Source organism: Manacus vitellinus, unplaced genomic scaffold (genome assembly GCF_001715985.3).
Source record: "Manacus vitellinus isolate BGI_N305 unplaced genomic scaffold, ASM171598v3 scaffold_50_pilon, whole genome shotgun sequence".
Classification (NCBI taxonomy): Eukaryota; Metazoa; Chordata; class Aves; order Passeriformes; family Pipridae; genus Manacus; species Manacus vitellinus.
Window position 1 is genome coordinate 1,811,246 of NW_021940612.1, and position 144,179 is coordinate 1,955,424.

General features: G+C 39.8%; 3 protein-coding genes across 8 annotated transcripts in view; 1 reads left to right on the forward strand and 2 right to left on the reverse strand.

Annotated features, from left to right (window-relative positions):
* Positions 1 to 7,701, reverse strand: part of MLLT3 (MLLT3 super elongation complex subunit) — a 116,445-nt gene extending 108,744 nt beyond the window's left edge. For all 3 annotated transcript variants that reach the window (XM_029962935.1, XM_029962934.1, XM_029962933.1), the window contains exons 1-2: positions 7,675 to 7,701; positions 7,001 to 7,181 (exon numbers count right to left, since the gene is read on the reverse strand). In XM_029962935.1, the coding sequence (XP_029818795.1) occupies positions 7,001 to 7,097 (97 nt within the window). In that variant the 5' untranslated portion in view covers positions 7,098 to 7,181; positions 7,675 to 7,701. The remainder of the gene's footprint in view (positions 1 to 7,000; positions 7,182 to 7,674) is intronic.
* Positions 7,702 to 21,416: 13,715 nt separating this feature from the next.
* On the forward strand, positions 21,417 to 119,015 carry FOCAD (focadhesin). 3 transcript variants are annotated; one of them, XM_018080970.2, is made up of 44 exons: positions 21,417 to 21,440; positions 24,784 to 24,872; positions 27,844 to 27,918; positions 29,546 to 29,700; positions 36,724 to 36,828; positions 40,815 to 40,916; positions 43,678 to 43,882; positions 46,103 to 46,309; positions 46,743 to 46,830; positions 47,507 to 47,709; positions 52,481 to 52,738; positions 59,111 to 59,215; positions 59,624 to 59,725; positions 60,859 to 60,989; positions 62,524 to 62,650; positions 70,547 to 70,681; positions 71,037 to 71,087; positions 71,713 to 71,796; positions 73,186 to 73,318; positions 77,567 to 77,755; positions 78,008 to 78,129; positions 84,866 to 84,958; positions 86,854 to 86,942; positions 89,042 to 89,083; positions 90,374 to 90,482; positions 90,992 to 91,108; positions 94,850 to 95,088; positions 96,511 to 96,600; positions 99,653 to 99,800; positions 101,685 to 101,804; positions 102,711 to 102,833; positions 103,671 to 103,748; positions 104,106 to 104,177; positions 104,344 to 104,446; positions 105,536 to 105,616; positions 106,672 to 106,800; positions 108,996 to 109,111; positions 110,850 to 111,110; positions 111,697 to 111,786; positions 113,150 to 113,327; positions 114,731 to 114,828; positions 115,703 to 115,954; positions 117,078 to 117,153; positions 118,593 to 119,015. In XM_018080970.2, the coding sequence occupies exons 2-44, from the start codon at positions 24,816 to 24,818 to the stop codon at positions 118,664 to 118,666; spliced, it is 5,412 nt and encodes a 1,803-aa protein (XP_017936459.2). In that variant the 5' UTR covers positions 21,417 to 21,440; positions 24,784 to 24,815; the 3' UTR covers positions 118,667 to 119,015. The 3 variants fall into 3 exon arrangements, with proteins under 3 accessions (XP_017936459.2, XP_017936460.2, XP_029818764.1); XM_018080971.2 differs by lacking the exon at positions 21,417 to 21,440 and adding an exon at positions 24,332 to 24,350; XM_029962904.1 differs by lacking the exon at positions 21,417 to 21,440 and having other exon boundaries at positions 24,457 to 24,872.
* A 4,294-nt stretch (positions 119,016 to 123,309) lies between these two features.
* Positions 123,310 to 142,327, reverse strand: HACD4 (3-hydroxyacyl-CoA dehydratase 4). Of its 2 annotated transcripts, none has more exons than XM_018081013.2 (7): positions 142,313 to 142,327; positions 136,803 to 136,906; positions 135,778 to 135,875; positions 131,683 to 131,795; positions 129,326 to 129,432; positions 128,460 to 128,591; positions 123,310 to 127,731 (listed from the first exon to the last, which is right to left on the reverse strand). In XM_018081013.2, exons 2-7 carry the CDS (start codon positions 136,897 to 136,899, stop codon positions 127,649 to 127,651), a joined length of 630 nt encoding a protein of 209 aa, XP_017936502.1. In that variant the 5' UTR covers positions 136,900 to 136,906; positions 142,313 to 142,327; the 3' UTR covers positions 123,310 to 127,648. The 2 variants fall into 2 exon arrangements, with proteins under 2 accessions (XP_017936502.1, XP_008932464.1); XM_008934216.3 differs by having other exon boundaries at positions 135,778 to 135,905.
* Between the last annotated feature and the right edge of the window lie 1,852 nt (positions 142,328 to 144,179).

Below are 144,179 nucleotides of genomic sequence, written 5' to 3' on the forward strand. Positions count from 1 at the left end.
AAAAAAAAAAAAAAAAACAAAAACCCAAAAATATCCAAGATTTTACAGCTTACTGAATCTTAACAGACATAATTATACCCGCAGTTCATATTGCCTTGCGGTGTATTACTATAACACATAAATAAATTACAAGGACTCAACTAGCTTTTTGGGGGTTCACAGCCAAATCCACTTTATTCAAATCAAACAACACCCTATATACAAGGTTCAAAGTAACACGTGTCTCCCTTGACCAATCACCATGGGGTATCTCACTGCCCATGTGTATGGGAGTACTTGGGAACTACATCTCCCCGGGTGCTGTTCAGCACACTTTCTGAAACCTGACTTCTACATTGCCTAACCTGTAATATTAAATACATGGTTTAAACATTCTTACATCTATTTTTCTAAGGATAAAAACTGCACATAAGTAAATAGAGTCACAACAATATACACTAAACAACCTAGTTGTTTTCTTTTTCTCAAGTAAATGCTAAAATATTTAACTGTCTACCAATTTCACCATTGAGGTATCTCCCCCCTCATCTTACTACAAAAAGTGAGAGTTGATCTTACACACAATAGTCTGGGTTTCTGTACTTAAAGCGAGTATTAGTCTACAGCTATCCAAAAATCTTGGGCCCAACGGCCCTGAAATTACATTCTCTACTGCCCAAAATTCTGGAAGAGTTACAATCATTGAGTTAGGAAGAGTTACAATCATTGAGTTAGGAAGAGTTACAATCATTGAGTTAGGAAGAGTTACAATCATTGAGTTAGGAAGAGTTACAATCATTGAGTTAGGAAGAGTTACAATCATTGAGTTAGGAAGAGTTACAATCATTGAGTTAGGAAGAGTTACAATCATTGAGTTAGGAAGAGTTACAATCATTGAGTTAGGAAGAGTTACAATCATTGAGTTAGGAAGAGTTACAATCATTGAGTTATTAACATTGTAGCTTTAGTAAAATGTAACCAGAAGTTCTTAAAACTAAAAATACTGTTTCAGCAACTAAATGCTATTCAAAATAAATCTAATGTGAAATAAATAATCAAGGTTCATCTTTTAAGACTTAAGATACTCAGAACTGATTGGCAGTTCTGATAGAAATCAGCGTGTGCCCTTGCAGAAACGTGCTTGAAGAGGGAAGAAATCTATTTGAAACTAGACATCCATCCTATGCAGGAAAGTGGAAAAAAGCACATATTGAACACATAAATTGCACAATTAAACCACACAAAAAACCCTACAAGTAAACTTAAAAAATTAAGTTTTTGACACTGGAGGACATAGCAGCCTTGTTATTCCCCTGTCTTGTTACAGTGAAGTACTACAGAAAGTACAGTCACTGTGTATCTTGAGCAGGTGTAATAGCCCATTGTCACACTTCAGTCTGCATTTACCTTCATTTCAGTCCAATGCAATTCAAGTCTTAGCAGGCAGCAAATCAATTCTCATGAAAAGGGATCATCAGATTTGTATATTCATAAAACACATGTACACTGCCCAATCTAGGAACCAAGTCCTTATTATACTGTATACTTCTAAATAAAGCCTAAACATTGAAATTGAATGTGATCATTTTTAGAGACATATTAATGAAGGGTATTTATTTATTAGAAGTAGGGTTTCCTATACAAGTGCCATCTTAACATCAAGGCCACCAATTATTTATTGATGTCATTCACGTAAATATGAAACTTGATGGCTTCCCTATATTCAAACTCTTCTCACTTCCTCTGAAAAAAAGAAAACTGTGAAATGCCCTTGTGATTTGCATGGGGCTGAATTAGAAAGTGCACTTGAAAACGTGCGTCTTCTCAAAGCTATTTAGTCTCTTATCAGAGAGCAGTAACAAAATTAGGTCTCAAGAGTTTCCTATTAAACAAATTAAGTTCTTCACTAGATACCAGACGTTTCATGTGGCCACAGCTGAAATCCACTGATGAGTAAATCCATGCCCAATAACACAACCATTTTGCAATTAAAATAGTAAGAATTGCCCCAAAAGATGCAGTATCGAGCCTGTATCTGTTAGACTGATGGGAAATGAAATTTCACATGCCTATCACACTACAGGCTTAAGCTCAGGCAAATTTAAGAGGAGAAAAAAACAAACAAAACAGGCCTAAGTTCTTACTAATGTAGCTAAATATCTTACTAAAATACACAGCAGAAAACTGACTGCCTATTTAGTGACCTTGATGGTCTGCCTGCACTAGCTGGTATAGAGAAAACTTAAAATCATCTGGGAAGAATCTGCTTATAGATGCCTGTTCTCATACCACTCAGTTTACTAAAATTAATAGAATTAAGACTCTCATTGACTTTAAATGCAGCACAAAAAGATTTTCCTTTTTTGCAGTTAGTATTTAAAAGCCAAGTTTATTTCAAAATGTTATGGTCCACTAAGTCTTATTCTGCGCTAATAGACAATATTAATGAAAACAACCAATACTGGAGCTGTGAAGTTTCTAGAAGAATATTAGAGTTTGGTCCATCCTATAGTAGAATATCAAACAGCTTCACTTTCACCACGTTGCCCTACCATTGTAAAACTTCCTGAACTAGGAGATGCACTAAGCATTGCCATTCTTCACTGTGCAGAGGAAAGTAACATCTTCCACTTTTTAAGTTACAACATTCCAGTGCCCAAACCAACATTTTCATATTGACTTAATTATTAGCACAGTAATATTGCCCACCCATTTTTTTCTTTAATATGAAAAACTTAGTTTCCCAAAATATGCCACTGTTTAACAGAAACTGAATCACTCATAGAACTCACGAGAACATACTAGTTCCAGTGTAGATTTTGGTGTGTACTTAAAAGTCATCAACACACAAAGTATGTGTTTCCTTAACCAAATGAAATACTGTAAGAGAAATAGTAGTCAGGCTACTGTTGCAGAGCACCAGCATTCATTAGGAAAGAAGAAAATACTTTTGCATTGCTTAGCATCCATAAAAGTAATGAGACACATTATCACACACAAACAACAGTTCCTTTTTTGGAGACAGTATAGCCACAAATCAAAACTAACTGGTCAGACTATGTGACCAATACATCTGTTCTAGAACAGGCAGCAATTACTAGTATTGAGGCCATGTTGCTGAGAACACAGCTGTGCTGGGCAGGACACATCTCAAGGACGAAGGACCACCACCTCCCTAAGATCTTACTTTATGATGAACTTACCACCGGCTACCGCAAGGGAGGAGCCCTGAAGAGGAGATACAAGGACTCCCTGAAACAACATCTCAGCCTTGGCCATATTGACCATCATAACTGGTCTACTCTGGCCTCCAATCGGGAGGCCTGGAGACACACCACCTATAACGCTGCTGCTTCTTTTGAGAACGCACGCAGGATCACTCTAGAGGAGAAAAGACAATGCAGAAAGAATCGCGTCTTGCCGAATCCATCCAAGGAGTCTTTCTGCTGTGCCTTTTGCAACCGATCTTGTCTATCTCACATTGGCCTCTTTAGCCACCAGCGCGGTTGTAGCAAATGTGAGAACAGTCCTTTCCAAATCTTCATTCGTGAAGCCTAGACATGATGATAGCCACAAATCAAAAGTAACTATAATCTGGTGACACATCTTGTTGCATGCTTTAGAATATTGCACTTCTACACATAGCACTATTTCCTTCACATGAATAATGAAAGATAAGCAGCATGTGTTTTGAACTAAAGCTAGAATTTTGGAAATTCTCCGTATCTTCTCTTAATCGATTTATATCCATATCACAAATAGATGAGGTTTGAAAACAGCAGTAGTTATGATTGCATGATGATTCTAGAGAGCTTTTGTCTTGCAAATACTACTCCAAACTGAGTCTAGATGTGAGTCTACTCTCTTTAACAAGACAAGCAGTCTTACAGCCATTACCCCCATGAAACTACTCATGGAAATCAGACAGCAGGGGCAGACCATTAAATGGCTTGAAGTAAGGGGAATCAGTCATTGCCAATGCCTGTATGTTCCACCATGCAGGGATAAACTGAAGCACTTGGTCACCATAAGGCAAACAGAAAGCAATGAAACTGCTGCCAAGCTCAGCATTTTAAGGGGAGACAGGCTAAAAGATGAATACTATTTTATCAGGTTACTCTAGCTTATGTATACTTTGTTCCTCGTTAGTTACCATCACTCTTCCATCCTACCTACACACACAAACCAACCTGCTCTGCACTCCGAAGACTGACCACCATTTCTAGCTATGTTGCTACACTAAAACTAATGCACCTTTGGGGTACAGAACCCTGATTGCTCTACAGCAACTATTAGCACGACAAACACTTGGACACACCTTTGCAAACTCACCACCAGCCTCTAGTATTTCCAAAATTTCTAGCAAAAACAGAACAGATAAGCAAAGTCACAGTTGTAGCTGGCAAACTGACAGTTTATCCAGCTATTCTCATAAACATGCAATCAAATGACCTGGCAATAATTTTTCTCTCTTCCCTCCCTTGGTGTTTGAAATTACTATGCCCCTAATAAAAGGTGATATAGCAGCAGGAATATGTTATGAGTTAATAACACCTCTGAGAGCCTGTTGATTTATTATTTTCAAATTGATCCATGAGCTTTACAGATAGACTTAATGAAATAAGACTTTTCCTAGTAAGCATACATATTAAAGCAGCCATTCTTATTATGAATCCAGAGATAAAAAGAACCCTTACCATAAAACTAGGTCTTATGATGGCTAGTCAGTATATTAGCACTTTCTTTTGATTAATATTGTACACCTAACTTCAGCATGCTCAGAAGTAGTTTGTCAACTGAGTAGCTCCAAGTGGTTAAGTTATCCTGTACTAAAATAATAAAGTATATAACTTCAGAGGAAATGATGGAAAACAAGTAGTTTGACTAACACCACAAACATGCATATCATTCCTATTAAATATGCAACACTTACGTTACCAAACCAAACTACTAGCACTGATTTACAGAGACAAAAAAACCCCCTTAGAATACTTCTATCAGAAATTTTAACTGTATTTCTACATTAGAAAGACAAACAAAATGCTCCCATTTAAGATACACACATCAAACACCACAGTTCCAAACAGTTCTGAATAGCAGAAAACGTTCTAGGTAATTTATACATGGATCAGTTTCTCACTGATTTCAGGGCCTGAAATTTCTTAAGCATTTATTTTTTCACTCATTGCTGTAGTTTCAGGAGGCTAAGCAAAGCCTAGAAGTGAACAGCGTGCCTGCCATCCAAGGATAGAAGTGGCTTCTAGTTCTCCTACAGCACAAGCCATGTGCAAGCACAGTACAAGTCTCCTCCCGGGCTATATAAGCTGGCATCTTTCCCAGCAGTTGCTACCTCATAAAAACGATGCATACAAATAAAACCTCAAAATAAACACTTCAAAACAATGGCTTAAATGACTGCATAACTGAACTCAGCAGCTGGAAACACAAAGCACTTCAAGTGGCAAATCATGCATCTTTCACTTGCAAAAGTCCTAAACTACACTCTCATTAGCAGGCTCCACATCACATCTAGCAACCAAGTTTGGGCAGCAGACTCATGTTCCGGGAGGCCAGACAGCAAGTAAATAAATATAGCATGGATAATAAAAGCATAGCAGATCACCAACACCCCCTATGCAGACAGAGCTTCAAGTACTAAATGTACTTTCTACCACTGACTTCAATACATCATCCAATTCACTGAATATTGATAATGCTATCTCACCTATTTAGACTACTTAGACCTATTCTCAGGAGTTTTTCTGCCAAACTATTTAGATTGGCCTAAAGTCATGTTTTTCTGTACAACAAATAGAAGAAAGCAGAAGGAAAACTCCACCAGACAATCTATGCAATTTAATTCATCAGTAATACTGCAGTATTGCATACAATTCACTGAAAACTGTGCGCTACTGCACTGGTTTACAATAGATCAAAAAAATTAACTGACTCTATGAAACTAAAAGGGAATTAAAAGCCTGTATATCAGAGGACAAACTCTGCCTCTGAAGTACTGTAATTCTTACACTCTAATGTTTAAGGGAAGAAAGTATTCTAGAGGAAACACAATAATTGATGTAAAAAAAAGTCACAGCTTGGTATCTTCCAAGTGAAAAACATTAAATCAAAATACATGTTTTTACCCTGCCAAAAAACAAAGCATTTTTATCTTAAGACTGAGAATCTTCCTGTCTTTTGCTCTCTGAACATTCAATTTATTCCCATCTAGCTCTAAGCAGACAGGACTTATGATGATGTTGTTTTAAGGAACTGGAGGAGTACTAGACCCCAATACAGACTACAGATCAAATGAAGGATAACTCCTAAGCATTTTGTCTGCATAGATAAATAAACCTGTTAACTTCTTTTATTTATACTGTTACCTCAACTAATCCAACTACAATAATCAGGACAGCAAGGGCTCCAGAATCAGACATGAACAAAAGGCTTCTTATACCTCTCCCAGCCCAGTTTCTGTGGGTACATATGCACCACGCATACACATCTTTTGAGACCTTTTCATGTACTCACGAAAGGATGAAGCCCTGAACAAGCAGCTTGCTGAGGGACTCCAAACACAAGTACCAGGCATCCCTGTTCCAGTCATACAGTACACCGGGAGAAAGCAACACCAGCCAGAAGAAAGTAACACGTGGGCAAAAATATCCAGTGAGGACCTACACCGGGACAGAAGCCAACTCTGTGCCACCCACAGCTCAGAGACCAGGAGGAGTCGGGACCCAGACGTACGGCTGGGCCGAGCTTTGCGGCCCCGGGCAATCGCGAGTGGATATCCCCGCGGCAGCAAACGCGCGAAGCGGCAGAGAGGAGTCCCTCCCGACCCCGGACAGCCCTAGTAAGGGCGGGAGAAGGGCCCCGGCACCGACGGCCGCTTTTGTTTTCCAAGGAGATCGGCACAGATCCATCGGCTGCGCCCGCTCTGGGCCGGCTCCGAGCACTCGTCCCGGAGGAGAGCTCGCTACCGGCGGTGGGGGCAGGAAGCCGGTCCGGTCCTCCCTACCTCTTTTCGGCCTGGGGAAGCTCTCGTGCAGGTGAAAGATGACTTTCTCCACAAAGTGCTGAATGTTGCTGTGCTCGGGACCTCTGACAAACACCATCCAGTCGTGCGTGAAGCCCTCTACGGTGGGTTTCTTCCTCACCTGGGCTCGGTGTCCCAGCTCCAGCTTCACCTGGACGGCGCACTGCGGGGAAGAGGCGGGGAATGCCCGGTGAGCGCCCGGGGAAGCGGAGATGGTGGCGGGGCACCAGGGGGAACGGCCCCCACCGCGGCGATGCGGGACACAGGGACTCAGCGTGCCAATAAACACACGGGCAAAGGGGGAAGGGGGGGGGCAAGAACAGAAAGGCACCGCTTAAACAAACAAAACGGCCCCACACAGGCGAGGGTGGCAAAACAAGCTGCTCGGTGCTACCGGAGGCGAGCCGGGGGCGCACTGTCAGGGACGCCCCGTCCTCCTTCGGCGCATCCCGCGCTCGGCTTCCCCCCGGTGCGCGGGCAAGGACGCGGCTCCCTCGCAAGTGCGTGCGCGCGCTCGCGCCGCCGCCAGGAAGTAGCGGGAGGCAGGGAAAGCTCCTGGCACGAAGAGGAGAAATTCCCGGTCACGTCAACCCTTCCCGGGCGGGCGCCTGGCAGCGCCGGGAGGAGGGGCGGGAAGACCCGTGGTGCTCACTCACCGAGCCAGCCAATGCTGGGGCGCCGGTTCGCTGGCTCTCGGCTGCCGTCCCCCCCCACCGCCAGCCCTAATTCATGAGGACGTGGAGAGATGCGGGGGCGCAGAGGAGCGGCGGGCGGAGGCGGGCATCCTCTGCTTCGTGCTACCCGCAGCTGGCGGTAGTGGGCTGCTGGCTCCGGCTCGCGCTCTCCCGCATACCTTCCCGCGCTTGCGCTCGCGCTCTACGCTCCCCGCGCCGCGCCCGCTGCAAGCAGCCCCGGCGCTCGCTCCGCAGCCCCCGCCAGCCAACGCAAGCGCCCGCCACGCATGCGTTCCGGCCTGACACCGCGCGGGGGACATGGCCGGGGGGCGTACCAGGGCGGCGCGATAGCCAAGTAGCGTGCGAGCTTCCTCCGCCTGGCCCGCCCCCGCCCCCGCCCGCCGCTTAAAGTAACAGGTTGTTGGGGCCGGGCGGGAGTGGGACAGCTCCGCCGGCGGGAATTCCGGCTGCGGCCGGGGCTTGGGGCCCGGCGGATGGGGTAGCCTCTAGTGGAAGGACTCCCTGCACCAAGGGTACACTGAAAGCAGGACTTTCCGACTCCCCAAACCTCTGCCTCTACTTCGTGTATGTCCCAAACAAACGTTTTTGAAAAGCCGCCGATGAAACCTCCTGGAAAAACAGAGAAAGCGGGACAGGAAGGGAATGCCCGACTTACACAGGGATGGCAGGTGATGATGGGCAGGCAGCAGGCAGGAAATGACAAACGGGATTATTTAACACTTATTTGCAGCACCAGCTGCTGCTTCTGTTAGTAACGTCCTGAGAGTCCCTGGAAACACGGTTACCACCCCAACCACTTCCATATCCCTTCCATAATATGCGAGATAACGTGCAGATTCATGCCACGGGAATATGCCATTCAGGAGCTGGAATTGATTTAGTGAATGTCTAAATCATGGTGCTGACGTCCGTGAGATGAGTATTTTCCAACAGCCACGAAATTGTCAAAAATCGCCTGCGTTAACTTTTGGCACGCTGAAAACGCGTTTATTCTGGTCCGTAATTATCTTTGTGACACTGTTTGTGATGACAATGATAGCGCGGTGACGGGACGCTCAGCACAGCGATCCCTTCGGGGAGCAGCACGAGCATACACCAAAGGTATCTCCCGAGGCCTTCCAGGTGTCACCAAGAGATGGCGCGCGGAGCCCTCGCGATAATGTCCTCATTTGACCTCTCCAGAAGGCCACGATTCCTACCTTCTCTCTTTTCACTTTGGGCATAAGAAACGCACATTGTCGAAATTCTAGCATGATTTAGTAATTCTTTCGAAACTACTGAGCTGCACCTATTCTTACAAAAGTTGTAACCCCTAATCAATTAAATCAGTACTAATAACTTGAAAGAATTAATACAATTTGTAATAATTCCACAAGTTACAACATGACTTGAAATGTATTAACATTAACCTCTCATGTATATGAATATCCAGGTTTTAAAATTGTGATGTGCAGATCTAAAACTTCATGTATCTTCTAATAATCTTTCATTGGTAAAGGCAGCAAGTATAGGAACTCCTGCTGAGTCCGTAAACCCATCAAAGCTGATTCTGGTAACTTTAAAACTTTGTCCTTGCGTAAGGACATGTTTGTATGCATTTAAGCAAGGACAGTGAGGCTGGACCGCTACTGTGCTTAATGCACTGGGCTTCCAGCTGTCAGAACCCATCTGAAGAGAGCATCATCTCACTAACTTGGGCTTCTACTGGAAGGAACAGAGCTGGATAATCCTCTGGTATTCTTCTATACTGACTTTCATTTTTTATGTATTTAGACAAAATTAATTTTCCTCTTGGCTTAGAACAGGACTGAATCAATACAAGATGTTTTCCTATATCGCATATCGGTGTCACGGTGGAAATGTTTCTATTACTTAACTTCATTTACGCTGCCTTTTTAGCTACTTAATGGAGACCACTCAGTTGAGTAATCATTACTTAGAAATATCTGCTGAGTCAAGCTCAAATTTGGAAAAGAAAATTAAGTTGTTTAATATTTGTCAGTTGCGAAGCAATGTTGATAAAATTTCACAAATTCCAAATATAATCTTTGGCTGACAGGAGTGAAATCAAAGAATGATCTCGAGCTGTTAAGTGACAAACTGGTGCAATTATTTTCTTCATTTTGTATTAGCAGTTAAAATAAACATTCTTTGATCTCATTATAGCAGATGGATGCAATTACGTGCATCTGGAAGTGCAAAGACCCTGGCCCAAAGAAATACAGAGTTATAAAGGGGAAGGAATTTTCTACAAGTAGAGAATTTTTTTTCTACTTTAAGCAGCACTTTCCAGTGCTGCTTAAACAAGGTTTACCATGGAATAATTACTCAGCTGCTGGAAAATTAAAGCCATTTGGGTTATGTTCTTAGAAGTATTTAACTACCTGAAGGTTCATGTAATCGACTCCTGCAATGCTAAAAATGCTTGTGCATTTTATGTGTGCTGAAATAACTGGTACAGCTGTAGGCTTCCCAGGAGGCAACCTGCGTTCAAACACCTTCAGACATACCTGCATCTGCCATGTGATGCACAGATCTCTGATTTAGATGGAACATGAGTCAAAATTTCTACTCAGTATACAACTAACTGTATATTGAGTTAGATGTAGATGTGTAACTGTAGATGTGTTAGTGCAGCATTGCATCTGACCTAACAGGAGCTGTATTTCATAGCTACATATGTACACACAAACACACACACACACATATATATATGGTCATTCCACACACAGCTGAAAGGAATTGCTGCCTTTCTGTACTATTTCTTTACACAAGGCAGATATGCCTTGTGCCACAAAAAAAAGGAGACTGTTTCCCAGCTTACTTGGACACACTGAATTGTCTTCAGTGTTTCAAACACAGCTGTTTTAAATTTCTATTTGAAGTTCAAATTTTGTGACCCAAATATATTGACTGACTTTTACATTGGCCCTGTTTTCAAATGTTTCAAAAACACAACTAACTGAAAAAGCTAATATTACTGGCTACAAAGGAAACCACAGTGCCTTTTAAAAATATCATCAGTCTGAATTTCTCTGGGTTTGAGATCTTATAATTCCCTTATGCAATCAGTATAAAAAAATCATAACCAATTCCTGATCCAAGCCAGATACTTTGATTACAATGGTCTGAATCACAGCCAAAACTTCAAATGAGCCTACAGCTGATCTTACACATACAACAAGAAGTATGTCTAAGTTGCTTTGTAATGCCATCTACCAGGAACCAGTGGCAGAATATTCTCTCTGGATTGGCTTTCTTTGGTTAGCAACGTAGGTTGAACAAATGGCAAGTAGCCTTGGCCAAGCATATGCCTATTTTGAAGTTTTACTGGCTTGTCCATTTCTAATCACAAAACAAATAGAAAATAAGCACTTTAGCTGGTAACATATTAAATCCCTTACCAACAAAAAGGATCTTCAAGAGGAAGGGCTGCATGATTTAGAAAACAATATAAAATAGTTTATAACTCACCACCAGTCACCTCAGTGGGACATAATAAAGACAAAAGATAAATGCAAAAGGGGAGTCTTGGATATGCACAATATTATAGTATAAAAGGTTAGAAAAAAATCTGTTTTAAAGGCCTCTAGGGATGTATAAGGAAATTTGTTCAGAGTGGAAAAGTCTTGTTGAAAGACTTACAAGAAGTATTTAGGTTTTTATTTCCTAACAATGGCAGAGCCCCTAGAGGAAATACTCCTGTTAGTCAAAGAAATAAAGTCAAATTCTGTATTCTGTTTAGACCTGTGTAATGACTAAGTTCAGAGAACTTGTTTGGGATTTGCACAACCATAGCCAGGACAGTGTGATCACATGTGCAAGGGAGCTGTTAGGAAGTAACTCCACTGAAATCAGTATTCTCAGATCTTAGCCTGATGGGAAATCTCCCCACTGGAAATCAGCCAGAGTGTGTAAAAGAATTATGTGATCATCCTCACTCTGCATCAGATTCTTGTGCTGGCCACTGTATTAGTTATGTAAGTCAACCATTATTCAAGATAAGAGTTTATGCATATGATCACTATGTCTTGGTCATAAAATACCTGTGTTATTCTATAGCTTGTTATCAGAAAGGTATAAGAGTACACTACCCTCACACTTTCAATTGTAAGAAAAATCTTCCTTATTCCCAATATCATTAGAAAATAAGTGAGAAGCTGGAATGGCTTAACATTACCTTGGTGAGAAACTCATGTGGAAAAGCAGAATTTTTTATCAGTGATAAGTTGTGCAAGTTTCGAGCAGGCTTCCTGCCAATTCCCCGAAACTCGACAACAAGGACCTGCTTCCCAGAGAGGGAAGAGAAAAAAAAAACGACTTAAGCAGCCAAAGCTATAGCAAAAATATATATATATTTTACATATGAGACAGATATATACAATGAGAATACTATACACCACAACTCCAGAAATCCCAAACAGCTCCCCAAAAGGGAAGAGGGGGAGGGAGAAGGGAAAAGGACAGAAAGGGACAAAGACCAAACAAGTCAACCAGCCAACTGAAGGTAAATTACCAAAATCTCACCACTTCCCTTTGAACAAGCAGGATGGCTAGACATGGCCCAGCACTCTCCCCTCAAGCATGGCAGATAACAGCAGTCACTGCAGGCCTCAGCTCCAGATAAGCCAGACCGAGACAGGGACCCACCGTTCTCAAACCTCGCTGGAAAGGAAGAGCGCAAAGTCCCTCCTGCTGGCTTTATTTATACCTCAAGTTACGTAAAGGAATAGCATGGAATACTTCCGTGATCACCTTCCTAGTTCCTTCCTCATTACAAGCTGGTGTCCAGGAAGGCCTAGAGTGAAACCATCACATAAGTACTCATATAACCGCTGGGTCTTAGCTGTCCTCATCTTCAATGAACTCATGATTACACCCTCACTGTGATTCAGAAAGTTGTTTCATCCCAACTTTATGGATGGTGAATTAAACAAGAAGAGACCAAATGCCTTAACAAAGAACAACCAAATAAGGCAAAAAGTGGTGAAAGCAGTTAAACACTGTGAGGAAAAAGTATGACCCTGAAAAAAATGGAAAAAAAATAAAAAATAGAAAAAAGCATGTAAACAAATGTAGCATTGGAGAACAGAGAAACTGAAATTCACAGCTAGCTCAACAATAAAAAAGAATGCTTTAACAGATGTGGAATTTGAAAGAACATTGCAAAATTTAAGGAATATATTACGTACATATTTGCAGAAGTCTGGCCTCAGGATCCTGGTAGCTTCATTTAAGAAATCTAAACAGAAATCATATGAACGAGAACTAGCAACTTTCACATATGAGAAAGTTGTAAAGCAAGGTTGCTCAACATATGGGAGTCAGCCAGTAATCATAACATTGGGAGGAAGATGGAGGTAATTTTTATGAAGGCATAGAGGAGAACAAAACAGAATTAAGATGGTCAAAATGTTTTTCCAGCTGCAGGAGAGTGATCAAGGAATCTGCCGTCTGTATATTCTGACTTGCCATCCAGGTTTCAGAAGCCCGTCCACGTAAGCTCTGTGTGGTCCACTGAATTCAACAGATTTTAGTAGTACAGCAACTGCACTCCATTTACACTCCTCCTAATAGTAGGCACCCTTCAATGAACAAATAATTTCTTATCAGAATACTTTGTATTACCATATGACATCAATTCCAGACACTTTTCCATATATTTACAATCTCAAATAAAAACTACTTGGCTCTCCAAAACATACAAATGCAGAAAGCATGTTTTCCTGACTTACTGCCATTTCTGCCTTCCAATGCTCTGCTGCCTCTTTTTTCACCCATTCTCCATTTATCTGTTCCTCATGCAGCATCTATCAATTTTATCTGCTTCAGATTTCAAATACATACAAATATGTGTGGGAAGGGGAGAGGGAAGGGAGGAGAAATATATATATATATATATATACACACACACACAAATGGAGAGAGAGAGCAATAGTTTCCTAGAGCATTATTCACCAGTGTTCTGCACATGCATCCCCATCTCAAGGAAATCCTTGAGGCACTAGGGTAAAAAGGAGCATTATTTCTTATGAAAATGGATTTCAGGAGACTTGCAAGGCTTTTGGGGGAGTTCTAGAGGATGCAAAGGTCTCCTCTGAGCCTCATTTTCTCCAGGCTAAACAACTCCAGCTTCCTCAGTCGCTCATCATAAGATTTGTGCCCCAGACCCTTCAGCAGCTCTGTTGCCCTTCTGTGGACACACTCCAACACCTCAATGTTTTTCCTGTAGTGAGGAGCCCAGAACTGAACACAAGATTTGAGGTGCAGCACCCCAAGGACAGGGGGCAATCCTTTTCTTAGTCCTGCTGGCTACTCTATGTCTGGTGCAGGATGTCACTGACCTTCCTGGACACCTGGGCACATTGCTTGCTCATGTTGAGCTGCTGTTGACCAGCAGCCCCAGATCCTTTTCCAGCAGGCACTCTTAACCCCAAGCCTGTAGCACTGCCTGTGGTTATTATGACCCAAGGGCAGGACTCAGCACTTGACCTGTTGAACCTTACACAATTGGCCTCTGATCTTTGATCCAGCCTGTCCATATCCCTCTGCAGAGCCTTCCTGCCCTCCAGTACTCCTGCCCAACTTTATTTCAGCTGGAAACTGACTGAGAGGGCACTTGATCCCCTTGTCCAGATCATTTATAAATATATCAAGCAGAACTGGTCCCAGTACTGAGCCCTGTTGCACCCCACCTGTGATTGGCCACCAACTGGATTTGATTCCATTCACCATCACTTTTTGGGCCTGGTCATCCAGCCAGTTTTTTACCCAGTGAACAGTGCAACTCTTAATCATAGAATCATTTTTTATCACTAGCATTGCCTATGTGAAAAGAAGTGTAAGTACTTTTTGAGCTTGCCAAAATAGGCTCACACCAGGTCTTAGCTTTAGTTTTAGCATTGATGGTTCAGGCGAAATCTAATGGACTTCAATGAGAACATTAAAACTAAAGTCATGTCTTGCAAACACACACTGAGTACATCTAAACAAATGAATAGTCTTGTTAACCTCAATGACAAAAATTGGACTGCTTGTCTATTTTTAATTTCTCCTGAGCAGTTTTCTTGTAGGTTTATGATATTAGCTGGTGTTCATTTAAATAAATGTATAGTCTAATAGTCATTTGATTTTGTAAAAAAAAATTTTAAAAAATTAAAGAAAGTGGAGCTGAGGAACAAATCTAAATCACATCCTCAACTGCATTCCTTGAATCTTCCTTAGGTTTTGCAATGCTGCATCATCTAAGCAAAAGTAGAATGCAACTCGTTATTTTGAAGTTAAGTGAGGTTCAGGTTCTATTCCTTGCCCTTGGCTGTCCGGTGTATCCTCTTCATCATTGTCCATGTGGATAGTAACCACATACAAGCTGTGCTGGTTTAAAGGTAAACCAGCAGGGGAAATGAACTCAAAAGAGAGATTATAAATCAGAATAACAATTTAATAAAATAATACAATAAGTACAATTTTACAGACAAACAAGTGGTTTTAACCCACAAAACCCAAATATATAACCCAGCACCTTGGGGCATGAACAGAGTGGTGTTCTTTGGGCCCCCTGAGTCCAAAGTAAAAGGAGAGGGGAAAACCTGTTGGTGAGAGTGCTGTTGCAGTCTGGTCAAGAGTGGTGGTTGCAATCTGGTCAAAAGTGGTGGTTGCAGTCCAGTTGAGGGTGGTGGTCTCTGTCTGGTTGAGAGCAGTGAGCTGCAGTCTTCCTCTGGATCCTATGAGTGGTAAAAAGGTTCCAAAACTCCAAGTTTATATATTCTCCAGTTCAGGCAGGAATGCTCAGTCCTTCCCTCAGAGCGGGGAATTCCATAAAAGGGTATGAGGAAGGGAACATCTTCCTATCTCACAGGCCTCTACTGCTAACAATTTCTGGGAAATGGCATGGAAGGCTATAGAATACACAGTTTTGGGTTACACCCATACCATGATGAACTGGTCTCAGCTGTCCTAACTAGGACACAAGCGAAGTTAGATCTGGATTCTGCAAAGGAACATCAGTTACATCTGCTTGGAGTTTACTTGAAGTGTTCATCACCTGCTCACACTAGTGATGTTTGGACCCATCATCAGACAGAGGCATTAGGAATGCTGGATTCAAGATACTGCATCTTTTCAAGTTACATTATCTGCCATTAGCAGGATCCATTCATACCTGTGTGCACTTTGTGGCACTATGCTTGAGTTGTATACTGTTTCAAAAGTATTCCCATCTCACAGGACATAAACTGTTACAGGGTATCTTGGAATAAGGGAGTGATTTCTTTCTAATATTGTCGCAGCTGCTGCCACTGATTTAGCACAGACTGATGCTCCTGCTGCAATCAGATCTAGTTGTATGGAGTAGTATGCAACCAGACCCTGGTAAGGTCCTAATTTCAATGTTATCGTTCCACTGGCTATTGGTTTTTGTTCATACACACATAAATGGAAGGGCTTTGTATGATCCATGAGCCCAAGACAGAGAGCTGATGCCAAAGCTCTTTCTATCCCTTTAAAAACTCTCTGCTACTTGCTACGATCAATGGGAAACTAAAATGCTTCAACAGTCTTTGCCAGGAATATGTCTCAAACTTTCTACATTATCCTTCAGCAAAGCAAGTGCTGTACAGTTACAGGCAGTCAAGCAATGCTATGAGCTTTGCTTGCACTAATACAAAGGGAGTTTTTATCTATGAACAGCTACAGGATAAAGTTAAGTATGGCATTTCAAGACTAATCCTTGAGTTGCAGAGTACTCCCTGGTGAGGGCTAAGCAATTTTCACTTCTATCTTAACAGCCTTTGAGGATACTAATCAAGGACTTTTCTCTCATTTCTTCTCTCAAACTGAATTTGTATTGAAATCCATGGAAGCCCTGCGTGTGATGACCCTTCATAACTGACTACTGTTTGCAGTGAAACCAGCTGCATCTGCAGATTGAATGCATTTAAAATAAGCCTTCATCTTAGTAATAAAGGGTAAAAACATAGTTGACTAGACCCATTTGCTAAAACTGCATTTTATTATCAGACTTAAGAGGTTTATAATAAACATATTTAAATAGTGGCTGGCTTTGGTGCTATTGATTTCTGCAGTGTATTCTAAACTGTAACTTTCCTTATTCCTTTCCTTCATTATTAAAGTTAGAATTGCTTTCTGGCTTGGATAAAATCCCATGTAAGAAATGAGATATGCAGATTAGACCATTATCAGTGCTATTACTGTATGATTTTCATTTGGATAGTAACCTTCACTGGGAGACTTCACAGCACATTACAAATGCTGCCAAAAGTACCTTCTGGCGTTTCCTGGAGAGCATTACCAGTGCATCACCCCTCATGGGATGACTGTCTAAAACAACTTAGAATAGCCTAGAAGAAGTGTAACTGGAGCCAAGGACTCCTGTTTTTCTCTGGGAAGAAAATTCACAACCAAAGAATAAGGCAGTCTTCATGGATTTGCTAACCCTTTCAAAAACTTATGTTACATGAACTGGAGAGTGGTAAGCCTATTTGACAGCCCAATCCAAGCAAGCTGAATCCTACTTTTATTGTTTTCTGTATAACAGATAGGCCACATTAAGACCAGCAGGAAGCTGTATTGGAGACACCTCCCAGAGGTGTCAAATCAAATTTCTTTCACATTTGAATAGGGAAAGCAGATTTTTCAGCATACTCTGCAGCTGATATGAACTTCTTTTAATCCAACCTAATTATGGTTTTGGCACTGATGCTGCCATTGTAACCCCCAGGTATTTCTTTTACTATAACAACCTTGAAAGCTGGGGGCAACACTTCTGGCAACTACAGAAAACATATCGCAGTTTGTCAGCCAGGCTCTTTAAGACCTGTAAGATGAAAGGCAATCAAAAGCAACATCTAAGCCAGCAATGCCCTTGTAGCCAGGAGGGCCAACCGTGTCCTGGGGGCATCAGGCAAAGCATCGCCAGCTGGTTGAGGGAGGGGATTGTCCCGCTCTGCTCTGCACTGGTGAAGCCTCACCTTGAATATTGTGTGCAGTTTTGGGCACAACAATGTAAGAAAGATATTAAGCTCTCAGAGAGCATTCAATGGAGGGCCATGAGGATGGTGAAGGGCCTTGAGGGGAAACCGTATGAGGAGAGGCTGAGGTCACTTGGTCTGTTCAGCTGGAGGAGACTGAGGGGAGCCCTCATTGCAGTCACAACTTCCTCATGAGGGGAAGCAGAGGGATAGACACTGATCTCTTCTCTGTGGTGACCAATGACCAGAGGGAATGGCCTGAAGTTGTGTCAGGGGAGGTTTAGGTTGGATATTAGAAAAATGTTCTACATGCAGAGGGTGGCTGGATGCTGGAACAGGGAAGTGGTCATAGGACCAAGCCTAGGAGAGTTCAAGAAGTGTTTGGATGATACTCTCAAGCACATGACTCTTGGGGATGGTACAGTGCAGGGCTAGGAATTGAACTTGATGATCCTTGTGCGTCTCTTCCAACTCAACATATTCTGTCATTCTGTGATCTGTGAATTTAAGTATGTCCTTTAAGAGATATCTTCTGCTTTTTTCCTGCTTCTGAGATATCAGGATAGAAAAACATTATTTAAACAGATTGAGACCATAAGACAGTACCTGGTTTCCCAAAGAAGAGATGTGTTCCTTTAGTCCCAAGCCATGACTGAATCTCTGGAGCTACCAAAAGCCCTTTGTGAGAGTGTTTGTGTTATGTACAGTCAATGTTCTCATATCTCAACGTCCTTACATGAGCCACATGAAACTCAGGGTTTAGGAACAGTGCTGGCAATTAAGCACCACAGTCAATCCAGAGAATGAATGTGATATCCCTGATATCCTGACACCTCTGGTGAAGTGCTCCTCAAAGCAAGATGCCTCATAGCGTCAACATGCTCAGAACTGTCAGCACCAAAATATTTCAAATGACTATATGCTCCTTTACCCTCAAGAGATCTCACTGCAATTTTTATCAAATTGAAAGCCATTGTGGCTACTGTTCATTTGGTCAACAGCAGATTTGGCACTGTACTCAGGACTAGGGTTCCCTCTCCAGGGCATAACATGGAGCTTACACACAACTAGAGAGTTTCCTCAGATAGGATGCTACTGAGACACATTTCAACTGTCTGGGCAAGCTCTGCGACATGGCAGTTATAAAAGGAAAAGCTGCTTGGCTAAAAGGCTATGTGGCAGTGAACAAAAATAGTCTCTATCAAAGTGGGGGGAAAAAGTGTAACAGAATAGCAAAGAAGCACACCAAATGCATCCACACTCCAAGTATTTACCCAGTGCAAGAGTGGATGTGGTGGCAATGAGGACTGATTCATTCTCTGCCCCAGCAGCAAGCGAGGGATGGACCTGACAAACTGTACTGTGAGTCACGCAGAAGATGTTGTTACCCAGGAATCAGTGATCTTGAACAGGCCATGTTTGCTCTATCAGGCCTTACACTTTATGCCAGAGAAGCCCATTTGTTATTAACGTAATCTGTAATTTTTTTACATAATCTCTGTGAAAGGCAATGTGTATGTGGATCAAGGAGTGGAATGTATGGATCCTGTCCAGGAGACTATTGTATACGGAGGAGTCAGAGACCCACATTTCAGCTGACCTGAGCAGGTGCAGGGCTGTGCTGCACTGTGCTGTGTTGCACGTCCAGCGTGGCCTTCAAGCCTGTGTTATGATGCACAAGTCCCTTGGACAAACTCATCCAGCATGTTTTAACTGAGGAGCCTGCAGACAGCTCCCACTCACCACTGGCAATTACATCATCTCCCTGGCCTTGCCTGTATCGGAAGTCCTGCACCAATTCTCATACAAACATCCCTTATGAACAGAGTTTTCTTATAAAAAAATTCAGTAGTAGCTACAACAACCAAAAAAGGAGGAACCTCTTTCCACATATGGGATCAGTGCAGCATGCCATGGGGAAATACATCTGGGGTCCTGAATGCAGAATTCCCACTATCTGAAGGGACACAAGTCTTATTTGCTATCTACATTCCTCTTGCTGTTGTATCAGCTATTTTATTAAGACATCTGCTGCTGAGACATTCTTACCGAGACTCAGAAGGCCCCCACACTGCCTCTTTCTGCCACCTTGCCCCCCCACTCCCTGGTACAGAATGCAGTCAGACACCCCATTCTCACCCTCCACTATTGGAAAAATACTTGGCTGTGTAACTTTTTCACTGAGTCAAACTTAATGTGAGGGGGGTAACCACAGTAAAATTCTCACAACAAATGCCCTGTATTCCCTGCATGTGAAGATCTCAAAACCATAAAGACATTCATGTCCATCAGAAGTCTTTTTGTTTATGTTTCCAAGTAAAACTAGAATGGCAAAAAATGACCTGGTTTATAGTACAGGCTCTCTCCTCTCCATTCAGCTTTTATTTCTCTAGCCTGACTGAATAATGATGATCTCCTAACTATTCAAATATATAGCCATCAATATTTTTTTATAAAACACCATCAGAAATTTCTAAACAGATTTAAGATTTAGTGAATTCACAGACTAACTCAACGGGTTCTGGGTCTACCTATCACTTAGGTTACCAAGCAGCATAGCACAGGCCCAAGCCACTTCAGACAGCAGTGTATGTCCTACTATGCCTCAAGAACTAAACAGAGAATATGAGGCCCAAAGTATCTCAAAATATGTCAATAACAAACCAGCCTGTCAATAGAGAGATGTTCTTAGATGAAACAGAGATCATGAAATAGGAAGGAGACTGGACACTGCCTTTGGATTCATGTCATTGCCTGTGGTCACCTAGAGATGGACTGAAATACACCCCCGTGAAAGGTCCTATGGGTTCTTTTAACTGATCTTCAGATACTGCAGCTTCAGCAGCAATGAGCTGTGAGAGCCCATCTTGGGCAGAGGGTACTGAGTCAAAAGCCACCTCGCAAATACTTGTATGTGCTGTTTGCAAAGAGTTGCCAATGAGAGACCATGGATAAAGAAAGCAGTCTGCATGACCCATGGGGTGTGATTGATTTTCACTTTTTGTGTACGCATGTAGGCAGCTGAAGAGAATATAGTTTTGATCTCTGAGTCACTTCTGGACTTTTTGTGGCTCTTGAAGTTTCAGGGCATGGTTTTCCACCAATTCAATGAAGGCAGGGGTAGGACTCTTTAGATGCCATAAACTGCCTATGGTTTTAGTTGGTGAAGCTGAAAACAATATATCCCTTATCTTTTTAAATGAATAAAAGTATTAGATGGACTTGCCTACATTTACTTTTGTTTCCTATTTGTCAGCATTCCACTACTTTCAGCTCAAACCAACTCAGGGTAGAAAACCTTGAGGTAGAGAATTATCTAACCCTTTTCAAACAAATTCCTTTCAAAATAATTGTGATTTTCTCTGAAGATATTCTTACTGATAGCCATTCTTATGTTAAATGTGCCTTGTAGAAGTTGCCTATTATTTTGATGTTCAAGAAGTGATGTTTTGCATTAAAATAACTATTAATTGAGAATACAGCCTCTTTTGTCACTGCCACACGGTTACCTCTTGGTAACATAGCAGTTACCAAAATACATCTGAACTAAGCTTAAACTCTTCTTCTCTCTTTGAGAAAGTGTAGACTTGGGGATCTTTTCCAACCTAATTGATTCTCTGATAACATGCATTTATTTTTGGTGTCCAGGGTCTTCCTGATGTCCCTGCAGCTTGATCGATGACTGCCAGTCAAAGCACTTAGGAAGCTGAAGGTACTCACTCTGCGGTAATTTTGAAGGTGATAAAAATTTGTTTTCTTTCCTATTTAGGGGAATGAATTCCCTTATCTTTTTCGACGCAAGTTAAACGCTCCTCCACCCCCCGCCGCTTCCCTCGCTCCGCCGCGCCTGCGCTGCCCGCCACGCAGGCGGCCTGGGCGCGGGGGGCGGCCGCTTCCTGCCGGGCTGGCGGCGGGCTGAGCGGTTGCCTGCAGCGGTGCCTGGGAGCGGTGCCTGGGAGCGCGTGCCTGGGAGGTCCTGGAGCGGTGCCTGGGAGCGGTGCGGGGCGTGCAGCGACGCGGGCCGGGCTGGAGCGAGTTCAAGCGAGCAGAGGTGAGGGGCCGGAGCGCGGGGCGGCGGAGGCGGCTGTTGCTGCCGGTCCGGGCCCCATAGAGGGCGGAGGGGGAGGGCGCGGAGCAAGGGCCGGAGCTCCGCCGCCCCTGCATGGGCGCGGGGACCGAGCAGCTGCGTCAGGCCAGCAGCGGAGTAAAGGCAGCTACCGCTGCTGCCCTGTGTGAGCCGGTGTTATTTGTTTTAATTTGGCTTGGTTTTAATTTAAAGCTGGTGGTTTTGAGGCTCCATGAAGTGCCGTGTACGTCGCACGGGAGTGGGGAGGGGAGGGGCGGGTGTTGGCAGGTGTGCTCACTGCGCTGGTTTGGTAGGAACACCATTTCAAATCGAAAGTCCTTAAAAATGAGCCAAAGGCAATATATGTCTGGGAAATGTGGTCTCAGTGCTCCCTGCGATCGTATTCTGTTGTGTAGCTTAGCTTACCTTGACGTAATTACTTTGGGTGAACTGGTATGGAGCAGATCTGAAGGTGTAATACCATAACAGCCCTTCTCTGGTTCAGTTGCATTAGCAGTGCTTGTCCTTCTTATCATCAGGATGGTTTATTAGATTTGCATGGCAAGGTTTTGATAGAGAGGAGGCTGTAGGAGTGGTTTTTGTGAGAAGCTGCCAGAAGCTTCCCCTGTATCCAACAGAGCCACTGCCAGTCAGCTCCAGGACGGACCTACCTCTGAGCCTGCCAGTGATGGTGACAGCACCTCTGGGATAATGTGTTTAAGAAGGAGAAAAACTGCTGCATAACAGCAGGCCGAGGAGAGAAGTGAGAATATGCACCAAGGTACAGAAGGAGGGGAAGAGGTGCTCCAGGTGCTGGAGCAGAGATTCCGTATGCAGCCCATGGTGAAGACCATGGTAAAGTAGGTTGTGTGTCTTGCAGCCCATAGAGGTCTGTGATGAAGCAGGTATCCACCTGCAGTCAATAGAGTAGCCCATGCTGGAGCAGTTGGATACCCAAAGGAGGCTGAGACCTCATGGTGAGGAGCCTGCACTGGAGCAAGCTCATGGCAGGTTTTGTGATTCCATGGAGACAAAAACCCACATTGGAGTAGGTTTTCTGGCAAGACTAGGGACCCCTTGGGGGACCCATGCTGGGGCAGTTTGTTCCTGAAGGACAGTACCCTGTGGAAGGTACTGCTTCAGCAGCTTATGAAGAACTGCAGACTTGTGGGAGGGATCCCATGCTGGATCTGGGGAAGAGTGCGACTATCACCTCATTTCCTGACACCCTACTCCATTCAGGGCAAAGAAGTAGAGAAGTTATTAGTGAGTGAAGTTGACCCAGGAGGAAGGGAGGGGTAGGGGTAATGTGTTTCTAGATTTGTTCTTATTTCTTATCATTCTACTCAGACTTCATTTGTTAAAATTAATTTCCTTGACTTGAGTCTGTTTTGCCTATGATGGTAATTTCTGAGGGATATTCCTGTCCTTTTCACCACACACAAGCCTTTCATCATAGTTTTTCCCCTTTTCCAGTTGAGAAGGGAGGGTGATAAAGCAGCTTGGTAGGCACCTTGCAGTAAACCAAGCTCAACTCTCGACAGATGCTTATCATTCACATTGATTATGTTGGGAAAACAAGCCAGGCTTCCTTTCCCTTTCCAATACCTTGTATTTTCTTTCTTTATCCTGTGTGCATGTGTTCAGTGATTTCTGTGGGGTGAATGTTTTTTGCCTGTGTGATTGATCGTGTATCATATCCTTGAGTCAGATGGGACCCGCAATCATTAAGGTTGGAAAAGACCTCAAAGACGATCAAGTCCAACTTTTGACCAAACACCACTATGTCAACTAAACAGTAGCCCAAAGTGCCACACCCAGTCATTTCTTCAGGGATGGTGACTCCACCACTTCCATCCTTGTTGGTTTTCAAGACTTCTCTGGATTTGGCATAGAGCAAGATGATCTAATTAGATCAGTTTTGATGAGAGGATTAGACTAGAAGATCTCCGGAGATCTTTGTTCCTAAACTGTCTGATTCAGTGATTCTTATTAGGAATAATAAGCACGGTAATAGATTTACCAAGGAAAAATTATTCCTGACCAACCTGATTGCCTTTAATAAATGATAATTGGATTTGCAGGCAAAGGTAGGTGTCATTTACCTCCATTTGAACAAGGCTTTCAGCACTGTCTTTCACCCTGTTCGTGTGTCAAAGACAGGATATATGTCTGCCCTAGGCATGGACAAGAGGAACAGAGTGATGGAACCCTCAGGAATTTCAACAATGACAGATGCTGTGTCTTGGCCCAGCCCTTACAGTATGGATTGGGGATGGGCTGTGTGAGGAGCAATTCTGCAGAGATGGCCATGGGCCCTGGCAGGCATTGCCCTGGCCTGTGTGCCCCAGGCTGTTGCCCCAGAGCTCTGTTAGGGTGGGGTGGAGGTATGTTTACAGTAAACTGAAATATCTGAATATTTTCTGTGGCCATCAGTTTCACTGGTGTGCAACAGAGTCCTGATTTCTCTTCAGTTTAAAGTCTTGTGTGCTTATGGGTACCTGCATATTCTAACTCACAGAGAAAGTTTTCATGTCAACTGTTACAGCCCCTAACTACAATTACCATTTGCAGTCTCCCAGGTGAGTGTTTTGTTTGTTTCGCTTCTGGTTTTGCATGAAATGATGGAAAAATTGTGGATAATTTTGCATTTTAAATCATATTTTAGAGACAGTGGACACTCCACTTGAGCTGTCCCATTTTCAAGTCAATGAGATGTTTTTAAAATGCTTTCAGAGTACATACATGCTGTGCCATATGGAATATGGCAGTATATTTGCTGCATCTTTAAGAAATGTCCATCACCCATTCTTTGTGCAAGATCAGTGAGTATTCAGCCTTTATTGGGTTTAAGCCCAAAAGGCAAAGTGATACGGTAGACTTTGGAGGGGGAAGAAAATGGTTTAGTGCTTGCATCTGTTTTTAAGTACAACATAAATCTTGTAATTTTTTTTTCTGGGAAATAGCATGCTGTCTTTCCTAGTCCTAAGTATATTTTTTTGATCTCTCTTGCAGGGTGAAATTTAGTGTCATATGACAGAGCCAAAATGCTGGATGACATCAAGAAGCGATTTGAATTTCCTAATGCAGTTGTTCAGTCACAGGTAATTTTTTAAAAGCATTAAACAAATGAAGTTGTCTATGGAAGCATTTGTTCCAATGCCTGTTGCCTAACTGTGAAATGTAATAAGGGAGACTTCTGGGGCGTGTCTTCTTTTTCTTTTTTTTGTTTGCTCTGGAGTCAGAAACCCAGGGTATTCTTAAGCTGCAAACAAATACTAATTGCCTTCTCTGTGTAATCCAAACATTGGACATAATTTCTCATCACTATAAAGTCTCTTCAGGAAAATCAGAAACTTTCCGTGTCTGGATGTTTGAGTAGGACCAAATGGTTTTTGGTGACCCTGTGATCTCAAGAGAAGCCAGAAATTACAGGATACCACGTGTGGGGCTGAAGTACTTGGCAACACTTTATAGAACTGTCTTTAGGACTGATTTGTTTTCTTCCTGTGTGATGAGAACTGATGAACTACTCCAGTCTTGTCACTCATCAAAGAATAACTGTATACAGCTCAAAAGACCAGCCCCTTTATCATCAGATCCATCTGTTGGCTCCTGAGCATGTTCACCTGAAATTCTCATGTGTAAAAAGTGTTTATCATAATATTTTTAATGGACAGGAAGGAATAATAGAATTAATAGACTTTGGTCAAAAAATACACCTTTCTTGCTTTGGCCATCTCTCATTTCAGTGTTAAAAACCTATCTCTTCATCTGTAAGTTCATTGCTAACTTCCCTGTTTTCTTCTTCCTGTTCGAATTCAGGATTAAATATGTAGTCATTCAACTGGTGGATTAAGTTGATATGGATGCAACCTGGTGCCTCTGTTGCCTTTTCATTTCAGCTCAGTTTGCATTGGTTTAGCAACAGTAAAGTTTGAAGGGAGATCAGAAGTCCCTTTGTCATCAACTTGGCATTTAGGAGAGAAAATCATGTCCCTGAAAGCTGGAGTTCATCTAAGGTCTACCAAAGTGTCTCATACTGCAGATGAGTTTACGTCATTACTAGCCTTGATGGGTAGGGCTCAGCATCTTGGAAGCAGTTAATTTTTCTTCAGTGCTGAAGAATGTCCCTGTGGTACACTTCTATTGCTGAAATGTCTTGGCTCATCACTACAGCTGTACATGATTAAGGTCTGCTGATGCTGTCCAACTGCTTTGGTTGATTTTGTCCTCTGCTTTGGTTGTTTTGATAGTTTCCACTTGTATTCTGTGACCCCTGAAAACCATGGTGTAATCTTCAAACTATCATCAGGTCAGGATTTAACTTCACGACAGATGTGTTTCTGGGACCAACCAGGACATCTGTTCTGCAGAGCATGTAATCTACACATGATCAGAAAAGTGAGAAACTTGAGCATAGATAGGCTAATCTGCATTTTTACTTTCCTGTATGGCTAGGTCACTGCAAAAGCCAGTTTCTATTGATAAGCCCATTTTCATGTGTAATGAAAGTGTTTTAAGGATGTGGGTGTGAATTAGTTTCTGAAGTTCCTTATAAACATGAAAAAGAAAAAAAATAATATAAGATTCACTTGGTAAGTGCCCTAAAAGAGATCTAATCTGCCTGGAGAACACGTTGTTGCTCTTGCAGTGGGATAGCTGCAGAGAAACAGAGGTAAGTGTCTGACTTGGTCCCATTTTCTCATTTTGATTTCTCAAGGGTAAGATTTTCAAATAATAACCTGTCTTTTTAAATAAAGTATGCTAGAGTACATATCCACGCCTATGAAAAGCACAATCTTTGTAGCCTACAAATGTTCAAAGTGCCGTCTTTCCCAGAAATATGAGCCCTTATCTCAGAGTGCTGTTGTTTGTCATGACAGGCTAGCAACTAGTACTTAAATGAGGTGGAAGTAAATAATGAAAGGAGAAGGAACCTGAAAATATTTAAAATAATTTGTTCCTGTCTTTTTATACACTAACAAAAAAGAAATGTTAGGTTTTTTTTTTTCTTGCTGACCTAGTTTTTTACCAAAAATAATGATCTGTCCTTACCAGAGAAGAGTAGATGCAGCAGCTGTTCTGGGCAGATTGATAGACTGAAACATTTTTGTGCTCTTACTATGAAAACATGTCTTTTTCTGTCTCTCGCAGAAAGGTTTTTTTGTGTAGCAGTGTCAATAATTTCTGAAATAAGGCAGACTAAAGCACTAGAGATAAGTCAGAAGACAAAAGACTGGGTTCAAACAACCTGATGCCTTTGAGGGTATTTCAGTTCACATTTAGATTTTTAAATGCAGTTTGAGGAAATCAGACATTCCTTGTATTAAAATAGAATGAGGAACTTAATCTTCAATCTCAAATGAAGAAATTTATGCTGTTATTTAGAAATGAAGCATTTTTTTCTGGATGACGTTGAAAACTTAAAACTTGTTCATGATCTCTGCCACTGAATAGGTTAATGAGGAATAATGTTAACTCAAATGCCTTGTTTAAAGGAAATTAACCTTTTCTGGCAGGAGCTGTGCTATTGGATATGCAGAATGCTTAAGGTATGATAGTATGTTTATGATCAGTGTTTAGCAAAACTTGTGATACAAAACTTTGGACAAGTTGCTTAGATTTGCTGTGTTCTGCTTCCTCTCTTGATTCTGTTTCCCTATGTAGTAAAGGATGTAGTAATTACCAGTGCTGTTAAGTACATGGGGATCTGTACAGCAGGGGGGCTATAAATGTTTATTAAAGTTGATGCATTAAAATACATGCAATTCCTAAGTACCTATGTACCTGTTCAAAGAGACCTTTGGATCTGTGTGGAGCCCTATGGAGGTTTGTTTCTTTTCTGCCTCAAGACAACAGTATTATGGAGATTTTTAACCCTAAAATATATTTCAGCTTCCATACCAGTAAGATTTCAAATCATAATAAAATGATCACAGGCAAGAGCATTGTAAATTCTTCTTAATGGAGAATTTAAAAATCGTGCACGTGGTTTTTATTTATTTTTATTTCATTTTATTTTATTTCTTTTCACGCATCTGCATGTGGTTTTTATTTCTTTTTCTCTCTTAGGCAGTAGGACATTTGATTGCTGCAATACTGAAAGAAAAAGTTTCTTCGGAGAAGATCAGACAGGCTTCTGCCCAGGTCTGTGTCATTCTTTCACTTGCGTCTCCTCTCTCATCCATATATTCCTATTCTACGTGCTTTGTCTACATTTTCATGTTCTCCATTGTGTAATTTTAACACACTTCCAGAAGTTAAATAAGGTAGTCATCAATGTGTATCTGGGTGTATGGGTAGAAACAATAAATCTCTGGGATCAGAAGAGCAGTTTTACTTCCATTAGAAGTCTTAATGGCAGAAGTCTTAATTCTGCAGAATATTAAGATCTAACTATGTTCAGTTTAAGAGAGCTTAATTTAGTTATGTTTCTGCAAGTGAAGTACCATATGGTGAGACATTGTCAGTTGAGGTGGAAATTCATTTACATCACTATAAAAATTTCAAAAATATGGCATTTCACATATCTGCGTTGGTGTTACATTTCATGTTAGCTAAGCAGAGCTTGTATTTCTTTGAGAACATTATGTAGAGGTGTACTTTGCATTTTAAATGAGTCAAGCTCACTTAAGTGAATGCCTTGTTAACTGAGAGGCATGTGGAATTCTGGCATTTCTGCTTCTCTGTTTTTCCTCCCCAAAAGCTTACTTATCCAGAAATTAATAGAAAATTATTTGTAGATTTTTCATCCCAATCTGATTCCTTAGCCCCCACGAAGTAGCAAACCCAGACCTGAAAAGTGTTGAATTTTGGTGTGAGGGAATGTTGGAGGTGTGTAGTTTATCTAACAGAAGCTCTTCCACTGTCCTGATTGTTATCACGTTCCCCAGTTACTTTCTGTTTTGAGCTACAAGCTGATTCTTCCCCTTCCGCTGCCCCATGAAAGTACTGAACTGAAATACAGCAACACCTTCTAAAGTGCTAAGAAGTAGGAGATTGCAGTGGTTAGACGTTGCAGGCTCCCTTTTTTACTCAAGGGCATTTTGCTGTTTTCAATTGTTTTAAAACCTTCCCTGCTCTCCATTTGGAAGTCACAAAGTTAGCAAACTAGTCTGTGAATACAAATTTACTGTGGAAACAAGCAGTAGTTTTGATGGATACTGCCAAATCTTTGTGCTTACTAGCAAATGGAGAGAACTTCACACGTTGAGTAAAGTCGACTTATCTTTGGATAGCCCTTTGTACGCCTTCCTTTAGCTGTCTGCACTACACCTTGCTGTAGACATAACTTGTCATACCAGTTCCTGAGTTGCTTCCAATTGCATCCTGATTTTTTAAATCAGGAAACTGATGATAGCCTGCCTGTGGATGCCCCATCCCTGGAAGTGTTCAAGGTCAGGTTGGATGGGGCCCTGAGCAACCTGATAGTGAGTGGCATCTCTACCCATCACAGAAGGGTTGGAACTAGATGATCTTTAAGGTCCTTTTCAACCCAAACCATTCTATGATTCTACCTACATAGGCACAGCTGAATAATTCATCTACCTTGCCTTTTTCTCAGAGACAGTGAGTCCTACACTCTACTGTGGGAGTAGAAAAGTGGAAACTGTCCTGGGAAAGACCTTTCTTAGGAATAGAATCTGTATCCCAGCTTCCTCTCTTGTGCTCTCTAAGGCTTCAGGAGCAGCTGTTGAGCTGTTTTTTATTTAAAAGTGCATTTGAGATGAATTAAAGCCTTCTTATTGCCTTTGTCCCATGCTTTTGCCCTCAGACCCCTGCTCTGAACCTGCTTTGGGAGAAGTGTTGCAGTGAGAATGTTGCCTTGCGAACAGCCTGCTCTGAGGGGTTGGTGGCGCTTGTTGCAGAGAAACATGCTGAGCTCAACTACGTTCTTCATGGAGCTCTCAACCTAATTCCCTCAGCAAGGTAGTATTTGATTGTCTGATTTTGTGTCCTTTTGGCAGCTGGTTATCAGTCATCACTTTTCCCTTGTAAATACAGGGGAAGAGGAAAGATTCTGTAAGTGTCAGTATCTTCAAATAAACTGTGGCATTAAGGACTGGTATTGCCCTATCACTCTACTGAAGCACGTTGCTTTCATCTTGGTTATGTGACAGTGTGGCTCTGACATAAGAACTCAGAGTATCCTATGGGTATAAGCTGAAATTGTTAGCAGATCATACTAGTGCTCTAAACTTTGAACTGGGAGCCTCAGAAGTCAATGCATTGCCTAGTTTTGTTGCCTTTGTCACTGGGAAGGGGAAAAAAATGGCAGGAACTTCCATTATGTGGGAGGGTGTTTTGGTTTAAACCCAGCTGGCAATCAAGCCCCTTTCAGCAGATCGCTCACCCCCCCACCAGTGGGATCGGGGAGAGGATTGGAATGGTAAAATCCAGAGAAACTCGGTGGGTTGAGATACAGATGGTTTAATAGGGAAAGCAAAAGCTGTGAATTAATTCACTGCTTCCCATGGCCAGGCAAGTGTTCAGCCATCTCCAGGAGAGCAAGGCCCCATCATGTGCAGTAGTTTCTTGGGAAGACAAACACCCTCACTCCAAACTTACCCCTCTTCCTCCTCCTTCCCCCGATTTTATATACTGAACATGATGCCATATAGTCTCATTTATGGTCAGTTGGGTCTGTCCTGGCTATGTCTCCTCCCAGCTTCCCAACTTCCTTGCCAGTGTGGCAGTACAAAAAGCAGAAAAGGCCTTGGCTCTGTGTAAGCCCTGCTCAGCAGTAACAGAAACATTATCCTTATTATCAGTCTATATTATCTATATTGTGTTCATCACAAATCCAAAACATAGCCCCATAACAGCTCCTACCCCAGCCAAAACCAGAACGGGGAGAAATAACTTCCTAACCAGTCTGTCAAATTAAAATTGGTCAAATAAAGTCACCCTAAGAATTTGTGTTGGGATTAGGAATGCTGTGGTTTGTTTCCTTGTCTGCTGAGGAAGAAATCACTTTACCTAACACTACAGCTACTTCCTCCTACAAAATTCTGCAAATGTAGTGCTTACATCTCACAGTGGTGTTTTAAGCTGCAAATGCCATTGTGGGGGGAAAAGACACTGTGCATAACATTTAGAAATGGGAAGTCAAATGATGATCAGGAAGATGTGTCCATTTAAATCTACCAACTGTGTCAAATTGCTTTTTGCTAGCCAACTGAATTTCTGCACCAAGCTGTCTGATTCTCTTGCTAGACTGCTAGAGTTTTTTTAGCCAAGCCAGCTATTTAGTGCTATATCTGTCATATATTATGCTGGTGTATTCAGCATAGTGGTTGGAAGAACCATGCTATTCAAGACATATTCTTCACCCCTTCTCACCTTCACATAATCAGTTTTAGCCAAAAGTTTCTCATATTCAGTCTGAGCCAAGGTGAGCTTAAGTTTGAGTAAACCAGTGAAACACTAAAAAAATATTTCTTACCTTATGACTTGCTTGTTGACAGCTAGAATTTTACTGTGATGATGCTGATTCTATGTGTGTTTACAGTTGGTGTCTATGGATCCCTAGAAAAGGTTTTGTAAATGTATTTTTATAATATGGATAATTTCTGCAATCCACTGTCCTCCAAATGACAAAACTTTACTAGTTTGGTTTGGAGGAGTCTGCATTGTTAATAAAGAGGTAAAAGTACCTGTGCTAAGACTGTGAGAACCGTAGTCCTGTAGGGTAAGATGGAGTAAAAGTTTGATTAGCAGTGGCTTGCAGACTAGGAAATGTGAAATTCCTGTTCAGCTTGTTGCCGTGGGATTTATGGTGCTTCAAAAAAATCTCCGGAGCAGTTAATTAGGGGTGAGATAAGGAAAGGGTTTATTATGTCAAGGCAAAAGATGTTACACGGTGCGCACCCCTGTGCCCCAGATGTTACATTTTATAATACCATCCATCCAATCCCAGATGTGTCCACCCTGTGACCTTTACTCTGGTCCGCCCCGGGTCCACCCCCTGAAACCATGGGTCTGGGGTGTATTTTGGGACCACCTACTTCATCACCTTCACCATCATCAGAGCACAAAGGGTACATAGTCACCCAGTTCTTGACTTCATTTTGTTGTTCAGGCCCTGATATGGCTGTTCTCTAAACAGTCTAGGCCTTGCCTTGACAAAAGAGTAAACATTTCTACTGGATTCGGGGGTAGGAGTGATATAGGGAGCATAGAATGGGGTGAGAGGGTTAAGGAATGTGTAAACAAGGGTGCTACAGGGAAAGGGATGTAAGGGATACTGCTTTTAGAGTCTACTTATAAAACTTACAAGACTTAAAAATATTAGGAAAATAAAAACCATTAGGGGCTTAAGGCATCAAGCTGAAGGTTTGTTACGGTAGCAGCATTTGTAAGGAGATGAAATGTTAATGCAGCTTTTTACTTGTCTTAGTTAGGACAGCTGAGGCCAGTTCATCACTGGACGGGTGTAACCCAAAACTGTGTATTCTATAGCCTTCCATGCCATTTCCCAGAAACTGTTATCAGTGAACCATTTACACCCTCTGCCCACAGCAGCCTGACTCCTCAGGCTATAAACTAGGTGCCTCAAATCGGGAGGCCTGGAGACACGCCATCTATAACGCAGCTGTCTCCTTTGAGAACACACGCAGGATCACTCTCAAGGAGAAAAGGCAGCGCAGAAAGAACCGTGTATTGCAGAATACACCATTTAAGGAGTCTTTCTGCTGTGCCTTATGTAATCGGATATGTCTGTCACGTATTGGCCTCATAAGCCACCAGCGTGCCTGTAACAAATGTGGATAGAGCCTTCCCAAATCTTCGTTCGCGAAGACTAGCCATGATGAAGAGGCCTGCGAGATAGGAGTTGCTTTTGTCCTCACACCCATTAAGGAATCCCCACCCTGAGGGAGGTACTGAGCATTCCTACCTGAACTGGAGGATATATAGTCTTGGAGTCTTGGGACCTTTTTTAACCACTCGTGGGATCCAGAGGAAGACTGCAGATCACCGATCTCAACCAGACTGCAGACCACTACTCTCCACGGGACTGCAACCACCACTTTTCAACCAGACTGCAACCATCACTCTCGACTGGACTGCAACAGCACTCTCACCAACAGGTTTTCCCCTCTCCTTTTACTTTGGACTCAGGGGGCCCAAAGAACACCACTCTGTTCATGCCCCAAGGTGCTGGGTTATATATTTGGGTTTTGTGGGTTAAAACCACTTGTTTGTCTGTAAAATTGTACTTACTGTATTATTTTATTAAATTGTTATTCTGACTTATAATCTCTCTTTTGAGTTGAGTTCATTTCCCCTGCTGGTTTACCTTTAAACCAGCACATTACTTCAGGAAATAAAAAGTGTAAAGTGGGATATTTAGGATTGAGTTAACCTAAAAAACAAAATCAGAGTTATGTGTTGAAGGGACTTGGATCTGCCCCATTTCTACAGCATTCTTTGATTTTTTAAAAATTTTAATGTATGAAATCAACACACAACTAATTACTATAGTAAATGCCAGCAAATTATCCAGGAACCTTTAATGTATTTTTTGCTTCTTTCCCACCGCCGCCTTCTCCTTCCCCAAGCTGCTACAATTCAAACTGCATCCACTATGGATTGCAAAGGGTTTATGTTGCCTAACCACAGAAGTCTATGGGTTTAAGAATGTCTGTAGCCTCAACAGCTGATTAAACTGACAATTTCAGGTTGGTTCTTTTCAGTAGTGATACTTTTTTTATTATCTTGGCTTAGAATTGTAGCCTGCTGTTTGTCATCCTATTCCCTGCCATATTTTCATGTAAGATTGCTCTGTGGCTTTGCGCTGCTGTGTGCACAGTGTCTCTAAAGTAAAATAAATATGGAATTAGCAGCCAGTGGCAGCTAACAGAAAGGCATTTGCAACCGCTGAGCACTTTCAGTGCTGAATGGAGTTCGATGTATGTTTTATTGGAAAGACTACTGGTGTTCTTGCTCCTCTTCCTTCTGTTACAATGAATTTAGCAGTGGCTTAGAGTACCTGCTGGATTATATTTTTCAAGTGTATCAAATTATGCACACTAGGAGGCACATATTGCTTTGTCAGAGAGGAACATCTCATGCTTATTTCAGGTGACTTGTTTTGTGGTTCACACTACCTGCTCAGTACACAAATAGGAACCTATTCTTACCTCTGTGGTACATCACTGTACTATGACTGGCTCTTAGATGCAGTGTTAGTTTCCTCTGATGCCCTAAGAGTTTAAACTCCATAAAACATTGTATTTATGTGTGTATTTGTGTGGTTTTGCATATAGAGGAAATATATTTACATGTGTAAATAGATACATGTGCATTATTACATCTTCTTAAGATTGGTTTGCAACATTCTATGTAGATGATGATGAGAAAACTCTGTGGCCTGTGTTCAGTAGTGAATGAGGATAAATAATCGAGTCAGTCTTCTAAACCACCTGTCAAACAATTTGTTATTGTAATCCCAAGAATTTCTATCTGTATATATGTTCTCAGAATGTTTTTATCACCTGTAGAAGGTGGGGGAAGTCCTTGCAATACATTGTGCCACTGTATTGCATGTGTTCAGGAGATAAGCTTAAAGCCTGAAGCAACCATTCTCTCCCCACTTCCTGCCTGGGAATTAGGATCAGCAATACAGGAGTTTCAGAACAAGAAAGACAGTTTTCTTACTGTTTTATGGTTCATTTTTCTCCCCTTGCTGCATAGTTATCCAGTTGAAGTATGCTTGCAAATTCCCATTTAACTGGCTCTTTCTAGCAATGGAAAATCTAAAAGGTTGTTCTCTCCCTGCCCTCCAAAAATATCCTTCCTCCTCTGTGTTTTACATTGACTACCCTGGGATTTAGAAGGCTGCAGCATACCTTCCTGTTTTTTGCTTTGAAGCAGTGTTCTGTCAAACCTAATGTTTTCTTGCATTGTCAGATTTCATCATTTTGAGAGCCAGGTGTCACAACAGCCAGTCATTTTAAAGATTAAAGGCACATCTTAAAACTGGTCCACTTCTGGAAGAAAGAGAGAAAACAGAAGGATGTTCTATCAGTTTTGATCAGGGTCAGTGTTTTCCAGCACTGCCGGTAAAAGTGTGAAAGGCACAGAAGAGAGAATATAGTACTTTGCCTGTATCTAGAATATTAAACTAAGCATTTCTTGGTGGGGAGATCCACTGTGGGACTTTCTAGGTGTGCCATACCAGCTTACAGGAAAGAGTTTGTCTGCAGGTGGTGACAAAAAAGTAGTAAAAGGTTTGACAGTTAAAAGTGGTATTTGCCTGTGTGTTCCCATTTTCTTTTACGAATGATGGGAGAGTGTCTAAGTTATGTTTCTACAATGATGAAATCCTTTACCTTTGCAATTTTTGAATCTTCAGTAAAGTGTTTGTAAATATTAAGTTAGACTATTTCTTTGTGATTAGATGTTGTTGCCACACAGTGTTGTGTTGACGTTGATCTATGTTGATATTGTGTTATGTGAGCTCCTGTCTTTTGACAGTGTTCATGTGAAGCTTCCTGTTCTTTTATAGAAATTGCTTAAATCTGTTCAGAATTTTTCGCATAGCTTTAAAACCTAAATGTTTGTATATCTATTCATAATTTTGGAAGACGTTTATGGAACATACTGCACTCTAGGCCAGACAGTTACTATTACTGTATCTCAGTTTGCTAATGTGTTAAATTAGGATGATGGTTTGTTTGTCCTGTGAGAAGGTTGTAAATTGTCTGTAATTTCTTTTTCCATCTCACCTGCAGTTTTCCTTTCACTAGTGGAGAAGTGGAATTACAGATAAAATAGATTTCTCAGACTTTTTTCCTGATAGGAAGGGAAGAAAGGAAAACAGTAAAAAAGAAAAAAAAACCAAAGCCCAGCACCAAATTCTGTTTTTCCTCCCTTATCTTGTTCTTTGAGATAAACGTAACTTTTTGTCAGGTAATGATCTATTATAGTTGTGTATTTTAATAGCTCTTCCTTTTCATTATGTAAATAAATCGAGGAGTAATTGTGTTTTATTAACATGACTAGTAAGCTATCTAATAAATTTTTAGGTGATGATGATGCAATTGTATAGCATGTTCTGGGTGAAAAGTCGAAGAACCAATCATGACTTTTTTTTTCCTCTGCTTCTACGTTTTCACCTTGTGAAAGTGTGTTTCATTATAGAATCCAGGTTATTTTCTTGAGAAAGGGATTGGGCTGGTTCTGGCATGGTCTTGTTGGAAGAGTATGGAAAGCACTTAATTATGAAGAGGAGAGCAAAAGTTTGGAAGTTGTCTTTGTAAGCTCAACCAAGCTCTAATAAACTCTAGACTTCTTTTTACTGCATCATCACCACCTTGTGGTGGACTTGGTTAATTTCTTTAGTCTATTTCCAGGAGAATATGGGAAGACCTATCAAAATTCCATTTTGATAGTGATACATGAACTCAAAGTTTCTTTAGATTCCCTGAATGGTAAATTAAGTAACATAGGAGAAGGGAGATAAAATAACTGTATGTATCTGTTTTGTATAGTCCTTTGCTCCTGAGATCAAAAATCAGCACAAACTAGACGTCTCAAGTGTCTTTGAGATGTGATTTCACTTCTGAGACAGTGGCGTTGTTGAAATTTGTGTACCATGCTTGCTTGATGTTTACCTGTATGCTTGCACTCAGAGAAGCTCTAATTTTCTGGTTTTAACATATTAAATGCATGAGTTTGAGTTGATCTGGGGGAAGCAAATGTACTTGTAATATATGGTAGAAGCAAACCATCAAAAGTTTTAATTGATGCATTAATTATTTTCTCTGTTATTTAGTTCATTATGTGAAAAGGAAAATAAAGACACATGGGTGCATGACTTGCCCAAACCTATGTAGGCAGATGTGAAGAGTCCTTAAGAACTCCAGGCTTCAAGTGTTTTGTTCCCTCTCTTATGTAAGAATCAACTAATGTAACTGTATACGTGATGCTGTTTCTTTTTGTCAACAGGAATGTGCACGGTTTAGTAAAAACTATTTGCAAGTTACTACAAATTCAAGCTATTCAACTGGGAAAAGATGGAGATGAGTCTGTTTGGAATCTGTATGGAATCAGGTTAGTGTCACATTAGTTTTATTTAGATATGATAATATCTAATGTCTGATTTTCAGGAAAAAAAAAGGTTAATACTGGCTTTCAGTCTTTCTTTTTCGTGTTCTATTTTGTTTACATGGTGTAGGTAATCAAGTGCTGGCACAAGCTGCCCACAAAGATTGTGGAATCTCCATCCTTGGAGATACCAGAACCTGACTGCGTGTGATAATGGGTAGCTTTCTGACTACCTGCTGACTATGCTTGAGCATATGGGTTGGACTAGATAATCTGAGAGGTCCCTTCCAATGTAAATCATTCTCTGATTCTATGATTATTTTTTGGTTGACAGTCTTAAGGAATTTTCTAGTATAGGGATAAGATTGTGCTTTTCGAACTTATGGTGGCAATGGCAACATGAAGGCTGTATGCAAGAACACAATAAGTATTTTAAGACTGTGAATTACTTCCCTCTCATTTGTTTTTCCTGCTTTATTCTTATTATCAAAGTCAAGTTCCTCAATGTCTTTGCTGCAAAGATGATATACATGTAAAAATAAGTGACTTAAAGATGCATCTAGACCTACTTATCTAGAGCTGCTTGTCATGCAATTGCAGACTTTTGAAGGGAACATCTTAATGACTTCATTCAGCTCTTGAGAAACCATGAGTCAGTACTGGCATTAGCACCCTCTATTATATCTTCTGGAGAACGTTCCAGCTTAGTAGATGTCATGAACATTTTTCAAGTGTCTTTTTATGCAGTTAAGAGATGTCACTGTAGGAGGCTGTAGCTATAATGGCTTAAGGATATAAAATGCATTGTTTAAAAGACAGGAGTCATGTCATTAATTAAGCAAAATGAAATAGTGAAGAAAAGTGAAACAGGCTTTGGAGTGCTGGATATGCTTGCATTCCTGAAATCCTTTGTTTTTCTAGGTATATTGGGTCTTCCTACAAAGTCTCCTCTTATAGAGCAGTTTTAGTTTAAAAGGCAGATAATCAAGGGTACTAAGATGGAACTCATTTGGAAAATTTCTTTTTAGTAGTAAAATAAACATATTTAAAGTCTCCTGTAGAAGAAGCTAAGTTAAAGCAACCTAATCCAGGCTTTGTGTGAAAAAGAAGGTAGTAGGATGTGGCTATATGTGGAATAAAGAGATATCCTCTGCCCAGTAGAGCAAAGGAAGATAATTGCTTTTTTCCCTAACCACCTACCAAAAGAGAAAGTACTGGTAACATACAAGGAAGGTGAAATTTGGAACATTCAAAATGGTTTAAATTAAAGTAATAGACAATGGAAAATAAGCAGCAGACCTACACTTAGTCAATACGGTTTTTGTTTTCCCTTTTGGTTGCAGTCAGCTTTAATGAAGAGAGATGTCAGATTGTTTGATGTAAGGTCAGGGCCTTGTGCTTTTGAAATCTGATTTCTGGGTTTTAGTGTACAGAAAAACCTATCCACTCATTGTTATGTAACAATTTTGGTAGTTGTGCTCTATCAAATGCCATTAAAACTTGATTTTTTTCTAAGAAATAGAAGAATGTATACAGTAGCTCACCAACAGTAATCTGCTGTTACAGTGTTCATGTATTATGCTGTCAACAATGCAAAAGTATTCCATGTGGAAATCATCAATGAAGAATCAAAAAGCTCCAGTATGTTCTCAAGTGGTTTGCTATTGTCACTAGTATTACAGGATAATAAGTAGATTTGGCTTAGGTCAATTTTAATTCTGAACAATAGAATTTGTTTTATAATACAGCTTCTTATGATGACATAATATCATGAACAGTTCCTGAAAAGAAATGAAAGAAAATAATGTCTTACAGATTTGGGCATTTTGTGGTTGTTGGGTTTTTTTTTTTGTTGTTTTTGTTTTTAAGTTTGGTTGGTTTGTTTTGGTTTTGTTTGTTTTATTATGTTTCTCTGGGATAGAGTTAGCTTTCTCCGTAGCAGCCATCACAGTGCTGTGTATTTGCAGCCAGAACAGCGTTGATAACACACCAGTGTTTTGGCTACTGCTGAGCAGTGCTGTCCTCCAGCCCATCGCCATCCCTCTAAGGCCAGTAAGGTAGAGGTGGTCAAGACTTCAAGAGGGCACACAGCCAGGACAGCTTACCCAAACTGACCAAAGGGATAGATCTTTCATACCGTACGACGTCTGCTCGGGAATAAAAGCTAAGAGGAAGGAGCCTAGAGTGCATTCATTATTAAGACATTTATCTTCCAAAGCAATGGCTACACAGACTGAAGCCCTTCTTCACAGGAAGTGGCTGCACATTGCCTGCAGTGCAGTGCTTTCTTTTCCTTTGCTTTCTTGCATAGCCTTTGCTTTTCTTTAATAAATTGCCTTTATCTTGACCGGGGAGGGGGGGGGGCTCCTGTCAGCATTTTTAATGCAGGTGGGCTGTGGTACACATGTACAGAACTTTGGCTATAAATTTTTTCTGAAAGCTATTTAACTTTTTTAAATGAACTAGTAGTTTACATTATTCTTAATGATTCATCGTGCATGGTTTTATTGTTTTAAAATTCTGGAAAGCTGCCAACTTTCTGAATTCGAAATTCAGAGTAGGTAGAAAAATGCTTTAAAAATGCGTATTTGATGGAGCAAAAGGCTATCCCAGCATTCTGAAGGGACCAAGGTCACATCTGCATTCTCAGAAAAGTATGTTGACTGCAGACATTGTTTCTTGATACAGAAAAATAGTCTGTCTCTGGATTTGTCCTTTGAATCAGATTGGAGCTCTGTTGTATTCAGAGATGTAACAAAAAAGTTGAGATGACCTAAAAGTTAAAAATTATTTGTGTTTTACTGTTGCCTCTCATACAAGATTTATCTTGTATGATTTATTTATGTTTCCCTGACCACTTACATATAATGAGTGGATAACTGCTGTGTCTGGTTGTGCATTTTGCTTTATCCTGAACCCACTGGCAATAACTTAGGGTAGTAGCACTGTAATGTCATTTAAAGATGTGTGTCTTACAGTGCTGTTCTGGCAATTCCTAAGTTAGTGTTGACAATAAATCTCATCTACAAACCTCATTTTTCCTACTGCTATTAGCATTATCAGATGCACCTTTTTTAGGCTGCACATTTTGGTGTTTCATTATTAGTCACTGTTCACTATGGAACTTAGCTAGTTTCTTTCATCATCCAGTTTGGTGCAGTTATAGTAGTTTCAGAACACTCAAAATCTGTCCAAAAAGGCTTGCTTTTTTTCCTCCGTGGTAAACCATTTTCATTTTGGACTTGATGTGTCGCATGTGCTGACTTTAAGGAAGGTTCCACTGCCTTCAGTGTCATAGAAGCATTTAAGTGATGACTGAAGACATATTCTTCTGATTAGGAAAGGTAATTAATTTTTAAAATGTGACAAAGGTATTGAAATAAGCAGCTGCTATAACCCTATGTGTCTTTACAAGGGCTATTCACTTTCAAGGTCCTGGCATGGTTTTCTGCTTCTTGCATACCGTCATCTTGGAAAGCTGAAATGAAGCAATAACCTTAGCTTTCCTAGTCTTTGTACACGGATTATAAAAGACTGTAACTTCAGTAAAATATTTATAGTTTGGAAGGAAGTACAGCAGGTAGGTGCTGAAGGCTTGTACCTGTGCTTGGAAGACTGGACAGATGATGTGTGACAAGTGGTTCAGATTTTTCTGTGGATATTGCTTGGAGCTCAGTGCTACAACCTAGTGCTGCTACCAATCACTCAAATCAGGCTTGAACAGTGATCCTTAGATTTTATTTAATTTAAAAACAAAGAATGAGACCAATACTTTTTCAAATAGAGATATTCTGTTTCAATCTTGTTTCCTGAAGTTCTGAGAAAATATACTCTCTTGACAGTGTAGCAGTCTTAGCAAAGCTGGTACCGGGAGTTGGTAAAACCAGGAGGTTAAATTGTCTGTTATCTACAGCTGCACTTATTTTGAACATAGCAGTTTTGCATACTTCCTTTCTGCATTAGAGATAAAAATGTTATGTCTTGTGTTTCAGGAGCATTCCCCATCCGTTAATCACTGTCCTTGAAAACAGATCTGACTGCTGGCCAATTCTACTACAGCAGATAACATTATTTTTCCATCAGTGTCCAGAGAGGTAAATGAGTAAATAATTAAAACATAGCAAATGTAGATAACTGAATCATATAATTGTAATTATTTTTTTGAAGGCAGCTGCAACGAGCTGTAAGAATTCTGTCTTTTGTGAAAGATAATTGTAAAATTTAATTACACCATTTCAAAGTTTAAAATAATTGCATAAATAATGAATTACTAGCATAATCCATCAAAATCATTTTTATAGCTTTTTATTAACTGTAGGTAAAGTTTTTATGGATATAAAATAATTGGTGCAAAACTGATAGCACCTTTGGAGTTACTTTTTTTAAAATAAGCAATTTTGCTTATTAGCTTTGTCAATTTTGACTGCTAAGTCAAAAAAAATTAATACAATGCAGCTGTGACTCATCTATACAAAGTGATGGGATGATGACGGAAAAGTGCAGATGATTACATCTCATGGTAAAAGAAGAGGATTTGAAAAACAATGTATGCTTCTTAATTAAAAAAAGTAGAAAAAATCACACCACAGTCTTATTATAAAACATCTGTAGCAATGAACAAATACCCAAATGCCAACTATTTCAACATTTCTTCATGCTTAACTTGAAGGAACTTGCCCAATAGAGCTTCAGGATAAAATAACAAATGCTGTAGCAGCCTTAAAGCTAAATGTTTTCAGTGATTTTACACCTATATCTGTGCTTTTCAGATATAAGTATCCCTCTTCTGTTTTCTGGAAGACTAATAACAGAGTAATAGTGCAGAGAGATTGGCTTCTGTATTCTGTTGCTATGAGTAAAGAAATAAATTTATTAATTTCTTAAATTTCTAGTGGGCCTAGACTACTTGATCAACAGTAAGACTTTCGAGCAAAAACTACACAGTCAATTTAATTGATCAGAGTATTTTTGAACTGCACTTAGCACATTTGTTCTTTCACTCAGCTACTAAATGGATGGGACTCATAAAGAGTCTCATCAGATGTATGAATGATGGAATGAACTGTGGATTTTTTTGCTAGTGGCTTCTTTTGAATTAAAAGGAGTTGCTTTTACTGAAAAGGAAAATATTTTAAATTTCCTTTGTTGCTCTTTGTTCAAGGTTTCTGTGGATAAAGTGTTAGACTGAGAATATATCATTTAGGTTGAGAAAGACCCTTAAGAACATCAACTCCAACCATTAACCTAATGCTATCCAGTCCACCACTAAACAGTGTCCCTAACCATGACATAAACAAGCTCCACATATGTTGATGTAGACCAGTTACTGAGTTCTTCCTACAGCTTTGCATCAAGACTGAATATTGTTTAAAACGGACTTTTGCTCCCTTGTTGATTTGCAGGAAGACTCTGCAGAGGGATCTGGACAGGCTGGATCCATGGGCCAAGACCAATTATATGAGGTTCAACAAGGCCAAGTGCCAGGTCTTGTCTTTGGATCACAACAACCCCAGGCAGAACTACAGGCTGGGGGCAGAGTGGTTGGAAAGTTGCCCAGAGGAAAAGGACCTTGGGGTCTTGGTTGACGGCGGCTGAGCATGAACCAGCAGTGTGCCCAGGTGGCCAAGAAGGCCAATGGCATCCTGGCTTGTATCAGCAGTATTTTGACCAGCAGGACCAGGGAAGGGATTGTTCCCCTGTACTTGGCACTGCTGAAGCTGCATCTTGAATCCCTTGTTCAGTTTTTGGGCCCTTTATCACTACAGGAAGGACATTAAAGCTCTGGATCGTGTCCATAGAAGGGCAGTGAAGCTGGTGAAGGGTCTTGAGTCCAAGTCCTGTGAGGAGTGACTGAGGGAGCTGGGATTGTTTAGCCTGGAGAAGAGGAGACTGAGGGGGGACCTTTTCACACTCTACAACTGCCTGAAAGGAAATTGTAGCCAGGTAGGGGTCAGTCTCTTCTCCCAGGTAACAAGTAACAGGATGAGAGTAAACAGCCTCATGTTGTGCCAAGGGAGGTTTAGATTGACTCTTAGGAAAAATTTCGTCATGGAAAGGGTTGTCAAGAATCATAGCAGGCTGCCCAAGGAAGTAGTAGAGTCACTATGTCTGTAAGTATTCAAAAGACGTGTAGACATGACACTTGGGGGCATGGTTTAGTGGTGGGCTTGGGAGTGCTGTGTTAGTGGTTGGACTTGAGCCTAAATGATTCTTTGATTCTAGATTTGTTAATGTATTGACCATGAGCTTTATTTGATTGTTTTAAAAATGGCAAGGACATCTTGTATTCCTAATATTGTCAAGCCAAAAGATTTGTTCTGTGATAAAAAAATTACATGAAACAGGAACAACTAAGGTGGCTTCCCAGTAAAAAATTTAAGATCATTGTGCAAAAACTGATAAGTAATGGATGACATCTTTTTAATGAATATATGTTTTATGTGTTTTAAAAAGATATTTCTGAATAGTCTTGTCTAAATGCTACTTCAGAATGGCCCATTAGTCTATTAAAACATTCAGCAAGGAAAGACACTTTCTTGAATCTTGATGGAGGAAAAAATAAAATTTAGAGTGTGATAACCTGCAAATACCTGTTGAGTAGTATTCATGTTTAAATATCAGGTCTTTTCAATATTGTACTTCATGGTATGGTTCCTGTATAAGGTCTTATAACAATATTGTGTCCAAATAAGACCAAATTTTTTTGTGAGATTTAGTGATTCTGTTCTTAACACTTTTGTCTTAATTGCATCCTGTAAATTTTTGCAGGTAATGTCACATTGCTTGGGTTTTCCTTGTTGCTTGTTAAGCTTTCAGTAGAAAGCAGTAATGGCAAACTTATTTCTTGAACTGCAGGGCAGAGAGTTCATGTGTTGGCATAATGGCTCCATTTCTAAGATACCTGTATTGTGAACCATCTCAGTTACGGGAATATGCTGAACTGCGAACGGGTTTACTTAAGATCTTACTTCAGCCTCGTGGGCTAAAGCATGAAGACACACCTTCCATGCTGGAATGTGAGATTCTTCAGCTTCTGTGTGATTTGATTCCACACCTTCAGGTACAGTTGTTGCCTGACCCCGCCTTTTACAAATATATGATATCAGAGCAATGATAGTAACATTATTATCTTGCAAGTGTACAAATACAGCATTCTCTTCCATTTTCTGTGGACCTGATTTGTTGATAGTACAAAAGGCTAACAAACTGTCTCTTTCTGGTAGAAGATAAAACTTTAATTGTTCAAATCTGATACACCTGATAGGATGGAAATCGAAAAACATGTTTACCATACTTATTTACAACTAATTGCCTCAGTAAACATATAGTAAACTTAGAAAGACAGTAATGAGAAAATGTTGTTAAATGGTAGGTTAATTGTCAGATTTTTAACTTAAAATGGATAATATTAAAATGAAACAAACTGTATGACAAGTATGATTTAAGTACTTCTAGATATTCTTTTCTCACTCTGTGAGAGTGGGATTACTGGATCTGACAAAATTTAATCTTTTTGGAATATGCTGAAGCTTATAAATATGCTTTTAAGTTGCACAGCAATACCTGCTAGGAGCTATGAATTTTAATCTTTCTGTCCACTTTGGTTATGGACCTAGGATGTCGTTAAGCTTAGTAGCTCAGCTTTGCCTCATGCTTTAATGTGACATCAGTTATGCTTTTTTGTACCTATGTACCTTTCCTTCCTCTTATGATATTAGGACAACATCTTTAGTTTCAGATGTATTCAGTCAAACATGAGGTGCTATGGCCTTATTGGCATGGAGAGAAGGTTCGTTAATATAAGTAATGTAAAGATAAGTTGGCTTGTTTTGAGGATATTTGGTATCATCTTTCTTGTGAGGGATTTTACTAGTAAAGTCTTCTTTGTACTCATAGCTACTTTTCTCAGTCCTTTGGTGAAACTATAACTTGTGTCATACATGTTTGTCTTGGCTCAGGTCAATTCTTTGTGATGATAGGTACATGCTGACCTTTTCTAGTCATAGAGACATTTCTGATTTTGTCTTGATTCTACCTGAGCTTCAGTATAACATTGTGCCTTGAATGTATGACCTAGCTTCAGACTTGGTAACATTTAGCCATAAAATGGCATTGAAGAAGACTTATAAAAAAAATCAGTTATGAGCCTTTCTTTCCTCCATGCACGTTGGCACTTTTTTTTTTAAATTAGAAATCAGTTGCATATTTTTCAACTCATATTAATGCTTGAACGCTTTTTGTCTTGCCTGAGATACAACTTTCACAACAGAAAGGAAAGTATTCCTTCAAGAAGCCTGTTTGATGGACTGTTTTATAATCTGTCAGTTCCTTACCCTTCTTTCTCTGAACTTCAGGTTCTTCTTCTCTTTCCTTTTAGCTTAGCCTAATGTAATCCTTTATGTGTAGTATAAATGTTGAAACACTTTGTCATTTTGTCTGACAGTATAAACCAAGCTGTCAAAAGTACATCTCTTCACCTGCAGACTTTTCAGGTGATAAATTCAGTGGCCATGAGGCTTAAGATTAGAACAGATTATTTATAGAACAAAAAGGGAATAAAAATCAAGATGTTATGCTTAATGCTGGCTCCAGAGTTTGGGTTGGAACAGTTTGTCTGGAACTAGAATTTTCAAGAACTGTCATCTAACACATGGGGACTTAGAGGCAACCTGCTTCTTGAAACATCTTTAGTTGGCTTTCAAGTATGGAGATACTTAATGCTTTTGGGTATTGTACAGCTTTTAATTTTTGTAGTAAGTAGCTTGCATGGTGCTTTATAAGCAGGTAAAACCTGCCTTTCTCTTTTGAAACGTGTTAAAATCTTGGTTACATTACAGAGGAAATATCCTGGAGCCAGATGTTTCTGTTATATTTATTATATTATTATTCTGTTATAAGAATATTTACCTGCTCTATGAAATCGTCAAACACTTTTTTTTTTTATGTTGTTGCAAGAATCTTGAGGACTGAATGAATTGCTATTGTTTTTGAGTAAAAAGGGATTTTTCTCATCAGCTACCATGAAATCTTTGTATTCTTTCATGTTTCTCATTTTACTTAAAAATATTAAATAGCAGTACATAAATTTTATTTTTTTAGGGAATTGGATGAGGGATTCCATGGTTTAGTCCATAAATGAGTTTCTGTGAAGATTTTGTACTATTTGCAATGGAAACATAGCAGAGCGAAAAGAATTAATTCTAAATTCTGTGTATATATAGAAGAGGAACTAAATCATCATATGTTTTGGCTTTGTTTTGTTTTAACCCCCTCTCTACAGCTTAAAGACTTACTGCAAGTTACAGAAGCCTTGTTTTATCTGCAAGAGCTATTCCTCAGCCTACTACGCTATCCTGTGTTTTGGAAAGTTCAGTTATCTGAGTTTTGTGTGCAATTGTTATGCTTCTGTGAAGTGTGTTTAGATGTGACAGGAGAATGCTCATCTTTGGTCTCCTTAATAGAGGACAACTTTGAGCTCTTAAAAGAGGTAAGAGTATATGGGGGAAAAAATAAAATAGTTTTATTAAATCTGAAGAATCTCATGTTTAAGACAGTACAGACATTCATACATGGCATTCATCTGCAGGCAATCAGTGTTGTTTCAAAAGCTTCTAATTTTACTTCTTGATTAAAGATCTTCAGAAGGTGAAAACTTAATTGATTCTGTATATATCAGTTAATCTTTTAGTTTAGGAATTGGTTTAAACTGAACTAAAATGGTTTGAACAAAGTAACAAATTAAAATGTTGTAATTATTTAGTTAAAATACTGGTTTTGTACTGTTCATATTCATCATTGATTGCTCTGTCACTGCATGTGCACTCAGTGGAATTCATGAAGATACTCCTTTCACTGTTCTGATAGTTGCCTATTTGTACTGTTTAATGACACTGAAACAATGCCTTTTTTTTTCCTCATAGGTATTTCCGGTCAACCAGTGTATAATTGGGCTAGCGCTTCTACTGCTGCAAACACCAGAAAGTCAGCAAAAGCCTGTCTTGAGTCTAGGTAAAGCTCTTCTTGTGAAAGAGGAATCCACACTCTTAAAACTGTGTCTTTGCTTCTTCATGTTTATGAAAATAAACACTGCATTCTCCTGGAGTTGGACTGGATGGTGAAATGTTTTTTTTTTTTTAATAAATAGAATTTTTCCTGAATTTAAAAAGTAATGGCAATAAAGATAATTCTTCCTGCAACAGTGACTTTTCCCATGGATATGACTGTTTTTTAAGGTCCTCCTTGTCTTAGAGCTTATATGTTTAATTTTTTAATCAACAACAGGATATTCTCAGCTGAGGTTCATGTATCCTGAATGGTTTCTTTTGACAGGTATTGAGAGCAGGCCTCACAGTCATGGCAATGTTTGGCTGTGCTTTTGACTTAGCAGTTTTGATTAATGCAGTTATTCCAATAAAAGCAAAGGTCTGCTACATTCTATTTCTTGCTACCATCAGGTACTTTGCTATAAACAACAGAAGTGTATGGGTCTCTTAATAAAATTGGAGTTTCACCAAAAAATCTTTTGCCCTTCAACTGTAGTATACACATACTGTAAATCTGGGACTGTTACTTTGCTTGACTGGAGTGTTTCCTAAAGATGTCTGTATCATGTCTAAAAGTACAAATTATGTTAATTCTTTTTTTCCTACGTGACTTTTTTTCCCCCCCACCTTGTCTTCAATAGCCTACAAGCTCCTTTCATGTTCAGAAACCAAGAATATTTCAACCACAGCCCTGACTTTGGTGATGCCCGTGCTACAGATCTTATCTTCTACAACAGTTGGAGACTGCCTTTTAGGGGATGATTCTGGAACTACCAGGCAGCAGCTGGCTGTAAATCTTTTGGGAATATTACAGGAGGAAAGTCTGAAGGATAAACGGGAAATGGTAAAGTGATAAGGGTTTTTTTTTCTTCTTTTGGGGCAGGTAGGGGAGACATTTAACAATTTTGCTGCATTATCCTTTGACTTGGAAAGACTCTGCATGTGTGAGCTTCTTTGGGTAATACATTCTATGGAAACACTTGGAAGTATGTATAGTCCATAAAACTAGACTATTAGGGAAGTGGAAGTGTGTTTGTAAGCTAAATATTGTTTTACTTAACAAATAGGATTTTTTTACTTTAAGAGACTGTATAGATTGAAGAATTCACCTACCTTATAAAGCAAGTAGCAGGACTTACAGAAAGCAGGATTATGTGTATTTACTTTGTTTCTCTCAGACTTGCTTATTTTCCTTGTCTCTGTCCTTTTCATTAGTGCTGTATGTGACTGTTAACTACCATTCTTTCTCCTTTGGCTGAAGACAGTTACAGAGTATCTAAGTGTCATTTAGCATATTTTAGCTCATTAACCTGATTCATTCTATGCTGTTGGGTTTTTTGTTTTGTTTTCTTTTTGGTGTGTTTTTGGGTTATTGGTTGTTTTTTTTTTTTGGTTGGGGTTTTGGGGTTTTTTTGTTAATTACTTAAGTCCCACTTCTCTTCCATTCACCACAACAAGTCTCTTTGATCAAGATATGCTTAGAAGTGGGGAAACTAAACTCCCTTTCTGCTTTACACTCCTGTTATTTTGCATAAGGAGAGCGGTGATATGACCAGTTGGAGACAGAAACAGAATGCCAGTTCTGAGTTCTACCATGTCTCCTTGTCCTGGAATACCTCACCAACTTCATCTTCTGTTTCCAAAATTTGAAAAGGCAAGCCCATTCGTACTCCTAATGAAAAATACCTGTTTTAAAGTTCACTAAAGCTTACACTTCTTATTCTGCTCTGAAAGAATAGGTATGAGATGACTTTAAGTAGAGCTCACTTCTTTTGATGGGACTTACTGGGTGACAGCCTGTACTGATGCCACTGGAGGCTTTTTTCAGTGAGGGATTTCTGAAGCACTTCGGTCCTCTATGCCCTGTGTCACTGACCCACCTGTTTTGTTTTCTGTTGTGTTTTAGAAGCTATTTTAATGTCTTACATGACTACTGGGTTACTGTAGGACAAGATTACAGTGCATTGTATTACACTGGCTTTCTGTAACAGAACTTTGTACTAATTCTGGTATTCTCTTTCTTCAGAAAAGCATGTGAAAGCTTTTCTGTTAAGGGTTTAAATCGCTTTTGATGACTAACTTTTTCTGTTAGCCGTGTTAAACTGAAAACACTTGTCTTTGGTGGGAATTCTCAAACAGTCTCTTCACTTCTGTCTCACTGATCCTTGCAGAGTTCATAGCAGGTAGCATGGCAGATCTTTGGTAATACATGGTTAGCAATTAGAATGGGGAGACAGACACTTACTTTGCCTTGTCATTGTCTGTAATAAGTATGCCCATGATGTTTGGTTCTCAACTAAAAGATTAAAAAATATAGACTTTCTTTTCAATGTTCCCATGAGTTCAGTCAATTTTTATTGTAGGATCAGATCAATGCTAAGAGAATAAAATCTTGATTGCATTATTCTTAGACCTTCCTCGCACTGGAAATGGGCACAAAAAGAGGTAGGAAAAACCAAATGTTATGTCCACAGTGAACAAGCTTTGAATAAAAGTATTTAAGAGCAAACATGATTAAGTTATGGTATATTTTCATAGAATCACAGAACAGCCCAGACTGGAAGATCGTCTGATCCAGCCTTTCATAGGAACGGGAGCCTAGATGAGATTATCTAGTACCCTGTCCAATCACATCTTTAAAACCTCCAGTGATGGAGACTCCACCATGTCCCTGGAGAGGTTGTTCCAGTGAATGATTGTTTTCACTGTCAAAAATGTCTTTTCTTGTAATGTAAAACTATCTCTGCCCCTCTCCCAGGCAACTTGTGTCTGTTGCCCTTTGCCCTATCATGTGATTCTTTATGAAGAGAGAACTTCTGTCCTTTTAATAACTGCCCTTCATGTACTGGAAAGCAGTGGTGCATCCCCCTTAACCTTCACTTCCGCAGTGTGAAAAGACCTAACTCATGGCACTCCTTTAGACATTCTCCAGTCTGTCTGCATCTGTTTTGGAACTGTGGGGACCAGAACTGGACACACTACTCCATGTGCAGTCTGATGGGTGCTGATAAAGTAGGATGATCACATCTCTCTCTGCTGGATATGGATGCAGCTCAAGATCCTGTTTACTTTCTTAGCTGCAGCGATGTGCCGCTGGCCCATGTTCAGTGTGTTGTCCATTGGGACACCTATGTCTTCCCTGTGTTTCTGCTTAACTACTTGTGCGTCTGAATAACCCTTTCTTCTTCTTGATATTTCTGGACAATTTCAGTTCTAGCTGAGCTCTGACTTTTGTATCTGCATACCCTAGAATCCTGGAAAGGATCTTGTAGTCCTCAATGGGTATTTGGCCACTTTTGTGTAGAGGGCATGCTGCTTCTTTGCTTTTAACCGCACACACAAGTTACATGTTCTTTAATGGTTTTTGGTTTTGGTGTTTTTTGGGCTTTTTTTTGCATTGATGGTAGAGAATTGTTCTACCTGTAGTCCCATGATTTTGAAAGTTAGAATGAGGCTAACCTTCACTTATGTTTTGCCATTGAGGGATTTATATATATGTATATCTTCATGTTGACGGACTGAAATTTTCTACCTAACCCACTTGAATGGAATGCAGTATTAAAGTAAAATTATAATCATAACCTGTTTTTATGCAGATGAAATAAAGGGAGAAGGGAGTGAGTGCTATTTTGTTGAAGCAAAACCTTTGCGGATGGAATAGGGAATGGGAAATACCAATATAATATTTCAGGCTCTACCAATTTTAGCAGGTTTTTTGAGGCATTTAAAATAAACAACAACAACAACGAAAACAAGCAAACCCAAAACAACAACAAAACTCCTTTAATAGTCTGATCTTGATTTCAGGACCTATTATCTTCTAGAGGCAGGTAACTAAACAGTACATGTTACGGATTCTGAAGCTCTTCTTAGGGCACTGTATGTCCTTGGATAAAGTTTAATTACCTTTTTCAATAAATGGCAATTTCACATCTGTATTCAGAAGAGGTTTTTGACTCCAAGTGATCTTGCCAGCCAGAAGAGAGAGCATTATAGACTGCTGAATTTTTAACATACACTATAGTAAAGTGTAAATAATGGAATAAGCTAACTTTAGTGTTATTTTTAAAAGGTAATCTAAAATACAGTGGCATTCTACCTTCTATTAGGCAAAATAAGTTTACATTACAGTGTGATTAAAATGAAATTCTGCATTTAGAACAGCTTTTGCCACTCAAAATCTCTTTTCTCTGCCCTTTAGAATCTGAATTCCGTTTTTTATGTTCATTTGGAGACCTCTTTTCAAGTACTTTCTTGACCTGATCTTTATATAAATGTTCTTCACCTAATCACTGCCCGCTAACTACTGTCTTGATAGTGGAGAGGTATTTCTGAAAACATTGTACTTTCTAAGGAAGCAGAGAATTAATAGTAAAGAAATGGCTTGTCTTGGATTAAACTTTTCTCTTCTAATGAATCACTTTAAACTTTATTTGCAGGAACTTTAGAATGTATATACTCTTACATATATGAAAATCCAACTTAAGAGGATTCCTCATTTTTATTTTACTACTGTCCTGCTGCTAAATGTTATCTTCTGTGACTGCAACTGTAGCTCATTTTGTTCTGAGAAACAAATCCGTTAAACAGAAAATGTAAAAACAGATTAACCTAAACTGTGATATTAAGTACTATTAAAAGTTAAGACAGTTTTTTCTAAAAATAATGTAGATGATAGTTAAACTTATGATTCTCCTGTCATTGTCAGGAACTTAAGCTTTTAATATACTCTAGTTTTATTATGTCAATTTTAGTGAGGAAGTAGCACTCCAGTCACCAACAGGAACAGGAGTGATGGATGTCAGATGAAGTGGGAACTCCTGAGTATGAAATTATCAACCCATTTGTAATTGTTTTGAGTCTTAGGCCTTCCTTCCTGATAACCAAGGAAGTATTCCACCCTATCCCTTTATGTAAACAGAGGTATAAATATGAGGGGAGGAGACACCGAGATCCTCTTCCCTTCTGGTGAGCTTGGGAGACAGCAGGTCCCTGTGGTTGGTCTTGCTCATCTGGGAGTTGAGGCCTGCTTAAGCTTGTTGTTTGCCACGCAGAAGGTGGAGGGTGCCGGTGGTGTCTGGCGCGATCCTGCTTTTTTTCAAGGGAAGTATTGAGATTTCGTTTTGCTAGTTCTTTGTTTTGCTCCAGGTTTTTGTTTGAGCATATATGTTTTGGTTTTGTCCCTTTTTGTTCGTTTTCCCTCTTTCCCTTCCGCTTTCCCTTTTTTTGGGGTTGTACATAGTATTCTCACTGTATATAACAGTGATATATGTAAAAATATATATATATTTATTTTGGTATAGTTCAGTTGGTTTTGGTTTCTTTCAGTTTCTATAGCTTTTTTCCTTTGCTCAAAGGGGGAGGGAGGGAGAAGGCTTTCACTGGGTCTCGGAGACTTGGTGGGAAATCAGCTCAGAACTTACACACCATTGAAACATCCATAATGCAATAATTCATAGAAAGGATTTCAAAGAAATATATTGCAGTTTGTTATTTGCATTTATTGCATTGGGACCATAAAAAATGTTTTGGATGACAACTTGGATGTTGTTTTTGGTTTTTTGTGGTACCTTATTTGTTTGATTGAGACTTTTATTTGCTTCACTTGTTCTCAGGTGTCCTGCAAACTCCTTTTTCCTATAACCAACTCTTACAGTTCATTGTACACAACCTGGAAGATCATAGAGCTCCTGAAAGAGAAGTCTGCAGTTACTAAATGGTTATCTTCAGTGAAATCACTGCTATCTGTTAGCAGTCAAGTCCCTGCCCATGTTTTTCTTTTGTTGGCTTATCTACTGATCCAAGAAAATGGAGACACTCTTCATGTTGTGCTTCAGACTACTACAGAAATAGCCAAGGCTGATTGTTCTCAGGTAAAGACTTACTGTTAGTGCAATTTTTTTCAGGAATTGGACAGCATTTAGCAGCCCAAGAAGGGCAAGGCTACCACAGCTTCATGACCCTAGGTCCAACAAGTGGCAAGGATATACCTGCATTCCTGGTGGGTACAGTAAGGATCCCTCTAGCAGTGGTGCATGCTCAGTATGTAGAGTAGCCTCTGGATCCAAGTCTCACCAGTTTCAGGCATCTGGACCTAAGAACTTTTAAGGCTGCAGCTGGGCTGCTGTTCCTGATGCAGACTGACCCTCATCCTGCACAGAGGTGCACATACATGTACCCTCAGCTGTCTGGAATTCACTTTTTGTGTGTCAGTTACAACAAAATATGTATTATGTCTGTGTTTTGGAGTATTTTTTAGTTATTTGGACTTAGGAAAAAGACTGGCGTATTTGTTGATATTTTCTAGTAAGTATGAAAATACAACATGAGTTAACTCCAGGCTTTTTGGAGTGGATTTCCTGTTTTTGTCTGTGGACTCTCTAACTAGTTTTGTTACACTAGGACTTTGAGTTGTATGATAAATCAGTGACATATTACAGAAAGAGGAAAGGAATAATGCTTTGTTGATTACCTATTTGATATAGTTGTTCAAAATGCAATTTGTCAGTCATTCAAAAAAAGTGGTAACTTGCTGAAAAAAAATTACTGAAGCAATATGGCACCTGAGCAGAATGGGCTGAAGTCTGACTGTAGGGAATGACTGTTGTGAATTTATTAGAGGAATCTAGAATATTTAAATGAACAATTTTAGAGACAAATCAAAGTGCAAGTTAGGCAGAATTACAGAAGCTTTAGACAGATACAGGGACAATAATTTAACCTGAAGCTGTGTTTAGCATTTATGTGAATGGGTTTTTCTACTTTATTTAAGCCAAAGCTTTTGTTCACCAGTACAGTTAAAAAGATTGGTGGACACATACCATTGAGTGGTCTTCAGAACTGCTTCAGAACTAAGAAGCCCTTCAAGCTCATGAAAAAGTCCTCCCCCGCACTGGGAAGAATGACTCATGCCCAGAGGCAATGAGAAGATAAAGTTCAGACTTCATCATATTTTTTGTTTCCTAGTGATCAGCAGAAGTCTGCATGAATTAGAAACCATTGTTTAAAATGCGGAACTCTAACCCTGATTTGTCGATACTGTCTTACTGGGTCACATTTTCTTTGCTAACAGGGTGTGGAAGTGGAGAGCTTTTAGATTTTTTTATTTTTGTGGGCTTTAAAACATTTTTTTGCGAAATATGTAAGGTATTCAGGTCTCTTTTTCATAATATCACATAAAGCAATCAGTATAATTAGTGATACAGCAGATGTTCTGCTGAGTAATACTGGAAAATTTTGTGTGGGAAGAGTAATGCACTTAATTAGGATGATGTTTCTCTTCTCAGTCCTTGGTTAAGTGCAACCAAGGACACCTGAATATTCTCCAGTTAGCAATATCTACCTCATTTCTGTCTTTTAAATTATGTCTTTTATTGCAAAATATTTTAATGCTTTAAAACTTGAACTTACTGTCTGTCTCATTTGAACCAGGCATCACCTGGCATCTGTCTTGACTCTGACAAGTTTTTTTAGTTCTGAGCCTGCTTAATTGCTCCACAGAGATTATTACAGTGTGGCATTGCGCTGGAAGTTTATTACATTGTTTCTTGTACATGCAATGCTCTCTCTCTTAGACCGGAAGAATTACCATGGACTTATGATGTCTTTCTCTTGCAATAACAGTATAAGGGGAGAAAGCACTGAAGCTCCTGGGTGGGAGAAATAAGTGATTAATAAACTCCATGGGCAATGTACAGGCAACTATCGCTAACATATTGATGGCAGAGTTATACTTTGGGAATTGCTTTATTTGGTTCTTTTTTAATTCAGTTCTACATAAATAAATGGTGCTTTATAAAAGATGATGAAAGTAAGTGGTTGGAATGTCCTTTAAGGTAAGAAAGTGGAAAGCTCCTCACAGCAAATTGTTAGATATTTTGAATCTTCAATTTCTTAGAACACTTTCTGAAGTATGCAGTGGACGGTGTGAGCAGCATAGTAGTTAGAAGGCTGTTCTGAAGAAGAGAAGAAGAAAGTCAGAAGATGGGTATGAGAAGAAGAGAACAAAAAGTGGCTGTTAAACCCAACCTTATTTTTCAACAGTCATATCTATATTAACTTGAATCTGTTCTTTGGTGTTAACAGCACTTAGACACTCTTAAAGCCAGATGTTTGTAGCAGGTGTAGCGGGTGTATTCTGAATCCTTTTAAACTTTGAATCATGTCCAAATCAAAGTAACCTTGGGCTAGAAGGCGTCAGCACTTAGTGTTGCAGAAGTTAAATGTCCACAGGGCAAAATTAAGAAGTGTCCACTTTGCAGCCAAACTTTGAACTACCTGTACTACGGAGGAATAGATAGAAGTGCTAACATGTCATAGTGAAGGTCATAGTATGAAAAGAATTGTATGGTGGGGTTTTTTGTATGTTTTTTTTAAGTGATTTAGATATTCACTAATTCTGCTGCTAGTGAAATTCTTTTACTTTCTGAATCACAAAGTGACACAGTGGTTGTAGCTGTGAATGTTGAATTGAAAAGCCAGAAGTGATTGCCATGCAAAATCTGAGTTGAAGAATTGTGTTTCAAAACAAAACAGGGTCAGAAAGAGAGAACATGCATCGAGAATGCTATCCTCGTTATTTTCATGTTTAGTACAGCGCTTTGCAGTGTTCCCTAACAGTAGCTCCCATTTTCACAGTGAATGTTGGTTTTATAATGAATCTCTTGTCTCTGAAGTAAATTAATGAAGCATTTAAAAAAACATTGCTAGATTTAAAAATTACCGCCATAATTGATTTTGCAGACATTGTTCTGGTTATGATTTTCTTTTTTTCTTTACCATTTCCATTAAGAAAGGCTGTAGAGGGCTTCTCTGCATGTATCTCCTCCTTCTCCACTGAGTGAAAGTGGTTTTATGGTGCAAGATAAGTGATTGTCATGGTTTGAGATAGTCCCCAAATCCAATTCCCTAGCTCCATTCCCCCTCCCACATCTCAACTTAATGTGAGATGGGTTTTTCCAGACAAAACACACACCAGACTCAAAGTGAGGGGAAAGGGAATATATTACAATGACTGTACAAATAAATACTATATCACATTATACACATGATCACAAACTATCTCTACCATGACATATGTATTTACAATGGATCAGATCTCTTCTCCCCTCCAAATAAAAGTCCAGGAGGGAAAGAAGGGCAGATCCCTTTCAGTCTTTGAACAGCAGCATCTTCTGAGGCAGCAGTCTGTCTGTCTTCTCCACATGCAGCAGCTGATAGCTGGCTTTCTGCCAGCACTCACGAGGGAGGTATCCAAGCTCCCTCGGCCCCCTTGACGCAGACAAAGGGGTCTTCCATGGGCTTCGTAACCCCAGACAAGGTCGTGTCACCACGTCATATCACGAAGACACAGGGGGGTCTTCGTGACGGTCTGGTATCTCTTGCAGGGCCTCTGTGCCCTGTCTCTCAGGCTGCCACCGTGGCAGCAGTGCAAGGGGGGGGAGCCAAGGTCAACTCCCCCCGCATTCCATCTGGCCGTCCCGGTCCAGCTCCGGGACGCTCTGAGCTTCTCAGCTCCTCTCTCACTCCGGTGCTGCATGTCTAAAACTCTTCTCCTAAACAGGAGTCCATCTCCCTCTTTTCTCAGAGGGATCTCAAAGGAGTTTGGGGGGCTGGTACAGTCTTACCCCCAGAACTCTGTCTCTCAGCTGCTGGCTCTCTTTTTCCCGGCTCTCCTTCCAGGAGTCCTTTCTCTGGTGCTGCATGTTGCTTCTGCTGCTCCTCCAGTTCAGGTCCTTATCTCCTGTCTAGCTCTCTGCCACCGTTTCTCTGGTGCTTGCCGGCTGCTGCTCTGTGCCCATGGAGAAAACATCTCCCGGCATAACTACAGGCACCTAGCCCAGCTTTATGCTGTTCCAGGTCCCTGCAGCCCCCTAGCCAGGGGCTGGGTGGCCCAGAGGGCCCAAGGGGCTCAGAGCCCTTCCTCGTGGCTCTACAACATGGCCACCTCTCCTCAACAATCACCAAACTACAACTCTTCTTTTCCAGTGAGCTTGTGGAATGTTGACATTTTTGCGGGAGCGCCCATTGGACAGAACTCCAAAACTTCCAGGGGTTTCCACCCCTTGGGATCTACCACTTTTCTAGCCTCTGGGGGAAAACAAGATTCAAACCATGACAGTGATTATTTTGGATCTGTTTTTAGTGGAAGCATTTTGGAGTAATGGTCTGAAACACTGTGGAAGAAAGTCCAGAAATATTTGTTAAAGGCTGAGGGTGAAGAGTAGAACATGGGCTCTTAGGCTATATTAAGTCAAATCACTCCGGAGACTGCTGTGACATGTGCTGTTAATGATAGACTTGATACAGTCTTTATAATTGGATGAATTTTCTTGTGCAGAAATTGTTATTTCACTCTGTGAAACCACTGCTGCGCTGCAAGGGGAAGAAATTAAATTATCTGACTGAGAGGTCACTGGTGAATAGTAGCATAAGATCCGTTATGGTTATTTGAGGATTATGAGTCTGTAGAAGACATGCATTCTTTTATGGTCTTTCAATTGCTAGAATGAACTATTTTAGTGGTAAATGACATCTTGGGAAATCCATCTGAATGTGCATTATTTTGTGTTATTTGGGGTCTGGGAGTACATTAAAAAACAAAAAGGTAAAACACGTTTTTATTTGGGTAGAAAACATGTTTAAGGATGCATTGAACTGGATTTGGCTTGCTCAGGTGGTACCTGATGCTATTTTGTTTGTTTGATTATGTAAACTTCAGAGAGCTGTAGGGAAGCAATCATATCATACTCAGGTCTTGTGGACAGACTCTTCATGATTGAAAATTATTGGTTAGGATCCTTCTAGAATACATGAAACTTTTGAAAACCTAGCTTGTGTATTCTAAGAAGTGCTTCTGATTTTCAAGAGAAATTTATTTTATAGCTTTTATAAGCAGAAACTTAGCTACATTTGTGTACTTATCTGAAAAACTGATCCTTGTCTGAATTGTCTGAATTGTCCAGTACTTTTGTCTTGCTTACTGGAGCCAGGAATGCTGGAATACTGAACGCTTTCAAACACCTTCTCATTTCACTGCCTTGTCTACTGGACAACCTTCTTCCAAAATTCAGCCCAGAATTGATACCTGCTATCCTTTCTTAGCTTGTGCTTTTGAAGAAGAACAATTGTCCTGTAGCTTAGAAAAAAAAAAAAATCAGACCACCAAATCACAGAGAACGCTTCTCAGGCTTATTTCTTGAATAATATCGCTTTGTCTTGTATGTTTAATTTTATTTTAAAAGGGAGAGTTGTTGAGAAACTTCAGCATCATTTTTGAGATGCAAATTAGTTTTAAAACCAAAAAACATAACGTTGAAAACCCTTCTTCAGGTTGCTAATGACAGACTTGACCTAACTGCCACATACTCTGGTGGTGTGGGGAATGCAGAAGGCGGTGTTGACAGGCAGTGTGCCTCCCACTCCTGCCTACTGGGAGCTAATGAATTGTCAAATCAGCTTCATGGAGCTGTTACACCCCTGATGAAGATTTAGTATAAATATAATATTGAAATTAATTCCAGCGTTGTTTATCCATTCCGTGAGGGAGATGGAGAGGAGCAGCTTTGCTGTACCAGAACATTTTGGGGTTTTTCTTGATATTACAATTGAAATATACAGTTGAAAACAAGTAGACTTTAAATGACAATACCTTGTAACTGGCCTCACAGTAGCACGGGCTTAGACTTCTCCTGGGAATTTTGTATATCAAACTTAGTATCTGTTTAGTGGATGTTAGTATAGAGGTCATTGTAGAACTTTCATTTAATGTCTCTTTACTGTAGAATAAGCTTCATAACAAAATTAATGTGGACACAGGACTTAAAATGCGCTTCCCATCACAGCTGATGAAGGCTGGGCTTAAGTAGGCTGTCTTTAAGCATGTTTGATTTCTTTTATAACTAAGGACTATGAATATGATTTAATTATAATTTATGTTGAATGTCATTTGGTCTGATTGCCGTATGTGTCATCCAATGTAGCTACAATGTAGAAGAATGCCTGTTGACTAGAGAACTAGCGTAAGATGAAATAGAGTTGCCCAAGACTGCCTCTGGCAAAAGGAAGAAGTACTGTGGGAAATCATGAGTAGATTTAATTTAAGATTAGATTTAATCACATAGTGGTAAGAAGGTACACAAGCAAAAACTGTAGGACCTGCTGGTATGTTCTGACAAGTTCACTGTCTTATGTAAGGTGTCATGTTGACAAATTCCAATTTATGTCCTGTGTTTGTTTTATTTTAGGTTCCAAATCTTATCCCAGTTCTGGTATTTAAATTAGGAAGACCTTTGGAGCCTGCACTTTACAGGGATATATTGTATACATTGCCTACACTTGGTGTACACAAGGTCAGAATGAAAAATTTTTAGTAAAACGAAAACTGTATCAATGAAAGGTCATTTATTTATTAAAAAAAAATTAGACTAAGCAATACATGGCTTGCTTAACTGATTTTGAAGTTTCACCGTAACTTTGTAGTACTTTGGAAGGGTTATGATATTTGTTTTAGAGTGAAATGTACATTATGCTTTACTGTCTATACTGTATCATCATTATATATGTCATGAGAAGATAGATGCCCTTGGACTCATTATGTTCTAAAGTTTTTTGGAAAACAACTTCCAGTTTATTTCTGACATTGCAGTTGGACAATTACCTCCTTGTTGTACTTGGTTGTAAAATAATTATTTGTAGATTAGGCTTTGTCCTTGGGCATATAAGATAACAGTGACACTTGGTTAAAAAATTTCTTTCAGGTTTGTGTAGCTCAGATTCTACGTGCCATACACATGCTGGGGAGCACACCAAAGCTCAGAGCAATTGCTTCGCGGCTGATGACATCACTGTGGGAAAGACAGGTTAGAAAATTCTTGTAGTTATTCACTATTACATAGTGAATATAGTTATTTTACTTATTCAATATAATAAGTCCAGTTGAAAAACTTCATTACCTCTAAACAAGGAAAGAAATTAATTTTGGATCATTGCTTATACTAGTATGTCATTATCAGGACTATAAAGTAAATGGTGTAAGTGGTGCCTATACTGATTCTGTTCTAGTGAAAAATTTCATAGTATGTCTTTCATGAAACTTTCATTTCATGAGGTCTCAGGCTGGAATTAAAAAGAAAAATTTTTTGAAGGGCAGCTTTCTGCTTTTCATAATATTCAGTAAGAACAAGACCTTAGTATTGTGGCTTAACCCCAGCCAGCAGCCATGTACCACAGAGTCACTCACTCACTCCCCCATCAGCGGGACTGGGGAGAGAATCAGAAGGGTAAGAGCCAGAAAACTCATGGGTTAAGATAAAGACAGTTTAATAGGGAAAGCAAAAGCCATGCACACAAGCAAAGTGAAACAAGTTAATTCACCTGCTTCCCATGGGTGGGCAGATGTTCAGCCATTTCCAGGAGAGCAGTGCCCCATCACATATAACTCTGACTTGGGAAGACAAATGCCATCACTCCAAACACTCCCTCACTTCCTTCTTCTTCCCCTCACTTTATAAACTGAGCATGATTTCATATGGTCTGGAATATCCTTAGCTCCCAGCTCTGTCTCCTCCCAGTTTCCCATGCACCCCCAACTTCCTTGCCAGCATGGCAGTCCAAAAAGCAGAAAAGGCCCTGGCTCTGTGTAAGCCCTGCTCAACAATAACTAAAACATCTTTATATTATCAACCCTGTGTTTGGCACAAATCCAAAACACAGCCCCATAGGAGCCACAGTGAAGAAAATTAACTCTACCCCAGCCCAAACCTGTGCAAGTTATATAACAATGATTTCCTTCTCAGTTTTTTTTTTTTAAATAGCAATATAAATTTGGTCTGCAAAAACCAGGTAGAGCTCATTGTAGCATTAGATTCCAATAATGAAGAAAAGCAAAATATGTTATACAATAAAAGTGATATTTATAAGTCATGTAGAAGTGTTACCAATTGAAAATCGTTTTGAAGGTACGATGATAATTTTTAGATTGAATCTTTTCTAGGACCGAATTTACCCAGAGTTGCAGAAGTTCTTGGCGATGTCTGACATGCCATCTGTGTCTGTTGACAAAGATGCTCAGTGGGAAAAGCTGATTGCTAAAGCCGCTTGTATAAGAGATATATGTAGGCAGAGGTAAGTGCAAGTGTTACCCATCATATGTCTTTGTAAGGGAAAGCAATTTTTTGTCAGAAAAGCTGCATAATAATTTTTACCTACATTTGTGACATTAATAGTAATATTTTCCTAGTTGAGACACAGACTCAGCCACTCTTAATCTGAGCAGCTAGAAAGTTTGGAGTTTTCTATTATGACTAATAGAAAGCACATATACATGCTGTGAAAATTAAATGTTCTTCATCCTGAAACAAAACATGTGTCCTGTACTGATCCAGGGTAGAAACTTTAGGCGTAACACTTCCAAATTAGAAAAAAAGGAGAGATAAAACAATGGAAGAAACAACTAGTGGTGTATTTTTTGATCTATTCAGAGAAAGATTGGGTGTTTTTTTGAAAAGCACATTTTGCAACATGTGCACATATCCGGTCTTTATTCAGATATGGTACCACAGAACACCGTTGTGCAAGTCTAACAGGATGATATATTGAACCTTTCCAGTTCTAACAATCCATGAATATCAGTACTTGATAATAATTTGCAGTTTCTGTAAAGATTTTTTTAAAATGCATTAGTATTTACTTTCTGGTTTTATGTTCCCTTTGTCATCTATCTTGGGTTCCAGTTTTCACTTTCCTTCTTGAGGGTCAGTTACTAACAACTGAGAAGATTCGTGTATCTTTTAATCAACAACTAAAAAGCAAGCTATTAAAGACAGTACCCTTTCCTTTACCTCTTCAACCCTCTTCAATTTTGCCAAACAGCATCTTTCAAGTAATTTTTAAAGGCTGAAAAGCAAGAGAGAAATCTCAATGCATTTGTAATATTTTTTTTGCCTGGTAAGTGGTATAGTTAAAGTTCAGACGTATGCACATTCTTTGTGCATTTAGAAATTGTTTGGAAGAAAATGAGAGCAAATGGAATAAGTCAGAATGTTCTATGCATATGAATCACCTAACCAGGTGCTATTGACTGCAAACTCTTACAGAAATAGTATGAGGCACTGCTGAATCAGCACTTGACACTTCCACCATCACAACCCAAAAAGCTGAATGGATAATAAAAGACTGAAAGGCTAACAAGCAGCCCCATGCAGGCAATTGAAGGCGAGACAAATGGCGTTAGAGCAAAAAAAAGAAATGGAAAAACGTAGCTATCTGATGTAAGAAGGACAAAAGGCTTTTGGTGCCAAAATCTCCACCAATACTACTTGCAGAAGACTGCAGCAAAGAATAGCACATTTTCATTCTTAGTCACTTCTTCAGTGATATAATCTTTTGGCATACACAACATGCTTGGACAAAAACTTCCATAACTTAACCACTTGGTGATCTTATATTTGGAACTTGGTGCCTGCTGATTTAATTCGTTGTGTCACTTAGCCTTTATAGCTGTCTGTCATATCCTCCTTGTTTGTTTTTTTTCCTCCCACTTTTAGGCTGGTTTAATTGTCACATAAACAAAACCAGCACTTAATGAATTTTTGTGTATAGGTTACAACTTGTGTGTATACAGGAATATTGCCTTCTATCTTCGTGTTTTTTCCTTTAGACCATACCAGCATGGAGCAGACATGTTGGCTGCAATTTCCCAGGTATTAAATGAATGCACAAAACCTGATCAAGCTTCACCGGCTGCCATAGTACTACAGGGTCTCCAGGCACTTTGTGAGGCTGAGGTAAGATTAAATTGGCTTGTCCCTGTGTTTTGTGTTTTGCTTGTGGTTCATGGGCTTTTTTCCCAGTTGGCTTTTTTAAGAGTACTTTGGATTGTTGCAGAATTTCCTTTTCTTCAGACAAATTTAATTCCTCTCTTCCAACATAAGTTAGTAGTTCCTGGGAAACTGTACGGTGAACTTCTACCACAGCAGGTCAACCCTTCAGAGCTTCGCAATTTGTTTCGAAGACATCCCTCCATGCGTCTTTCTTTGAGATTTCAAAAGAAAGATTGTGGGCACATAATTCTGATTAGCCAAAAAGTATGCAAATCATGTAGTTTTTTTATCTCCTTACTGGCCTGCCCTGCTGGGTCTCATTCATAGAGTGTACCAGATAGGGAGTGAAACCACTTGCAGCTGCGAGGCTTCTGTTTTACTATAAAGCATTCATTACTTACTAATGAAAAGGACAAGTAAGCATTAGAACATGCTGCCTGGAGAGATTGTGTTATGTCCGTCCCTGGAGATTTTCACATTCCTTTTGGATACAACCCTGAGCAACTGGATCTGATCTTGTAGTAACACTGCTTTGAGCAGGAAGTTGGACTAGAAATATCCTGAAGTCTCTTCCAACCCAGATTGTACTGTGATGCTATGATATCTGTGAGTTAGGATTCAAGGCTCTTTGTTTCCGCAGTGACATCCCAGACATCATCATGCAAACATAGACATGCTGCGAATCACACTGTTGACAAACCGTGTACTACACAGGCCATCAGAGTTAGTGGACTAATTATATCCTGTAAGAATATTTGATTTCTCTGCCAAACTGCAATTTTAAATTTATCCACTAATTTGCTTTCAGTGGAGTGAGGCCAATCCAACAAAATCCAGCCATTACCACATTATTCCTTTGAAAACATTCAGTGGTATTCAATATAGTTAAAAATCTTCAGGCAATGACTACTAAGAAACAACTTATTAAGGGTAATTTTTTGTTTGCTTTGCTTTTGGTGTGGAGTTTGGCTCTTCTTAAGGTCACATAGATTATATCACTACTGGTTTTGGTATTGAAACACTGTTTTTCCAGGCTGGATTATATTTGGACTTTGTCCTGCAAAAAAGCAGGAGTTAGGTGTGTGAGAGGTGTCACATCTTACTATAATAGCCTCATTTGAGAATAGACGTACTGTACCACTGTTGAGAACTGGAAGACTAAAACAGCTCCAGGTACTTGGGATGGAAGAAAGAAAAGAAGGAAAGAATCACTTTGTGGACTGGTACCAATTTTTCCTGTTGAAATTCTTATGGACCCTCCTCAATTTGCTTTGTTTCCCCCATTATATTGTAATGTTCTGGGAGACCAGACCTGCCACGTAATTATACTGAAACTTTAACAGAGAATTCTTTTGTGGTTTGGTAAGCTGGGTAACCATTTGGGTTAAGTAATGAAGTCTGTCCCTTATTTAATATTTAGATTCCGGTTTGCAGTGCAGAAAGGACATAATTATAGAGGTTGGTTTTGTTTTGGAGTTTTCTGTTTCTGCCACTGACTTAAGGGAAAGGGATCTAATCTCTCAGCTTTTCCATGTACAGTTGCTTAGATGTAGAATTTTAGAGAGCACCTAATTTTCAGTCAGCTTCTGCACTAGAATAATAAATTATGTTTTCATATATTTAGTGTTGACTTAGTTCATGATGGAACTGTATACACCATGTGGCTTTGTCACAGTTGAGTTCTGAGTGTCTCAGACTCTTTCATAAAAGCAATGCTATAATAAAATGTACTGTAACATTTTTCGGTTGACTGTTATGGAAGAATAGTTTTCCATTTTGTAGACTACAGTAATTGTTTTGTATAAAGGTAATGGCTTTACACAAACTGCATCCTACGTGAATAGCCTTAAGAGCGTAAGCTTAGCTTTTGTAGGACTTATAAGAAGGGCTAGATGCTCCCCCCACCCCTCTGGTTTTGGGGGATTTTTTTGGTAGGTATAAGAAAGGGTCTTTAATGAATAGTGCACAGTGACTTGCACATCAAAGATTAAAATACACACAGTTCTTGCCAGACCACATTTCCTATTTCTTGGCATATAGTTTGTTTTTTTCCCCAGTGATTTCAACAGAAGCCAATGTACTTCATATGAGGCTATCTATTCTGGCATCTAATTGATTTAATGTATCGAGTACAATGTGCCAGCCAAGAAACATTCAAGAATAAAATTGTTAAGTATAGGATTTAAATCCCCTTTCCAGGCTTTTTGAGGAAGTGGTTTCTTACTGTTTATTCCCTAAGTCCGTATCTATTTGTTATACTGATCAGAAAGAAACCAGCATATCAGAGTAATATAATGAACTGGAAAGTTTGCGAGAACAAATAATGATGACTGACATTTTGAAGGAATTACAAAGCTGAATGTTGTTTAAACAGCGTACATTTGAAAACTGTACTCTTGAAATGGTGGGTTTGTGTTGAGACACAATCGGAGTATCATTACTTCTTGGGCTCAAGTCTCTGCCAGTTTCTCTTTCTCAGGTCTGATTTACTCCTTGTTCTCTTTTTGACTTATTTTATATCATTGGTCTTGTATATAGTTAACATCATAATTTCTGTCCGAACTCTTTAACCAGTAATGTGGGTACAGTTCCTTACCTGTAAAGATCTGGAGTTGAAGGGAGCTGCCAGACTCCCAGGATGAATTCTGTATAGGTAAGGGTTTTTCCCTGGATGGAATGAGTTAGTAAAATAAGTTGACTAGGAACGTTACTGACCTGTTTTGAAGACACAAAATAAATTAAGCAAATCTGTGCTCCAAGTACTTAAAATCTGTTAGCATAAACTGGACAGCTGCTAGTGTAGTCCACAAAAACAATTTCCATTTTGTAGCTGAAATTTCAGTGTAAGCACTTTGCATTTGAATGAGTACATACTCTGTAGACATAACAATCATGACCAAACTATTTTTCTGTGAAAATGGCATTGAGGAGTGATTTGGCTGTTAATCCTCAGGATTAATAGCAGCGCTTCTTTCTGCCTCTGTGGCACGATCACTTTGTCATGTCAGCTGGTTTTGGCATATTGGGCAAAATGTGTTTTGAAGAGAAGATGGTTTATTTACTCTAAATTGTTTCTAGATCATATTTATCCACTAAGTTCATGGGGCAAGCAGCATAATTTATAATAATCACAGTGTGTGTCAGAGTTCAATACTCTCTGACCAGGTTATTTTAGATATTCTGTGCATGAAGGATGTAACGTATAATATCAAACTTATTTATTTGAACATAGTTGTTACACAGAATTTCTAATTCAGCAGAGTGATACAAAATATAGCAACATCACAATACAAATATAAGTTACACTTTGCAAAATATAACAATTGAGGGTTCAGTCACAATACCAATGTGATTCCCATTGCTGGTCTCTGTTATCTGCTCACTGTCATGATGCTGAGCATCCCCAGTACCCTGGAGGCAGTATGTGGGTTGAAGCTAGCTCAGACCTGTAGCTTGAGACCCACCAAACTGTTTATAGCTGTATTCTAAAAGAAAGGTCTTTTTTGTGTTGAGTTGGTTTCTTTGCAAAAGCTATGGTCAATCTCAGCCTGTGTTATTGTCTGAGCTTCATGAGCATATAATCTTTGCCCATGTGAACCTTCTTTCATTGTAGAGGTTTGTTGATCAGTCACAGTGTGTAGCACTTAGCAAAGTGATGGTATGCCCTTTGCTTTCTGCAAGTTGCAGGTATTTCTGTAGCTGGCTGGCATGTGTAACACTTTGCAGTACAGGATGGGTCAGGTGGGTTTTGTTGCAGTTCCTTGTTCTGAAAGTATTCTGATTGGGCAAAGAGAAGTTACAAATGTTTTTTGCACCTATTATCTTACAACTGTTAAAGCCACCATTTCTCCTTAAAAAGCAAATTAAGTAGTCCCTGCGTAACCTAATCAGTTGACCCTCCTTCGAGAGTTAGGCTGAGCTAGGTGACCTGCAGAGGTCCATTCCAACCTAAGTATTTGTCTGAATGTAGGATTCTGTGATAGACTTGGTGCACCAACCTTGCTGAGATTTGGTATGAATAGATATTTGTCTCAGAGGAAATACTGGCTCAGTATTGTGCTTGCTCTCCCCCCCCCCAATCATATTGGTTTAAATGTTGTTGTTCCCTACTTTTTCCCCCAAGATTTCTGACCCTTTTAGAGTAGTAGGTCACCTGAAACCTGCTTTGTGTTTCCTAGACATCTGTAAAACTTAGCTTTGGGTTTTTCCCATCTAGCAGTCAGTGCTTTGTGTAGTGGCAAGCTTGCTATTTTAAAATAAATTTTGAATAACAAGAAAACACAAATGTAAACCAAAATGTACTGTACTAAAAGCACTGTGTGGTTGTAATGTCTGCAGATGGCAATATCATCTTATTCTGAACAAATGCAGAATGAAAAAAACCCACAAAGAACAAAAAGATGAAAACAGACTTATCAAAGTAGGACACTAGTGTGTCTAGATCTGTGAACATACATTTTCTGATTTGCATTGATTCTTTTTTTTTTCAGATAGTAATTGGCATACCAGTGTTGTAAAGTTTTCTTATCTTGCTAGTTTTCTAGAGTGGTTTGCATTTTCAGAGGACAACTTTGTGAAGCTGAGCAGTGTATCTGGAATTACAGGGCTTTTCCTTGGGGATTCATGACTAGCAGATAAACTTGATCACAAGATATTTATCGCAGTTGCCCATTCCTCCAGAAAGACATCATGTCAAGGTTGTTACTGCTTTTATAACCTTTTTTTATTTACTGTGTTTGTTTATGGTGTGTGAAGTATCAGCCTCCCACTCTTTTGATCCCTCTACTCCATCGGTTCACATTGGTAGGATTTTTCTGTAGGACTGCTATTATGTTGCAAGTCTAGAAAATACCTTCTGAAAGGAATTGTGCAGTCGTAAGCTTTTAGGCATTAAAAAAGTATATTTTTAAAGGAACTTTAGTGTTGCAGCAATTGAGGGTGAAGGCCGTTAATGACAGGCCAAATTGCACTTCTGTGCTCAGTGATGGCTTTAATATCCTCTAGCTTTTGTGCTTATTGTGCACCAGATGATGTTTAGCCATTTTCCTTCTTCAGATCAATTCACCACGTTTATTTGGGTTATTGCCCAAATATGTCTGAAGTCATACGAGATCACTTCAAGACCAAGTATTTAGTTGTCAGCAGCATTTGGACAGGTGAGACATACTGTAAATTCTCCTTTTTATCAGTGTGCAGCAAAATTTTTTTCAGTTGTGGTGTATTCCAAGCTGCACTACTTTAACTAAGACAAAAACCGAATCTCTTCTAAGTGATGCCTATACCCTTCAATAAAATGTTTAGCGTTTGGAAACTCAAGCTGCTTCCTTTAGCCAGTAGAAAAATTGAATTTCTGCTGGACTTCCACTTCTCAAAAAAGGCATATGTCAAGAGATTTCAAATAAATAGAATTTTACTATAATCTTTGCTATTAGTATGGATGCCTTTTACATGCAGTAAAGAAAATAAATCCTTTCTGTTTGTGAAAGAAAAGAAAATTGATTCTGTAGTGAAAATATTTTGATGTTGACAAAAACACTGAAATACCATTTAGTCAGCGAAGTAGTAGATCCTGTATGGCAGTGATACTGTACTTAGTTTGTATGATGCTTATGTGATATGTGTGGAAAACAATTGTCAGTTGAATACTGTATAAGTTATCATGATTATTGTAACACTATTGATTATGCATGACTTAATGAAAGGCCAGTGTTTTTGGCATACCAAATACGCATGGTCTAAAACCAATATGTTGTTTCAATGTAGTTGATAAAAGGCATTTGATGTATGTTGTTCCTTTAGATTTCACTAGCTTCGTCTGTGTGGTATGCATATCTGATAAATCTGAAACTTCTGTTAGAATGCTGGTGATTTTTTATGGCCTTTTTTTTTTACCTGTTAGCTGAAGTTGGAGAATGAATTGAAACTTTCTTGGCTGGCTAATGATTTGTTAGTCTTCCTAAATTACCATATCAGATGGGACACCATGAATATACAACTTTGTTTCTCCACATATTAATACACGGTGTATTTTCTCTTTCCAGAGAACTAACTAATTACAAACTTAATATTTCTAGATAGTTTAGTAAGTGCTAATAGGTACGTCTGTCTTTCTGAACACTGGAAGAGCTTTTTTCTTATCCTTGCAAATAGTGTGTTTTGAAAGGAGGGAAAGAGAGGTATCATTTTCACTTGGAATTAATTAGATGAGGTCTTTCTATCTGTCAGTGATGGTTACCATAGAAACACACTAATGGGTTTGCTATTCTTGAAATGGATTCAACTTGAAATGGATTCAGCTTTTTAAACTGCACTCTAAAATGTGTTTTGCAGGCACTTAAGTGACTGCTTAATTTGACAATTACCTGCACTCAGGGATACCAAGTGTTCTGTTTTTTCAGTGCAGAATAATACTATCCTTCTTAGTGCCTTTGTGGAATATCTTCATAAACATATCTTTATTTGATTTCCTTTCATAGATCAATTTCTGTTTCTCTATGTCTTAGTTTTTTGTTGCTTTGTTTTAATTTCATACAGCTGAAAGAAACTTTCATGGCATTTGCTCAGATTGTTTAAAGAAGGGTTTTGATTTGCAGTTCTGGTATGTTTTTCCCTTTAAAAGACTGAGTTTTGGGGGGTGGATGGGAGTGGGGTGAAGAGAGAAGTAGTTTCTTGGGGTTTTTGGTTTTATTTGTTGGGAAGGGGGTTGTTTATTTGTTTTGCATCTTTTCACTGTTTAGTACTCTTTTTGTTGCTGTGGAGCCTGAAATCTGAAAGACAGATAGTAACAACAGATAAATTATAGACAGAATTATTCTAGGTGTGGTGACAAAAATCTGAAAAGTTAAGTCCTCCACAGGTAGCCACATGAGGTTTGATGAAATACTGCATGGAAATTACTTAATTTTTCACTAAAATACATGGTTCCTTACGAAGAGAAAGCACGGGCAACTGAAAAAATCTCACGGAAAAAAGGAGAAAGTTTTAGTGCCAATAATGCTGTCTAGTCAACATTCCTGTGGGACTTGACTGGTTTTTGTGAATTCTGTACAATTCTACAGCTAGAACTGTACCATTGACTGATCATCTTCCAGACTTTTTTCAGTGCCTAGAAATACAAAATGTACTGAGTACTTGTTGAGCTGTCATGCAGATCTTTAAAGGTGAAAATAAGCTGAATGAGGCCTGTGTTGTACCCAGGAAGAGCTATGTAGGACCGATTACGTAGCACTACTGTGCTGTAGATATAGTGTAAATGTTTATACATTATTTTCGCTTTTATAAAAGTTGTTCAGAATAGCTAGATAGCAGTTCAGTATTAGGAATTAGTGTTTAGTGTTTATTGTAGTTTGACAGTTTCCAATGACTTCTGGATTATTGAAGTTTTACACTTTTCATTTGTTCTGCAAATTTTGTTGGCTTTGACTGTTTTTAAAGATTAAAGCAATTTCATTTGGAGGGCTTCCAGGGGAAATATTTTACTCTGTTGCTTCCTCTGCTTTCCTCCTGTTGGATTCTGAGAGACAGCTTGCTTTTAGGCTAATTTGATGAAGTTAAGTAGAGCAGTAGTGTTGTGTAAAGATACATCTACTACAGCTTTGCATATTGCTAACATATAATTTTGCATAACACATAATATTGCATACTCCTACTGAGAGGTGCTTTCTCTGGTGAAGTATTATGCAGTATTTACTGCATTGTGTCAATTGATAAACAAGTGAATTTTTAACATGCATGCTATTTTTATGTTTATGAACTATATTCCTGTTCTCCAAGTAGGAAGAGTGAGGACAAGCACTGGAAAGACATTTTAAGTCGAATTGGGATTGCTGTTAGTAATGGTGTCTCCCACTTTCCTTTCAGGTTGTTTGCATCCGTTCTACATGGAGTGCGCTGTCGCCGAAGCTGAGTTGTGATACAAGACCCCTCATTTTAAAAGCTCTGAATGAATTGTTTGCCCTGGTTCCCTCATTAACAGTGAATACAAATGAATTTGAGGTATGTACTCATGGACTAAGGTGAGTCTTTCTTTTATTGTATCTTTGTATATAGCTTTTAAATGAGCCTGCTTGTTTTTAATTTATCATAATGCACATTCCATACAGTTTCACAATTTTTGCTTGCATTAGTGAGTCCTGGGAAATATGTAAGGAATTCCAGTGCAAGGTTAATCTATGGTTTCCCTCTCCTAGAGTGTGAGGACAGGTGAACATGTCTGGAGTTCAAACCTGTACTCTTTTTTATAGCTCAGTGCATGTTGATGTTGCAGCAGTTTGTTTCAGGTAACTGCCCCTATTTCAACTGCTTATTTAGCTAAAGAAAACATAAACGCATATTTTGTTTTCTTTTTTAGAAATTCAAAGCCCAAGTTATCAGCTTCCTCTGGAACAACACGCAGAACAAGGTGGGTGATACAACTGAAAATGTTGATTTCTGATGTCAGCAACTGGACATTAAGTTTTGTACTTTTCTGTCAAGACAGTGTCAGTAATCTCATTTCCGAATAGGGTTTTCTGCTTGTTGCTGGCCATTTAATACTGTTTTTGAAGCAGTGTACTGCACATGAAAGATGATCCTAACATCTGCCAAGGAGAATTATAACACAAACTAGTTTGACTTCCTCTGGAAGATTTCAGCGTCAACATGGTGAAGCATTCTTGACAAAGATGCTGCTGCGACAACTAACTCAATTCTTTTGTAGAGTACTGTAGTGCAGTGGGAATGTTTGACTATAAACCACCATGGGGCTGGTGGAACTAGTGTGTTTTAGTTTAAATGCAGCTTGTATATTTCTACCTGAAATACCCTCAGAATGCTTGCTATGAAGCCTAGATAATTGGTCTTCCTACTTTGCATTGTGTGTATATAAAGTAAGCAATTGAGAGTGTGCTTCAGAAAAACATTGTTATGGGTTTTTTTATCAGCATTCAGTAGTTACTTGATAAGCTCTTTGTATGTGGAGTTTCCAGTAGGTAGCAATAGCATATGCTGTGTTTCTGATCTTCTTTTTCTTATTATTAATTTTCTAGGATGCTCTGGTAGCCATTTCAGCCTATAAAGCACTGTCATCATTTGGCTCTGAAGAACATACAATTCTTCATCTTCCTGAACAGGTAACCATATTGTATGTTTAAATAGTAAGGACATCTGACACCTCCATCTGACATGGGTTATATCCTCTTGAAAGGGAAACCAGGCCATGTGCTTTCTCCACCAGACAACTAGAAGAACCTCATGGAGGAATACAAGCTCCTGCTCGTGAAATGAGATAGTATTGTCTTGATGAGCAGGAAAAGGCACAAATGAAGCTCAATGAGGGCTTAGCAGTTATTTTGTTAGTTAAATCATCAGGTTTTGGGGATTTTATGGTCTTCTATTAATGGTTAACTAAGCAGACCTTGTGATTGGTGCTTCATCCATTGCAGTATACTTACGCTTAGTGCTTTTGTTCCTGAGATGGGTAAGTCAATTTGAAAAATGGGTGCTGTTTTTGGAATTAAGCTGAAAAGTTTTCATGTGTTTTTGTTCTGAACTTTTACTGTATAACATTTTGCTTTTTTGTCAATAAAGTAAGTCAGAAAGGAATTGAGGTATTTATTTGAAAGTGATTTAAGTATGTAGACTGCTGTTAGAAACTTCTGGTCAGTTGACTCAGTAACCTTACAAAATGAAGGAGTACAAGGAGATGAGCACAAGGTCATCTATGTGACTTTTCTTTAAAGTAATGTTGTACAAGAGACTAGGCAGTACTCAGTAGTACATTGGTACTTTATGGCATAGTATATACTTCTGTAAGGTTTTATTTACAAGATAGGCACCATTTGCATATTGCAACTGGCTGTTATGAAAAGGTTGCAATAAACAATTTTAAAATTAAAAAGAATAATTTATATAAATCCATTAGAAGATTTCAGCATAAACCTTACAACTGAAATTATATTTTACATAGAAGACCATGAGATAGAATGAGGGAAATGTCTAAACACTGCTGCAATACTAAATCTTTCACAGTAGTACATAGTTCTGTATTGTTGATACTTTACTTTACACTCATTAGAAAATGAGTAAGTATGTTTTAACTGAAAGCAGTGTAAATATGTTGCAGTTTTTCAGGTTCTAAAAACTAGTATGTAAAAATAACATCTAGCAAAAATGTTCTATGTATATTGAAGTGCCAGTATAAAACATTGTTAAATTGAAGAAGAATCAGAGTGAAAATAAAATTTTATGAATATTAGTTCAGTCTGTAAGTGCCAAGATGAATTTTACTATTACTGATGTGGATTTACATACCCTGTGATTTTTATCCACTGCTGTTGCCTTTCAGTAAGGTAGAAGCTTTTATTCAGTCAACTTCAAATTAGTAAAATGGAGTTAAATTAATGAAATGAGGAAGTTTTCATATTTAGCTTTTCATATTTATTTTTGACTCTTGGAATCATGCATGATAATGAGGATTTGGAATCTTTGTGCTGACATTTAGTTTTTGTTAAATCCTGCAGGCACGACCAGACGGTTACTTGCTGAAGGAAACAGACATGAATGAAGATGAAGAGGAGCAGGAGGCAAATCTTTTTGTTCCAGGTTCTTCATATATCAAGCTGTTGTCTCTAACACCAGCTTCTGTTTTAGGAGGTATAATATATCCAGTATTTGAGGTTACTTTGCAGATATATAATCACAGTAACTGTACAGACATGTGGCTCTTTTATAATGAAGTATCATGTTAAAGTGCTGCCTTTTTATTTGTTTGTTTCTTAACAAATGACAGAAAAAAATGTAAAAGTTCAGAGGAAAATAAAGCCCCTAACCCATTTTTAGGAAGATGGTGTGTCAGAGGTCCTGATGATGGGGAAAAATGCTTACAGTTAAAAAACTCTTATCTGTCCTACGGGGAAAGCCAGTTTCATATTATTTACTTCAAGTACCCATGACTTCAACAGAGAGGAATGAGCAGATGTTTTAAAAGGCAACTCTGTATTTTAGCCCAGCACAGACTGAAGTAAAAAAGTGTTTTTTAACCAGAGTATTAATGACATGAAAACAATGCTGTTTACAAAATCTGCTTAATTGATGAAATGTTAGTGCTATGCCTAAATCCTAATTGTAGGGATGCATATTGATATTGAAGTATGCATCAACAGATGGCTGGTTGATGCACTTGTTCTGAAACCTGTGCAGTTGAATCACCTTCCATATTTGAGAGTTTTGTTGTTCACTTGATTACTTTCAGAAATGCTGAAAGTACTTTCACTTCCAGTTACAAGATTGAGATGTTGTGCTGGGACGTAGGCATTATTCTTTAATTCTTAGTAGAATGCCTGGGATCTTGATGTGTGATTGCAGCCTATAAACATTGCCATGAGATAGTAGTAGTGTTTTGTAGTATTTTCCCCCAGTGGGGACTCCTAAAAAGATCCATTCATCAAACTCTGCATGCATTGGCATCTGGAGTATGTGCAACCTCACCTGGAGAGTCTAACTACTAAGTCCTGGAAGCTTTGTGGGGAAGAGTGATATAACTTACTTCAATGAAGGAGAGTGATGTATCTTGACAGAAAATGCAAGCTGAGCAATGAGTGCTGAGATAGCCAGCTTCCTAGGAAGATGCTATGCCAAAATGGATTTTAAAGTGAACCGAATGAATACAAAGATGCAGCTACCACAGACTGGTATCAAAATATACTTGAATCCAGACATTCAGGGAATAATTTCTCCTTAAGAGGTGTCTTCTAATGCTGATAGTTAACACAGAGAGCAGAACAAAAGTTGAGCAAAAGCTTTAGTGACTGGCAGGAGTGATTGCTGTGATTTAATTGCTCCAGTGAAAGAGTATGAAACTGGATTCATGAGACATTGTCCAAGACAGGCCTGAGAGCCACGAAGTCTCTGTTCTATGGGAACTGAATCTGTGTCATCTCATCTGCTGGAATCCTGCTGTTACACATTATTGAGATTACTTCAGTACTTTCTTACTACTTAGGAGTAGGACTGAGCTGCTTTTTAAGAAAACAAACTCTGTTTCTGAGTTTTCCCTGAAGTCCTTCTTAGTGCACATCAAATCAACTGAAACTTCTAAAGGAAGTTTAGCTTGCTGCTTGTGAGAGCTCCCTCTTTGCTTTTCTGTATTGATTCTTTAAACTTTGAATTCCTGCTTATTTCTGTTGCCTCCCTCTCCTTTAATCCTTGCAGGAGGAGAAGAATCTTTAGACTTTTTTCAGACTCTGCATGTTTCTTTATGAAGAGCTGAACAATTAATGCTATGACAGCTGCAGTTAAAAAGTTCCAACTGAAAGGTGGGCTTGGTGCCTTATTACTGAATTGTGGGATTTTTCCAAGTGCCTTCTTCAGCTGTGTGGGAGGAAAATGTCTAAGCTTGCAAACAAATCTATAGGGACTATTTCTGCAACAGAGCTGAGGAAAAATTAGAGGCAAACTAAAAGTAGATTTTTATATGACAGTTGGAACATGCTGCAGTTCCAGTTTACTATAGCTGTCTGCTTATATGAAATGTTGGAAAGTGGAGTTTTAGATAGCATTTTCTCTCAAACTCCTTTAAAACTGATTTCAGTTTTCATATTGTTTTGAAGCATTGGGGTGCACAGGATATCAGAAGGGTTATAACAACCTTAATTTTTTTACTTTAGTAGTTTTTCATTCTGAATGCCTGAGACGTGTCTCAAACCTGGTAGTCAGAGAATTAAAAATAATCCCATATAAAGGACTATAAACTTGATATTATTGTTGTTGTTGTTGTTACTAGTAGTAACTACTAGTTACTACTAGTAACAAGAGATTTTACTACTACTACTACTACTACTACTACTACTAATAATAATTTTGTTGCTGTGATGTTTGTTGTCTTTTTTTACCTTCAGATTGATTTCAAGCATTAAAATATTCTTGCATTTGCTGCACATCTAGTTGTTTCACTAAACATATCCAGATTTTGTAGTTTGAGTTTTACCTGCTGGTCTAGAGCTTTGGGTTGTGTCTTGCCTGAAGAATTGCTTTTGAACGACTTGGAAATATTAAGTCCTTTGGCATAATCAGCAAATGCAGTAATATGACATCAATGACATACTACTACCTGTACTATGTTGTCTCTGTCAATATGAATGGTTTCCAGCAGAGAAATAACTTCCACTTTCAGTGAATTTCTTTTCTATTGTAGCTACCCTAAACAAAAAAGTTTTTTTATGAAAATCACAGACAGGTGGGTGGGTAGTGTTTTCATGTCAGTAAGTATATACTCTTCCAATAAAGGATTGGGTACAAAGAGTTTCTGTCTATTATCACTGTAGTGAAAATTGCTAAATTATTCTGCAGGTTTTGTTTGAAGAGTATTGGCATTATAGGTGGAGAAAAAGGATCCCCAGATGAGATGCCCTTCCTGACAGGCTACAAAAACATATTGGATTGAGACTGCAACTCCACTGTGGAGTTGAAATGGGAAAGAACATTGCTGAAAATCAAGGGAACTTGCTGAAGATACAAAGTGTGAGAAAGTTTAAGTATACAACTGTTTTATTCCAAGATGACGTGGATGTTTCTTGAGCTTGGAAAGGATGAATGAATGCTTCTAGTTCCTAGGCAAAGCAGGACTGCATGGGATTTATGAAATTGGCCAAAGTTTCAAGCCTAATGTGTAACAGTTCTTATAAATCCCCTTAAAACTCATTTGTGTAGTGAAAGCACTAAGAGCCTTATCATGTTTGCAAGATATGCTGGTACAGTGTTGGGTCTCAGTTGTCATGGCCAGTCTTCGCGAACGAAGATTTGGGAAAGGTCTTTACCCTTTGAGCCTGCGCAGTGGATTTTTTAGGTGAGACACAGTGTGCGCTGAACTGAGCCCACCCTTTAATCCTGAGGTTCATCTGCCGGGGCCGAGCGAGCTGGGACGGTGGCAGCGAGGTCCTCAGGACGTAGGTTTGTTTAGAGTGACCTTCTCTTAGATGGATGGCCTTACAGGGCTGACGAGCTTCATCTGCCCGGGGGAGTTCCCTGACTGGGAATTGAACCCGGGCCACAGCGGTAAGAGCGCTGCATCCTCACCACTAGAGTACCCAGGGGGCCCGGGTCTCAGTTGTGATGTGGTAACAAACACCATGCAGTCATATCTATGTACATACAGAAATATGACCTGTTTTTCCCAATGTGTACCTCTAGAGGCTGCTTCAGATTGACTTTGCAAATGGACAATAACTTGATATTAATTCTGTATAATTTTAAACCTGGTTAGGCTATAAAATGCATAGCTTGAAAGCACAGAGCCTAATAAAAATTTGTACTGCTATATTAAAAGAAATTGAGGTCATACTTCTATCTGTATCCCCTATTTGCATATACACACTCTTTCTGCATCTACCCTCTTTGCATTGTACTTCTTCTAAATCTCTTTAAGAACAACCTGTTTTTAGAGACAGTGTTTTTCACTGTGTTGCTCAACATCAGTTCTATTTTTCATTGTCCTTCTGTCAGCGTGTGCTGCTGTTACTGGTGTATCAGTAAAAGAATGCAGTCAGTCGAGAGCTCATGGAATAGTTAGAGCTGTTTTCCTTCCCAGCCTTGAAAATACTTAGGTCAACTTTGAATAAAGTAGTTTTTTACTGGAATTCCTCACGTTTTTTATTTTCAGCAGCCTCCCTTGATTTTCAGCATTGCTATATCCCCACTTCATTGGAATTACAGGTGGAGGAAAAAAATCCCTGGATGTAGGTACGCTTGCTACAACATCAAATTTAGACTGCTGCTCCACTATAAAGTTGAAGTGGGAAAGAAGCACTGGTTTCATTTTGGGTTTTCCAGGGTTAGTTATGTCTCTCAATCATCAGGCTCTGACAGTCTCTTGCCTTTCTCTTCATTGCACTGCACTTCATCAAGCATTTGAAGAGTTTGCAACATCACTGGTGAAACAGGAGATGACCAACATGCCCCGTGGTGTGTATCATTCTGCCTTGAGAGGAGGGATGACATGCTCACATCAGGGGAAGACAGTAGCAGGTGTTCCAAACTTCTTGCTGAAAATGTATGAGAGGAACAGGCAACCAGGCATGACACCAGGCCTTGCAGGTAAGCTATAACTTTCTTGAAGTTAGAGAGGTATTCATGCTTTGACCCAAAGATTTATCTGAATCTGAAGGTGAATCAGTTTTAGAACAATGATGTCTTATGCCACTTGGATATGCTTGCATATGTTTTTGAATTGTTGGCTTTATTAAGTTAACTTTGCTTTGGATTCTCCTCTGACTTTTGCAAGACTTCTGAACTATTAGTGCAAGTATTGGCATTGACCTTTCTTTTCCCCTTCCCTCCCACTTTAAGCTGGCATGTTGCTGTGTTATGACCTTCCAGTCCATATGGGCAAAGATGGCAAGCCTATTAATAGATTTCTGGCTAGCAGAGGGCGCAGTTTCCAGCAAATGTTGGTCGCCCTCATTCATGAGGTAAGTTGTTGCTGGCTTTTCTTCACTTTTCAAAAGTATTACACCTCCTTCCCTCCCTTACTCTCTCATTTGTTTATCCTAATTAGCTATTGGTATCAGGTAGGAATGGCATGTATGAATGTATCATAATTAACTAAGCTTCCTGTGAGGGACATCTAGAATCATCAAGTCCAACCATCAACCTAGTGCCGCCACGGTCACCCAGCTTCACTAACTTGAATTGAATGTGTGAATGCTTTTTTTAAATGTTCACTCTCAAAGTGCCTCTTCTAAAAATCAGAAGAACAAACAGAAGGTGACCTTTGTCTTTATCTGCCTTGCAGAGTACTATTCCTACCTGTTACACACCTGTTGTGTGTAACCAATTGTAGATGAATAGCAGGTCTGAACAATGATGGGACTCCATGGAGAAACAACATCTACACTTTGCTAAGACTTGCTATTTTATTCTGTCTCTTAAGTGTTTCAGCTCCCTGACCTATTACACTTACACTGCTGAAATCATGCAGTTACTTTTGATGTGGTTTTGGAAAAAGGGCATGAAATAAGCCCCCACTTAATCATTAAGGAAAATAAAGTGCTTGTAATTGCATCTTTCAGAAAATTTAGAATTACAATACTTTTATGGTTAATGCGAAAGCTGATCTTTGAAAATTTTGAACAGCAGTAAAAGAAAAAAAAAATCAAGTAGTTAAACTGGATCCAGGGAAATAAGTGTTCCTTTCACAATTTTATGCCAATGAAAGCTGCTTTTACTACAAGTGGAAGTGTGTTAAACTCTTTAGAAGTTCATAAAATAATTCTGTTAATACAATCATTTTATATTGCTGTAGAGGTTAATTACAAGCATCTGGGACAGTGATCTGAGTCCTGATTTTGGTTTGTGACTGTCACCCAACATATGTGGGGCTTACCTGCTCTGAAGTTCCTCTGTGATGCTGGTAAAATCACTGCCACCAAACACCTTCTATTAGGAAATAAGTGTAGCATGGGGTTTGAGTGGGAAGATTGTGGAAACAGAGCTTGAAGAGTTTTCTGTTTATAAACTGAAAGTCTGATGCAGAACACATGCATCTACCGTGGATAATGTGCAGGGGCTATGTTCTGATCTTGTGATGCATGTTCAAGGCTCTCTCTGGGATTTGCTCTCAAGTCCTTTTTCCTGTGTGTTCACACTGTGATTATATTAGTTAACTTTCTCAGTCTTTTTGAAGCAAGCAAGCCAGTTCCTTCTCTAACAAACCTGTCTGTGGCAGAGTTTACCTGAAGTTTTCAGTCAAGTGATGTGAATGTGTGCCATGCTGAAATTGGCTGCTTCTGCCTAGTGCAGTCTTCCCACTCTGTACCATCACTCAAACATTTCCATTTTCTAGCATGCACATTGAATCTTTACCTTCCATACAATAGCATAGTCATTCTGGTCCTTCAGGACTGAAAAACCACAAAAAGTAATAATCATATCTTGTGGACACAGAAATACCACGTGGACCCCAGTGGAAGTTAAGCCAGGTGGTACAAGGACAAAAGCCAGTCTGCACCCGTTGGACTGGGGCATAGAAATCCATCTCTGGTGCTGTGTTACAAAGTCAGTGTCCGCGAGATTATGACGTACTTTATATGTCAAGTTCTTCTCTTAAACTAGAAAAATAAAAAACCCAAACACCACTTTTGAACACAGATCTCAAGGTATCTAACCGTGTATGCAGATTTAATAGGTATTTTCCATCTTGACATCTTTACTGCTAAAGAATGAAAGCAGAAACTGAAGATAATACCCCTCATCATCACAAGAGTGTAAATGAATGTTTTAGATTGTTTTCTAACTATTTGGTTGTCCAGTGGAGAGCACCAGGGGAATTCCACAGGGGTATGTCAGAGTATGTCAAGGGAACAGATGTAGAGTAATGAGGTATTAATGAAGGAGGGGCTTCCACAGTATCCAGAAAGAAGATCTTTGCGGTTTATGTAATTGCTTCATTCAGTGGGACCAGGGTTCAGGACCAGAGGTTCTGGAGAAAAGCATATTTAATTGTGTTACAATAAAAGGCATGTATGAAAGTTTTATGAGTTGAATTACAGTGGGATAAGGATCAGTTCTAAACTACGTTAGAAACATTTGCCTGTTGCCCTGCTAAAACATCAAATAAAATCTCTGGAAAACAAAATATAAATTTACTTTTATGTACTAACAGTGATTATAAAATCCAGCAGCACATCAAAAATTGACTTTTTTTGTGCAAACAAGCTACCTTCATAGAAACACAGCCTTAAAATGCTTTGCTGGACAAAATATGGGGGTTTTATTGAATGTGATGAACTGGATAAAGTTAGTGAATATATACCAATGGCTGGAGACAGAAATATTTTACTAAGCATCTCAGTACTTTACCAGGTCAATTGATTTTCTAGTAAAACTAGAAATAAATCCAAATATGTTTAAAATATAAACTTAAACACAAAATATTTTCAGACAGTGCTAATTGCACCCTTTTAGTGAAAATCTACCATAATTCTAAAATCGTGATCAAGAATCAGTATTTCTGTTCTTAGTTTACACTGCTTTTAAAGACAAAGTTTTTTCTTGCAAAAAAAGCAAGTACATAGAGACAGTTGGAGTCAGGGTTGTCAGAAAAAAGGTGTTTGGGCCTTTGTCTAGATGAGAAGCCAGTCCCTGGACTCATCGGACTAAATTTCATGCCTTAGTATTTACTTAGTCCTCAGTGTTCCTCGGGGGAGCAGAGTTTAACAGTAAAACCAGAGAGCCTAAGCTATAAAGCTGCCAAATAGCAGTGCTGGTAGAAGGAAATTGGGTTAGTAGGAACTAGGCCTGTCTTTTCCCTGCAGTGGCTATAGGAATTAATGTGTTTTTGTAAAGTAATTTCTTCAGAGTTCAACACAGCATATTAAACAGATTTTTTAGGGGGGTTAAATTACCAGAATGACACTTTTTTGCTACTGTTTGGACTCTTTTATTGGGAGTGGGGTGGATATGGGTTAACACTTATAGTGACTTTTTAATAAAGCAAAAAGTGTTCTGTTTAAAAGAAGTCTTAAAGTTGCCTTTGAAGCATTGAATTCAGCATAAAGCTCTGAATAAAGTGTGAGGTTAATGTAAACATCAAGAAAATACAATTAATTGGGAGATATCAGGCATTCATTTATTTTATCTCTAAAAATGTCCACCAGTTGCCATTTTCTTAGTTAGGACTGAGCAGTCATCACCGTATTGGGATTATAAAGCGTTTCTCTTTTCAGTGATTTGATCTATGCTCAAATAGAAATGAACCCACAGATTGCAAATCTGTCTGTATCTTTGTATGCTTAGTTGCCATTATTGAACTTAGTTTTTTTTACAGTGGGGGCACGATGAGGGGCTTGAGAAAATCTGTTTCACCTTTGAGATTCTTTATGTATAAAACTGTGATGCCTGAGATCCTGCTACCAAAAAAATGAGTTACATGAGGTATGCAGAGGAAAGATTTTCTTGTGTATTTAAGTCTTTGTAACATACAAATAACAAATACTTGGGTTTAGCTTCCATTCAAATCTAACAATAACAGCAGCACAAGATAACTTAATATTCAGTCTTAATGGGCCAGACTTATTTTATCTCCTAGTTACTGTTCTAGCTGAGGAATTGGATGCATCTGTAATACCTCTCAGCAGCATGAGATTAAGATGCAGAAGAGTTTTTTGTTATTATTTGAATGGGTATCTCATGGGAAGAAGAAAATATGTTAAATAATCTGTGGTATGTTTGAAATGCTGTATTGTTCTTTATAGGTCACTGGTGACTTAAAAGAGGAAGATTATCATTCTCCAGAAACAGGGATGTGCTGTTTGGTAGATTATTAAACAGAGCTTGTTAACCTCACTCTGAGAGGACATGTTAAGTTACTGTAGTCACAGTGGTCAGAAGTTTTATAGACCATGGGTTTTCTTTTTTTTCTACGGCTGCCTGGATCCTACTGTACAAGAAGTCTCCAAATTTATCACGGTCATCTGAACTAGATTAGCTAATAATTACCTGTGACTGTTTCAGGTTTTGGAACTAATTCTTCCTAGGAATGCATAGGAATAATTTCTTACCAGATTCACTTATCTGTTATGAAAATGAATGAGGATGAATAGTCACATATGTTCACATTATGTACCATATGTCTTGGTGGTTCTCTTAATGTATGTTTTGGAAAGTAATTAGGCTTTCAGCCAGCTACACATCTTTTTGTTCTCTAGTGGAGGTGAAGGCAACTGTTCATGCTACATGCAAAAAGCACAGAGGCAGACTGCTTTTGGCAGACTGATGTGGTAAATGGTGGCTTTGACAGTCTGAACTGGTGCAGCTGTTTTTTAAATGAAGGAGGATGGTCTTGGCTTTGCATGTTTCTCAATATTCAAGTGCTTTCTATGTGTTTGAAATAGCTCCAAGTTATTTTGCCCTAATGATGAGTCCTATTTACAGACACAATTACAAAGTTGGGTTCCAGTGGTGAGTTGTACAGTATTAAATACTCCTCTACAAGTAATAATCATGTTAGGCATTCTGTATACTCATGGAAGAAGCATTCCCTGCTTTTTTTTTGAAGTGTGTTCATTAGATATGCTGTGATGACATGCATCTTTGAGAAGTCAAGTGGAAAGCTTCTTCTGTACATTTCTTTTCTTGTTCGGTTTTGTTGTAATCAGGATATTCAAGAACTTATTTAAACCTAATATGTGAAGTACCTTAATAAGACAATTGGATTTTCTGGAACAGAATTCACTGTAGTGTATTCTTCTGTGCCTGGATATTTCAGTGCCTGGATCTAGTTCAGATTATGAACTACTTTGTGCTGATTTCTACTACTGAATTTACTCAATGTATTTCCTCCAGTGATGAAACAGTATTCAGAAATTAAGTTTGTTGACAGGTTTTTGCTGTTCTCCTCCTCAGTCTACTGCACCTCGGACACAGACAGTCAATTTTTTTCTCACAAAGTAATGTTGGGGGGTGGATTTGGAAGTGTACGCATGCAAGTATGTTAAAAAGAGCCTCTAAGCAAAGTTGAAAATTAAAAGAGATGCTGCTTCACTATTACATTTATACAGACATGTAATGCTAGTGTTGTTTATGAAATCACTGAAATGGCACTTTACATGTCCCATATGAGAGGGGCATTTAAATACATGCCTTAACATTTCAACTGACATAAAGGTATTTAAAACACATTTTCAAGAACACACGTTTGTTAGAGGTGAACTGAATTTAGGGACTATGTGAGTTGGCAGGGCTATCAAGGTGGAAATCTGTTGTACTTTGTAAAAGAACGTACTAGGATTCCCAGTCTCCCTGCTGTACTGCAGATTTTAAGATAGGCCGTAAATACTAATAATATCGTAGTTTCTCGGTTCTTTAAGCAGTATTATCTCAATTAGATACCCAAGGAAATGGTAGAAATGTGCTTAATTTCACTGTTACCTGCATTTTTTTGCGTGTGCCCTGTGCTGGCTGTGTATCAGTGTAAAACAAGTGATGAGGCAGACCCCCACCTTACCACAACCTCCTTTAAGGTAGTTGTAGAGAGTGGCAAGGTCTCCCCTGAGTCTCCTTTTCTCCAGGCTTAACAACCCCAGCTCCCTCAGCCACTCCTCATAGTGCTCCAGCCCCTTCACTGGCTTCATAGCCCTTTTCTGAGCCCAGGACTTAACACGGGATTCAAGGTGCAACATCCCCAGTGCTGAGTACAGGACAACAATCACTTCTCTGGTCCTGCTGACCACACTCTTTCTGATACAAGCCAGGATGCCATTGGCCTTCTTGGCCACCTGGGCACACTGCCGGCTCACGTTCAGCCGACTGTTGACCAGCACAAGTCTAAATGGTGTAGAAGTCTAAAACAGTTTGAGAGTAGAGGCAAAGGGGAAGACTCGACTTGCTGCAGATTCCTTGGGAACCCAAGGCAAGCAATTCTAACTAGGACCTTGATTGCTTATCAGTTTTTGGAGGAGTTGATAAGCAGAGATGAGAGGGGTGTGTGAAGAAAAGTTTGGCTAAAAAGAAAGGACTAGTGTTAATGTGTCATTTAAAGATGAGACTTCCTCTTTTACTACAGGGCATATTTGTATCAGCTGTGGGGTGGAGTAGGTAATCTCTCTTGGTTGACTTTTAGAATGCTTTTATTTGTATAGAAGTATTAGTACTTATTCACAAGTCTTTAAAGTTCACTGCTAGCAGTGGGCATGAAGCTTTAACAGTGTCCTTTGTTTTTTGTTATAAAATCCGTGTAAAGAAAGAATATTTACTGCTTTTTATAGATCATGAGGGGTGTAAAATAGAGGTGATGAAGCAGGAAGACTTAGGAAAATAATTATGCAAAGGCAGGTCTTTATCTTAGTTAACCGTTCTGCCTTTAAAAGTATCTAACATTTTTAGAAATGATGAAGAAACGTTTGCCAGTGTTAAGTGTTGTGCTTATTGCCAGATACAGTCCACTGCTCCCTCTGGGTTCAAGGAATTGTTGCAATACCCGGAGCAACCAATTTTGACTGGGCTGGGTAATGAAGTTGAAAGTAACTTGGTGTGGGTAAAATCAGAAAGGAGAATGAAGTACATTACTATTTTAATTTCGTAGAGCCATGTGTAATGACCTGTGGGAGTGAGGGAATGATTGCCTGCAAATCATAGACTGGAGAACGTAGAATGTGCATATGCTAGACTTCATGTAACCACTTCTGACCTTTCTGGTGTGTTGCACAGGTTAACATTCAACCTTCTGAATGGCACTGCTCCATACTGCTGCCACAGTCCTGGTTAGGATTTATGAGTCGAACCTACAGTGCAGTCCTGCAGGTAATTTTGAGGTATATCATATTGTGCACATTAATGCTTATTCAAGTGGTATGAGTTTTATTTTTACCAGCAAGAGCACTCATACAAGTTACAAAAATATGAGGAAAAAAACCCTTGAGGTGTTTAATAATAAAATTTATGAAAAGAGAATAAAAATGAGTGTTCAGTTAATGGCAGTACAATCTGGGATACTTTGTAGAAGTATAACTTCTGGTTACAATTCAGGTTCATACAGCTTGTTCCTATGTCAACTTGCAGAATGTGTCATTTCTTAGAATTTTTAGAAGATGAAATTTTAGCTAGAGCTCTAGTCTGCTGCTTGGGTAGGAAGCTTGTGATAGTAGTACCGCTACTATAGGGGACAGAGGCTATCCCTATCGAGGGATGATTCATTAAAAAGAACTTCCCTTAATCAGCAGGTAATGCTGTCACACTGTAATAGCTTGTCTTCCAATTTTGTCAGCCTGGCTAATGATTAGGAAATATCTCAAATTCTCTCTTTTATTAGGTTAACTGACCTGATACCTAGATCAATGTAGTGTCATTTGTTTTTTCAACAGGAAAATTATCTAAAAAAGTTTTAGCAAATAGCTGCCTTCCAGAAGGCTTTCTTTGTGGTACTAAAAGGGCTTATTTGTTTGTATTTCCAGGCCACATCAGCTGCTTTCAGTGCAAGCAGCTCAGGTTGCTGAGCGAATTCTAGAAGTTTTGACTGCTGTGCAGCAAAACGTATGCTTCTGTCACATTTTCAAAACAAATTTTGTCTTGGCCATCAGCAAAATACCAGATTCTAAACTAAGCAAGTCTCATTACAAAGCAAGCAGCAGCTATTCAAATTGCAGTTTTAGGTCTTGGGGGACATTGTTGCTTGCATTTAATTACTTTCCTATTTCACTTCCCTTCCAAGACAAGATTTCACAAGAAGTTTGGCATTTACCAGGCTTGTTTCTGAAGAATCTGTAGAATTTGCCATTTTACAGGACAAACAGAGGCTGTTTTTGTTCCCTCCTACTTACTCTTTATGCTTATATAGTACATTTCATCCAAGGTGGCCAATAGAGACTACAATATAAGATGAGTAGTCTGGATAGTACATAATTCAGTATTTCTGAACAGCTATACTACCTTCTTTTTAGTCAGTGTGTTTTATAGGCTCCTTTGATCTTGGTGGAGAGTCACCTATTTAGTGTTATCTGAATATACAAGATTCACTGTATTGTATTCTGAAGTTGTTATGTACACCCAAACTACAACTGTTCAATAGCTGATAAAACACAGCATATCTGCCTGTATTTTTCACTTAAGGCTTAATAACCTACTAAGGAGCAGTAGTTGACAACCAAAACCAGTTGAGTTGTAGTTGTCCCACATTGGTGATGGAATATTAAAGCAAAGTTGGTTAATATGTTTAGATAACAATCGTTAGAGACCAGAATCCATATCACAGCTTTAAATGTACAGAAAGAATGATGTAGGAGGTTACAGGGAGGTTGGAGTCATACAAAGGAAAGAAATAAGTAATTCTGCTTTAAGTAGTGCATCAAGAAAGTGATGTTTTGCTGTTAGAATCCATTTTAGCTGACAGGCTTCTAAAGCTTATTCCCTGCTTGTTGCGCCCCTTCCCAAGGGAACTTGTCTCTGCACATACTAGATAGATGCCTCAGTATCTGTGGCTGTTTATGCCATCTGCAGCTTGTTTTTATCACTGAGAATAAAAAATGATGAATTTTTCTCCTTAATGTAGTGTATATTACAGTGAGAACCCAGAAGCGGAGATCACTTATGAAGTAGCCCTCAGGTTAAGAGCTACATGTGTTACCTGAGTGTTCTCTGAAGAAATCTTATGGTGATTGGCCATGTAAGATCCACTTTTGGCTTATTCTGCATTTCTACAGGGGAGGCAGGCAGAGCTGGAGATGCAGTTAAAACATGGAAAAGAGGATCCTGAAGAGGTGCAGTACAAACAATTTACAGCCTGGCTGTGGTAAGGAAGTGCCTGTCTGGTCCTGATCTCTTGTAATGGCAAGTGAGAGGACAGAGGAGGGCAGGATTTCAAAGTCTTTAATTTTGCACATTTTGAAGACTGTATGAGCACTAATAAAAATCAACAAGCAACTACCAGGTACGGTGACCCTGGTGGGGGAGGGGAGTGGACAGAAAGACTACTGGGTAACTGTAAGTATTCTCATATGCACAGATTCACAGGTACTTTCCCCTCTACAGAGCCTGAAAACTTTATAAGTTTATTTCCAGTGAGCAACTGGAAAGAATGGAAAAAATTGTTTGTTTTGTAGCATGTTAAAGCAGGATTATGCACATATTATGATAAAAATTTCCTTGTTGAGACTTTAATGAGCTGTCTCACTGAAGATGCCTTGATACAAGAAGTGTAAGCCATAGTATGATATATGTTGTGGTGGACTGACACACAGTTCATATGGTAAATTGGCATATTGAACTTGACGTTATTTAGAAGGAAGCACAATGATGCACATCCTAATCCGTATCCTCGACTACTTCTGTTTCAGTCAGGTCAAAAGTGTCTCAGTTTGTTGGGATTTAGCCATGTACGTGCATGGCTTGGAGAAGGTAGGAAGTGGGAGGCTTCACAGAGAGAAAGAACTACATATCCATGGACAGTATAAGTATCTGTTTCTGTGCTCGTTCATCAGTGTACTGGGAACAAAGTATGTACAAACAAAACTGAAGTGCTCTTTGTTTCAGTCAAAAAAGTGTTACTAAGTCCCACTCAACAGGAATACAAAATTTGTGTCTATTTTATGGCAGCTAATTCTGGATTAGAGGCGTTAATCATAAGATCCAGAATGATATGGTATTGTAGAAAAGATTCTTTTTGTATTAGTGGCCTGATCCCTTTCTTGATAGGGTATAAGAATGCCTGTAGCAATGCTGCTTTTGTAGATTCTTATACCCTTTTGTAGGTTCTCCTAAAATAATTTCGGCTCCGTATTTCCTAAATAGTATTAAAGTAAGCTATGTCAAAAATTAAGAGAATTCCCTTTAACAGGAAAGAAATCAAAGCAGTAAGTGAACTGGGAGCTGAGTATTAGATTTTGTTTCTTTTCCAGTTCCCACTTCAGAGAGCTTCAGAGCTCTTAACTTCAGTAGCCATTAAGCAGTTCTGTTGCCCACTGGGTTTAACCTAGTTGTGGACAACTTGATATAAACTTTAGTGTTAATGCTTTATTGTGTAAGTAAATACCAATGCAATTCTGCATTGGTATTTATCGAGTTGTAAATACTTCTAGTGTGGGTAGGTTTGTCACTGTGCAGAAGCAGTGTGATTAGGAAGGAGAGCCTGGGTAGGTTTCTTTGAAAGCCTGAGTGGAACTTAGTCTTATAACGTACAGCCCTGTTTTAAGAGGGCTAAGTCTTCTAATCACGTTATGAAACTGTGATTGAAGAGTTGTCTTTTTCTGTATGACATTTGTGGCCATGATAGTATTGAATGTTGTAGTATAGAGGATCTCTCTCCTCACCCACACCTGCCAATATAGGAGATTTATTGCATCTCTGCTTCTGTCTAGATATGAGTGCACAGCTGCAAACAAGTAACCTATTATAAATCAACTACAGTAAGGTGTAAGAAACTGTAACTACTCCTATGGCTTTCATTTAATAGGTTCAGGTTACTGTATACCTAATAGCGTAGCTGCCCATAGGGGTTTCCAAAATATAGTTAGTGTTGAATAAATTGTAATGGTTGACCATTGTAAAACATTCAGATTTTATTGTGCTAAGACATAGCACAGTGATCTGGAAACTTATGTGTTTGATGTGCTCCAAAAGCAGATTTATGGCTATTGCATGAACCAGCATTTTACAAAAAGTGGTCCTAAGTCAAATAAGAGCCCTTTATAAACACTGGGAGTGCACATGAGCATGAAGAAATGTTGGATGGTACATAAGTATTTTTACTGATTAAATGCTTGTAATTTTTTTTTTTTTGCGCTAAGTGTTCTGATAGATAGCCTGAATTGTTAACCTAGAATGGATACATGTAAGGTATATTCATACTATAGTATAGTGAATGTGGTGTAAATTCTTTCTGTTCTGTTGCAGGGTCAGAGATATGTTGACCGATGTCATCAAAGGTGCTTCCAAGTAAGAGCTGCTAAATTATTGTGGGTTATTTTTTTCCCCATATTTTCAATAAAGAGTAAAACACTGCTTTTTTCCGCATGGGTCTTGTTAAGATGATGATTTTTAACTTCATGAAATTTAAAGCATCCAGTTTTCATGAGTTTGTAGATTTAGAAGTTTCTCTCTGTTTGAGGTACATCGTGAAATGTAGCCTTTTAGGAGCTGATGATAAAAACAAACAAAGGTTCCATACATAAATTAGGAGATTATTTAAGGTGAGAGATCCTGACAGACTTGAAAATACTAAAGTACCTAGCTGAAATTATCTGTAGGTATCTCTTACCTGAAAGGAAGTAGTTTCAGTGTTCCAAACAACAACATTCCACCAAGACTCATGTGTCTTATTTTAAAAATTAGAAATCCAGAAAATATTTTTTTGTGATAATGAGATTTTTGAATCTGGAACACATGCCCAAAATTGCAGTATAGGTGTATTTTTACAGCAGCAGTTGAAGTTTTTAGAAACGGAAGGCTGATGAAAAGATGTACTGGTCTGTAAGTGGTCTAGTACAGTTGTATTGTTCAGCTGCTTTTGTCAAATTAGACAGGATTATATTGCAGTATGTTTTGCTGGGAATGACTGGGATATCAACCTATATCTTTTTATGAAACTGAACACAGTTATATTCTCTCTTGTTGATGGCAGATTTTCTTTCTTGAGCTCCTTAAAAGTTTGCACTGTTGTAGAAGATAGTACTCTTTGAAACCTATCATTTACTATGATATTAATGTTTTTGTAGCATAGGGAGATAAATCAAAACTTTTTTTTCTTTAAGCTGGTATTTCAAGGATCGCTGCTCTGCTAAATCTCCTGATGCTGTTGCAGTGAAGTGACACCTGCCTCTCTAGCGTTCTCCATTAGAAAAGATTTTTGGTGTGCCCTCTGTAGAGATGGTACTAGCTAAAACAACTGGTGCATTTCTGTGAGTGCTACTTGCTCTGCAGGATAGCAGTCCTCATTATAGTGGAAGGAAGCTTCTGGTTTTTTACAACTTTGTGTGTGCTTGGCTTTATATAAAAGACAGACAAGAAAAAAAAAAAGACTGAAACACTTCTCTCCCCCATTCTTCTTGAATTCCTGAAGACTAAATGCAATAGATTTTTGCTGAGCTAGAAGACAGCCCAATAAAGTTTCTAGGTTCAAAGACCTTGCCTCCTGGACCACCTGCAGCATAACTTTTCTGCTCTGAGATGTGTGTTTCTACTAGCATCTCTATTATATTTCTTAACTATTTGCCTCTTTCTCTCCAGAGACAGTCCAGTGGTGAAAGGAAACTCTATTTTTGCCTTAACTAGTCTTGCAGTCGCTGTAGCTAAATATGAAAGCAGCCTTTCCTCAGACACTGAAGGGGTGCCTGAGGTGAGTCAATCTGTGAGAGTCCCTATCTTAGTGGGACATAATGAAGTAATAAGACCAGGTGTTTGGGGGGCTGGAAAGTGGGTGTGAAGTACTTCACCTTTTCAAGTTCAAATTTCACCCTGCTCAGTGAACGCCATCTGGTAGCTGCTGTGTGATCTATACAAAAGCAGACCAGAGTGTGAATGTGCCTTATCACAAGACGCATAATGACTAACTCATTTATTTGTTGGTTTTGACAAATGAGATAGAGGTCATTCTATGGACACTGAAAACTGAACCAACCTCTTTTCTCATAAGTTTTGGTTTCACTGAATGATACTTAATCAAAAGTAGTGTCTGGAGAGTCAGCATTGATAAGTATATATCATGCTACTTACAGTACATAGAAATGACAAAATAGCCTCATTCACAAAGAAGTACAACTGGAACATCAGCAGCTGAGCTTCTGTTTATGTAGAACTTGATTTAAGAAAAGAAGAATGATGAATATTTGCGCTTGATTTTTGCAGACTGAACCGGATTTTATTCCCATGAAACACTGGATTTCTATGGTCACAGAGACCCTCTTGAGTATTGTGAATAGCCGCTACCAACCTAAAGGTCAAGTCTTCCCATGGTTCTACCAGGTACATGCTGTGGTATTAGAGACAAGGCAGTATATCTGTATTTCATACCTGGAGTTCTTATCATGAAGTTTCCTGCTTCTCTTTGATCTGTAGTAGTTATAATACAGGAAAATCAAAATTTTTCTTGCTTTTGTTCTTTTTCTTTCAATGCTTTTATTTGTGGTTGCCTTAAATTTTTGTCTTTATTATCAAAATGGTAAAAACCACATGTAATGAATAAAGGAAATTTTAAAACCAAAAAAACCCCTTATATATAACCTAGGATTTTGGCTTGTTTATGCAAAGCAAAACCTTCAAACATGAACAGTCTCTCCTTAGACTCCGCTGTCAAACTCCTGAGAGATTCTCACACCATTTCTCAGGATTCTGAAATGCATACTTTCTGAAAATCTAATAGTGATTCTTAGCAGGTGATTCTTATTTTACGATATCTTTTGAACCCCTTAGGGCCAGTAGAAGTTGTATCATATGTGCTTGCAGTGTAATAACCAGCCTGAAATTCTCGTGCCATTTAAGTGTTAGGCAGTTCTCAAGTAGGACCTAGAGATGGACTGAAAGCTCAGTATAGACCTTAAAGAATAGGTATTGCTAACTCTTTACTATCTGTGGTCAGATGACCAAGTTGGAAATTCTTCATGTCATAGATGCAGAGGAGAACTTGGGTTCTGCAAGGCCAAGTAACAGCCTGCTAGTGTATCATGATGATTTTTAACCAGAACTTCAGTAATTGCATTCATGAACTACGTTCAGTCCGGTAGTGAGATTTTATTATCAAAAGGTGAAATTACTGATGGAACTGAGTTAGCTCTGGCATGTGACCCTCTTGTCATCACTAAAAGGGGACAGAAATCACCAAATAAATGACTGCTAGATTGTTTGGGCATAAGAAGATTCAGCACTTGGTTAGCATGAGCAATTCTTAAAAAATTGTTTTATGATTCATGCCTTTGAAAATTATGCTGTTTAAAAATGGGATTTTGAGATGGAAAAATGTTATGTTTCATTTCTAAAATCCATCCTTTAAAAAAAATAAATCTTAGAATTTTACAAACATAAGACACACAATAGAAATCACTGTCTTGTGGACCGCCTTGCATCCTGATGGGATATTTTTCTTTTCAGAATTGCATGTGGAAGATGATAAATATGCATTAGGCTATCACTTACAATCAGTCCATTACTTTATAAGTAGAGGCAGTTGTGTGGACTTTACCTTTCAGAATGGAAAGAAAAGGGATCTTTCTTTTAGAAAGCAACTCTACTGGTTATCACAGAATCACAGAATGGATAAGGTTGGAAAGGACCACAGTGGGTCATCTGGTCCAACCTCCCTGCTCAAACAGGGTTACCCTAGAACATGTGGCATGGGGTTACATCCAGATGGTTCTTGAATATCTCCAGTGAGGAGACTCCACAACCTCTGTGGCCAGTCTCTTTGCTAGTGCAAAGTCATCCATACAGTAAGGAAGTTCTTTGTCATGTTCAGGTGGATCTTCCTGTGCATCAGCTTCTGCTTGTTGCCTCTTGTCCTGTTGCTTGGTACCACTGAGAAGATCCTGGATTCACCCTCCTGAAACGCTCCCTTCAGATACTGATAGACACTGATGAGGTCCCCTCTCAGTCAGCTCTTCTCAAGTCTGAACAGGCCCAGCTCCCTCAACCTTTCCTCATAACAGTCCTTTAATCATCTTTGTCACCCTCTGCTGGATCTGCTTCAGGAGCTCCATGTCTCTCTTATTCTGAGGAGCCAAGAACTAGACACAACACTCCAGATGTGGCCTCACTCAGGGCTGAGTAGAGGGGCAGGATCACCTCCTTTGACCTGCTGGCAATGCTTTTCCTGATGCATCCCAGGACTGCACTGGCCTTCTTGGTCACAAGAGCACTGCTAGCTCATGAACAGCTTGTTGTCCACCAGGATCCTCAGGTTCTTCTCCACAGAGCTGCTCCCCAGCAGGTCAGCCCCCAGGCTGGAACTGGTGCCTGGGTTATTCTGTTCAGGACTCTGCATTTGCCTTTGTTGAATTTCAAACAGGTCTCTGCCCATCCTTCCAACTTGTTGAGGTCCTTCTGAAGGGCTGCACAGCCCTCTGGGGTATCGACCAGTCCCCCCAGCTTTGTGTCATCATTGAACTTGCTGAGGAGGCATCTGCCCCTTCATCCAAGTCACTGATGGAGAAGTTAAACAATACCGGGCCTGTTATTGACCGTTGGGGGACACCACTAGTGACAGGCCTCCATCTACACCCTCTGCCACTGATTACAGTCCTCTGAGATCTACCATTCAGCCAGTTCCCAGTCCACCTCACTGTCCACTCATCCATTCCACACTTCCTGAGTTTGCCTATGAGGATGTTGTGAGAGACAGTGTTGAAGGCCTTGCTAAAGTCAAGGTAGACAACATCCACTGCTCTTCCTCATGTATCCAGGTAATTGTCCAATCATAGAAGGCAACCACATTGGTCAAGCATGATTTCCCTTTAGTGAATCCATGCTGACTGCTTCTGATTACCTTCTTGCCATCCATGTAAATAGGGAGGGCCTCCAGAATGAAGCTCTCCATCACCATTCCAGGGATTGAGGTGAGGCTGACTGGCTGTTAGTTTCCTGGGTCATCCTTCTTGCCTTTTTTGAAGACCAGGGCGACATTTGCTTTCTTCCAGTCCTCAGGAACCTCTCCTGATCATCATGACCTTTCAAAGAAGACCATGAGCAGCCCAACTCTGGTGTCCATTAGCTCTCTCAGCACTCATGGATGCATCCCATCATGGCCCATGCACTTGTGGATGTCATGATTGCCTAGGTGTTTTCTAACCCAATCCTCCTTGACCAAGGGAAATTGGTCTTCCTTCCAACATTCCTTTACCCTGGTCTCCTGGATCAGAGATTCCTGAAGACTGGTCTTGTCAGTGAAGACTGATGCAAAGAAGGCATTCAGTAATTATGCTGTATCTGCATCCTGTGTTACCAGTGTCCCTGCTCCATTTAGCAACAGGCCCACATTACCCCTAGTTTTCCTCTTATTATTGATGGATTTGGAGAAGCCCTTCTTGTTGTCCTTGACATCCTCAGCCAGATTTATTTCCAGATGGGCCTTGGCATTCCTTTTTTCATTTCTAGTTATTCTGACAACCTCTCTATATTCATTCCAAGTGGCTTGACCCTGCTTCCTGCATGCATGTAGGTCTCTTGCCCCCTTTGTATGAATTCTTGCATTAGGATGCATCGCTCCTGAGGAGTTCCAAGGTCTTGTGATATTTTGTCATTCTAGGTGTGATGCATTTAAGGTAATACTTTTTCCAACTTGCTAAATTCTATGTGTGTTATATTTAAATAACACATAATGGCTGGTTTTTGTTTGCTCTTCTGATCATTTTGCTGGATATTTTTACAAGGTGGATGAAAACCAATGTAGACCAATGCATTTAGCTGTTAAATTCTAGTTGCATACTGTCTTATCATTTGATTCGTTTCATACTTAACAATCTTATTTATACTTAAAAATTATATTCTGAATTGTCCTAGTTTTATGCTGCTTAGAAGGTAAACCAAATGGAAAAGTTACAATAGGCAGTTTCATGAAATACTATTTATTGCAAGATTGAATACATTTGTGCTGCTTTTTTGCTCTATAGGTATTTATTTTAAATTCCTGAGGTGCTGAGTGTTACTACCTGGAATTTCATTTCCTTCCCTCAAGAGGGAAGGGGAAAGAAAATTCTTTTTTGTGTTTTTTTCTAGAAATCCTATTCAGGTGAAAATACTGCTAGTATTATAGCTCGTTCCTGTGCAGCCACAGCTTTGTCTCTCCTGGTGCCAGTTTTTATCATATCATGCAAGGAGAAGGTTGAGGAGATCCTGAATATGTTGACTGACAGGTTACCTGGGAAACCAAATGCTGATGAGTCTCAAGCTGTTCAAATCCACATGGGTCTTGGTTTGGGGATGTTTATCTCACGTTTGTATGATGAAAAAGTCAGGTAAGGATTACGGTGTGTAATGTAGTTGTGCAAATAACTTCTTTTTTTCTGCATGTGGCCTGAAGTTCTGAGGAATTAAAGTATTTATAAGTCATAGGCAAATGATTCTTAAGGGGCTTTGCAATATTTCTTAAAAAATGCTTGTTATTATCAGTCCTCACCCCTTGCCCCACCCCTTGCCAGAACTATCTGTGTATTTTGTCATTCTTTCAGGATGAATGATTGATTTTCATAATATCCTAAGGTAAATGTTCAAAACAATCACTTAGAAGAGCCACACATACGCTTTTAAATGGGACTAGCTGCCCTAGAAGATTTAATTGTAAAATAATTCATAGTTCTCATTGGTTTCTTTCTAAGTAGTGCTCTGGACACTGGATAGTATCCACTTACATTGTGTGAATTACACATATGAGGGTGGAGCTACAACAGAAGTAGCGTAATGGACTGTCTTCAAAATGTGCTGCTACAGCTATGTAGGCAGCAAAGAGATGTTTTGCACTTGGTAGAAAATGCCTCGTTTTCAGAAGAGTTGGCCTCAGTTGAAAATTTCTGATGATTCCAAAGAAATTAAGAAAGTGAGTTCAGCTTTATACTCCTCTAGTTTCTTGATTTCTGGGGATCCTGTCTTCCTATATACCCATAACAAATGTTTAATTGGCGCACAAGCACAGGTATCGAACGGATTTGACTGGCAGTTGTTAATTTACTTGGTGAAGCTCATGTTTCCAAGGCATCTGCTTTTAAAATACTGTGCAGCATTGCTCAGTTATACTCTTCATGCTTTAGTGTCTAGATGCCTTGCTGCCACTGACTCGGCCACATAGTTTGGGAATGGACTATCTCTGGATGATTAATCAGTGGTGACAGCTGAGCTACACACAAGCATTAAAAAGCTCTTAAAGAGAATAAAGATAGATCAGCATGGTATTTTGGAGTATGCAGATCTTTATTTTGAGGGGTTGGGTTTGTTTGGTGAGGGATGTTGAGGTGAATACATTTATCTAACCATTTCTTATGGACTGTTTTTACTCTTCCACTGTCCTGTATATTTTGAAAGCTTAATCTCAAACATTCTTCAAAGCATTGACTTGCAACAACAGCAAAACTCGTAGGGATGTCGCTATAGATAATATCAGGTCATAGTTTCCATTAAGAATGTCTGTTCATTAATAAAACTGTGTACATATTTTAGAAGAAAGGAGTCCCTATGACATCTTTGGAGTGAGATGTAAATGCTTCATTTTCTTATCAATAGGTTAGGCAATGAGATGGAGGGAGATTTACAGAACTAATAGTTTAAAATGTCATGAATTTTCAGCTTATAAATAGTTACAGGTCTAGCTGAGATCATGTTTTATCAGAGTCTTCTTCTCATTGGATTTTTTTTGTTGTTGTTTCTCTTTTGGTTTGGTTTTGTAGTGATATACCTGGTCAACAGATGAACTTGGTTCTGATGAAGTCCCTGGATATGCTGGAGGACTGCTGCTTTGACACCAATCTGGAGTACACGTGAGTTTCCTTTATTATTTATGAAACCTTATTTTGAGCTCCACCTTTTTAACTCATGCTTTTATTCCTTAATTCTACGCAGAAGAGTATAAAGATAGGATAAGGAGACAGCCTGTTTTCAATACTTCTATGGAATCACCAACTCATACAGTCTGGAAAGGACCTTTGGAAGTCCACTTGACTCAGTCATGGACTTGGGCTATATCGCCCAAAGCTTTACAGGCAGAGTGTGAAACCCCCAAGGTTGGAGAACATGTCTCTGGACCCTGGCTCTGCTTTTGGACTGCCCTTATCTCCATGTGAACATCTGATGTTTCAGCTTGTGCCCACTACCTTTTGGCCTCCCACCATGTAAGAGCCCAGATACATATCCTCAATTCTTTTCTGTCATTGCTTGAGATAACTGCGAGGTGCCCCTCAAGCCACACATATATGTGTACAATACAGTGTGAACTCCAGGAGCAGCTGCCTCATTCAGCAAATTTATCTGGGAGAGCCATGCCATTAATTTAACAGCTGTGGATGGCATGTTGAATACTGAATAAAACAAATATATTTGATTAGACTAACTGAGGCTATGCCTCAGATGTCCCAAGGAGAGCAGTGGTCCACCAACAGGGCAAGAAATTATTGAAAGGCGTTGCACGATTACTAGGATTGACAAACCTGGAATAATGGAACAATAAAACACATCTGTCAGTTGTCATTAGACAGCTAACATAACATGGTCGTGTGTTTCTTCCACAGTAGTCATTTCCCTTTCAAATCAGGGAAGAACTGCAGTATCTTGAGCACCTCAGTGTGGGTGCATAAGGTTTTCTTTGATTTTGAGCATTACTTCCCTGTTCACAGGAAACAGCAATAATTCCCATTTGCCTTTGCTCTCCTTTCTCCAGGGGACTTTCTGAAAAGCTGTGAAGTGCACAGCTGTGCACCATTGGGCTGTGAACCTATAGGATTTGTGTTGTCTGTTGAGTGGCACAGAGTGAGGCACACAGTGCACAGGGGATGTACCAGCTATGCCCCTTCGTTATACCTATTGCTGCTAGTTTGTGCAGCCTGTTAGCTGGAGATCAAGGCCTCACCGAAAAGCCAAGCCAGACTTCTCTGGTGGTGAGAGATGCCAGAAGAATATGAAACAATGGCAAGCAGGAGAGGGAAGATTGAAGGGTGGGGTAGTTTTTTATGCCTGTGGTTTTTAAAGGTTAAGAGTAAGTTGGTGTCTAGTATGAGCATTCTCTGTAAGCAAACAAGTAGTGTAAAGCTGTAAACATTGTGGACTTGTCCAAATTTTGCATTTCCACACTTGTAAACTGCTATTCCAAAGGAAGGTCCTTTCCTGCCTTTTCATCCAGTGTTACACGGGCATGGCCAGCTGTGAGACATGAGCATTACACTGACCTTCTCATCAGTGTTTCACCCCTTCTAAACTGGTGATTCTCTTTTTCCCTAAAAACAGGCTGTCTGTTTTGAGCTTAGGTTTGTCAGGCAGCGCGGGTGTGGGAGTCGGTGCTGGCCGGACTCAGATTGCCCCCAGTGGGAGGCAGGGCTCCCAGCACCCTGGTGCTCTGGCAGTATAACACTCAGAATGTGTTGGTAAATCTGAGGTATCATGTGAATAAAATGCACTTAAATACTCATTTTATGTAGTTCACAAACAAGGTGGCCAAGTGAAAGTAATTGTTAGTTTAAAAAAATTGTTAGTTTTAAAAAGGGGAGCAAAGTTTTAGTCTTGCTTTAGTCCCCACTTATGTTTTGAGTCTCTATTAATAGAGTCAGTAATATAAAATTATGTAGCTCTAATGAGAAATTCCATCTTCTGTGTAGTTTTGTCAACAAGCAGTAGTGTAAACTTGGGTATAGAACTCTTGTGTATAAACCACATCCTTATTTTTGTTGGCTGTTCATTAATTCAGATACACAAGTTACTTAAAAAGGTTTATTTGATTTTCTTTGCTGGAAAAAGATACCACTGCAGGTCTTCTAGCCATGCTCAGTCATCTTCATCCACAGTTACTGTAAAACATTAGCTTATAAATATGACTGAAGTTATTCTCAGAAGTTTCTTTTTCACCTAGCTGAGTAAAAGCAGTAACTCTTTCCATTTTTAAGTTGGATAGGAGAAGCTTGGAAGAATGCCTAAGATCCTAGCCACGTTCATTTGACTGCTCTCTGCCCACTACATGCATTGTCAGGGAGATATGTGAGGGGGAAAAAATTATCTTCAGATAAGAGTTGTTTCTTTGAGCTATTGTGGATGTGTGCCAGTGAGAGATCACTGTCAGAGGAGTCTGGTATGCTTTAATATCTCGTGATGGCAGCCAGAACTGTTTGAGAGTGTTCTGACAAAACTGATTACTTGGAACTTGCTATGGGTCACAGGTACAGAATTTAATAAGAGTTCTCTGTTCCAGAATGGAATTTCTGGTCAAATATGATAAAGGGGCAGAGACTATGAAGCTGTTTGTGCCAGATGCCCTGTTAAATTATATGCTTTGAAGCTGTGTTCTTGTTGCAATTTTAAATATCCACAGCATCAGTTAGTTGTGCTAGTTATGCCTGCCCTGATTAAGCTGATCCACTGTTGCATATGCATATGAAACAACCTCTTGTAGGAGTCTGACAGCACCAGATTCTAATACAACCAGTGAATCTGCAATTAGTATGTTTAACGGGGATATCAGACTTTATACGATCAGGATAAATCACGCTTAAAAGTTTGGATCCGTACTTCCTTCATACTAGCTGATGTAATTGTTGTTGGGGTTATTGGTTCTTCAGAGGCAGAAGGAATAATGGGGCTGTATGTGTAGGATTTGTTATTTAAATATACATTTTCTTCTTATGCTCTTCTTTCATCCTGTGTCTCCCAAAAAGCATGTGTGAAATAAAAATCATTTGTAAAATTAACTATGGTAAGTAATTATACACAGGGCTAGTTATCAAGCAAGGCCAAGAAGTCTTCTTACCTAGCAACTTATGTTGGGGTTTAAAGAGAGTTCAGAGCAGCCAAAATGTACTTAATTGGTTTTTCTTTTGTTTTCTCTTAAAGCACTGGATGTATTTTAGGAGTAGGACTTGTTCTTTCGTTCATGAGCCACAGTAGCCAAACAGAATCGCGAGTGCATGTTTCCGCTTCATTGCGAAAACTCTGCAAATACCTGGACAGCAGTGAGGACCAAAGCAGATGGGTCCAGGAGGTATGAACTCTTTTAACACAAATTTTAAATCTTCCTTTTACTTTGTTGCCTCCCTTTAATAACTATAGTCTTTTTACTGAAGCTTTTTCTGTCTGTAGTACTGAAATGCTTGATTTGTGTTTTTTCTTTCACAATGTGTGGGTTTATATCTGCTGAAAAAACAATAATAGTAATAATAAAATAACCTGTAATTCTACACAGACATTAAGAATCTGCCTGAAAAGATAACAGACATAATCCTTTGAAGGGCTTCATTAATTCCTTGGGTTGGGTCCTGAATAACTGTGGATATGGGTCCACATTGTACATATGGATATGTACAATTGTTTACTGCTCATCTGATCTACTAGAAAGCAGACAGCATGTTACTCTGAGAGAGAACCTTAATGCTAATACTTCCTCCTTCAGTATGCCCTCTGTATCCTTTGAAAGCTGCTGTCACTAGCTAATGTGAATCTTGTACCTGTGCATGCTGCTATGGCCCTATTTGCTATTGTCTTTGTAAGTGTGTTTTAAAGACTTAAACTGAGTTCTGCTAAATTTGAGCATGCATTTCAGGATTTTTTTTCCCCAGGATATGTCCTGTAAGTCTTGATACAGCCTGTGCACTTAGCCTATAACATTGTTGAGGTAAAACTTGATAATGAAAGCTGGTGAAATTGAAGAGTTTGCAACAGAAAACAGTCAGAACAAGCAGGCGTTTTGCACCCAAAAAGCAACCCTCTCTGTACATGATGTATGTAAGCTCTCAGCAGCTGAACAGTTGAGTTGCATAATCCTCTGTTTTTCCTAAGGGAGTTAATAGAGACTGATAGTATTATTCTCTTCCTGCTCTTAGTATTGTTCTGAAAGCCCTTTATGAAAGGCCTTCTTTGATGGAGTTTAATTTTTGTGGCAGTAAGTCTGTGTTGGGGATTAGCCATTTGCAGTTTATGTTTCATGCATTAAAATGGCTTACAGCTATGAAATAATATATCTGTCCCCAGAGATCTTCAAGTGCATTACTGAGTTTAAACTGATTTCAGTACAGCAACTTCTGAGATTAAAGGTAGCAGCTGTTTAACATCATGAGATAGTTTGGGATGAGAAGCAAAACCTACCCTTTCCACTTAAAATCTCTGTAAGGAATTGTACAGAAAATTACATGAAAAAAGTTTGGCCAGCATCCTAGGATGAAGGCTACTATATTTATGAGAGGCACAAGAGGCTCTTCCAGAGCTGTAAATGGCTGGGATATAATCCTGTACTTGAGAGGTAATTTTGGCCTACTGTAGCAAGAGGTGCAATCTGAGCATTACTGCTCCAAGTCAAATTGTTGTCAATCCTGCACAGTAGGTAGGTGCTCTCTACTTTCCCTATAGTCATGTGTTCTTCTGCTGCTTAACTTTAGTACAGAGCAGGTTAAGCAGTTGGCACACTTGCCTTGTTACCTTGTTGAGAGTTCAGTGTTTGTTTCCTTATTCTCCATAACTAAAACAGAAAAAAAGAAAAATGGCATTGCTGGTGCATCCTTCTGCAAGGACAGAAGGGCTGTGTGTGAGAGAGAGTTCTACTATGGGCTCATTTTCTGGCCTGGTGGACCTAATTGTAGCCCTTATGGGATCACAGCATGCTGAGTATGCTTACATAAATAATGATCAGCGACTTGTGTTGAGGAGAATGCCTACATTTGTGTGGGAAGTCAGAAGTTTGACCTTTGTAAAATCAGAAGTACTACGAAGCTTTAGTTGTATTTGTTTAGCATTAACATTAATGAAGCATCTTTCAGAGAGAATAAACATTGGAAAGTACAAATTGACAAAGTTATGTCTTCTTATCATGCTGGCAGGTTATTCATTGTGAATGTTGCTACAGTGAATTTTATTAGAATTAAATCTTTTTCAGGCGCTTGCATATTCAGTGGCCTGTTCCTGTGTCTCTGCTTTCAGCGCTGGAATCATAGAAGCAGCTGAGGCTGAGGAGGCCATGAACAAGCTACGGACCTTAGCAGAAAATAACCAGCAGGTGCTTGGGTTTTGCTTCAGTTCTATTTTTCTCTTATCTATTTAATATTGGATTCTGCTTTACCTAGACTGTAAGTCTAGAAAATTATACTGATCTACTTTCATCCTTAACAAGTGTTGAGTGTGCTGTGCATACGATGCGATTACCAAGGCTATCACTTGATTCACTGATGTGTTGCCTACAGGTGTATGGCAATTACCAGATGGTGAAATAAAGGCAGGTTTTATGTTTGATTTCATTTAAAAGGGAAGTTGGTATTTCTGAGTTCTTCATATCTTTAGTCCCTACATCCTGCCAATTTTTGTCTCTTTTATAGCATGTTTCTTAAAAATCTTTTTCTTGGTAGAAAAATACGTCAACTGTGTTCTTCTGAATTTTTGCTTTCCCTTAGCCTCCAGACAATACATCATAACCTTAACCACAGCTTCCTCCAGATGTATGTTTCATCCCTAGTGTCCTAGGGTACCCCCAAAAAATGCAAAAAATAATCTCCATATCTTAGTGCAGGTTCTTTTATGTTAAATGTTTACCAGGAAGAAAAGGAGCCAGGAAGAGGCAAATATTGTGAATCAAAGCCTGGTATTACACTAATCAACTGTTCAGAATGTTCATCTGAAAAATAGGAAGTCAGAACAACCTACCTGTGCTACAGCTTTTTATCGCCATATCGGAAAGTTTGCTCTAAAGTAAAGAATGTATGCCAAAGATCAGTATTTAATCTCAGAAAATCTCATGATGCTTGACATGAGAAAACACTTGAAATAAGCAAGCAATCCAGTATTTTGGACAATGACATTGCTTCTAATTATTGGGAAATAATAAGTATTTAGGTAAGGTTTCCATAATAAATGTTAAAAAGAATCCTTTGTAAGATCTGTTTTTTAATGTATCCTTTTCATCTTACAGACCTACAGTTTTGCTTTAGCTTTGGGTGCAGTAGTACATGGATTGTCATCTTGTGGTCATGGGAAAGCTGAAGACCTGAGTAACAGACTAATACCAGCCTGGATAAAAATTGTGCTTGCTGAGGTAAAGGAGTTTGAATTAATATGCTGGGTTTGTACTTGTTGCTTTGAGTTGGGTTTTTTTTGTTTGTTTGTTTTTTGGGGGGGGGGGGCAGTGTGTCATTTAAAATTAACAATAGGGACATAATTTTCCTTTCTTCTGCAGGAGTGGTGCTAGGAAAAGTTACTGCTATCTAAACATACTGTTTAATTGATATTTGGAAGCAAAAGTACATCTTTGGGCTGTCTGCTAAAGGAAAAAAACTGTTTCTCTTCTGCTCAGATGGTTTATGAGAAATGCTTATCTCAATGAGGTCTTAATTTGGACATTTTTACTAATTTGGAACAATGTCCAGGGATAAAATCTAAATTATTAAATGAAAATGTTTTGTGAAATTAGGTGGTGCTTGTCAAAATTAGACTAAAAGAATAGTGATTATATTGCCTTAGTTGCTACAATAATTTTAATTTATCTTGTTAGAAAAGTCAGGTGTTTGAAATCAAACTCCAAACTTACACATTAAGATTGCAGCTGAAGGTAAGTATCAGTAAAGAAGCGGTGTTTTAGAGTTGAATTCCACTGGTGTATTTTGTGGAATACAGACTGTGCTAGGAAAAAAAGTGATTTATCAATCCATGATGATTTCAGATTTGGGGGAATGAGAGAGAAGCTCCTTATAAAGCCTTCACTCATCAAGAGAGGGATAAATATTATCTACCATGCTGGAGTCTGACCTGAAAAGGCTGTTAGGATGAGAGGTGTACGATAGTTATGGTTTTTAAGTTGGAAGAAACAAGTATTTTGTCCTACGGTAGTGTTGTGTGATAACAATGACTCACTAGTCCTGAATTATTCTTCCAGGGTTCTCCAACAATGGAGCGTCTGGCTGCCGTCAGTGGGCTGGTTGCACTGGTGGGCTCTGAAGGAGGCATGATACAGGTGAGAACATGCAAGCAAATGGTACCTTAATCTCATGGAGAAGTTTGGCTTGAAGACAAGATGGAATGCATCTTCTCCATTTTTACAGGAGTGATTATATGCCAGGGCATCACATTTTTGCAATAATTTGTATTGGGTATGAACCAAGCGATATTGAATTGCAGTGGGTAAAACTGGGTCCGTTCCATGTTCCCATCATATGGCCCATGTGCAGTGCCACTGGGGAAAACTTTCCAGCCATGTGAGCTTTCTCCTTTTCTCTTCCACTCCGCCACAAAAAGGCATGTGTGCAAATGTAATCTGTCTTTTCAGGACCTGTTCTCTGTTTTGTTACATCTTTTTTTTTTTTTTTGGCAGCTGAAATCTGAGAGCGTGCAGTCCTCACAGTTTCAAAGTAAGCTGAATGAAGTCATCAGAGCCCTTACACAGGTAAGAAGGTGGTCTCTCTTTCCTGCTTTGGATAATCCACTAGTGTACTGTGACACCTTGAACAAACAAGTCAAATTTGTTTGAAAAAACTACATAATGTCTGCATCCAGCTTGAATGAGGCAGTGTAGGGAAATTTGTTCAACTTGTGGTTTCTTGTCTCAACAGATAATCAGTTTCTCAGGACACGTTGGCCTTCAGACAAATGCAGCAAGACTTCTGGGATGCCTTCACATGTCCTGTTTGTCTTCTACGCAGAACAGGGCATCTGGTAAGGTGTTTTATTATTGCTCCTTAAAGAACATCCAGAAATAGCACATCGCTAAAAAGACATCAAGGGACACGTTACAGGCTTGACATGGCAGCCTTATTTAGTAACATGACAGCCTTTGAACTGGAGATCTCATGGTCCTGTGTGCCAGCTCTAAAGGTTGAAGTGTGAAGCAGGAATCTGTGTGCTCAGTAGGATCTCCTGCATCTACTTCTACCTGCAGATTGAAAGTAAGGTTCTAAGTTGTTCTCATCAAACTTGTATATTGCTTCTATATTTTTTTTTAATAGGATAAACTGTAAAGAAGTTTTACACAGAATATGTGTTCTACACCTACATTACCCACTCTGTGTCTTGAAAATGGATTAATCTATTCTTTGTTTTAACACTTCCCACTGTATGAAAAAGTCCATACTTCCAAACTAGTCCATAACAAGAGCAAGCTGACTTTTTAGAATTGTCTTCTAGAAGATATCTTCTCTGGTTAGCTGAAGTAAACAAACTAGTGTTATGTGCCCTAGTCAATATATCATTATCTTCTGGTGTTGTTTCAATATCCATTGGTAAAACACAGGCAGGATTATGTCATTGATGAAACTACAGGCAGAAACTAGTGAAGTTGAACCTGTTCACTTTGATGTGAACTAAGCTGGGAACCAATAACAGAAAATGTAGATAAACTTCCTCATCTCAGAAAAAAAGATTGTCTGAATTTTGGCACGCATGCCTGAAGTTAGATAGGTATGGAATGTCACTGTTGTATTAAACTTACTAAAATTTTGAAGCTCTCCCTTTCAAAGCTCAACTTGCATTGCCCAATATTTTTTTAAGGAAGTTCTTATCCCTGACTTTTTAGTTGGTCAAAGAATTTTGTTTTCAGACCTGGCACTTCTCACCACCAGAAATGTTCTTGCCTTAGAAGTGGAAAGGCAAATGCGTCTATCAGTCTTGTGCTTTAAATACAGTCACCTACAGAAGTAGTTAGCTCAAACATTGCTCAATTTGGTCTTTAAAAGTACATGGGAGCAGAAGGTTATAATTTTTTGCTGATGATGTTTTAGAATATAAACAGTCCCTTTGTCTTCACAGTTCCTCCAGATTTTAGCTACTTACCTGTAAACAGCTTTATCAGGGCAGCCATTGACTTTGCCATTGAAAGTGGAAAGAAAGGTAAGAAAAGATAAAACTATTTTCCTTTGGGAAATTTGTTATGACTCTTAAGGGTGACCCTAATGACCTGCTTTTATTTGCTAAGAGAACTTTTCTAAATACTAATTTGGATGTTACTGATGTGGGATATTTTAACACAAAAATGAGTAACACCTAAAAAGATAAGGTGGAATTGTGTAGCTAGGTCTTTAGTTTTCTCCATTTAATTTTTGACTTCTTTTCCGGGGGTGAAATGATGTATCTTCCCTGTGGGAATGAAAGTCAAATCACTTTAAGCATTAGCTTGTGTCCTTGGGAATACTCCATCATCAGACCAACTTTATGCTGCTCCTTACTTTGGTAATCCTAGGTTAACATTCTCTGTAACAGTGGTATTCTAACAGGTTACTACTATGTGTGATAAACACAAAGGAACCTGAGAAAGTATGGTCTTATATGAGGAAGGCTGATAAAGGTAGATGTCTTGGAGTAAAGTTTTAAGGGAGATAAAGCAGGGAGGATTACTCCTTTGTGGAGCTAAGTGAACTCACTGCTGTCCTAAGAAGCAAGTTTTGCTTCAAATGGATGTTAAAAATTGCCCATACTTTGCCTCCAGGAGAACTGTATTAACTTGCTGTGTGGAAGTAACACAGTATGTAGCAAAGGTTAGCACTTACCTGACAATTTTCGTGGCCTGCACCAATATGATGAGAAAGGAGAGCAGTGTCAGAAAACTTTGTTGTTCTCCCAATACCAAATGCAAAAATACTATCTTACTAGATGAGGAATATCTGTAATTAACTCATAAATTGACTCAAGAACAAGTAACCAGAAAGTTTCTGTTTACCAGTAACAAAAAACCATTTTAGACAGATTAATTTTAAAAACACAGCAGTTGATTATAAACAAGACATAGCTAATTCTCAGATGCAAAAGGAAGTAACAATGATTTCATAATGCTTTTCAGTTCTTCGTTACAGCTTGAACTTCAATGCAGTGTTCACAGTTTTTGGCTGAGTTGTTCAGCCAAATGTCTGTGTATAAAATTCAGGCTCTGATTGAATGTTCTGTTCTAGGTCCTGAAGCTGTCCCAGCTGAGCTGGTGAAAGCAGCATTGGCACCCATTGCATTAATTGGAGAAAGCCATCAGTATCCACCTGTAAACTGGGCATCAATTCTTTCTCCTTTGATGAGGCTAAACTTTGGTAAGATTAATAGTTTTCTATTAAGTCTTTTGTATTTGTCACAAAACTTCTTTACTAATGCAGCATTCACAAACTTTAGAGTCCACTTAGGGACTTGAAGTTAGCGCAGTTATTAAGTGTTTACTATGCTTTCAGGACCAACTTTTTAATGTTTGCAAGCATGTATTTGTGATCACCATGTGAACACTCTTTTAACACAAGAAAAAACTAAAGAAGATCAGAACTGAGAAGTTTAGAGCAGTATTAGAAATTCCCTAAAGCACTGGTGAAAGTAGCCTGAATATTTCATTTGAATTATTTACTGTAAGAAGAATCCATCATGAAACAACATGAAATTGTATCCTATTTTCAGTATCTGCTAAATGCTTGGTCCAGTGTCCATGTCAGAGGCTGCAGGCAGCTTTTTCACATATTTGAAATACTTGGTAGTTCATCTAGCTATCACTAGTTTGAAATATACTCTCTACTAAATTCCACTGGCTGACAGCTTTAAGAATAATTGAAAGAATTTCCTGTACTGAGCTCTGCAATACTTATGAATAGCTGAAACTTGTTAAATGTATGAGGGATTTTTTTTCATTCTTGTTTTTCACTTAGGAGTCTTACTTTTGTAAATGAGGGAATTTTCATAGGAAACAGTACATTTGTTTTCTTTTTAGACTTCAAACAGCATCATAGTCTACATTTTTATGCATAAGTTTTCTTCAGTGTCCCTCTGTAGTGTTGTAGAAGTTGCACATCCTTCTCTAGATTATAAATGCATTCAGAAATAGGTCTTTCTATGTGCTAATGAGCATATTCATTTTGTACTAGAAAGTATAATGCAGAACAATTGTATTATGACCTAACAGTCCACCTAGAAATGTGATACTCTTAGACACTTTTCTCTGCAACAGCTGTATCATGAATATGTTTGTGAAAATTAGACTACATGCTCAATTCTGTCGGATACTCTATGTTACTCATGTCTGAGAATTCATGACTGGTTTTGTGAACCTGAAGTGTTTCACAGATTCTACTGTGAAGATTTGTTCATATATAAACATGGAAGACAGCAGATTGCTTTCTCATCTTCCAGGGTTTATTGTAGCTGTTGCTGAGCAGAAACCATATTACATGATTGTAGTACTATGTTTTTCTTATTCAGGAGTGCTCTGAAGTGAACAGTCTTAAGCAAATCATGCATCTTATGTGTCATAAGATATATAATCTTATAAGCTGTTCAAGATAGAATTATTCAGTTGTTATCTTGTTAAAATTTCACCCTTTCCAAGTTCTGCCAATTATTTAGTTTATTTTATAAGATATTTTATTTAGAAGAGCCTGACACTGCACTCTTAAATTTTTGCTTTGTTTATGCGCTAATGTTAGTGAACTTTATAAAAGTCATACTGTGTTGATTGTCTCTTTCGTTACTTAAAGAACATTTGCAAAGCACCTATTTAAGCTTTATGCTGATGTTTGACAGTAATGGATCTTCTGTCTAATGGGTCAAATGCCAGTATAATACTTAAATTGTTTGTCCTTATGTTGCTGTAGCAGTCATGAACTATATTGAACCCATGCCATTGCTCAAAGTACCTCTTCATCATCTTTATGACCTGTCACTCTATTAAGAAAAGGACTGTACCGGTCATTAAGAGGACTTTAAAGAGAAAAAAATAAGGATTCCATAACCATCCTAACTTCTGTGCAAATTAAGGTCTTCCCACGTGCTAACCTGGAAAATGTTGCAACCAACCACCCACAGCGGTAATGGTGATTAACCTCTGTTTGTGACATATTATATGGACATGGGATACTTGGAAGAGTAGGAACATGTGAACAAATGGTAATTACTCCTGCATTTGAGAGGAAGGGATATTGACTCATCTTTCCTTCTGTGGATTACATCTTAACTTTATTTGGTGAAGAGGGTTTTTTTTTTTACTTTTCTTAGCATTCTGACATTTTTGTTCTTGAGTGAATTGAAAGTAACTTGGACAAATGCTGAGACTTCTTGCTGGAAGTACATGAATGGGAAGAGGATTCTTCTAACGTGTTAACATTAAAAACCTTAAGTAGCACTTCTAGAAAAATAAGTTGTAATGTAGTGCTCTAGTAAAACAATAGCCCTCCTTTATTTTATGACTTGAGAACAAATTTAAGGCGGAAATAATTTCTTTGTAACTTACGTTTGTTTTCTTCTGTTGTAGGTGACGAGGTAAAACATCTCTGCCTTCAACTGGCTGTGACACAGGCCCAGTCATCTAAAAATGCAGCAATGCTTTTGGGCATGTGGGTGGCACCTCCTCTTGTCTACAGTCTCAGTGTATGTATGTCAGAAAACCTGTGGGAGTTCAGCACCTCTTTCCTATAAACTTCCTCAGTCATGATATTAAGAATGTCTCACCAGAAAAGGATTACTGGTTTCACAGTTCTTCAGAAATACTGTTTAGCAAGTGTTTATAATGAGAGAAATGTTATTCTGGGGCCTTGACATTCAGGGCAGACTTAAGATCTGGTACACTGGTTTTACATTACTGCTTAAGACCTTTTTCCTCTCTCTCATTTTGTGCTGTAACTCTGACAACCTGGAGACATAAGAAGAGATGGTATGTAGGGAGAAAAAGTATCTTTTATTATACCAACTGATTGTATTAGAAAAAGGTCCAACTTAATCTGTGCAGAAGCTTACCTGCTTCTTCTAGCCTTGTCTCTTGATCTAGTAAAATACATTATGTCTTGAAAGCGTTGCCTTAATTCTGTAGATTATTGACAGCAGGAGATCTGGAACGCACGCAGACGATCAATATGATCAGCGATGTCCAATTTATTATTTAAATGAGTTAACTTTTATACAGTTTAGTTTCTTCTGGGTACGTGATTACAACAAGGTGATTGGATAGCTCAGTCTGTGCAGGCATCTCATGCCTTCAGTTCATTGGTTCTGAAGCTCTGTCCATGCGGCCTGACATCATACGTGCCACCCAAAGTCCCTCCTATCGATCCGCCTTTAGGGACTTTCCAAGATTCTGCAGGTGTCTCTTTATCTCCAGCTTTCCCACAACTTTCTACTATAAACATACTATTTTCTCATACCTGATAACTATAAACACACAGCTAACAAGTATAAACTCACATAGTTTCACACAGTCTGTAAGTATAAACACCACACAGCTTGCAACTTCCAAAGTTATGTCAAGCAAGGCCTACAAAAATGCAGGAGAAATTGTTCACACAATCCTGATCTCCCAACAGTAGATACCCAAGAGACTAACCTACAGCATGATCAGATTTGGGCTTATCCTCCATTATTTGGGCTTATCCTCCTGTTCTTCTGGAGATACAGTGTGGACTCCATGGTACAGTATGTAAAACTCTCTTAATTCCACAGTAGGCTTGACTGCCCAGTTCTGTCAGTTTATACAAGTTCAGGAGCAGGTTTGTGACAATTCTCAAAAAATTCATTGTGTATTTCTGTGACCTATTACAGTTCTTCAAGGGGTGTTTTTGTCTTATATTTTTTGATTCATTAGTCTTAAATATGCAAACAGTTAGTGGAAATTTTAAGATATATAATTGGTAAGGTATCAAAAAGAAAGATTTTATTTCTGAGCACCACATTGCCAGCTGCAGTGGGAATTTGAGGTCACAAAATCAGGTTAACCAGTGTGTAAGCTCTGCATTTCTTACCAGTAGGTATTCATTCTTCCTCACTAGCTGGCAACATTAATGGTGCCGTGACTACAATACTTCTGTCCTTGGCTGTCTAGAGTGTCTGTATGCTTTGTGTAGGAATGCAGTGGGCCCCATGTAGTAAAATCATACAGAGATGTGGTATTTAGGGTTCATTGAAAGTAAGTTCCTCAATTTTTAAGGAAAACAGAATGTTGACATGTTTGAACTCATCAAAAGTGGGAGGAAAAAGTGAGAGGTATTGTGATTTAAAGAGTGCTTTTTGAAGTGGCTTTTGAGCCACTTTTTAAATAATTTCATCCTTTATAACAATAGTTCAAAGTCAATGAAGAGGTAGAATCTGAAACTGAGTTAAAGTTTTTCCTTTTCAGATGAAAACTCAGAAGTACCTTTTCATGTCCCTGTCCCTGTGGATGCAACACGTTGCAGAAGACAAACTGCAGTCTTTTACAGAAGTGCTTCTGATACAACAATTTGAAGTGAAGAACCGCACAAAACCCCTAGAAATTTGCCAGTGTGTTCTACATGGGCTTATCCAGGCAATGAAACTTCCCAACCCTGCCCAGTTTTGCTGGAGCTTTCTGTGCCAGGCTGTGGAGAAAATATATGAGCTTCTTCCAAATGAGGTTCAGGTAAGGAATAAGTATGAGGTGTATGAACATTGTAGCTAGATATTTTTAGTGATGGTAAGTCCCGTCTTTTTGCACTGACCCATCAGATTTGAAAAATGAATTAGTTGTACAATTTTTAATGATAATAGTTAAAAGAGTAGCATAATTTCAACTGAAGTTACTTTTGGTTACTTTAGAATATGACATTGTGAACCCAATTTAATGTATGCTTCTCCTTCATAAGTGATTTGGTAATGGAAAAATACACTATTAATGCTGAAATAGATGTTATTGAAACAGAAGCAGACAACAATTAGAAGGCTTTATTTTTTTTTCTCCACAAGCATTCAGTTTTTCACGGTGATTTAAAGAAGCTATCTAGCTACAGGTAGGCAGGAGGTAGAAAATACCTCCAAGGAAGGGCACTTTTTCATTAAAAATAAAACAAGCTCTTTGAATGTATTCAACTGCCATTATTCTTGTATAATAAAGTACACTGAATTCCCCAGCAAATACAGAATTTCTAAAATAGATTAAGTAAAATGAGTCTAGAGACTAGAATACTGGAAATAGACATTTAAATACGCATTTACTTTTCTGTTTGCAGAGAGATGAACTGGAGATGTATATTGATGTAGCAAAATGTATCTCAGAAATGGCTGATTCAGAGGTTGATCGCATTGTCCAGATCTCAAAGGTAATTATGTTTTGATTCTGGTCTTTTATCACCAAATCATGCAAAACAAACATACTTCATCATTTTGTTGTCACCAGACTCTTTTAGCTCATTAACAGCATTAATTGTCTTATCTGCTATGCAAGTAAGAGTGTTATGGATCTAATCTGCAGGCAAAAGTGCCTGCAGCAAAAGTGCAAAGAACCCATATCCAAAACTTTCTCAACTGAAATACTGCTGTTTTCACCTGGGAGCTTTGAACTTGGGAGAATTTTAAATAAGTTGGTCAGGTGGGGGTTGGCCTCTTCTCCCAGGCAACCAGCAATAGAACAAGAGGACACAGTCTTAAGCTGTGCCAGTGGAGGTTTAGGTTGGACATTAGGAAGAATTTCTTCACAGAAAGGGTGAATAGGTATTGCAGTGGGCTGTCCAGGGAGGTGATGGAGTCACTATCCCGGGAGGTGTTTAAGGAAAGACTGGATGTGGCACTTAGTACCAGGGTCTAGTTGACAAGGTGGTGTTTGGTCATAGGTTGGACTCAATCTTTTCCAACTTAATTGATTCTGTGATTCTGTAAAGTTACTTCTGTTAGCCAAACAGGAATGATGTTAGATCTTCTGAATCCCAGATTGATGATGCAAACTGCAAACCATGGTCCTCTTTGGTTAACATAACCACCTACTTGAAAAGGAGTGTAATTGTATCCTGGTGATTAGCTGTCCTCGAACTGGTGGATCCGTGCTTCTCTTAAAAACGTGAAGTAATTGACTGGACGTCCTTTGATTCTTGACTGTTGTTATATTTACATTCACACTTAGAATGTTTCCTGATTAATATGGAATCAATTAGCAGTGGAATTCTTAGAGCTGAAATGCTAAGGAAATTACCTGTGTGGAAACACTTTATGGTTTCAGAACAGGCTTTTATAGACAAACATCCATGACTTAAAGCTGTGCTGTTCTTTTTGCTAACAGACTCACTAGAGAATCAAACATTCAAATAGTTAGGGAAGCTGAACTGACATTTCCTTGTATTTTTTAGTTCTTATTTCCACACTGGAAAACACCATTTAAGAAAACCTCTTTTTTGTCACTGCATTGAATTTATCTTGCAAGAAGACTTGAATCTCCAGAACTGTCAAACTGACTCATTTCAATTTAAAGGGGAATGTAAGATTTAAAGCAGCATGAAAACAAACTGTACTGAGTTACACTTTGCTGGATTATTTGGACCACTGTAAAGTTCGAATAATATGTACAGTCTTCTGTTTAATAATATATCTTCGGGAAAAATGAGCCTGCTAGATATTCAAAGAATGCCGCATTTACTGTTCCCACAAGAAACACCCATTTCAACTTAACATGTTTTTTAATTGCATTTGCAGAACAATATAGAGAAGGCCACATTCGTGAAAGTGTATTTGGTTTCCCAAGGCAGACTGTCTCTGATGAACTTGAATGCTGTGATTGAGACTGTGGCAGGGTATCACCAGAAAGAAAATATTTTATGGATGTTCTTGTATAGTTTTTATCATGCTCGTATTACGAGACATGAAAACACAGGTAAGATCGGGCTTAAATAAGAATCAACAAGACAATGAACAGATATTGATAAATCTACACTGATGCTTTTAAAATAATTCTAAGATGGTTTAACCCAAGTGTTTCCAAATTTATCCATATTAGAAACCACTGTCTTCAGAATTTTTGTATTCTTCAAATACTTGTATCAAACATTGCTTTTATGTTTTTCTCCAATTCTTTATTTTTTCATGGTTCAGCTACAAGTTATTTATCTCATCAAGATGGTTTACAGACCAGAGTTTTGACTAGATCCTTGTCTCCCACTCTTTTCAGACTCTCAGTGTAAGGTAGTGTAAGGTCATGAATGTACATAGTACATCAGAGACCTGTAATAGTGCCACTCTGCTAACCTTCAGATGTAATAAATGACTTGGCGATGTGTGTGACACAGTAGGTGGGGGAATGTTCCCATGAAACTGATTGAACCAGGGAGATAGCCTGCTTTCCTGGAAAGCTTGCTCTGAATTAACACAGGAAACAAATCTGGTGGGTTAAGGATTTGGAGTGGCTCAGCAATGGGTCTGACAGAGCACTGAGGCTGACACAAGAGAAGTGGGAGAATCACACAGAAAGATAAAGGAGGAAGAAACAACAGAAAGAGGCAAGAATGAGGTCTCATTTTCATGGCAGAAGGGTCTTTGTCTGCCTGTGTTCACAGAACAAGTTGAATGCATTATATTGCCAGATGCCTTAGCTGCCAGCTGTGTTTGAAGAACTTCAAAAAATATTGAGTTTCAATTATGTGAAGTGAGGCTTCCTGGGTAAAAGAGGAGCAGCGTGAAAGAGGGCACTTGTAAAGATTACATGGAAATGGTAGCGTATGAAGTGACATGGTCTCAAAGGTGAATTCATTTGTAGGAGATACAATAGGTTATGGACAGCAGAATCTGGATCAGTGAGATGTGTTCCATCCTTGGGTTGAATTGAGGGCTGATTTTATTTGTGTGCCTTGGCCATATTTTACTGATCCTCTCAACACCGTAGGAACCTTTTCACAGCACTGCCCTCATTCTTGCCCAATCTACAGTGACATCAGTGCTAGACTTAGATGAAGTACTGGGGGAAAAACTTGAGGGAGGCTTTAGAGTTCTGTGGTCATGTATGTAGACTTGGTTAGTGGGGTCTGCAGGCTGCCATTATGTGAAACAATTTTTGCTCAGCATTCTTTTCTCTGTGTGTTCAATGTGTTCCCTGCATTATAATCAAAGTTTCTGTACTCTTTAAAGGCTCATATGTCTTCTGTCAGTGGCAACCATGTTGGTGATCATTATTCTTCTACAGTCAGTACTTTCTTTCTATAGTGATTTTCTGTGCTTGCTTTTTAATGAAAAACAGTGCATTCTAGTGTTTTGCATGAGTCAATGTTCTTTTTCGTTTTCTAGGAGTTATGAAAAGAATGGACTGGCTGCTAGACCTGATGGGCTACATCAGCAATGTAGCATACAAGTCAATACTCTTACAAAATGTCAATCTTAAAGAGGTACATGCTGTGAAAATAATTTGCAGCAGGAAAAAAGGAGGTTCTGATATATTTCACATTCTTCCTCGGTAATAAGTGTTATTCCCCATGCTTTTATATTTTAGAAGATTGTGATCTTTCCTCCACAGAGAAAATCTCAATTTTTGTGAATGAATGTGTGTTTAGTAAATGAATAAATATTTAAAACTCTTACTCTAAAATGACCTTGACATTTAAATTATGATAGAAGCTAAACGAAATAATTACTTCACATTTACTGTATTTAGAACAATTGAAGGAAAATTTTGAATTTACTCGTAGAACTGTCTAGGCAGGTCAGAACTGTGTAGCTGCTGTTTCTGAGGGGGCTTGGACAGTTTTAGAGAAATAATGTTGTTTAGGTCTTCTGTTTGAGGACAAAAAATAAGCTGCTGCTTAGATCAGAAAGGCATTTGTTACATTCCTATAATATTTCCCAACCACCAAAAGGGTGAGCATCTCTGATTTCACTCAACAGTCAGGTTGCTATGAAGAAGTTATTTCTCCATTTTAAATGAAACGTGTATCCGCTTTAATATAAAGGATGATTTAAAAAAAGTGTACTTCTTTTCTTTCTGTTGTAGACAGTTTAGTTTGAATTTAGAAAGAGCCATAAGCTGTTTCAAAGCATGGAAGAATATTAAGCACTTTTTTGTTCTTGCATTTTGAGTTTTAGCTGAATTTTCAGATGATTGTTTTGAGGAGCAAGTCACTACCTGGATTTTGGTTTTGGGGTTGGTTTCTTTCTTGGATGGATTTTTTTGTTGTTGTTTTTATGGTTTTTTTAATTGGGCTTTTCCCCCCCTTTTGTATTATTCATTTAATAAAAGTGCATTTTTGCTTTTTTCCTGTTTAGTGCATAGATTTTCTCCTGTGGCTGTTTGCGGCTTCTGTGGTGGCCTGGGCTGACCATGGTGCACCATTACTGCTTGGCCTCAGTGCTGACTGGTCACCATGGAAGCACCACACGATATTACCGCAGTTATCTGAGGATCACGTTGGCAAGCACCCAACTGACAAGTTTGCTGTGCAAGAAGCTCTCACTCTCCTTCCAAGCAGCATTTCCCTTTTGCTGGCTAAAGAGCCTTGGAAAGAACAAACCCAGAAGGTAAAATTGTGTGTAGTGGTAAGCATTTTACAAGAGTCAGAAAGGACCCCATTTTTAGTAGTCAGCTTGGGTCTTAGGTAGAGCAGTTATTTCCTCTACATTTATTGCATATGAATTGTTATATCACTTCTCTTTATTTTTAATCAGATATGAATGTAGTTGCTGAAGTAAAATGGGAGGATTGCAAAGAAAAACATAATTCCAAAGATGGGAATTAAACTCTTTAGAAGGTACAGTCATGATAGGAGAGTTTGGAGCTGCTGGTAGCAAGTCAGTCTTATTAACACTGAAAAACAGACCCCCTGCAACAGTTGGACATGCAACAGTATCAATTTGGGGCAATCAAAGGTCTCTTTGTAGTTTGTATCATTTGGTTTCAAGTATGAGTTGAAAATAAGTGTGGAAAATTGTGCCTAGTTTGTCTACTGTAGATTGCATCTAGTTGATATATGGGGAAATACTGTTATCAACCTTTAGATTAATAGTTAGCTGTTTTGTGGAAACCAGAATCTGTTATGAACTCATTCCTCTGAGCAGGTTCCTGTGCTCAGAGTTACCACTGAAGTCAGAATTCAGAATGTGGGAGAAATGCAGGGCCTAATTAGGCTTTAAGGAAGAATTTGAGGTCTTGCCCTGAAAATCATCCTTATAAGTTTGAAATACTGTGTTGTCCTCCAGACACCTCACACTGCCAGAGAAAAGTAGTGAAATATGAGAGAGGTCAAAAGAGGAACAAAGGCAATAAGAGTTCTGAGGGATTTGCAGTAGAACATTTGGACAAGAGACTAATAAGAAAGAATCATATTATTAGGTGAAAGGCATGAACAGGCGAGATGGTGGCAAACTATTTACTGTGCCTTCTTCATTGCAAAGAATTATTGCTGTGATAATGGGAAGGAACAAAGGGAGTTTCAGATCCAGCTGTGGGAAAAATTGCCCTGACAGTGAGATGTACTCCAGGGCATTTGGATACTCTGGGCAGAAGCTTCATTGGCCACTGCCTCTGATTAGATAATTGAATTTAGCAGCAATCAGATGTTGCCTGTCAAACTGAAAAGAATTTGTCATGTTTTGATGCAGAGACTCTTTTAATTGAGACTTTTCTTCATATTTCAATCTTTAGTTTATTGACTGGCTGATCAATATGATGGAAAGTCCTAAGGAAGCAATATCAAAGTCTTCCATGGACCTGCTGAAAGGTAAGATACTTTTAATTGGGTCCTTATTTTTCGAAACTATCAGGACAGATCAAAATGCAGTTGTTAAAAGGAGTGAGATGAGCTATATTTTGTCTTTAAGAAAACTGTCACAGGTAAGTTAATATTCTTGTCTGTAACACCTTCTTATATTTGCTGTCTCATCTGCTTACTATGTAGCACTGAGGATCCTAAGGATCTAAAGGTACATCTAGTCCTACAGGCTTATTTCAGTGATGGATCTGTCCGTTGTTTTTGAAGTTACCCTTAAAAATAAAATGCAACATACTGTTCGGAAACTCTCTAATACTAGAAGAGAAATCACATAACTTAGGTGCAACTGAAGATTGCACTGTAGGGAAGGGATAGGAGACGGACAGTGACAGCCTAGTGAAGTGGTCTGAAAAAAAAGGAAAGAGGAGTGAGGGTTGCTGAAAACATATCTGAAAATAAAGATGGAAAGTAAATGATATTTTGAATTGCAGTAGGAGCCCGTGGCCTTAACATGAATCCCATTGCTCACCTACATATGTAGGATTGTGCATACAATCAGTGCAAGTCATTTTAAGAGGACACTACAAATACTTCCAAGTGAAGTAAGTGCCCTTGTGCTTCCTTCCATTAACACAAGCCACCTCCTTTGGATCACCTGATTTTTTGGACCTAAAAAAGGCTTCTTGAAATCCAGATATAAGTTCTTTTCATTACTAGGACAGTTAGCCTTGTTTTGAGGGTCTGCAGTCTTCAGTCCCTCTGATAAATTTCTCTGTTGTGTCTGCTGATCTCCACCAGAAGCAATGCCAAGGGCTATTGGCGAATCTCCTCTGTATATCAGAGGATTCTGATAAACACAGTATATTCTCAGTATGCCCTGATTGAGATAAGTCATTGTTCCCCTTGAGCTTTGCATTATTTTTTTACTTTTACGTGCTAGAACATGAAACTCCCTTCTGAATAACTAGACTGTGACTAATTTGGCTACTGGATTTTGTCTAAACATATATCTTTACAAATTGAATTAAGGAATCAGTGAGTTGCACAGTTTCGACTTTGTGCTTCTCTTGTTCCCAGTGCCTCCTATCTCCCCTCTTCAGTAATTGCTCATTGCATTCAAACTTTCTGCAGTGTGATTCATCTATGTGCCTAAGTGATAGACTAATTATTAGGTGGTGTGATGTCATTTCAGTAGGAGACATGCCATTTATGGCATAGGAAATGCCTAGTACAACATCACATTTCAGAGGGATGTAGAGACTAGTGTACCTTGCAAACAGTGGCAGTAATACTAAAAAGTCATACTGAAAAGTGGAAGAGTCATGAAAAGAGTCAGTAAAAGGAGAATTAAACCCATACCTGTGTTAGTAAAATTAGTAGGGAGAATACACTCACATCTTTTCCAGTCTGGACTGCAAAATTAATTTAATTTTCCCCTGTCTTCACAGTTACACTTCTGGCCTTGAGATCTCTTGCAGAGTTCAAGAAGAAAGCAGTATGGACTAAAGCTTATGGGTGGTAAGATACAGTGCACACCGTATCTTATCCAATGAAGAAAACTGTTCATACTTGAAAACATAATATTATGACTCAGGTATCAATAAACCAAATTCCAAAGACGTTTCCTATCAGAGGGTTTTGAATTGTTTTATTTTACCCTTTTGCCTCCTTATAAAGACTCCTAAGATGAAAACAAATATTTTGTTTTTAACTGATGGGTTGGTGTTCTTCTTCAAACATGCTGAATATAAATGAGAAAGACACATTCAGTTGAGTTTCAATTGAGTTGAGTGACATCTGGGAACCTGGAGTGGAATATTCCTTTAGTTCATGGAAGCTATGTAGGAATAGATGGAAATAAAACAAACTTGTGAAATTTGTTTGGATGTAGCTTATTTACTAAAATGTGTTTTAGTGTAACAGACTTCTGAATGAACATTCCTTTTTAACTGATAATCCTTTTTTTTTTAGAAATAACACTATGTTCTTGTGCAATAGTGACAACACATACATAGTGTGAGCAGTTACAGCAGGTGTATAGTGTGAGCAGCGTTTCTGAAAGGGGTGGTGTGTCTGTCAATTTTGCAGTGGCTTTATAAAGATCACTGAAATAAGTCAATGATCTGATGACTGTTAAATCTGCAGCTCCAAGACAGCTGCAATTTTCTTTCCACTTATTACTAGTTTTGTCTCCTTTACCCTTCTTTGCACATAAAAAGAATTCTTCTCTGTCTCTAGGAAAAAGAGACAATACAGCAATTCTTTTCCACCTTTACCATCTTAAATAGATTAGCTTGTGCTATTTTTCTTATTTAATACTTTTCTCTTTCTGAAGGAATAGAGAACTTTGCTACTTTGCAGTCTCGCTAAGACAGATCTTAAAGAGGGTTTGTATTTGCAAATCCTCCTTGCTGGAGTAGACAAAAATTAACTCAATATAATTGCTTGGGCACTGTTCCTTAATGTCTTTTGAAACAGTACTAGTGACAGAATTGTTGATTTTGATCAGCTTGAAGGAAATGTCACCACCCTACATCTAGAAGACACACCTCATTGCAGGAATTCTCCTATTTTCAGGACTGGTAACATTTCATCTGTGAAAGAAATTCTCCTCTGACTTCTTGGTCACTTGGTCTGTTCAGCCTGTAGAAGAGAAGTCTGAGGGGAGACCTCATTGCAGTCCCAACTTCCTCATGAGAGGGAGAGGAGGGGCAGACACTGATCTCTTCGTGTGGTGACCAGTGACACAGGACGTGAGGGAATGGCCTGAAGTTGTGTCAGTGGAGGTGTAGGTTGGATATTAGAGAAAGATTCTTCACCCAAAGGGTGGGTGGGCACTGGAACAGGCTCCCCAGGGAAGTGGTCACAGCACCAAGCCTGACAGAGTTCAGGAAGTGTTTGAACAATGATCTCAGGCACATGATGTGACTCTTGGGGATGGTCTTGTGCAGGTACAGAAGCTGGACTTAGTGATCCTTGTGGATCCCTTTCAGCCAGAATATGCTTTGATTCTATGATTCTTGGCAGGAGTGGGGGGGGTTGTTTCTCATCCAACAAGGCTACTGTGGGATGGCAGTGGGCTTCCCACAGTGATTGGACGTTTCTTCAGTGATTGAGTGTGTGGAGGATTAGTGCAGTACTTGTTTGTGTTTCCAAAATAGTGTATATTTAATTGTAATTTCATGCTGCATATGCAGCTGTATATGGACAATACTATCTAAAGGTGAATGTGCAGAATGACTCACTGAAAGCAGTTGTCACTGAGTCAGTATCTTAGCTGATGACATTTCTATTTGTGTGTATACTTCTAAGTAACATCTAACAAAGCCAAATATGTCACATTTTAATAGTGCCATCTCTAATGTACTGTTTCAAGCTAACTTATACCTTTACTTATCTTAGTTTGCATGTGTAGTAGCATTTTAATTCAGATGAAATTTTTGTCTTTTTTAAAGGGAACCACTGGGTAATGCCTACTTGCTGTGTTTTTAGTTTGCGTAGTGGAGCAGTATATAGAATCATAGAATCATAGAATCGATTGGGTTGGAAAAGACCTCTGAGATCATCGAGTCCAACCCTTGGTCCAAATCCAGTCCATTTACTAAATCATGGCACTCAGTGCCACGTCCAATCTGCATTTAAAAATCTCCAGGGATGGTGAATCCACCACCTCTCTGGGCAGCCCATTCCAATGCCTGATCACTCTCTCTGTAAAGAATTTTCTCCTGATACCCACCTTAAATTTCCCCTGGCGGAGCTTAAGCCCGTGCCCCCTTGTCCTATTGCTGAGTGCCTGAGAGAAGAGACCAACCCCCACCTGGCTAGAACTTCCCTTCAGGTAGTTATAGACGGTGATGAGGTCACCTCTGAGCCTCCTCTTCTCCAGGCTAAACAACCCCAGCTCCCTCAGCCTCTCCCCATAGGACTTGTGCTCAAGTCCCTTCACCAGCCTTGTTGCTCTTCTCTGGACCCGCTCCAGCACCTCAATATCCTTTCTGAACTGAGGGGCCCAGAACTGAACACAGAACTGAACACAGTACTCAACACACGTTGGTGTGGCCTCACCAACGCAGAGTACAGGGGAAGGATCACTTCCCTGGTCCTGCTGACCACACTATTTTTGATACAGGACAAGATCCCATTGGCCTTCTTGGCCACCTGGGCACACTGTTGGCTCATGTTGAGCTTCCTGTCAATTAGTACCCCCAGGTCCCTTTCTGCCTGGCTGCTTTCCAGCCACTCTGTCCCCAGCCTGTAGCGCTGCAGGGGGTTGTTGTGGCCAAAGTGTAGGACCCTGCACTTGGCTTTATTGAACTTCATCCCATTGGAATCAGCCCATCTCTCAAGTCTATCCAGATCCCTCTGCAGAGCCCTCCTGCCTTCCAGCAGGTCGACACTCCCTCCCAATTTGGTGTCATCAGCAAATTTGCTGATGATGGACTCAATAAAATATAAACATCTGAATTAACTGAATTTCTACTCATGTGTAGTAAAAAATGTAAGCCAAGGGATGGCATGGCATGGCCTGAGGGTGGCAATGCTAACACAGCTGCAGGGAGCACTGAGAGTTTAGAAGCATATTGAAATTCTTGTACACCAGATATAAGATATAAGAAGTAAACAGGATGAACTGGAAGCATTAGCGAGCTCCCAGACCTGTGATATCATTGGGATTAGTGAGACTTGGTAGAATGAGTCCCATGACTGGAGTGCTGGGATGCAGGGCTATGGGCTGTTAAGGAGGGGTAGGCTGGTCAGATGAGGCAAAGGAGTTGCACTGTGTATGAGGAACAGGTTTGACTGTACAGTCCTTACAGTTAAGGTTGAAAGCCTCTGGGTGAGAATTAGGGGGATGGAAAACAAAGCAGATGTCATTGTGGTTGTCTGCTGTTGTTCAGTCATCCATGCCACCAGCACTGACTATTTAATCTATAGACAATGAGGAGAAATCTCTGGATCAGTAGCCCTCGTCTGACAGGGGGAGAGCTGTAACCCCCACTTTAGCAAGACCCAGAAGGACCACTCTGCATGCAAGTCACAGTGCGAAACAAAATGGCCGTTTATTGGACATGGACGCGGCTTATAAAGGGAGAGCAGGGAACTTGCTAGAACAAAGGGTGGAGACTGAGAGAAGTATTCAAGGAGCAGCCAATCACAGTAACAAGGGGTGGAACTTATCTAAACATGGACAAATGAAAAGCCATCTGTGGGGAGTACTGCGATGGAGCAGGGTTGGACAAATAAGGAAAGGGTTTACATAGAACCAATAGGAGAAGCGGTGACAGGGGCACAGAGAAGGGAATCACACATTTTCATAATAAAACATATTATGCCATGCCAACAAGGGAACAATTGTATAACTAAGTAAAACACTGGAAATAGGCACTCTCGTGGTTATGATGATCATATCTTGTGCATGACAGCGTAGGAGCACTCTGAGATATTTTCTTCCTCTGATCTCTCCTCATTAAGTCTCTTCCACCACTCATAGGACTCTCTTGGGGCACCTCCAACACTTGTCCTTTTGGAAAATTTCAACTTCTCACACATAACCGCGACAAGCAAGACTGAGAAGTTCCGGAATTATGCTGAAGATAATTTCTTCTCACAAGTATTCAGTGAGCTAGCTAGGAAAGATGCCCCCCCGACTTGTTTGTGAATAGAGGACTCATGGGAGATGGGATGGTAGGTGTCTCTTTTGGCCACAGTGACCATGAAATGGTTCAGTTTAAATTTTTTGGTGTAAATGAGAAAAAAAGGTCATCAGAAGTGCTACCCTGGATTTCAGGAGAGGAAATCTTAAGTGCTTTAGGGAGCTAGTTAGTAATGTCCTCTGTTCAGCCAAGCTGCTCTTCTGCCCTTCTTGCTTGACTTTTGGCACAGCCTGCTCCTGTGCTTCTAAAGGGTGGTTCTTAAAGACTGACCAACACTTGTGGATCTCTAAGTCCTCAAAAGCAGATTTCCAGGTGGGTTTTTAATATCTCCAGAGAGGGAGACTCCATGACCTCCCTGGGCAGTCTGTTCCAATGCTCTGCCGTGCTCAATTTGAAGTTCTTCCTCATGTTGAGGGGGAACTTGTGTTTTAGTTTATGGCTGTTGCTTCTTGTCCTGTAGTTGGGCACCACTGAAAAGAGTCTGGCACCACCTTTTTAATACCCACCTTTGAGATATTTATATGTATTGATGAGATTCCCTCTCAGTCTTCTCCAGACTAAACAGGCTGAGCTCCCTCAGTCTCTCCTTATAAGAGAGATGTTCCAGACCCCTGATCATTCTTGTGGCCCACTGATGGCCCCTCTTCAGTAGCTCCTTGTCTTTCTTGAACTGTGGAGTCTAGAATTCAACACAATTCTCAAGTATGGAGGGCCAAGTAGAGGGACAGGATCACCTCCCTCGACCTCCTGGCCACACTCTTCCCAGTGCACCCCAGGATACCATTGGCCCTCCTGGCCACAAGAACTCACTGCTGGCTGACGTTTAATTTGTCATCCACTAAGACTCCCAGGTCTTTCTCTGCAGAGCTGCTCTCTAGTAGTTTAGCCCCCAGCCTGTACTGGTACTTGGGGTTATTCCTCTCCACGTGCAGGAGACTTGTTGAACCGCATTAGGTTTCTCTCTGCCCAACTCTCCAGCCTATCAAGGTTCTGCTGAGTGGCAGCACAGCTTCCAGGTTTATCAGCCACTCCCACCAGCTTTGTATCATCAGCAAACTTGCTGAAGGGTGCATTTGATGCCTTCATCCAGGTTGTTGATAAACAAGTTGAATTAAGACTGGATCCAGTACTGATCCCTGGAAATGCCACTGACTACAGGCTTCCAACCAGATTCTGTTTCGCTGAACACAACCCTCTGAGCTTTGCTAGTTCTTCATCCACCTCACTGTCCATTTATCTAACACACATGTCCTGAGCTTACCTACGACAATGTTAAAAGCCTTGCTGAAGTCAAGGTAGACAACATCCACTGTTCTCCCCTTGTCGACCCATCCTGCCATGCCTACACCCCAGGAGAACATAATGGCATAAGCTGCCAAAGATTCTCTTGCCATTTTTAGACAAGTGGATCCCTTCCCTCTCTAACAGGTTACAATCATTGAAGTACAACTCTTTGTCATAAAAGCCATTTTCTTAAACATCTTTTTGCCTGCCCAATCCAGAGATTTCCCAGAAACTCAGGTGAGGCATTGAAGCTGAAGGTACAGTGGCCTGCTGTCGTCGCACATGGAAGTCTGACTGCCTGGATCTCCCAGTTGCCTGCCCCAAGTTACCTCTGTACCAGAAGGAGGTGGGAAAGTCTTCTGACATTAGGTTCATGCCTTTTTCTTGCAGTTTGGGTTTGGGGGTTGTAAGGTATGCAGATACTTCACCCAAAAATGCCAAGGCAGTGGAAAGGATTCAGAAAGGTTTATTTCAAAGGATGCTAAAAACTTACAAAAACCTCACAGTGCTGCAGGACAGCACTGGGCCTCAGAGAAAAGGCTCCCCTGCTCTTCCAGGGCTTTTTTTATCCTCTCTTTCTCCTCCCCCACCATCTCTGGCCCAAGGAGGCCCTGTACATGTCTGTGAAATTAATCTCTCCTGCATTCCAGAGAGAGCTTACTCACAGCTCTCCCTGCAGCTTTCTCTGAAATGCAGAAGGGATAGGGAGAAAAGCTTCCTAAGTGGAACAGCAAGTTCTAGTTTCCCCTTACGAATTCTTCCAAAAGCATACCTATGCCTACAGGAGTCCTCCCCATAGTGAATTTCAAAGAATCCTTTTCCTATTCTAGCCTTTTAGACTGCTGCAAGACTCAGTGATATAACAGTTTTTTAACATAAAACAATAAGCATGGTTTAATCTGCGGTAGGTTTGACCTCAACTGGCTGCCAGATGTCTATTCTCACTCCAACAACTTAACAGGACAGGGAGAAAGTTCGTGGGTCAAGACAGGGAGATCATTTACCATTCACTATCAGAAAACCAGTTTCAACTTGTGGAAGACTAATTTATTGCCAGTTAAAAATAGAGTAGGATGCTAAGAAAGACAAAACTAAAATTGCCTTCTCCCTACCCCTCCATTCTGCCTAGGGTCAGCTCTACTCTTTCATTCCTGAATCTTCTACCTCCTCCCTCCCCAAGCAGTGCAAGGTGGGTAGGGAATGGGAGTTGCACTTGGTTCATAAACCTTCATCTCTGCTGCTTGTTTCTCTTCACGCTGTTCCCCTGCTCTAGCATGGGGTCCCTCCCATGCTAGATACAGACCTTGATGGTTCCTTCTCACAAGCTGCAATTCTTCAAGCACTGCTCTAGCATTGGGTACAATCCATTGGGAAAAGGCTGCTTCAGCCTGGGTCCCTAATGGGCCACAGCTCCTGCCAGGAACTTGTTCTTGTGTGGGCCCTCCATGGGCTGCAGCTTCCTTCAGGGTACAGTCACCTGCTCTAGCATGGGGTCCTCCCCAGGCTGCAGTGCGGATATCTCCTGTATAGCGTGTTTCAGCATGGGCTGCAGAGGGACAGCCTGGTCCACCATGATCTCCATGGCCTGCAGGGGAATCTGCTGCAGTGGCTGGAGCAGCTCCTCCTCTCCTTCTCTATTGACCTTGGTGTCTGCAGAGCTGTTTCTCTCACATTTTTCTTACTCTTCTTTCTCACAGCTGCTGCATAACATTTTTTTACCTTTTCTTATGTACATGTTGACAGAGATGCCACCATTTTTGCTGTTTGGCTCAGCAGTGTCCTGCAGTGGCTCAATTTTGGAACTGGCTAGAGCCAGCTGTTTCTCACATGGGGGAGGCCCATGGCTTCTCATGGAGGCCATTCCTGCAGCTTCTACAGTACCAAAGCCTTGCCACGTAGACCCAATACAATATCATATGTGATGTTTCCTCCTACAGGGTATGTTAACTCCAGGTAGTTTGATAACAAACATATTAGATTGAATTTCCAAGGGGGATAATGTCCATGTTTCAAAGTTATATAGTGGTTTCATATGGATTTATTCTGGCTATCCTCTTCAAAACTGTCATCTTATTCAATTGTTCTAGATGTTTCTTCATGTTGTTCACACTGGAATCAGTTTGGATTAGACAGAAGTCCAAAGTGGAAGTACTTGTGTTTGTCTAGTAAGTTCCAAATTCCTATCTGTTTCCAGTGCTTTTGAAAAAAAAGAATCCAGAGTTGACCCTATACTATTGCATGCATGATCTTGTTGCTTATGGTTTGCAAATAGAGTGGTCACAATAGTCTGCAGGCATTGCCTGCCACAGGTATTAAATATATAAAAATTATAGTAGGTGACCTTTCATAACAGATTAGTTTAGCTTCTCTGTTTCCTTACAGAACTTCTTAGGCTACGTGGTTTAAAAAGTCTTACAGGCAAAAGCCTCTTCATATTGTGATAGTGTTTATTTTCCTATTATAGTCTCTCCTACTATTATCTTGCCTCCCTCCCCACAGTTTTCAGTCAAGCTCAAAAAGTTAGCCTCACTTTTCTGCCCCACCTATTTGAATTGAAATGCAGGTGATAATCAATACAAATAAAACATCAGAAAAGCCCCTGCCAGCCAAAATGAGTTATTTGGCTACTTTTGCCTGTACAATCCACTGTGTTGCTGTTGTATTCTTAATTTCCAACCTCTGAAGAGCCAATGATCTAGTTGCATTCTCACAGATAGTCCTGCAGAAGTATGAAGAGCAATGCAATTGAGTAAAATGTCTAAATTTTTGCACATGGTTTTTGGTAGTCATTCAGTTCCCTTTAAAGAGCAACATGTATTTGGCCTGACTGTATCCCACTTCTTTTGCACACATCTGTCTGCTGTTCAGCATGGGAGAAAATCATTGAGGGGAGAGAGGCAAGTCATGGCAGATACATGATCATAAGTATTTATTTCTGATCCTTAAATATCCCCTTGAATATATAGTAGTTGAGTACCCGATCACTTGCCTTTCTAGTTTAGCTGCATGTACTGGAATCTTCTTTTGTTAAGTGAAGAATGGGCCAGAATGTGAGTGCCTGGGCTAATCAGCATGTGAGTCTCATAGGTTGCAAAGGTTCTGGCTTCTCCTTGAGAGATCCAGTTCCAGCCTTTTTAACTTTTATATATCAGGCACATACATGTTGGCCTAATATAAAGTAATCTTACAGATTAAATGGTAATTGTCATTACAGAGTATTTGTTGCCAATGAGGTAAGAATTAATACCGAAATAAGGTTTGTTGGTGTGACTGTGAGTGGAGGCACTCTTCAGTTTGTTCAGAATTCTCTAATATATGTTAGAAAAAATATATTAATATCAAAAACTCCAGTAATTTTTAGTTAAAACTTTCAAAAGTTTTCCGAAGTTGCTCCATTTTTGAGGTGCATTCAAGAGACCTGCCTTTCTGAAAATTCTACACAGCCAGATGATGTACATGCAAAGAGGAGCGTTGCATTGAAAAAATCTTCGTCTAATTTCTTTTTAACTTATGATATGCAGCAGTCCACTAGGAGTATATTTTGTATTTCGAAACAAAATATCGACTTAGCTTCTTTTGTTTTTGATGTTGCCTGTCCCTAGGTGTGCCTTTCTCTCGGAGAAGAGGTTCTGGATGATAAAGCACATACCTGAATCAAAACACAAAATGGTGTAAGAACAAGGGAGCAGAGTCCAAAACTGTCTTGAATAAATTTAGAAGGAGCAGTAGGAGCCTTCATCTGGCAACCTTGCACGGTTCCTTCCACATACTTAGGAACAGAACACTGCATCATAAAGTTGAGATCCTTCAAATTCATGTTAAAGTCAATGACAGAACAAAGACTTGTCTGTAATGTCCAAATTTTTCAAAAGTATTTTGATGAGGAGGAGAAGGAGTCTATTTACATGCAGATTTTGGAGTGGGCTAATTTTTTCATCCTTTTGAATAATCAAGCAGTAAAAGTGTTAATTTAGATATAACTTCTCGTCCCAGCTAGCACAAATGAATGAGCAATAGTTGCACAGAACAAGAGTATGATCAAATGGAAATTGATTTAAAAAAAAAAAAACAACACAACAAAACAAAACAAAAAAAGAAAGCTTCTCTAAGTAGCTGTAAGGCCAGGACCACTGAAACAATTTTTATTGGTTTGTATTTTTATGCCTCATACACATAGTGTATCTTACAAATTCAAACTTGTATTTGAAAGACACTGGAAATCAAAACAGGTGGTGATGCACTTCCCTGCAGTGGTCTGCAGAAGATGTGGCAGAGACAGTTAGAGTTTGTGAAAGGCACAATACTGACTTGATTTTTTGTTGCCATAGACATCCCAGTTGCCTTGGGACCCAGCTTTCTGAAAGATGAGATACTTACCTGTAAAGAGCACTAGCAGGTACATTTTCAGAACATAGGGGAAGTAGATTGAGAAGGCGAATGGAAATGGTAGCTTGATGGAGTATGTGCCAAAATATTCAAAATAAGGCAGTGATACACAAATTGCAAATGCTGTAAAACATGGTAAATCCTTAGTCAAAAGGAGGTGGAAGATCGTCAAAAAGCTTTGTGTAACAGTTAATTACTTTTAAAGTACAAACAGCTGTATTGTATATACCTATGCATTAATATACATATATATTCACATTCATATATATTAATACACATATGAACATCTTCTCCTTGAGTTCAATTTTGTAGGTCTGAGGCGCTAATTGCTCTTAGTACTAGAATTAGCAAGTACTTCCTATTCAGTGTCAATCCTGTAGTTACAGTGCTTTCAATGTGCTCTCAGTGGGCACTTTTCTTGAAGTAAGTATGATGATCTGCTAAGTATGGCCTAAACCAGTAAGGTCAACCTCAGTGGGGGAGAAGGCAGCTTTGGAACTTGCTGTCTAATGTGCTCAGTCTGGAATGGGGGAATCCGTTTGTCTTTTAAGAGAGTATTTTTCTGCTTTACTCAGAAAAATGAACATTTTCCTATATTGTTAAAAAACAATCCAAAACCAAACAAAAACCCCACCAGACACACAAACTCCAAATGTCAGAGAGCTGCTATTAAAGAAAAAAGAACAGAAAAGAGAAAGAGAGGTGACATACGGGTTAATATGAAGATACATAAACATTTATGACAACTTTGGCTACACAAGAAGAACTACCTTAAACGCAAATGGCAGTTAAAGTGATCACATTTTATTGAAGAATATTGAGGAAGCAAGTTGTTGGTACCTTTCCCACTTCCTTACCTTTAGCCAGAACTGAAAGGGGATAAAGTGGGATGCACAGTGAGAAGTTGAGCCATGTCAATGGTAGGTAGTATATTCCCATCCTTGCCAACATGTTGTAAGTGTATCTGCAGCAAGAGGAAAGCAGATGAGCTCAGAGGGCATGATGATGTCTTTTAGAATAAAGAGATGTTATTGAAAAATCCAAAGGAATTGCAGAAGAGCTTGGAGCTGCCTATCTCAGTAAATTTCAGAGTGAGCAAAGGCTTTTTTAAGGCTCCATAGCCTAAAAGTAGATGGTTCATTGTTTTGGAGAGGTGGGTCTGTGGTGCTACCCCAGAGCAGGCAGACAGCAATAGAGCCCTCCAGACAGACAGCTCCATCAGAAACATCATGACTTCATACTGATCCATTAGAAAATGAATTTCAGATGGGGATATTGCATCTGGGTAGGTGCAGGTAGAATATGCCTATCACTTGGGACTAAGAAAATGCTAATTTATGACTGCTGAGCTAGCTAAATCATTGCTAGAGAAGGCTAAACAGGAAGGTAATTGCAGGAACTTAACCTTCTGTAGTACATCTGCTCCTATGCTAGACCTCAGAAGGGGTAGTAGGAGCAAAAAACCAAACAGTTGTGCTCCAATGTATTTCATCATTTTATTCTTACTGTGGCTGTTACTGGGAGACCAGAATGCTTAGGACTTCAGTCTCCAAAGATGAGCTAATTCTGGTTTGATCTTAAAGTGGTACAGCAGCTTTCCAAACACTGAGAAACAGGTCTGATCGCTTTTTTGGTCAGCTGAAAGGCTTTTTGCCCTGTGGTCTTACTAGAGATATGAAAATCTGTTACCCAAGATTTTCTGATAGATGAAACCAACATTAAACAAACTTTCTATATTCCCTTCTTATTAATTGATTCATTTTGCATCATACATGACTGTAGAAGAGTTTGATAGGCTGTAACTGTACCATTTTCTCTCAAGTTTGATCTCTGAAACCTCGGGATTGTCTCTATTTTTTATTATTGTTGTTTTTAAAGCTGAATCTCAACCTGATACAAACCAGGAAAAGGACACAACTACTCCCTTTCTATACAAACTCCATGGACTGTTCATGCTATAAGCAGGAAAGATCAGGTATAGAAAACCTTGCAGAATTTGCTCATGGCCACCATTAGTCATAATGCATAGTAAGTAGTCCTTCAGGGATATTTATGTCCCTGAAGGACTATGTGGAAGAACTTGTAATATTTCAAGAGTAGTTGGATGGGATAGATCCCTTTGCACTTTTAGACATAGATGTTTCTTTGAGATACTAGGCGTGACACAGATGCTATAAAATAAATCAGGCAATAATTCTAAACCTACATGAGTTGTAATATGTTATTTGAGTTGATCATTTGCTGCTATGGACTACAGTATTTTGCTTACTAAGCAACTGCCATTACTGCTGTGATGCTGGAGCATGTTCTTTAGCAATGGTAGAAAATTAATGATGCATTGATTGAATTACTGTGCACTGACAGGACTTTACAGCCAATTCTGTTTATATTTTTGGCATCTCTCCAGCTGCACAGAACCCTTTCATTTCAGATTAAGTTCTACTATTTTAGCTTTACAAGCTTCAAAAATAAATGGGATGGAGCAATAATAAAAATAATACAAGTAGTAGTCTATTAACACATGTAGTACAAATACTCTGCAGCTGACTTAAAATCTCTATCAGTTCTGACACTTTCCTTTTTTAGATCTCTTTTATAACATGCATTTCCTTTGCTGCCTAAATCCTTTTTTTTCAGTCAGTCCCCTAAGCAATATATGTTACACTTGAGAAGTATGTTTGTTGTCCTTGTGGTGTGATATATGCCCTACTACACCAAAATGCTCATCTCTGCTACGGGACCTCTTGGCTCTTTGAAAAGCACAGGTGCAATTAACCTAAGAAAAGTCTTTTCATTTTAGCAAGAAGTTCTGCTCGTGCTATACTGTGCTGTCAATCTTGGATCAAAGTGGGTAAAAACAAAAAAATAAAGCAACAGGATGGTAAATCACTTTCGGAAATTGGTGTTCCTTGGAAGGTAGTTGTGATTTCGTTTTAAATTTTTGTTAAAAAAGGCAAAGCTTTTGAACTACAAATGATAATGCATTATGTTACTGCATTACTCTGTCTTATATTTTTAAGTCACTCTGCCTCTCAACCATGTGGATTTTTATAAAAAACAGTAAGTAACTTACAAGGTTCAAGCTTTACTTAAAATGGATAATATGCTTTGCCAATTTTGAAACAATTCAATGAGTCTGCTGCACAGTAAGGGTGGGGTTCTGGTGGCAAGAATAACCCATTTTCCCCTCATGGTTTTGATGTTGACTCCTTACCTGACCACATCTAATAAATTCCAAAGGAAAAATAAAACACACACGACATATTTCCCTTGAACTTCTTCCTGACTGTTGATCACGACAAATAAAACAATTATTCTCTCAGTGATCTGAAAAGAAAAGAGGATTTTGAATTCATGTAGCACCTTCTGTAGCTGTTATTTCTGTGCCATTTTGGCAAAATAGGAGGCCACGGGTGGATCCAGTTTCCTTTATGCAAATTCAGCAGTGAATGTTTTGTTTCTTGGCCCGCTTTTGTTCAAGATCCCACTGGCCTTCAGCACAGGCAACTGGAGACTGCTGGCTGCAGCATCACAGATCTGCCATGGTAAGTGTGGAGGTTTGCTTGCCAACTGGCATGATTTGGGTTTGTAGCCAAGGAAACCTGTGGCTGAACCGGCTGAGGTCGTGGAAGCAAGGACTACTCCCACTGCACACGGGTGCCTGGAGGGCCAGCAGAGATGAGCTTCCTTGCTTGTAGGCTGTGTGGGAGGCAGTGGGATACAGAGGGCACTTCTTGGAGGGGTAGTGTGCCGGAAAGTACTTAATCTCACACTCCCAGCTCTGTTTGCCATAACTTAGAGATCTGTATCTCAAGGCATCTCTGTCATGTAAGATTTGCAGAAAGAGGGAGGAAAAGCAGAATTCCTGTCTTTCTTTCCATCTTATTCTTGACTGGGGGAGGTGGATTTAAGCTTGTCACTTACGTGAATGATTGCCACAGTATTTATGTCATAAGATTTTTCTAGTGGTTGAACTTTATTCAACCCACAAGGTATGCCTTTACAAATGAAGAGATAAAAGTGGATTAAACGGGCAGTGTCCCCAGCTTAAAATAAAGACTTTTGTGGTACCAAAGCTCAAGAAATTAAAAACAAGTTTGTCTTTTTGTGGTTTTCCTGGAAAAGTTTCCTAACAGTATCCATGCCCTGCCCTGCAAAGTAAATATATTAGTACTGCCAAGAATTTGCTTGTCAGGCTCGCCGAGAACATTAACCAATTCACTCTGATTTACACTCTATTTGAAAGTGTTGAAGGAGAAAACATGCATGTAATCAGTTAGTATGAATCAGTATGGCTTCATTGTTTGTTTTTTTACCCACTGCCATGTCTTCCATAAGATACCTTAGGTTTAATGATTTCAGAGGTTGAGGTGTCAAGTCAGTGCAAAGTTGTGAAATGAAAATGGATTACCAAGGTTATTTTTATAAGCACAGTTATTCTTCACTGGTGTCCCCTTTTCCCCTTACTCCTACCTTAAACGAAATAAGAACTTTGCCTCAGCCAATTTGTGTGGTAGTTTTGCTCCATAATGTTTATGGGTTCCTGTATGGATCATTTTGGGACAAACTTTTTTTTTTTTTGCAATCCACATCTGTTGCATAAAGCAGCCTTCACTTCACTATTCAGCCAAATTACGTGAGAGCAATTTTTCATACAGAAAGAAAGCATGTCTATCCCCTGGGGATCTGGTTCCTCATCTTGGAAAGCACTGAGGGGCCACAACAGCTAAAAATGGTTTTGCTGCCTCTAACGCTCTCCTGACTGTCATCTTGTGTTGCTGATCCCATAGGTCCCTAACTGAGGAATTGATTTCCAAGAAGGTCAGATGTTGACAGACTTCTGTATATATAGGCCAAGAAACAGAAAGTGAGAGGTAATATGTCCTGTGTTTGTACTGTGATGCTGAGGAACCTGACAAAAACATGGGGGAACTGGAAGTACTGATTCAGGATCTGAAACCAGATAGAACAGAGGTGGGAGAAACATGGCAGGACAACCATCACAAGAGGGAAAATAAAACAAAGGTAAAAGCAGTGTGAGCACTGAATGGAACTGTGTGCTGGAGAGAACAGATAAAATAGGCCTGAGATAAAATTGTCAGATGAAGGGTGGTAAAGGGTGCAGCATTGTTGATGTGGGCATTTTGCTACTGACCCTAACATCAGACTGAGATGTGGAGAGAGAGTTCTGCAATGTTGTTAATAAAGAGCTATTTCAGGGAGTTGCCACAGGAAATTGTCCTAGAGACCAAGGCTTTTTCCTGATAATGAAAAGATGGACATGTTTTTAGATGTCAGAGCTGGAAGATTTTCCAAATGGTCACTTGCTTTTCAAGAAGCGGCTCGGTGGAAATGCATTGGAAAACAGCATGGGTCAAATGATCAGAATCTGATACCATATCAGTGAGAGAAAGGACAAGCAGTAGGAAGTCACCATCCCCAGTTTCAAAAGATTGTGCACTGGCTAGTGAGACCCACAATTCAGCATCATGATCTGGAAGTGGAAGAGGCTGTGGATTTCCTTCTCTCATTAGGGCACAAGCAGAAACCCGAGAGGCAGATTTCCTTCATCAGAGGTTTGGGAAGGGGAGTGATGGAGGCACTCAGCTTTACTATTTGCACATGATGGAACTTGGTAATCAGACAGTAAACTGTGTTAAGCACCTGCAAGAGCAGGAAACTGAACATGATACAAAGCTGCACCCCCTGTGGGTCTTCTGTTCCTGCCAGACTGCAGTCTCATCTGGCCAACAATGGGATGCACAAAGCAGCCACCAGACACTGAAATCGGAAACAACATGTGGCCTTACTCTGGAGCATGTCCGCAGGCAGGACACAGACCTGGCTACTCAGAGCAATTGTAATGTCCCCTTGAGGACAGGCAGTGGCATCCTACCCCTTTTTCTGCATAAATCAGGGGGTTGCCTGCCTGCTTGCCTTTATTCTCTTTCAAGACTTTATTCTCTTTCAAGAGTGCTCTTTCGCAGCTCATACCTTTATGTAGTATGTAGAAATCAAAGGTAGCTGCAGGGGTTAATCAGAGACTGGGGACCTTCTCTGCAAGTGACAAGCTACTGGAAGAAGAGGAGATTCCAGTAAATGTCTGTTGATATTGTGCCCCTATACACACCGTATCTGTATACATATATACATGGAGTCATGTACATATATAAATATACACACGTGTGTGTATACACACATATTCACACACAGATAAAAAGCACATGCTACTGCTCAGCAATGGATCATTTCCTGTATGGATCATCTGTCTTTGCATGAATGAAAATATGGGATTCTCTTTTGCTGCTCTCTTGCTTAGAAAAAAATAAACCAGCAAATCCCCAAGTCCTATGTTTTCACATTCATAAAAAGAAAATATGTGCTAACATATCACAAAGCATAATTACAATGGTTTCAGTTTTCTTTCCTTCTTTAAAATCAAATTGGAATTTCCTTCCTCTCCCAGCACTGATCTCTCACAGAATACAGCAAGTTCTGTAGAAGGGCATAAATTTCCACAAGGCAGCCTGTGGAAATGGCTTTTTGAATCAAGTAAATGAAACAGAGCAAATTTGGCTAGCTGAGGTTTGGGCAGGAGCAGACAGCACATTCACTTCCATTTTTTAATGACTGTGATTGCAGTATCATACTTGATAGCTGAAACCCTTACACAGCTCTTCAATTCAGTGAATGTTTAAAAAAAACAACAACAAAAGAAAGTGAGAAAAGTGCTACTAAATATTTAAAGTTTAAAATTAATGGTTTTATCACAGTAGTACGTTGGTTTTGGTTCAGTAAATCAAATCCTGTTTGCATAGGATGAAGAACTGCTGTTTTGTCCACAAAACCACCAATCTTTTTTTATATCTTTTCTATCTCCTTACTGAGGTACCAGTCCCATCTGCCTTTACTCCCTGGCCAGACTGTCACATTTTATTTTCTTCTGTTTTGGTGACAAAGACATGTTGTCCTGCCCTCCTCCAACTCAAGCTGCAAATGCCCTGAGAGACATCCCTTTTGCACGAGCTTTGCAACTGTGCCCTGTCTTGCCTTCCCCCAGCACATCCATCACACAGGACTCATTTTCTTTCATGGTGTGACTTGGCCTTGTCCCTCAGTGGGAAATCCTTTCCCAAGCAACCCAGCTCTGAGGACTCAATTCCTGCAGTTAGCAAACTATCAGCAAACTAAGCTCCCTGAGGAAGGGTGCAGGTGGAACATTCAGGGTACTTCAGCCTGGGCTTGTCCCCAGGGGCGGCCATGGCTGACATGTGCAGGTCATGAAGAGAGTTTTGAGAAATGGTCTTACCTGCAAAAACCTGGGGAGGAGACGGCTTTTGTCAATGCCAGTGAGGATGTGCAGGATCTCCAGTATAGATAACAATTGGCAAACACGCATTACAAGTCCTATGGAGTAAAATGTGTCGGCCAACGAATCTACAGACAAAGTGAAGAGGAAAAGTAGAGGATAGTTATACAGTAAAGGTCTGGAGCAACTGCTGGGTTAGCTCTTGCCCTATCACCACTGGAGATGTAGAGAAGTAAAGTTCACACAGTACCAAACTTTTGGGTAGCAGAAGCCAAACTTCAGGGAGTGGAAGAGGCAGTCCGTTCCGTGTGTGGCTCTGATACAGAGGCAGGGAGCTGAGATAGTAATTAAATTCCCTATATTTAATTCATGGGCAAACACTGTGCTGGATGTGTTGGATCCAGCACAGATCCATTAGAGATATGTTAGACATACCGCTTTAGGATATTTCTAAATAGGAGGAAATGTTGAGCAAATGCATGAGGAATGTCTAAACATGACGAGATGTTGAGTTCCTGCCTGTATCCGTACGCATGGCACTGCCTAAAACAAGTAGATCAGAAAGGAGGCATTTTATATGCCTGCAACTGTCCACCATTATAAATCTTCACTAGTTTTCTATTTTTGTGTCTTAACTCCAGGCAATAGAGAGAGAAATACATTGTAATGTTTTTGGAGATAGAGAGTCATGTGCAATAACCACTAACATCTTCTCTCCTGGTGGCTTGAGTAAGATTAAAGTTTGCCATAATAACTGGACCTAGTCACATTTAGGTCTATGTCTAAGTCAAATGTTACTAGCATGCTGCTGAATATTAAAGCCCATTAGCAAAATGAGCTTCATTCCTTATGTAACAGGGACAGAACATAGGTACCAGGAATTTGTTCAGTCTTTTTAATGGAGTATTTTCCTAATTGAATTATAGTCACATACTCAGAATCTTAACTTAATCTCTCATTTGATATTTCTCTGTGTCTGTCAATGTGTCTTAAAATGCTTAAGGAAAATAGAGAAGGAATCCTACCTTTTCCAAATGTCATGAACCTGATGATCATATTTGTAAATATCCATGAATGTCCACAGAATTGCATTAAGTCATACACAAACAGGTACATGTTCATGGTAAAGCTGTGGAAGTGAAAATAATAAACCATATGAGAACAACATTGTAAGAAATTGCACCCTCTTTGGACATGTTAGTAAATCAAAGAAAAAGAGCTGAAATTGAGAAGAGCCCTGCTGAGAAGGACTTGGTGCTGCTGGATAAGAGGCTGGACATGATTCAGCAATGTGCACTTGCAGCCCAGAAAGCCAATTGTATCCTGGGCCTCATCAAAAGCAGCATGGCAAGCAGGTTGAGTGAGGTGATTCTGCCCCTCTGCTCTGGTCTGGTGAGACCCCACCTGGAGTGCTCCATCCAGCTCTGGGATCCCCAGCACAGGAAGGACATCGACCTGTTGGAGTCCAGAGGAGGGTCACCAAGATTATTAGAGGGCTGGAGCACTTCTCATATGAGGAAACATTAATAGAATTGAGATTGTTCAGCCTGGAGAAGAGATGGCTTCCAGTATCTGAAGGAAGCCTACAATAAAGGTGGAGAGAGACTATTTACAAGCATATGTAATGACAGGACAAGGGGGAATGGTTTCAAATATAAATAAAGTAGGTTTAGATTAGATATTAGAGAGAAATTCTTTACTGTGAGGGTGGTGAGGCACTGGAACAGGTTGCCCAGAGAAGTTGTGGCTGCCCTATCCCTGGAAGTATTCAAGAGCAGGTTGGATGGGGCTCTGAGCAACCTGGTCTAGTAGAAAGTGTCCCTGACCATGGCAGGGGGGCTGGAACTAGATGATTTTTAATGTTACTTCCAACCAAACCATTCTGTGATTCTGTGAAATGTAAAAAAATCATTGAAAACTGTCTCTCAGTGGTCATAAAACAGAACTCTGCCTTAATGGATCAAAGGCTCTCTTTGGGAGAGATACCTAGGATATGCCCAGAAAAAATTTCTGAGTTTCCACCAATCATGAGGGTGAGCTGTGGCCATAAACTGAAATTTGTGCCTCCAGAGGAAAAAGTAACTAAACAAAGATACTCCACTGACTGCTGGATTCAAGTTGCATTTCATAAAATTAATCTTCTGTTGGAACAGAAGCACTTTTGGAGCTATTCCAACCTAATTTTTATGGATAATCTGACTTTTTGCAAAACTTCAAAGGCTCTGTGTGGGAGAATACAGAAATGTCATGGTTTAAGATAGCCCCAAAATCCAATTCCCTAGTGCTAGCCCCCTCCCCCATCTCAATCTAATGTGAGATGGGTTTTTCCAGACAAAACACGCCAGACACAAAGTGGGGGAAAGGGAATATATTACAATGACTATACAAATAAATATTATAATACATTATACACACGATCACAACTATCTCTACCATGACATAAGTATTTACAATGGATCGGATCTCTCCTCCCCTCCAAATAAAAGTCCAGGAGGGAAAGAAGGACAGATCCCTTCCACATTTAGGGCAGCAGCTCCTCTTCTGTCTTCCATGCAGCAGTAACTGGATTGTTGTAGCTGGATCCTTTTTCAATATACACAAGGGGGTCTCCAAGCCCCTTGGCTCTCCTTCGGTCTAAGTGAAGGCCTCACCTGTGGACTGCCAGCAGGGACAAGACTCGCATCACCACAGGTATATCACGAAATGCAGGGGCATCTTCATGAAAGTCCCTTCCTCAGGGGATTCAAATTCCCCTTTGCAGAGCTCCGTGCTCTGTCTCCAGGCAGCAGGGGGGGGGGAGGGGGGAAGCGAAGCCCTCCTCCACATTCCTTTGGCTGTCCCAGTCCAGCTTCAGGACGCCTTGAGCTTCTCAACTCCTCTCTGCAAGTGCTGTAGCACTCCAAGGCTCTTTCAAGTAAGAGTCCATCATCTTCCTCCTTCCAGGAGGTCTCAAGGGAGTTCTGGGGGGTCTGGTATCAGTTCTTACCCCAAACTCTGTCTGTAGAGCTAGTTCTGCTCTCATCTGCTGCTGTTGGCTCTCTCTTGGCTCTCTATCTCCTTCCAGGAGTTCTCTCTGTGTGCTGCATGCCGTTTGCTGTTGCTTCTCTGGTTCAGCTCTTATCTGTCCTGGTTCTCTGCCACCGTTTCTCTGGTCAGTGCCGGCTGCTGCTCTGCGCCCATGAAGAAAACATCTCCCAGCTTAACTACAGACACTTAGTCCAGTCTAGCACTGTTCCAGGTCTTTGCAGTCCCCCTGGCTGGGGGGCCCCAGAGGCCCCAAGGGGCTCAGAGCCCCTTCCTCGTGGCTCTACAACATGGCCACCTCTCCTCCACAACCAAACTACAACTCATCTCTTCCGGTGAGATTGTGGGATGTTGACATTTTTGCAGGAGCGCCCATTGGACAGAACTTCAAAACTTCCAGGGGTTTCCACCCCTTGGGGTCTACCACTTTTCTTAGCCTCTGGGGGAAAACAAGATTCAAACCACTACAAGAGATTATGAGTCATGGAAAGAATGCCCATAGGAATGGGTCCCTCATGGCAGTAGCTCTCTGGGATCGAGCAGAGTGGAAAGACTTACTTGTGTTTTTATTGTGCGGTTCTTCCCCGAATTCTGTAATTCCCTTTACCTACACGGTTTCCCTGTACAGCACTATGTTCTCTCCCCTCCCCGAACCAGTCCCCGTCCCTGCACAAGCATTATTGGTTGTCTCATCTGTCTCTCCCCAATCCCTGGTTTGTTATGGGACTTTGGTCCTCCTGTATCCCCCACTGGCTAGCAGAGCCCTCAAGCCACTCCCTTTCCCCCAAACCCTTGCCCAATCACGTTCCCCTTTCTACACCCTCCCCCAGAGACTTTAAAAGCCCGTGGGATTTTGAATAAACTGCTTTTTGCCACTGGAATCCAGAGAAGAAACCTCGTGGTCCTTTCCTCCTGGCGCCACAGGGACCCTCTCTGAGAAGTAGCAAGTGAGGAGTCAACTAGCAATCAACTCTGTTAATTGGCGCCCACTGTCAGAAAGAACTCAGTGAAACTTCTACCGTGTAGAAGTTTTTCTGCACGTCCTGGGCTCAGGCAACAAAGTGGTCTTGGCTTCCCGCCCAAACAGACTCTACAACTCAGCATTGGATATCAACCCACCGGATTAGGTAGGCCAGCAGTTGTATAGATTTGAAACTCTATTTTATAATACTCATGTGAGCGCTGCCTTCAAAGGAAGAGCGCAATAGCTGCAAACGCTTATAAAGCTTCATTTATTTTCATGGACACCCCATAGACAAAGACTCCCTAAAAGTGCTGATTAAATGGATTTCCAAGACCAACTATGCACTGCCCAGTACCATAACCTACCATGAGTGGGACACCTTGGGACATAAATTATGGAGAACTATACAAACAAACGACTCTTTAGCGTCTTGGGCAGCTATTGCGTGGCAGTTAATCTTAAGCATGCTACAGAAAAATGAGGTTGTAAAATCAGTGGTTTGGGAGGAGGGAGCAGTGAGGGGTCCCAATTGGGGCGTGACTGTTGTGTCTGGCACCAATTTGGGATGGGAAAATGTTTCCTCTGTATCGCCATCCCACACACATCATGAGGCGCTCAACTCACCCCCCAGACCCAAAATGGCCTCATGGCTGCACTGCCCCCCTCTCCCCTCACCCAATATGGCCACAGCTCCTCCCCCCCCCACTCTCCCTCCACTCCCCCCCACCGCACTCCCCCCCCCAGACCCAAACTAGCCATGACCTCATAGCTGCCTCGCTCTCCCCCTCCTCCCCCCACCTTCTCCACCCCCCATCCCCCTGTCCCCCATCTCTTCCTCCTCCCCCCATCCCTCCCCCCCAGCACACACATGCAACACCTACCAAACCCCCCCCCTTCATGGCAGCGCCGCTCATCCCACTATCCTGCTAGACGGTGCTGTCGCCCCTTCCGTAGCACCACTCTGTGGAGGCACTTTATTCCTCCACACCAGTAGATGGTGGTAGTCCTCCACAAGGTGCACTACCCCCCCCATACCCCATCTAGTTTCACTTTCCTGGGAGCAGGTACCTGCCAACATATCTGCGGCTATGGTCCCAGTCTCTCCAGAGCCAATGCCAGAGAAGCCAATGGTCTTACATCAAAGAACAAGCATTGGCAGCTGATGATTTAAATTTGGTTAAAGCATTCCCTGTATTTTACCACCCCAACAATAGTCCCGTTTGGGAACCTATCCATCTCTAGTTCTTAAGGACACAAAAAAAGCTATTACAGATTATGGACTGAGGTCACCTTATGTAATAGGGGTATTAAGTTCAATTTTCACTGCATACACTTTTACACTAAATGATATAAAAAAATTGGTAAATGCATTTTTCACTAACATACAGGCAACACTTTTCTTAGATGAATGGCAAGGTTGCATTCGGCAACATGCAGAGTGAGCCTTCACCAACACAGGTACCCCAGTCCTGGAGTCCTTTAATAGGCTCTATGGGATGAGGCCTTATATTTCCAATCAGGCTCAAGCCAGAATTCCTATGAATGAATTGGACACTTCAAAGAATCTGGCTTTTCAAGCGATTCAAGCTGTCGCTGAGGCAGCGGAGCCAACACCCTCATACACCCAGGTACAACAAAGACCAACAGAGCCATTTATAGACTTTGCAGAAAGGTTAAAGAAAGCTATTGCAAAACAAATTAAACACCAAAAAGCTCAAGATGCACTATTTCTAAGATTGGCTATAGAGCAATCTAATGATGATTGCCAATAAATATTAAGGACTCTTAAAGATCCCACTCCAATGGACATGGTTAAGGCATACTACAAAGTAAGATCCGGAAATTACAACAAATCTCTCCTAGCCGAAGTCCTGGCAGTGCAGAAGGAACCTACCTGTCACCATTGCAAACAACCTGGACATTTTAAAAAAGATTGCCCTCAGCTGAAAACAAGAGCACCTACAGTACCTCCCAGCTTGTGTCCCCGATGCAAAAAGGGATTGCACTGGGCAAGTGACTGTAGATCACTCTTTGACAGAGAGGGCAGGTCACTCTCACCGAAAGCTGTGCAAAAACTAGCTTCAATTCCGGGAAACGGGGAGCCGAGTGCGAGAGGCAGTGCTATGACAAAAAATACCCCACAAGCCAACCACACCCAGCTGCTCCCCTCGATCCCAGATGGAGAACCAGAGCAGGTATCCCTAGGGTGGAGCTGGCATCTCCCCACCAATTCACAATAAACAATGACAACTACCAGACAGCTCTCCTGAAGCCAACAACTAACCTACCAGTACCTGTTGGAAAATACATTCTAACAGGGACTGCTACATCCACTGATACAGGGTTAACAGTTGTCCCACAATTGATAACTGTAGACAACCTGAAAGTAGTAGAAGTGACTGTCAAAGCTCTGTTTCTACCCATGGAGCTGGAGACAAATACACTTATTGCCAACCTAACCCCCACTGATGTGGGAGGAAACACTTTGGACTCTATGCCTTTGGTCCAATGGTCACAATCAATTTGACTTGATCACCCAATGCTAACCTGTGCTGTATTCTTTCCCAATACTAACCCATGTGTTCGAGTTAAAGGTCTCATAGACACAGGAGCAGATGTCACAGTCTTTGCTGAAGGCGACTGGCCAAAAGAATGGAACATGACACAGCCCTGCATTGACATCAAAGGGGTAGGAGGAGCCCAGGCACCACTCCAGAGTATTTGCACTTTACTGATTGAAGGACTAGAAGGTAAAACAGCCTCTACAAGCCCTTATGTCCTTAATATTCCAATGACCCTCTGGGGGAGAGATATTATAGTGCAATGGGGAATCCATTTAACCACATCAAATTTAGCCTAAAGGCCACTGGTCAGCTGCCGTCTCCCGCCCTCACATGGCTCTTGGATGAGCCACACTGGGTATCCCAATGGCCTCTAAAGGGAGAGAAATTGCGACAAGTCAACCTCCTAGTAGATGAACAATTAGAAAAAGGACACCTTGTACCAAATGATAGTCCCCGGAATTTCCCCATCTTTGCTATACAAAAGTCAAATGGAAAATGGAGATTATTACAGGACTTAAGAGAACTCAATAAAATCATAGAGCCCTTGGGAGCTCTCCAGCCCAGACTCCCATCACCAACAGTGATACCTGCAGAATGGCCTATTGTTATTATAGATATCAAAGACTGCTTCTTTAACATTGCCTTAAACCCTAAAGACTCTTGTAGGTTTGCGTTTACAGTGCCTTCCATCAGCGCAGCAGAACCATCTCGATGTTATCACTGGGCAGTCCTTCCTCAAGGGATGAGAAACAGTGTGCCAAAGAGTTGTTGCAGACGTCTTATCACCAATCTGTCGACAGTTTCCAAATACCATTCTGTACCACTATATGGACGACATCCTCCTGGCAGTGGAGTCCGAGGGACAGCTCATGCAAGTACATTTGTCTGTGAAAGCTGCACTATTGAAACATGGCCTTGAGATTGCACCAGGAAAAGAACAAGTGACAGTTACATGGAAGTACCTTGGATTTCAAATTATTAACACCACTATTCAACCTCAGACTGTAGCTTTACCCACCAACATCCACACCTTGAATGACTTACAATCTTCACTAGGTTTAATTAATTGGGTTAGGCCTCTCTTAGGTATAACAACAGATGTCCTGAAACCACTATTTCAACTCCTGAAAGTGGAGGCAGACTTGACATCCCCTCGACGCTTAACACTGGAAGTCCTGGAGGTGTTGCAGGAGATAAATCAAAGGCTGAGTTCATGTCAGACTAAGTGAAAAGTGTGTGGCTTACCTGTTGTGTTAGTAATTTTCAAAGGCATCAAACAACCCTATGCTGTATTAGGACAATTAGATGTAAAACGCAAGGACTTTCTGTTATGGGAATGGGTTTTTCTAAGTTTTCAGTTTTCTAAATCTGTTACTACATATCCTGAGATGCTCTCCAAGGTGTGCCACAAAAGCAGACTGCAGCTTTGGGAGCTCTTGGGAAGGGACCCAGATGTCATCTATGTTCCTCTGTCTACTGTTCAACTAACTCAGTTGTTAATTCATAGTACTGACTTTCAGTTAGCCATTGCTGATTTTAAGGGTCAATTTTCAGTGCACCTCCCATCTATCCCCTTTTTACAGCTACTAGCCCTTACCCAGCCAGAGCTAACAAATAATTATTCACCTGTCCCACTAACAAGTGCTAGAACTGTTTTCACAGATGGTTCTGGCAAGACATCTAACGCAGTAGTCACCTAGCAAAAAGCAGGGAAGTGGGTATTTGACATGCACAAGGTAAGAGGTTCCTCTCAGATAGCGGAGCTCTCTGCAGTAATACGCGCATTTCAACTGTTTCCACAGCCTTTGAACATTGTTTTCAATTTGGCCTATGTCATTGGGGTAGTCCGA

What these genes read in the sequence shown, in the direction of transcription:
- HACD4 (XM_008934216.3), bottom strand. Translation starts at nt 136,899, where the DNA reads ATGAACATGTACCTGTTTGTGTATGACTTAATGCAATTCTGTGGACAT. An exon ending in GTTCATGACATTTGGAAAAG is followed by an intron (nt 135,906 to 136,802) that starts GTAGGATTCCTT and finishes CTTTGTCTGTAG; the next exon opens with ATTCGTTGGCCGACACATTT. An exon ending in CCTTTCAGTTCTGGCTAAAG is followed by an intron (nt 128,592 to 129,325) that starts GTAAGGAAGTGG and finishes CATGTTTTACAG; the next exon opens with CATTTGCAATTTGTGTATCA.
- FOCAD (XM_018080970.2), top strand. Translation starts at nt 24,816, where the DNA reads ATGCTGGATGACATCAAGAAGCGATTTGAATTTCCTAATGCAGTTGTT. An exon ending in GGAACAACACGCAGAACAAG is followed by an intron (nt 71,088 to 71,712) that starts GTGGGTGATACA and finishes TTAATTTTCTAG; the next exon opens with GATGCTCTGGTAGCCATTTC. An exon ending in AAAATGTCAATCTTAAAGAG is followed by an intron (nt 114,829 to 115,702) that starts GTACATGCTGTG and finishes TTTCCTGTTTAG; the next exon opens with TGCATAGATTTTCTCCTGTG.